The following is a 141058-nucleotide window of genomic DNA, read 5'->3' as shown; positions in this document are numbered from 1 at the left end:
CAGCCGCTAGTGGTCCGGAGTCCGGTTCTGGACGTCCTTAGGATGCTTTAGTACAGAAGGCAACCCCGCCCCGAGGGGAGGGCGGAGCCGCGTCAGCGCGGAGGTGGGGGGTGTGCTGCAAATGAACAACAGGAAGTGCCTTTGATAAAAGCCTGCACGTACACGCGCACACGCACCTGTCAACGTAAAGTGCTCTAGAAAGGCTGCAGATGGAAACTCATCAGCTGTTCCTGGAAGCGCGCGCGCCAGTTCTGCATCACCTGCAGCGGCACCCCCCGCCCCCATGGAAAACGGCTCTGGTTTCAGACCTGAAGCGTTCAAACGTCGGCCCAAACGAAGTGAAACAGGGAGAGTCTAGTAGGTTATGTTAAGAATAGTTGTCAATAAAGTTTTTCATGAAGAACAACAGTTTACTAGAAAAACTTCTCACCAACCCCCTCTGACCCATCGTCTGCCTTTTCCCCCCTCTGTGCATTCTGGGTAGTGTAGTCACAAACATTTTCTGACTGTTTTGCTAGATGGGTTCTGGGACACAGACGGAGGCGGTCCTATAGATGATGAGTCTGCAGACGGACAAGCGTCTGCGATGATGATGCAGTTCCAACGTTCATTCCTGGAGAGGAACCCTGCAGGCGGACGCTGGACCTCCCGGAGATGACCACGACTCTGGTCCAATAGCAGAGTTCAGACATTCAGAGTTTATGAACACATCCTTTTTTTTTTTATTTATTTATTTTTTTTTTTAACTTGTCCTGTCCAACAGCTAGGCAGACAGATGAGAGCTGAGGGCCTCTTGGGTTGGACATATTTTACTTTAACAAGAGGGGTTATTCATCTTCAGACAAACCAAAGGTATGTCTGAATAAACCCCTTTTGTAATTGAGGCCAAACTTTATTAATTTCAAACATGTTTGAAAATCTTTGGTGTTGGACCGGACGGAAAAGGAAAGAGGGGAAGAAGAGAGAGGGACGTTAGAGAGAGGGGGGGGAGGGGGTGATAATAGGAGGGGAAGGGGGGTAAGACCATGAAGCAGCATAGAGCAGACAGGTTTACTGGTTGTTAATCATTACGGTACGGTTCAAATGTAAAAAAAAAAACAAAAAAAAAAGGGCGGAGCCTGTCCACACACACACTCAAATGTTATAAACACACCTGTTAGTTGCAAAAATGTCCACCTGTCGACATGTACACAAAACAGATAGTGTTGACACGCATACTTATGCCTTAAAACCAACTAGTGTGAAATATTTCAGTCATTCAGTCTGTTGAGCTAACACCTGTGCTCAGGTGAGTGTTTATGTTCTTCTAAAATGGATGGTGGAACGTGAAAAGAAGGAGGGAGAGTGCCCAGCCATCCCCACCCCAAGACCCCCACCGCACCAGCAGCGGCAGCCGGAATCCCCCCAACGCCACACGGGAACCGGCAGGGAACAACCGCCGCCCGGGCGACCAAGCCCGCCACCCAGGCCAGGGCCAGCAGGGCCGCCGCAAGGCCCCCAGAGCCAGAGAGCAGGGAGGCACGGAGGGAAAGAGGGCGCCGCCCCAGCCCAACCAGGAGAGCAGCCCCCCCGCCGCGCCGGGAGAACCCAACGCAGGGCCCCACCGGAGAAGGACGCCCACAGCCCCAGACGAGCACCCCACCACCACCCAGGAGTTCCGGGCATCCCCCCGCCCCAACCCCAGGTACGAGCCAGGACCCCCCAAGGGAGACCCACTCCGCACTCCAGGCAGCCATCCGCCCGGCCCACGGTTGGTCCAGGGAGGAGCGAGGCAGGGGCCCGCCGCCCCCGCCCAGAAGGGGGGAACCCCGGGGAAAAAAGAGGGCCCACAAGGGGTGTTGTAAATATGGCCCGACCAGGCTCGGCCACAGTTGGAAATTTGGCGGGGCCCAGCGCTCAGGAGCAAGGACCAGAACCCACCCCCCAGGGACACGAACACCCCCGGCTCAGATGTAATGTGAACCCCCCCACCGCGCGGAGAGAGCACCGCCGGGCCCAGGAAGCCGGCACCCCGGGGACACAGCCGCCGTTGCAAAGGGGCCCGTACCCCCAACCAGGGAAGAGGCAGGGGACAGATGGTCCTAGGTCCCACCTTCCTTGCAAAATGTGTGTGTGTGTATGTGTGTTTGAAAGGGTGTGTGTGTGCATGTGTGTGTGTTTATGTTGGGATGTATATATTGAGGGGGGAGGGGTGTGTGTACTAAGGGGGGTGCGGTTAAAATTGGCGGGTAGGGCACTAAGGGGACGTCTCCTGATTACTCACAGTGACGTCCCCTCACCCTCCCCACCAAGGGGCCCTAAATGTCTAAGGTGCGGTTAAAATTGGCGGGTAGGGTGCTAGGAGGACATCCGCTGCTTGCTGGCAGTGATGTCCAAGCACCCCCCCTACCAAGGACCCTACATGTCTAAGGTGCAAATAAAACCGAAAGAGGGGGGGCCCACTCCATACGGCAACCACAGGAGGGGGGTCACTGCCTAGTAAACCCCCCCCCCCAAGGCTCATCGCAGGCTAAGCCCCCCACCCCCTCACCCTATTATGAGGTTATATGAGGAAGGGGGTAAGTTGGGGACAGATGATAGACTGTCCCCCGGTGGTCAAACAGCCGTCCCCCGCCCCCCCCCCAGCAAGGGGGCCAGGCCCACCCAGCCCCGGGGCCCCACCCCCGGAGGCGCAGACACCCCAGGCCAAGCACCACCACCCCCACACAGAGAGAGGGGAGCCAGAAAGCGCCGGCCCCCCCCGGAGCAAGCCCAGGCCCCCACCCCCAAACGCCGGCCCTAGAAGAGCTCTGGTCAGGCCTCGACGGGACCGAGGCAGCCAACCGGCCGGGGAAACCGCCGATGGCCTCAGCGGAGACCCCGACCCGTCAACCCCCCCTGCCCCATACCAATAGTGCCCCCCCCCCTCCCCCAGAATGCCCCCCCACAGGACAGGGCCGACAAGACCCCCACCCCACCCCACCCCCAGACCCCGCAGCCGAAGCGGATGACACCCAGAGCGACCGGGGGCCCCAAGAGGGTTGTCCCGTCCCGCCCCAGAGCCAGGGAAGGGCCGATCCCAGCCCCAGGTGTAGACGGGAAGCCCATCCAGCGCCGCTGGGCCCCCCCCCCGAGCCGCGCCCCCCGCCAACCCCCCCCAGCACAGGCAAAGGGACCACCCCCCCAAGCCAAGCCAGACCACCACCCCACCCCCCCACCACGCACCCCCACACCCAAGCCCAGAGGACCACGCAGCGCCCCAGGCCGCCCCACCCAGGCGCCGGACCCGACCCCCCGACCAACGGAGCCCCCACCACCCCCGGCCAGGCACCGGAGGCCCCGACCCCCACCCCCACCCCCTAAGTCACGGAGTTAGCTATGGGAGACCAGAGAGACCGAATTCTTTCAAAGTTACTTGAACTTTGGGCTGACATTTTTTCCAAGCTGATATGATCAAGCAGCAGATTTCTGTGTTGACTTATATTTATATTTTTTTTGCTTTTCCAATTTATTAAAATAGTTTTTTTAGCAATGCAAAGAGTTATGAAAATGATAGAGCCTAATCCTCCTTCTACATCGATGGCACTCATGTCACCAAGCACACAAAGTGACGGTGAAGCTGTGATTGAAACCTTAAGCCAGACTGATAGATCGGCACATACCTGCTGCCAGAGAGCCTGGACAGGCGTGCAGAACCATAGTGCATGCATGTAATTGTCGGGTAGATTACTGTCACAGTGCTGACAAATGTCTGAGTTACTGAGACACATCCTTAACCGCAAGGTTGGCGTGTTCAGACTGACAGTAGATGAATGAAGATGTGTACAGAGGAGGGTGGAGGTGCCACTTAGGCTAGTCTGTTTAGATTAGTTTAGGTTAGGTTATCCATCAGCTATGGAATTCTATGATTTCATGTTCTTATACAATCACCGGTATGAAGTCCATGGAGACGACTGTTGTCATTTTGGGCAATAGAAATAAAACAGATTTGTTTGCGGACATGAAGACCGAACCGGAGATTGAAAGAGATCAACAATCATCTGGTTATTTATGGACTTATTCAACCTGAGAACAGGTGGAGGATTCTGGGAGATACAATCATGTCATGTGATCTAGCATGAGGTGTGCTAAAGCAGTTAGCTCCAGGCGCCACAGCCAACAGAACAAAGTGGGCGTGGCTCTGTCTACAGTGAGGAAGACTGCAGCTTATGCTTCAGGTGAGGTCAGACATACCTGTTCAGCAGCTTTCAAAAATGTTTTTGATGTAAATATTGAATCTGAATCTAACTGTAACCCTTGTTCTATCCTAGGCACTTTAACATTGGGAGTGGGTCATCTAGACCCACTAGACAGTGCTCTGAACCTTTTTTCTTCAAAGATTTGTGATCTTCACTGGTGTCCATGGATTACATGAAATCTTTCCACCTTTATCCACCTTTGTCATGGTAGGGAGAACATGTCAATGGAAGGGGGGGGGGTCATCTAAGATAGCACAAGGGTTAAATCCACATTTTTACAATCTGCTTTAACACATGTAAAGGTTTAACGCATGTATGCATCGCAGGACAGACAGGAACCTGAGGTCACCTGTGGGGAGTCGGACACAGATGCTTGCTACAGAAACTGATGACCTCATCATTAAGGGACACCTCAAAGTCCCAAAAGAAAGGCCCCCCCCGACTGTTACAAGCTGATGGCACAGAGAACCCGATTGATGACTCAGACAGCGATGGGTGTGAATACATTTATTGACTCGACAGTTGTTTAGGTGTTTGGTAAAAAACACAATAGCTTAGCGTGCAAGGAGGCGGAGCTTCAGGAGCACAGGAACTGTTCAGATCATGGAGAAGTTCAACCACTGCAGGAAGAGCAAACAGAGACGGAGAATCATCATCAACATCATCCTAATCTGTTTTTCTGCCTCCTGATGTGCAGAACTACAGTGTACAGACAGTGATCCGGGGAATTGCTGTTCCATTTTCTATTCTCATTATTCCTGAACATGCTTTGTCCGTTGTAGAGAGTCCTATGAAGAGTTTGAAACGGAATCAGCTGTAGATTAGGACCTTTGGTTAGTCTAAAAGTGTTTCCCTAACCAAAAAGAGTCGTCTGTAGTGATCCCCACGTCTGAATCCCACTTCTTTGTTTGCTATGTAACTTGGTTTCCAATGTTACGTATAAATCTATTTATTTTAGACAGATCTTTGTCTGACGTTAGATTCAGAAATGTATTCACTGTATCAGAGTCTCAAGTTTATCTAACTCGGAGAAAACTTTACACTTATTAAGGATTTCAGCTGCTGATTTTCTAAGTAGTTGATTTTGGGTAATGTTTTCATTTTAACTGAAGCTATTCTGCCTGTGAGTGATGTAGGTTAACCCATCGCCTTAGATTATCCTGAATATTGGTAAGCAATGGGACATAATTTAACTAAATCTGATAGACTGGAGGGGAAAGTGACACCTAAGTATTTTATCTTTCCTGATTTTAGAGGTATGTTTAAAGTTGGCTCTACATAACAATTAAGTGATAATAGCACTGATTTAGTCCAGCTAATGAAGTACTCAGAGATGAAAATGTGTCAATAACTGACACTATTCTGGAGTAATACATCATCTGCATACAGACTAATTTTATGATGGATGTGTTTTGTTTTAATTCCTTCTACGTCTTTATTTTGTCTTATAGCTGCCGCTAAAGGTTCAATGAATAAAGTAAAGAGAAAGGGGGACAATGGACACCCCTGTCTGGTGGAGGACAAACTTGTCACAGGTTTGTTCATTGGTTCTCACAGAGGCACTTGGATTGTGATACAGGATTTGAATCCAATTAATGAATGGTGGACCAAACCCATATTTTTCTATAGCAGCGAGCAGAAACCTCCAATTTACCCCATCAAATGCTTTTTCAGCATCTAATGAGATTATGGTTGCTTCCTGTTTTGTAATAGAGGTAAAGTCAATTAGATTCATAATAATTGAATCATATAATAATAATAACATCATCATCATGGTCCTCACCTGGAACAGGTCCAACTCGATGGACCCACTGCCCTTAGAGTCCAGTTTCTTAAAGACCCCTGAGGAGAAACACAGGCAGGTGACCCACAGGCTCACTTAGAGAACTTCTACAGAGAAGGCGGAGTCTGAACAAGAGAAGGCCAGGTCAGCTGGTTCAGGTCAACACATCAAACCATGACAGCTTGATGCAGAAAAAGTAGAGGTGGGAGGTGCACAGGTGTGCAGGTGAACAGATGTGCAGGTACCTCAAAGGGACTTTAAACTGAGGTTCTTCAGAGAAGATTTAAAAAAACAGAACATGGAGATAATGACCTGTTCCTCAATCGCTAACGTTCAAACTTCAGGGCTTCTTATAAACTGAGAAACTGAAAATTTCACAGAATTTTCAGAGAAAAGGATCCGGGTCGCACTGGTGTGAGCAGTGGACCCGTTTTCTCTTTTTGGTCCAAACCAGACTTTGGATGAGATTTCAGACCTGAGAACCAAAGAGGACCATCAGAGGAACCCAGCTCCAACTCGGACCAGAACCAAAGCTCTGTGTGTGTGAATAAAATACTTTTGTTCTGAAAATGAAAGAACTTTTCCTCATTTGATGTGAATTTGGAAAACTGATCAGAAGTAACTTTGATTTTGCAATAAAATACTTCTGCTTTACTTTTACGTCAGAGTAACTCGGTTACATTTTGGATCCAGACCAGTGTAACTAAGTACTGTTATAACCCTAGTTCTATCCTAGGCACTTTAACATTGGGAGGTGGGTCATCTAGACCCACTAGACAGTGGGGTCATCTAGACCCACTAGACAGTGCTCTGAACCTTTTTTCTTCAATGATTTGTGATCTTCACTGGTGTCCATGGATTACATGAAATCTTTCCACCTTTATCCACCTTTGTCCTGGTAGGGAGAACACGTCAGTGGAAGAGGGGGGGTCATCTAAGATAGCTAAAGGGTTAAAGTCTTCATGGTCTTCGTTGATCTCAACAGTCCAGGTCCAGGTCTGCATGTTTTTGCAGAAATAGTTGATGGACGGACTTTTGGACAGCGTCTCGACTCCGAGGCTTGAAGTTCCTGAACCGTCAAGCCGTCCTTCAGTCTCATGTTGCTGCATAAACCTTCTTTTCAAAGAGACTGGACTCAGTGGGAGCTCCCAGTTGGGGTGTCACTCTCCCTCCTGACCCCTGCCTCCACAACAACCGGGTGAAACAGGATTTTTCTCATTTCAAAGATGCACCATGACTTACTGAACATCATCTCCAGCTTCATCAGGCAGGCCACAAAGTTATCGAAGTCGATGGTCATGTCCGGGTCGGAGTATCGCGCCACCAGCAGCTGGTAGATGGTGTTGTTGAGGGTGAAGCCTGCAGGAAGACGGCAGCGGTTAGAGGTGGACCCTGAACATTGGAACCGCAGAAGGTTCAGTTGGACATTGTTAACATATATGTTGCCTCTTGGGGATGTCATCAGGAGACACGGCGTTGACTTTCACAGCTATGCTGATGACACACAGCTTTACGCCGCCGTGTCTCCTGATGACCTTGAACCTGTCAACACTCTTTTAAACTGCATTTTAGATATAAAGCTGTGGATGGCAGAACATTTCTTACAGCTCAACCAGGACAAAACTGAAGTTTTAATCATCGGTTCTGAAGACAAGAGAGAGATGATTTTACCACATCTTCATAATTTTAAACCTTCTCAATGTGTGAGAAACCTGGGCGTACTTTTTGACTCTGAGCTGAATTTTATCCCACACATTAAAAATGTCGTTAAGACAGGATTTTACCATCTCAAAAACATTGCCAGAGTCGCCCGTTCCTCTCTCTTGCCAGCACAGAAATGCTAATGCATGCTTTTATTTTCAGTCGTTTAGATTACTGTAATGCCCTGCTCTCTGGTTTACCCAAAAAGTCTATTTCAAACTTACAACTTCTACAGAACTCAGCGGCACGAGTTCTGACGAGGACCAGAGGGCGGGAACATATTACACCGGTTTTATAATCGCTGCATTGGCTCCCTGTGCGTTTCAGGATTGATTTTAAGATTCTTTTAATGGTTTATAAATGTTTTTATGGTCTTGGGCCTTCTTATTTAAATGATATTCTTTTAAAATATGAGCCCTCGCGGACCTTGAGGTCCTCCGGTGCTGGCCTCTTAGTTGTTCCCAAGGTGAGGACCAAAACTTATGGTGAGGCTTCGTTCTGCCATTATGGTCCTCGCCTGTGGAACAGACTGCCGGAGAGCCTCAGGGCCGCAGAGACAGTAGAGGTTTTTAAGAAGAGGCTCAAGACCCACCTTTTTAATTTAGCTTTTAGTTGATTTTAACTGCTAATTTATTCTATTAGTTTTAGTATAGGCTATTTTATGTATTTATTTTAATTTTACGCATCTTATTCTCAATTTTATGTTTTTTTCTTTTTCTTTCTTTTTTATGTTTTTAATTTTAGCATCTTATGATTTTAGCCCCAGTGTTTCTTGAGGGGATCTTTTCCTCCAGGGCTTGCCGGCTTGGTCAGCGGTTGTTGCTGCAGTTGTTGCCCTTGCTGGGGCGGCTGGGGTCTAATTTTACAGCTTTTGGCTGTGAGGGGGACCCCAGTGTTGTCCCGGTCTGGGTGGGCGCTGTGGCGATGTTCCGGTGGCCGGGCTGGCTCCTGGTATGAAAGGATTCCCAGATACTGTTTCCTCGCAGCAGAGCCAAGCCATGTTTGTTTGTTTGTTTATTTTTTACAGTTACATAGTCATATTTCATTGTACGTGGGAGCCATGGGTCATGTGCTTTATTGGAGGGGAGTGGGAAGGGTGAAGGGTGGGTTGGGGTTTTTATTGTAATGTTGTGTGTTTACTGTTTTTAGTGTTAAAGCGCTTCGAGCTGCACAAAGTGCAGCTCGAAGCGCTATTTTATAAATAAAGTTGTATTTGATTTGATTTGATTTGAACACAAAGAAGATTTTCTGACTGAATTCAACTGTTTTCCTTTCAAAGAAAAAAAAAACATAAAAGAAACGTGACATGAAATCAGAAGTACAGAGCAGTCACAGCTAACAGTCCTTACTGATGACAGAAGAGCTAAAGCAGGACCTACCGCTTCATTAGTCATCTGAAGGCAGAAGAAGAGAAACCGTGGAGATTAGAGGGGAAGACAGAGAGGATGAAGGTTAGGAAACAAAGATGAAGATCAGAAATGTTCTAGCTTTCAGTCCTCAGTAACTCTGGAGTGAAGACGGTTCTCTGGGAAGCTCCTACAGAAACGTTGAGAACAATAATCAGCCGGTTCCACGCTTCTCTCAGAACCAGATAAATTCCCTCACTGATCCTCATTTCCACGGGAAATAAGGAAAGCATTCCCCACCTAAAGCTCTGCGGATGTAGTTCCCTCCACCCTCCTCCTTCCTGACCAGTCGGACACACCTGCGCAGGTGTGCCTGGCTGAGCAGAAACACACCTGTGCAGGGTTTCAGCCCCTCAACCTGCCATCAGTGAGTTTACGATTCTGTTCTCCAGAAGGTGGAGGTTACTGATGACCTGATGGATGTGAGCACCACCCGTCAGTCTGCCAATGTACGCCAGCCCAGCTGTGACTCCTCCATGAGTCAGCAGATAAAAACGAACCACAGACTCCGCCCACAACGAAATGAATTGACTAGCGCAAAAAATATTCAAGAAGCAGCCTCTGTTCTTACCTCAGCTCTGGTTCCTGTAAATGAATGGCTTTCTAAATCTTGCTTACTGTTAAATACAACTAAAACTGTTTGTATGATGTTCACTAAGCAACCAGTGGACATCAAGCATTCAGGTATATTTTTGGAAGGACGGGAACTAGAAATTGTATCTAAATTTAAGTATCTTGGTGTGACACTTGATTCAACTCTGAGCTTCAAGAGCCATATAAAAAAATATCGAATACAGTAAAATTCAATTTGAATAACTTTAAACAAATACGACCATTCATAACACTTGGAGCTGCTAGAATGTTTCTGCATTCAATGATTCTATCACATATTGAATACTGTATTACATGTTGGTCCTTGGCGGGTGTAAATGCGAGCAAAACCACAGAATCACTTTATAAAAAATCCCTTAAGGTCTTGGATAGAAAACCAATGTCATTCCATGTCTGTAATATCTTGAAAAAGTATAAGTTGTTAAGCTTTGAGAATTTAAACATTTTTAAATTCGCTTGTTTGATGTACAAGGTGTTACATGGACTTGCTCCGCCTCCCCTGTCTGACTTTAAAAAAAAAAAAGGGCTCACAGCGCTCTCAGGACTAGGGCCTCGTCTCGGGGGGACTGTGAGGTTCCATACAGAAAAACAGCCTTTGGACAAAACGCTCTTTCTGTAAAGGCCAGTAAACTCTGGAACAGTCTTCCACTGTACATCAGGGAGTGTCAAACATTACAGACCTTCAAAACACAGCTCAAGCAGTGGCTGAAAGCAAACCAGTCCTGTAGCCACTGACTTTTAACTTTCATAATGTACCACTTTCTTGTGTTCTTATTGTATCTGTGACTCTGTCTTTTGTTTTGTCCTGTTTTATGTTTCCTGCCTAGGGACTATGGATGCAAATTAGCATCATTGCTATAATCCAGCATGTTTACAGCTATCATTGTTCGATAGATGTTCATTAATGTGCACTGTCCCTATTAAATAAAGCTTAAATAAATAAATAAATAACATCGTTTGCAGACGTTGCGCTGCAGGGCCAGATGGAACAACAAACTGCAGGCGTGAGCGTGTAACTCGAGGAGGCGGAGCCTACTTCTGCCTTAAGAGCCTGTCTTGATCAGCAGGAATACAGCAGCTGGCTGTTCAGTGTGGGCGGAGCCACAGGAGTGAGGGGTCACAGAGACAGCCCTGATGCCGCTGCAGCACAGCACACACACGCTGGTCACATGACCAGACAGGTGTCACATGACTGTGTTCTCCTCCTAGTTATCTAACCTGTAGAGGAGGTTCTCACCTGCATCTTTGAAGGCCAGCCTCATCTCAGGAGTGCTCATGGTCCCGGTGTTGTCCAGGTCACTCTTCTTGTAGATGTTCTGTTGGCACAGAACCCAGGAACCACATTGAGCTCTGAACCAGGACCACCGCCACCTTCAAACCGCGTTCCACCTACCAGGTAGTTCTGGACTTTCTTCCACAAAGTGGCGAACTCTCCGAGACCCAGCTTTCCGTTCCCGCTGTCCTGCTGCAGGTTAAGAACACTTTCACGCCGCCAGAGGGGAGGCACTGCTATGGAGCTCCGACGCCAACACGTGAGCACCAACGCTAACACGTGCGCACCAACGCTAACAGGTGAGCACTAACACGTGAGCACCAACGCTAACACATGAGAACCAACGCTAACACGTGAGCACCAACGCTAACAGGTGAGCACCAACGCTAACAGGTGAACACTAACACGTGAGCACCAACGCTAACACGTGCGCACCAACGCTAACGGGTGAGCACTAACACGTGAGCACCAACGCTAACACATGAGAACCAACGCTAACACGTGAGCACCAACGCTAACAGGTGAACACTAACACGTGAGCACCAACGCTAACACGTGAGCACCAACGCTAACACGTGAGCAACAGCGCTAACACATGAGCAACAGCGCTAACACGTGAGCAACAACTCTAACACATGAGAACCAACGCTAACACGTGAGCAACAACGCTAACACTTGAGCAACAACACTAACACGTGAGCAACAAGGCTTATACGTGTTAGCGTATAAGCGTATACCTGTTGCGTATACCTGTTGCTCACGTGTTAGCGCTGTTGCTCACGTGTTAGCAACAACGCTAACATGTGAGCAACAGCGCTAACACGTGAGCAACAGCGCTAACACATGAGCAACAGCGCTAACACGTGAGCAACAGCGCTAACACATGAGCAACAGCGCTAACACGTGAGCAACAACTCTAACACATGAGAACCAACGCTAACACGTGAGCAACAACGCTAACACTTGAGCAACAACACTAACACGTGAGCAACAAGGCTTATACGTGAGCAACAACGCTAACACGTGAGCAACAACGCTAACACTTGAGCAACAACACTAACACGTGAGCAACAAGGCTTATACGTGAGCAACAACGCTAACACGTGAGCAACAACTCTAACACATGAGAACCAACGCTAACACGTGAGCAACAACGCTAACACTTGAGCAACAACACTAACACGTGAGCAACAAGGCTTATACGTGAGCAACAACGCTAACACGTGAGCACCAACGCTAACACGTGAGCAACAGCGCTAACACATGAGCAACAGCGCTAACACGTGAGCAACAACTCTAACACATGAGAACCAACGCTAACACGTGAGCAACAACGCTAACACTTGAGCAACAACACTAACACGTGAGCAACAAGGCTTATACGTGTTAGCGTATAAGCGTATACCTGTTGCGTATACCTGTTGCTCACGTGTTAGCAACAACGCTAACATGTGAGCAACAGCGCTAACACGTGAGCAACAGCGCTAACACATGAGCAACAGCGCTAACACGTGAGCAACAGCGCTAACACATGAGCAACAGCGCTAACACGTGAGCAACAACTCTAACACATGAGAACCAACGCTAACACGTGAGCAACAACGCTAACACTTGAGCAACAACACTAACACGTGAGCAACAAGGCTTATACGTGAGCAACAACGCTAACACGTGAGCAACAACTCTAACACATGAGAACCAACGCTAACACGTGAGCAACAACGCTAACACTTGAGCAACAACACTAACACGTGAGCAACAAGGCTTATACGTGAGCAACAACGCTAACACGTGAGCAACAACTCTAACACATGAGAACCAACGCTAACACGTGAGCAACAACGCTAACACTTGAGCAACAACACTAACACGTGAGCAACAAGGCTTATACGTGAGCAACAACGCTAACACGTGAGCACCAACGCTAACACGTGAGCACCAACGCTAACACGTGAGCAACAACTCTAACACATGAGAACCAACGCTAACACGTGAGCAACAACGCTAACACTTGAGCAACAACACTAACACGTGAGCAACACGGCTTATACTTGAGCAACAACGCTAACACGTGAGCACCAACGCTAACACGTGAGCACCAACGCTAACACGTGAGCACCAACGCTAACACGTGAGCAACAACGCTAACACGTGAGCAATAACGCTAACACTTGAGCAACAACACTAACACGTGAGCAACAAGGCTTATACGTGAGCACCAACGCCAACACGTGAGTGACAACGCTAACATGTGAGCACTGCTTTTAAATCAATGGTCTTCATGCTGACGGAGCAAAACGACGATCTTGATAACAACGATTTTTTTAAGAAAAGACAAAGATTAACGGGGAGGAGCTTAAGGCTCTCATTCATGACCCAACGTTCCTACCTAACACGTGGATGGAGGTTTGTAAGCCATGACGGAAGGATACGTCCATGAGGTTGACCATGATCCTGCAGGTCTCCATGCTAAACCCGTCTGTCTTAATGTCAGTTCCTGTAAAAACCCAAAACAAGAAGTCAGATTTGACGCCATCGTCCTTCTGTCACCTGCTAAGGCTGCAGCTCACGTTTGGAGACAATCTTGTTCATGATGGTTTTCAGTTCCACCGCAGAGATCTCCATGTCCTGAGAAAGACAGCAGCCAATCAGAACTCTGAAAAGTCTGGTTGGTCCAGGCGCCAAAACAAAGACTTACATTTCCAGCAAGTTTCATGAACAGGTTCCTGAATCCAGAGTCCACCTCTGCGTCGGACACCGCGTCCTGGATGTAGGACGGCCAAAAAGAACATGGACTTTTGATCAAACAACCCATGAAAACTGATAAAACACATGACCGGCGTGTTAGCTTTTAAACACAACACGCAGAAACATGAAGGACAAGAATCAATAGTAGATGGAAGAACAAACAGAGGTGAGAGCTCCATCAGGAACCCTTGAAAGGAGCTACAGCAGGGGTGGGCAATTCCAGGCCTCGAGGGCCGGTGTGTCTGCATGATTTCCAGATACTCTTGCCCTACTCATGGCTGATTACCTGGTTCAGGTGTGTCCAGCCAATAATCTTGCCCTACTCATGGCTGATTACCTGGTTCAGGTGTGTCCAGCCAATCAGAACATGCCAGAGCAGGGTATGCTGGAAAACATGCAGGACTACGGCCCTCAGTGCCCACCTCTGAGCTACAGCAAACCCAGCAGCCGCCTGCCAACATGCTGGTCACATGCTAATGCACTGATCACATGCTAATGCGCTGGTAACATGTTAACGCGCTGGACACATGCTAACACGCTGGTCACATGCTAACACGCTGGACACATGCTAACACGCTGGACACATGCTAACACGCTGGTCACATGCTAACATGCTGGTCACATGCTAACATGCTGATCACATGCTAATGCACTGGTCACATGCTAACACGCTGGACACATGCTAACACGCTGGTCACATGCTAACACGCTGATCACATGCTAATGCACTGGTCACATGGTAACATGCTGGTCACATGCTAACACGCTGGACACATGCTAACACGCTGGACACATGCTAACACGCTGGACACATGCTAACACGCTGGACACATGCTAACATGCTGGTTACATGCTAACATGCTGGTCACATGCTAACACGCTGGTCACATGGTAACATGCTGGTCACATGGTAACCTGCTGGTCACATGCTAACACGCTGGTCACATGGTAACACGCTGGTCACATGCTAACACGCTGGACACATGCTAACACGCCGGACACATGCTAACACGCCGGACACATGCTAACACGCTGGTCACATGCTAACACGCTGGTCACATGCTAACACGATGGTCACATGGTAACCTGCTGGTCACGTGCTAACACGCTGGTCACATGCTAACACGCTGGTAACATGCTAACACGTTGGTAACATGCTAACACGCTGGACACATGCTAACACGCTGGTGATATTCTAACATGCTGGTCACATGGTAACATGCTGGTCACGTGCTAACACACTGGACACATGCTAACATGCTGGTCACATGCTAACACGCTGGTAACATGCTAACACGCTGGTCACATGCTAACACGCTGGTCACATGGTAACATGCTGGTCACATGGTAACCTGCTGGTCACATGCTAACACGCTGGACACATGCTAACACGCTGGACACATGCTAACACGCAGGTCACATGCTAACATGCTGGTCACATGCTAACACGCTGGTCACATGGTAACCTGCTGGTCACATGCTAACACGCTGGTCACATGGTAACATGCTGGTCACATGCTAACACGCTGGACACATGCTAACACGCTGGACACATGCTAACACGCTGTTCACATGCTAACAAGCTGGTCACATGCTAACACGCTGGTCACATGGTAACCTGCTGGTCATGTGCTAACACGCTGGTCACATGCTAACACGCTGGTAACATGCTAACATGCTGGTAACATGCTAACACGCTGGTGAAATTCTAACATGCTGGTCACGTGCTAACACGCTGGACACATGCTAACACGCTGGACACATGCTAACACGCTGGTCACATCCTAACCTGCTGGTCACATTCTAACACGCTGGTCACATGCTAACACGCTGGTCACATGCTAACACGCTGGTCACATGCTAACACGCTGGTAACATGCTCACACGCTGGTGACATTCTAACATGCTGGTCACATGGTAACATGCTGGTCACGTGTTAACACGCTGGACACGTGCTAACACGCTGGTCACATCCTAACCTGCTGGTCACATTCTAACCTGCTGGTCACATGCTAACACGCTGGTCACATGCTAACACGCTGGTCACATGCTAACACGCTGGTCACATGCTAACACGCTGGCCACATGCTAAGACACCTACTAGCACGAACACGCTTGTCATATCTGACTTCTTGGTTCTTTTGTTTTCAAACACAGGGCATGTTTTAAAATATTTGACATGTTTTGACGGACGCGTTGCGTCTTTGTCAGAGTTGTCATCGGGTGGTTGTGTACATAAAAACGGTTGATTGTCACTGAGGCGGAGTTTTTGTTTAGACTTTGACAGGCGACTCCGCCTTATGCTGCCCGTTCGCTGCTGGAGGATGTTGCTCCAGGTGTGAGACAGCAGGGAGGCCCCTCATCCCGGTTCATGAAATCAGCAATAACAGACCACTGCAAGCGGGAAAACCATATCATGGACAGGGAAAACAGACACCGCAGATCTGAAAGCGAGCCCACGCAGCCATGAACCGGGATGAAGGGCCTTCCTGCTCTTCCAGCAGCCAAAGTCTGACCGGTGACTCCACCTCAGTGACAATCAACTGTTTTTATGTACATCAAGCACAGCCACCAGATGACGACTCCGACGAAGAGGAACGTGTCCGTCGAAACAAGTTAAGTATGTTTAAACAGAACTTGTGTCTGAAAACAAAAGAACCAGGAAGTCAGTTAGTAACTACAGATACTTTGAATCTTTTTTGCATTGATATGCTGGTCACATGCTAACACACAATCTTCAGTGGTCCTTACGTTACTGAGCTCAGCGCTGACGGGATCATCACAGGGCCTACCGGAAAAGAAAACCGCACAAATGTTACCCTTTTAGCTGCTAACATTGTGTGTTTCAGACACGCACGCACACACACACACACACTCTCAGCTCTTACAGGGTTTCGGCCTGCTTCTCGGAGAAGACGCGGATGCAGAAGTCTGCATTCAGGTGTGGGTCGAAGGTGGACGGTACGATGAGGTATTCTCCAGGTGGGAGCTTGAAGCGGGTGCTCACCTCTCGCAGGTTGATGAACGTTTCTGACCTGGCTTTCTGAGCATGGGTCAGGAAAAAGTTCTTGTCCAAGTGGACTTCTCTCTGGCCGTGGTACTGCAGGGAAACAGTCAGAACCTCAGTGATTTCATACAGAGAACCTGCCATAAAGGAAGTTCTTCAGTGACTGCGCTGCTTCAAACGCATTCAGCTGCTGCCCCGTCAAGTCCAGATCTTTAGCAGCAGTTTCTAAATGTCAGAGGGGGGCAGTCCTGGTTATGGGCACATAGATGTACGGCTCATGTTGCCCTAAACATCAATTCTCCTACATTTTTGGATTTGCTCTGTAGAAGGTTTGCTGTTTGACCGTGTCACCAAACCAGAGTCCCCAGTTGGAACCAGATTCAGTCAGTTTGGACCCTGACAGATCCTGCTGGTCACCTGCCCATCTGCTGTGTTTATAGGTAAGATAGTCTTTGTGGGTGTGTCCTGAGATGGAAAAGCCTTCGGCGCTGCTTTTGGACTCACCTGCTCTGGAAGCTGAAAGCAAACAGACGAAGAGGAGTTCAGTTCTGCGTCTGGTCCAACCGATCTCAAACAGAATCCTCCTCACCTCATAGATGGCAAAGCCAATAGTGTGCATGTCCTCGCCCTGTTTCCTCAGATTCCTGCGGTTCTTCTGGATCAGACCGACCACAAAGCTGCAGCCCACCTCACCGTCATCGGGGTCATCATCCTCCTCATCCAGCTTGATGACAAACTGCGGGTTGGTCCAGAACGTGTCTGCGAGGCATAAGGAACGTCAGCGGAACCTCCTCAACGCGGTAGTGGCATTACTGCAGAGGGTACACACAGGGGTGGTTCCGACAGCCCCCGGCCGTGGAGCCCCGCCTCCAGGTGCCGTCAAACTTGCTGACGCTCCAATGTTTAATGGACTCGTCGTCAATTGTGTCGGGCGTGAGCGTGCACACCTCCACGCGGGAATAGTTGCGCAGAAATTCGTTGAAGGACATCCTGCAGAGAACAGAAAGGGGGCGCTCTCGTTTGGACGACTTCGCTTGAGGACCAGAATCTGCTGCAGCTACTCCTACCAAAACTCGCCATCCTCAGCGTTGGCGTGTGGACAGTCTCCCTGCACGTCGTTCCACTCTGACGACCTTCAAAATGAGAACAGATGAGGAACCTTAGAACTAAACTCTGGAGCAGACCTCCTGATCCTGTCAGACATGCTTCTAGTCTGGAATTATAGATCCAGGAGGACAGTTCTTCGTGTTTCAGAGCAAACCTCCACCTCTCTGGATCTGCTTCCACCTGCTTCCTGCTCTCACTACAGATCACAGTGTCATCTGCAAACATCATGATCCACAGTGGTTCCTGTCTGAGCCTGTCATACTCATCCGTCCTTCGCTTGACCTTTTTCAGCTCCGTCCTAAACTCCTGAACTTCTTCATTCCAGATGAAACACCAAGTTCCTTCCTCTCAGTCTCTCTGTCCAATCATCTGGAAGAACCTCCTGATCTCTGCATTTTCCACTTTTCAGTCTCTGATCTCCTTCAGATGACAGCGCCTGAACCTCCTGATCTCCTCCCTCCACTCCTGTCTCCCTTTGCTCCTCTATTTTTTATGGAACAAACATCATGAAGTTCTTTCAGAAAGTCCTCCACCCCCGTTCTTCCTCGTTCCTGTCGGAGCACAAAACGTCTTCATCACTTGCTCTCCAATCATCACTCCCTCCTCTACATATCCTGGATCTCCTCATCCAGCTCCCTCCAGGGTTTCTCCTTCTCCTCTTCATCACCCTTTCTTCACCTCCAGAACCTTCTTATCAAACTCCTCCTCTGTTTTTTCCATCCACTATGATCTACAAGCTGCTTCTATCAGTCTTCTCCTCTGTCCATCTGAACTCACAGGAGCTCCTTCATCTCTCTACTTCTCTAGCCTTCCTCCTCTTCCTCCACCAACAGTAGTTTAGTAAAAGGATGATAAATATCAGCAGCTCATAGAACGCCACCCCCCTTCCCGTTAGAAAAAATCTTTCATAAGAAGATTTTCTGTGTTATATTGGGGCATGGCTGCATGCACAGCCACGTGCACAGCCACGTGCACGGCCGTCCGCTGGCTGCAGCAGTGAACACGTTTTACCTAAACAAACATTGCAGTTGGGTTCCAAAGACATCCAGGTTCTGGACTGAATGTCGCCGTAAACCAGCAGCCTGTGAGCAGGGGGGGCGGAGGTCCACTTCAGTCCAGCATCCCGCCTCAGAGCCCCTCCCCAGAACAAACCCACAGATGCTCACGGTTCCTCCAGCAGGGGAAGCATCACCATGGTAACAACCTCAGGGTTTGGTTTTTTCAGATCTGGTTTTTGGGGTTCAGTGTGTCATGCTGGGTTACCCGTCGCTCCAGGCTCCGGTCCACTCCACCTGACCCCAGGGGTTCCTCATCCTCACCAGCTTCTCCTGACGGCCGCGATAGGTCACCTGTAGGCGGAGCATAGAGTGAGCTTCAAACGCCGGCGCTTCAGCTCCTCACACCCGCAGGAGGCTGGGTCACCTCAGTCGCACCGGTCAACGAGTAGGCGTGGCCTTTCACCAGCTTCTGACGAGTCACCGCCTCAGAGTCGGCGGCGCTGGTGATCTGCAGAAACCCGCACACAAGATTTAAGTCCAGAGCTCCACAAGAGTTCTGAGGGAAGTCCAGAGCGGCCCGGAGGCAGAACTCACATCGATGGAGCAGCCCAGCAGAGCTCCGGCCTCCAGCGCTTTCTTGAGGATCTGGAACAGGTTGGACGGCGGTTCCCTCAGGTCAAAGTTCTCAGCGATGCCGCCGGTGAAATCCTCGAAGCCTTCAGTGGTGGAACCACCGGACAGCGCCTCATAGCAGCCGTTCACTCTGCACACAGGACAGTTCAGGCCCGTTTGAGAGCTTCACCAGCTGTTCTGGACCACGATTAGGAACCGGACCGACTGGTTCCTTCAGTTTCTTTACATCCAATTTGAAAACAACAAGAAGCTTTAGAACGCCCAGGATCCACAGGAACAATTAGAGTTCACGCCCACGCTGGTTGCTGCCCCGCCCCCCGCGTCATCCTGCCCCGCCCCCCGCGTCATCCTGCCCCGCCCCCGCTCTTACTTGGCATAGGCCTTCTCCAGCAGGGCGCTCCAGAACTCCCTCCCCTCTGCAGAGTGCACAAACATCAGCTTGCCCTCTCGGACCGGCAGACGGTCGTCGATGACCACGTCCACCCACTCCCCAAACTGCCAGAACTGCAACGACATGGACAAGGGATGCAGCGGTGATGTCATCACACCTGAGAAGCAAACGCAGGCTCCGCCCCCAACCTGGACCGGCCCCCTCCTCACACAGATCAGCCCCTACCTGGAAGTGGAAGATGCCGGCGTAGTCTTTTCCAAAGCCCTGGTCCATAGGAACCACGCGTGCCATCACGAACTCGTTCAGCGTCAGCGAGGCGATGGCGGCCAGCAGCCAGCAGTCACCTGAGCAGGTAAGAGTCGTCAGAAACCCCGCCCACATGGCAGCACCAGGGGAGGAACAGGTGAGCTTGGGGGTCTTCCAGGAAGCAGGTTCTGCTAGCTCCCATGGTAATTTTGAGGCTAAGGAAGTTGATAACCTCAGCTTTAGGTTCCAGAAATGGAGGTATGTTTCAGGGTATGTCAAGTTGCCATAGCAACTCATGCTCTGAACATAACCTGGTCTGGAGCAGGTTTAGTTGAAGGTTAGTTTGTTTTCAGAGAGGTGAAGCAGCATGGCGTGTCCATTTGAAGATGATTTAGTGGATGAAGAAGCTCAGATAATACTTTTTCCACCATGAGAGGATGATAAGACCACATATGGATGTTGGAAAGATAAACTTTATACTTTGATCTAACTTCATTATTTGATTCAGTTAAGATAAAACATTTTTTAGGTCACCTTAAAAATAAAATGTAGTTATCAGACAGTTATTTTCCTTTCATTCAAATTAATTCAATTAAGTAGGTGTAACTTTGGTGCTGCTAGGAATTGTGGGATACCATTCCCTTTGCCTGTCTGGACGGATTTGGGTTTAAGTGTGGCTTTTTGACCAAATGTGTTTAGTTGTTTCACTGTTTTAGCTGTTTTACTGTGTTTTGCCGAGTTATTTTGTGCTACCATGCTTACGTCTCTGCACCATGAGTGAGAGTGAAGGAGAAGATGATGAGTTTATGTGGAACCCCTGCAACTGTGTGTTGTAATGACAATGTTGGGATGTTTTTTAATGAATTTTTGCACTCCGTTCATTTTCCCCCCGTCCTTTTTATCGTTATAAAAATGAGTATATCTGCCGGCTCAAACTTAGACATATGAGAGTTCAAGAAATATAAGTAATTAAGATGGAAAAAAGATTAATACAGTAATGTGACATTTAGTTAGATAAATACGTAAAAATGAGTTGTATAAACAATTATTGAGTTTTATAGACGTAAGAAATTAGGTTGAATAAATTTAACTAAAATTTAAAAACTAAATTTGTTACTAATAGAAGAGATTTATTTAAGTTTATATATATATATATATATATATATATATATATGCGCCACAAGGAAAATGGATCAAGATCAGAAACTTTGTCCGTTTTTTTTCTCCAAGCAGAAACTCTTTTTGCTGATGATGCAGCCGTGTTACTTTTTTGATGGACGTATAATCTTCATACACCGTCATTAAAATCTCAGACTCCGTCTCAAGTGTCCCGCTTTCTTTTTTTTTCTCCACGCGTTTCCATGGTGACTCCAGAAATCTGCGATCCATTGAGAATGTCTGTATGTACCTGCTGTGCACGTGCATTAACCCAGGGTTACCAAGTCGAGCGTAATTACGCCAACTCATATCCGGTCTTTAGGAACCGACATACCCAGAGTAAACAAGTTCAGGCGGATTTCAGCCAGAGTTCAGGGTTAAAGTCAGGGGAGTTTAAACGGGCCTTCTGGAATACCCCCCCTGATGAAGCCCATGGAGCACACAACACAACACAGGAAAACACAACACACAACACACACACACATGCAAATGCACACAAATCACAAAGACAGTAACATTCTAACACACACACATCCATACAATCACAAGTACACAAATGCACACACCCATGCAGTCACTAGCACACACATATAACACACACAGACAGGAACAAAAACACACACATACAAACTCACACACAACAGTTACACACTCATATAGTCACACACAGACACAAACCAGGAAGTAGCGAGTGCAGTTCCTCAAACCCCCCCGGATTCAGAGTCAGGATTTCCCATCAGCCCCCATGTTTAGGAGTCAGATAGAACCACGTTTATTGTTGTCTTTTGGTTTGATTGGAGCTCAAATAATGCAATTTCAGACGCATGTTTTTGATTGACACGGCTAGACCCGTGGGTAAAACTGTCACGTTAGTTTGCCCCGCCCAGGGGCAAGTGTGGAAACAAATCTCCTCTTTGAGTTTTTTTTTCTCTTTTCAGTTACACAAGGAGCGATCCTGCAGGCTGAGTCATCACCACAACACACACGCATGACCAAGTCTGTGTGTGTGTCTGAGTGTGCGGGTGGGTGGGTGTGTCCTGAATGGCATGCTTTTCTCTCTCCCATGTTTAACTCAATGCGTCTCGCCCTTAAACAAATGCTACAGATGTCTTCCTGTCTCACTCCCTTCTGTCAGCCAATCAGAGCTCAGCATGGCGGCGCCCACTAACTCATCTGATCCACATTCATCTGCTTCTCGTTAGGTCTTCAACAGGAAGAAGGGTGTTCAGACAAACAACCGTGACTCACAGCTCCGGCTTCTGCTGCCCCGCCCTCCAACCACAGAAACACACACGTCCGCCTTAATTAAGGTGGCACGCTCCTATCTTTGCCCCATTTCCATGCTGAGTTTAAGTCAAATTCCATTCAAACGTTCTAACCGACATGAGCCCACAGCTAACACCTGAGTTTGGCTAACAGCTGGGAGGAAGAGCAAAGACAAACTTACCCAGAGCTCCCTGGCAGATATCCGTTCTGGTGGCTCCGCCCAAGATGAACTCTGGGTTTGAGACCAGCTCCTGATCAACGACAATGAGTCACATCAATCAATCAGTTTCATTTGTCCAACACTCTACACCAATCACCAATCACACCACACAGATGAATGTCAAAGCCCAACAAAAACACCAAAAGAAAACACGAGTGAAACCTTTGAGTTTTGGATTTCAGACAGAAAGATCTGTGATGAAGTCAGCAAACTCAAAATCGTTGTCTGGCCCCCGATTTCTCCCCCAGGGAAGGTCTGCATTCCTGCTCGTTTTCCAATATAACCAGATCTGGCACCTTCTGATTGGCTGGACACACCTGATCCAGGTAAACAGGTGTGAGTAGATGACTTTGGAGATTTTTCTGAACAGCTTCAGCCGGATCTGAAACCATCTATTTTCAAAACATGAACCCACAGAGAGGCCAGACAGAACTTCCTTGTCTGACCTTTCTAAATGACAACGCTTACCCAGAATGCACTGCTCTATAATGTTTTATTCTCTGGTAGCAAATGCAGGTGTAAACAAAGTCATCATAGGTGCCTTCAGCGCTGTGCAGCAATCATCTGTGCTGGAGGTTATGAATCTTTACATTCTAACGTCTGCATGTGTTCGAGCTAAACGTAGCCGTCATTCCTGAAATCCACGTTAGCATGAATGACGGCGCAGAAAACACAAATCCACCCCCCAGTAAAGACGGCAGCAGCCCCTATGTGGTTAGGGTTGTTGTAAGTTGTGTGACTGCTGTAAGGTGTCGTGTGTTGTGTATTCTTTGATTGTTGAAACGACCCAATCATGAATGTGATAAAGTTGATGCGGCTGGGTAGCTCGGTTGGTAAGGTGAAGGGCTGCCACGCAGGAATCCAGGGTTTGATTCCAACAATCAAACAATGGTACTGGGGGCAATTACCATATCAATGGCGAGCAATTAACATCACCCAGTGAGGGCCGTTAGCCAAGACCCTTAACGCTACCGCCTCCCAGCATGACTGATGCCGGTGACGGTCAGAGGGACCGTAGGCATGAACTGGCAGCCACGCCTACGGTCCCTTGGTGATGGTCCCTCTGACCGTCACCAAGTCTGAATGAGTAATGGACACAATGAAGGCGCTTTGAGCGTCTGGAAAAGCTCAGATAAATTCAATCCATCATTATTATTAATCAGAACTGCATTCCAGCTTTTTCTGGACGGTTGGTGAACAGAAGAGGTTCTAGGAGCTCCGGTTGACCAGAACCGGCAGAAGGAACCACACACGTTCTTCTGCAGGCAGGTTCGTCCGGTTCTGCATCGCCTGCGGCGGGTTCACATTTAGCGATGACCCGTTTCCATTGATGACCCAGGAACCAGACCAGAGATCAGCTACGTTTGACCGGGTTTGGACCGAAGGACTTCCAGCAGCTGATCAGAACCACAGTCTGAGAACAAAGGGAATACCATCTGTGTGGCAGGGTGGGGGAGTGTCTGACACCACGCTCCCCCCAGACCTGACTCAGCATCCAGGGGAATTGAACCATCAATTGCTTGGGGGGGGGGGGGGGGGGGGTACGGTCCACTCAGGTCGTCTTTGGATCAGGGTCCGGTCCAGACAGCCGGATCTGCTCAGAGTGAACCCTCTGTCAGACAAAGCTTGTTGAGACAACAGAGCTCCACTCTGCTGGAAAAAACAGACCCTCCTTTGGATCTTCAGACAGCAGAACTCTATGACGGAACCGACAGGTCCACCGACCTCGGACCTTAATGAGGTCCCGGTAAAGAAGAAGAACCTCCAGAAAAAGTTTGGAAACGATCCTCTGAAAACCGGAAACTTCTTTCTGGACTCTGGAGGAAGATTTCAGAACCGAATCTAGGCCGAACCTGCAGAGCTGCATTGCAAGCTTCGCGGTTCTGGAGAGTTCCGAACCGACAGAGTTCCGAAAGCCGCTGAAGCGGACGCAGGGAGGGGTTGCGACCACGCCCCTTCCACGTCAAAAACTTGGCTGAGCTCGGTTCGGTTCTTACCTTGGGCCGCTTCCAGGTGACTCCGCGGGTCTTGGCGGAGCTGCGGCCCAACTCGTTGAAGCCCAGAGATTCGGGCGCGGCGGGAAAGGCCGGGTCGCAGAACAGCTGGCCGGAGGACAGGCTCTGCGCGCGCAGCGCCTCGAAGTTCTGGTTCAGATACGGAACCGCGTTGGCGTTGGTTCCGAAGCCGGCGGCCAGGGCCCGCTTCTTGGCCAGGGTGGAGGCGACGCCGGACATGGTTCTGCTGCTGGAGGTCTGGTGCTGTCAGGAAGCTGCTGCGCTCTGAACCCGGACCTCCGCCCACAACTCGGAGGGAGGAGCGACTCCGCCCTCCGGCAGCCTCCGCCGATCCCGAACCGGCACAACGGAACTGCATTCATGTCGAGTTTCCGAACTTTTACAGACTACGTATTAAACCGGAAGTGTTTGGACCTCCTTGCTCCTTCTGGAGCTCCTCGGTTCTTCTCCTTGACACCAGTCTGGTTCTGTTCTGCCCCGTTTGAGGTCCACATGTTCCACTGATGGACTCATGGAGAGAACAAACCCACATCATCGTACCACCACCGCCATGCTTTCTACCAGTGATGAGCCGGTCCATGTTCTGGTTCTGTGCAGACTAACAGGAGACCAAGCAGGACCCGTCAGTCAGGTTCCATCAGATCCAAAACATCAGTTCCAAGGGTTCTGATCCGGATCATGAACCGAGCTTCCTGCTGGACTCAGTTCTCAGTCGCTTCATGAAGAAAGTTCTTCATCAGAGATGAAGGTCAGACATGACTCAGGATTCAAGATCCACTTTATTAATCCTGTGGGACGGGTGGGTTTACACCTGGACCCGTCTGAACCTGTCCTCTGTGAGCAGAACCATTTCCTGGTGGATCTCCAAATGTCTGCATGCAAACGGCTCAGGAAACGACACGCGTGAGTTCATGGCAGGAGATCCAAAGATTCTGGATTATTCAGAAAATGATCAACATCCCATAATAATCATCATCCAATAATGATCAACATCCCATAATAATCATCATCCAATAATAATCATCATCCAATAATAATCAACATCCCATAATAATAATCACCCAATAATGATCATCATCCAATAATAATCAACATCCCATAATAATAATCACCCAATAATGATCATCATCCCATAATAATCATCATCAATTCCCAGAATAACATATTCTGTTCTCTAACAGTAAATTCTCCACAGAAACAACAACTTTAGTGAAAATCTTCCTGATTTTAGGAAAATATCATTTTCCTCCAAAAATGGAGCAAAGATGGTCTGAATGTTGTGTTTCTAAAATGAAGTCAGATTCTATTGATCCTCATGAACTCAAATCTTTCTTGATGACATCGATCTGCTCCAGAATAGTTCCTGATCCAGATGACCTGGAAATGGAACTTATGCTGAGAGATTTCTCTGTTTTACAGATTTTAATGAATAAAATATACATATTTTCTGAGTTTTTATTTTATGTCGTTTTTATTTTCTATTTAGTTTTTGGTGGAGAGCTGTGCCTCACATTATTATGTGGTTTATGTCTGCAAGAGTTTGTAATAATTTTATTTCTATTTTAAAAAAAAGCAGCACGGGGCCTCTGTGGGCGGTGCTCCCAGAAGCCACGCCTCCTCTCCCGGTGGTAAGGTCGTTGATGGAGCTGCAGGGCCCCATGGACCCGGTTTCAACAGAAAAGGTGTCTCTGCATCATGGAGATCATGAGGTCCACCGTCTGCCAGGGTTCCTGGTTCTGGTCTTCAGCTCCAGCTTTAGGTTTTCGGCTGCCTGATGGTGGCCGGCGTGTTCTGGGTTGATGTCACCCTAACCTCAAACCTTTCGGTGGCGTGTTTGTGGTCTTCGCCTTCAGGCTTCAGGAGCTGGAGATGATTCCTCCATCGTCAGAGCTGCTTCAGACTCGTGGCAGAAGAACAACCTCTGTATCCATGGCAACGCTGAGTGTGTTGCTTCGGTTGGACACATATCCAGGACCATGACTTACTGCTTCTGCTGCGGTGCAAAGACCCTTCAGAGGGACCTCCTAAAGAACACCACAGCGGTTCTGAACCGTTCTCAGCTGCCTTCAGACCTGCTGTTTGCAGCACCAACAGGTATGGAGAACCTTCCATTGTGGGTCCAAGTCCGGTTCTGCAGACCCACAATGGAGAATGACAGCAGACGTTGGGTAGAGTCCAGCTTTAGTGCCTCTCCAACCTTCAGACAGAAGCCACCAGAGGAGCCAAAGAAGAACCCGTCCGTCTGAAGCCCATTCTGTTTTCTCAGGGGGGGGGGTTCTTCCTGGGGTCCAGATTTAAAAACCATCATAAATTATACAAAGAAGTCCATGGAAACGGTGCCGAACTGAAACAGAATCAAACAGTTCCTCGCCTGTCAGGGGTCTCCAAAGAGGAGCAACCCCTCCACCCCCCGCATGTCCCCCCCTACATCCATGGACCTCCTCCAGACCGCTTTCCTGGTAGCTCTTCAGGATCAAGAATAAAAATATACATTTCATAATTTTTCAATTGTGTCCAAGTAAAGAAGCTTGTTGGGTTAACCGAGGATTGGAGGCGTTTCCTGTGGTTCTGATCCCAAACATCCGCTAAACGAAGCTTTTTCATCCCGAGCCACACTTCGCTTTGACCTGAGAGAGAATGGACCAATCACAGCGCAGAGCTGCTGCAGTCAGCCAGTCAGAGCGCACCTTCAAAGCGTGGAGCGTCCAGGTCTCGTTCCCACAGAAACAAAAACCGTTTTTCATTCCAGAGTTTGTTGTAAAAGACGAAGAAGTCGTTTACAGAAAAACCTCAAGTCCAATCTGAGTGACGACAAAAAACTGAATTATAATAAAATCCCTTTAATTTGTCACAGAGACTGAAAACAAAAGACATTTATCCTGAACTTCACCGTGGAGGAAGATTTAAAACCTGTCCTTTAGGGTGGGGGCCACACTTTCCCATCCATGAAGGTTCTGAAGGACACAGCTTCAAACTGCTCCTTCAGAACCTTCAGACACCAAACCGCCAGAAATGGACCCGTCTGACAAAGACCAGGTCCAAGCTCCCAGGGTTCTGATCGACTGCACCACCGGGTTCTGCTTCAGGTCCAGTGTGGTCCTCGGTTCTTTTACTCCTTTAAGGGACCCCCGGGGAAAATGGGGTTCAACGAACTCTGAGCTAAGAATAAGGAAAACAACCCAGAACCAGATATAAAGGTTAGGACCCAGACCCGGATCTAAAGGTTGGGACCCAGACCCAGATATAAAGGTTAAGACCCAGACCCGGATCTAAAGGTTAGGACCCAGACCCGGATCTAAAGGTTAGTACCCAGACCCGGATCTTAAGGTTAAGACCCAGACCCGGATCTAAAGGTTAGGACCCAGACCCGGATCTTAAGGTTAAGACCCAGACCCGGATCTAAAGGTTTTGGATCCAGACCCGGATCTAAAGGTTAGGACCCAGACCCGGATCTAAAGGTTAGGACCCAGACCCGGATCTAAAGGTTAGGACCCAGACCCGGATCTAAAGGTTAGGACCCAGACCCGGATCTAAAGGTTAGGACCCAGACCCAGATATAAAGGTTAAGACCCAGACCCGGATCTAAAGGTTAGGACCCAGACCCGGATCTAAAGGTTAGTACCCAGACCCGGATCTTAAGGTTAAGACCCAGACCCGGATCTAAAGGTTAGGACCCAGACCCGGATCTTAAGGTTAAGACCCAGACCCGGATCTAAAGGTCAGGACCCAGACCCGGATCTTAAGGTTAAGACCCAGACCCGGATCTAAAGGTTAGGACCCAGACCCGGATCTAAAGGTTAGGACCCAGACCCGGATCTAAAGGTTAAGACCCAGACCCGGATCTAAAGGTTAGGACCCAGACCCGGATCTAAAGGTTTTGGATCCAGACCCGGATCTAAAGGTTAGGACCCAGACCCGGATCTAAAGGTTAGGACCCAGACCCGGATCTAAAGGTTAGGACCCAGACCCGGATCTAAAGGTTAGGACCCAGACCCAGATATAAAGGTTAAGACCCAGACCCGGATCTAAAGGTTAGGACCCAGACCCGGATCTAAAGGTTAGGACCCAGACCCGGATCTAAAGGTTTTGGATCCAGACCCGGATCTAAAGGTTAGGACCCAGACCCGGATCTAAAGGTTAGGACCCAGACCCGGATCTAAAGGTTAGGACCCAGACCCGGATCTAAAGGTTAGGACCCAGACCCGGATCTAAAGGTTAGGACCCAGACCCGGATCTAAAGGTTAGGACCCAGACCCGGATCTAAAGGTTAGGACCCAGACCCGGATCTAAAGGTTATGACTCAGACCCGGATCTAAATGTTAGGACCCAGACCCGGATCTAAAGTTTTTGGATCCAGACCCGGATCTAAAGGTTATGACCCAGACCCGGATCTAAAGGTTAGGACCCAGACCCGGATCTAAAGGTTAGGACCCAGACCCGGATCTAAAGGTTAGGACCCAGACCCGGATCTAAAGGTTTTGGATCCAGACCCGGATCTAAAGGTTATGACCCAGACCCGGATCTAAAGGTTAGGACCCAGACCCGGATCTAAAGGTTAGGACCCAGACCCGGATCTAAAGGTTAGGACCCAGACCCGGATCTAAAGGTTTTGGATCCAGACCCGGGTTCTGGCTCGTTTTCTTCCGTGTTTCTGCTGCAGAGCATCAATGTTTCCATGTTCTGTGGAAGTCGGACCAGACCAGTCTGTGTTCTGGTCCGGGTCCTGAAGAAACCCAGTTATTCTGAGGTCAAGACCAAAACGCTTCGGTTTTTATGTATGTTAGATCAAAGGAGCGTCTGTGGGCGGAGCCTTGTTTCGGACATCAACGCCGTCTTTTCTGGGCCACAAAGTCTTCCGCCCATCTCAGGGCTTCTGTGATGTCATCACTGGTCCCTGTTCCCTTGGCAACCAGGGTGGAGCCCCCAGCGCTCCCCCCGAGATAACCACACACAGCCACCGCCCAATCAGAAGCCGCCAAGGTCGGCGAGTCCTGCAAAGAAGGGAGTTGTCAGCAGTTGTCCAATCAGCAGCAGCCATACCCTGTGAGATCGAGGAAGGGGGCGGGACTACCTTGGGAACCTGACACGCACACAGGACCTTCCCTGAATGGGCATGGCGAGTGAGTAGCATCACATGACTAAACGGAGCGGCTGAGCTCAGCTGGTTTACCGTCTTCACCAGAACCTGAAAGATGAACCAAAACCGGATCAGCTGCTGGACCACATCCCCCCTAATGTAGATCAGCTGGATCAGAACCCGGTTCTGACAAACAGATCCAGCTGCTGAATGAGGATAAAGGTTGGAACTGGTTTAGATAAAAGAACCCGGTTCCTTCAGACGGTCAATTGGACTCTGAATCAAAAACAGAACTCGGTCCAGTGTTGGATGATCCCGTCGTGAGGCGGCGGTGGAGCCGCTTTGGCTTTAAAGCAGAGAACTGGACGGGAACGGGAACACATGACTTCAGGAGGGCAGCTGATGGTCATCCCAACCCAAAGTGTCTGGTGGGGGCGGAGTCTCCCTACTACAGTAGAATAAAAATAATAATAAAAAATTTCCACCTCACCCACCGATAATGACTCTGCCTCCACGAAGTCCACCAGCAGCGTCTTCCTGCCATTCTTCTCCAGAATGGCCTGAGCCTTCTGCGCCGCCTGAGCAGGGCATGATGGGAGAAGGTGTGGATTCACAGGTGCTTCAGCTTCACCTCAGGTGTCTCGCCGCGACGCTCACCTCTCTGAGCTCCATTTTCCTGATGGCGGAGTTGCTGGTCCTCAGCAGCGTCTTCAGGCGATCCTGCAGTTCCCGCCGCTGCCACTGGGGGATGGGAGTGTTGTCTACAGCCTGTCAGACACAGCTGAGGGTTAAACCACACCCAACATGCTTCTCACACGTGCTGCAGTGCATCATCACCTACATCAGAAAGGATGCTGGCCTCTTTGGAGAGTCGCTGGGCGGAGTCAATGCTGGATGGGGAGGAGCCTGACAATCGTGCTGACAAGGAGTCAACTTCCTGGGACAAAGCCTGACCCGCCTCCCGAGCCTGTAAAGCTGCTTTCTTTAGACCACCCACTCTAGAGAAGGTCTGGTCATGTGACCCCACAGACTCACCTGTGCTGCATCGCGTCCCGTCACGGCCACCACCCGGCTGATTCCCTTCACCATCTGCTTTTCTGAGACAATCACCAGGTCCTCAATGGCACCGGTCCGCAGGAGGTGGCTGAAGGAAGAGGCAACACACCTGAGAAAGCCACTTTACCCAGAACACACCTGTGTCTCACCTGATAAACTCACTTTACCCAGAACACACCTGTGTCAGACCTGAGAAACAAACTTACTGGCTTTAACCGTCTGCAGTCTGCGGACAGACGCTGCCGTCAGTCTGCAGACGGTCTCCATTTGATCAGCTGTTGTCGCTGAAATACGTCATCTTTCTAACTGGCACACCGCAGAGCAGGTATCTAGGAATACGAGTGGATTTCCAGGGATCAGCCGATGTGCGTTTAGATCCCGCCCACTTTCACTGATTGACAGACCAGCTCATTCTGCTGAAAAGGTTCATCATGAAATAAATAAGTCCTTTTTTTTTTAACTTGTCCTGTCCAACAGCTGGGCAGACAGATGAGAGCTGAGGGCCTCTTGTGTTGGACATATTTTACTTTAACAAGAGGGGTTATTAATCTACAGACAAACCAAAGGTATGTCTGAATAAACCCCTTTTGGAAGTGAGGCCAAACTTTATTAATTTCAATCATGTTTGTAAATCTTTGGTGTTGGACCGGACGGAAAATGAAAGAAGGGAAGAAGAGAGAGGGATGTTAGAGGGGGGGGGGGGGGGGGGGGGGGGGGGGGTAAGACCATGAAGCAGCATAAAGCAACAAGTTTACTGGTTGTTTATCATTACGGTAAGGTTCAGATGTAGTACATAAAGGGCGGGGCCTGTCCACACACACTCAAATGTTATCAACACACCTGCTGGCTGAAAAAAATGTCCACATGTCAACATGCACACAAAACAGATAGTGTTCACAAACGCATACTTATGCCTTAAAACCAACTAGTGTGTAATATTTCATTCATTCTATCACGCAAACTGTTAGTGCAAAGGTGAGCTAACACCTGTGCTCAAGTGAGTGTTTATGTTCTTCTAAAATGGATGGTGGAATGTGAAAAGAAGGAGGGAGAGTGCTCAGCCATCCCCACACCAAGACCCCAGCCGCAGCAGCAGCGGCAGCCGGAACCCCCCAACGCCACATGGCAGCAGGCAGGGAACAACTGCCCCCCGGGCGACCCAGTCCGCCACCCAGGCCCGGGCCAGCAGGACCACCGTGAGGCCCCAGGGAGCCAGAGAGCAGGGAAGCACGGAGGGAAAGGGAGCGCCGCCCCAGCCCAACCAGGAGAGCAGCCCCCCCGCCGCGCCGGGAGAGCCCAACCCAGGGCCCCACCCGAGTAGGGCGCCCACAGCCCCAGATGAGCAGCCCATCCCCCCGCCCCAACCCCAGGTACGAGCCAGGACTCCCCCAAGGGAGACCCGCTCCGCAATCCAGGCAGCCACCCACCCGGCCCACGGTTGGTCCAGGGAGGAGCAAGGCAGGGGCTAGCTCCTTTTCAGCGTTAATCTTGTCAATAGTCTTGGGTTGAAATCTTGGGTTGTTTCCATTCTCTGATATTAAGGTTGAATAGTACTGGCTTCTAGCTCTACGCAGAGCTTTTTTATAATTTAATAGGCTATGTTTCCAGATATCCAGAGACTGCTCTGAACCGGAGCGGCGCCATTCTCTTTCCAACTTACGGGTTTCTTGTTTAAGAGAACGAGTTTCAGCGTTAAACCACGGTGCTACTCGGTTTTGTCTAACGAACTTAGGTTTCAGGGGGGCAACAACATCGAGTGTACTCCTGAGGGCTTGTAAGGCATCATTAACAAAATGGTCATTTATACTAGGACTGATACTATGGGAGCTGGACTCAGAGTATTTTCTCAGAATATCACTAAGTACTGGCTGAACTGTGTGTTTAAACTCAGACACAGAACGGTCAGTTAAGGTTCTTCTAAGCTGTTTCTTATTCACTGGGGCAGAAGGATGTTCCAGTGTAAACTGGAAGGTAATCATAAAGTGATCAGAAATGATGGGGTTAAGAGGAAGGACACTCAGCTGGCTGATCTCTATACCATGGGTTAGAACAAGGTCCAGGGTGTGCTTATGACAGTGAGTGGGTTCATTCACACTTTGGGTGAAACCAACATCATCTAATAAAGCTGCAAAAGCCTTTCCTAGACAGTCACTGGGGTCATCAACATGAATATTAAAATCCCCTAATATTATAATTTGATCAGAATCTAAGACAATAGTCGATAGGAAGTCGGAAAACTCAGTTAAACAAGGGCCCTAAATGTCTATGGTGCAAATAAAACCGAAAGAGGGGGGGCCCACTCCATACAGCAACCATGGGACGGGGGGACCACTGCCAAGTAGCCCCCCCCCCCAAGCGCATCGCAGGCCAAGCCCCCCACCCCCTCACCCTAATATGAGGTTATATGAGAAAAGGAGTAAGTTGGGGACAGCTGGTAGACTGTCCCCCGGTGGTCAAACAGCCGTCCCCCAGCCCCCCCCCCCCCCCCCCCCAGCCCCCAGCATAGGGGCCCGGCCCCCCCAGACCAGGGACCCCAGACCAGGGGCCCCATCCCCGGAGGCGCCGATACCCCCGGCCCAGCACCACCCACCCCACACAGAGAGAGAGGAGCCAGAAAGCGCCGGCCCCCCGGAGCAAGCCCAGGCCCCCACCCCCAAGCGCCGGCCCTAGAAGAGCTCCGGTCAGGCCTCGACGGGACCGAGGCAGCCAATCGGCCGGGGCAACCGCCGATTGCCTCAGCGGAGACCCCGACCCGTCAACCCCCCAAGGTCCCGTACCAATAGTGGGGTCCCCTTCCCCCCCAGAACGCCCCCCCCACAGGACAGGGCCGACAAGCCCCCCATCCCACCCCACCCCAGCCGAAGCGGATGACCCCCCGGAGCGACTGGGGGTCCCAAGAGGGTTGTCCTGTCCCGTCCCATCCCAGAGCCAGGGAAGGGCTGATCCCAGCCCCAGGTGTAAACGGGCAGCCCATCCAGCCCCGCTGCCCCCCCCCCCAAGCAGGGCCCCCGCCAACCCCCCCCAGCACAGGCAAAGGGACCAATAAATAAGTCCTTTTAACAGCAATGGAAAATAAAAACAAAGTACTTTGTAAAATATTGATTTTGAAATCGGAGTTTCTGAAAAAAATCCATAGAATTATAATAATATTCATTCATTTTCTATTCCGCTTTTCCCTTACGGGGTAACGGGGCTGCTGGAGCCTATCCCGGCCACTTGTGGGCGAAGGCAGGGGACGCCCTGGACAGTTCGCCAGTCTGTTGCAGGGTAGAATGTCCCCAATCACACACCCATTCACACTGACACTCACACCTAGGGACAATTTAGATTAACCAATTAACCTGGGAAGCATGTTTGCAGCATGCACGGGGAGAACATGCTAACTCCACACAGAAAGGTCCCCCATTGATGTTCTGCTTAATGTCCCCCAGCCGGGACTTGAACCGGGGACCTTCTTGCTGTGAGGCAAGAGTGCTAACCACTGCACCACCGTGCATTATAATAAAATATTAATAATGATATTCAACATGATTAAAAATGAATATTTTAAACTACTGTTTTAAAATAAGGAACAGGTTTAAGGAACATTTAAACGGGTTGAAGAGGCTGAGCATCACCTGGGAGTGGGCGGGTCTTTTTGGTCCTGATTAGTACAGTTAAATCGACACGTTTCTTTACTATAACACGCCTGTGACACACCTGTTCAGGTATGTGGTTGATGACTCTGACATGATCAAACCTGAGCACCAGCAGGACAGGTAAGTCAATAAATCCAGTCTCACGTTCCACAGCAGAGCTCCACAGACGTGTCTTTGTCAGGCGGCGAGTCCAGCAGCTCAGAGACCGGAACGTGCAGAGAGACCACCCGGACCGGGTCTGGATACACCTGCAGAGGCGCGAAGCAGGGAATGGTCCGGTCAGCGTGTCCTCCGAGACAGGTGAGTCACTGCGGCGGGGTCCACTCGCCTCGTCCACGGTCCTCAGTCCTCTGATGCTCTTGGCTCTCTGCATAGGAAGCTCCATGGTGTGGACCATCTGATTGGCTGTCACAATGTCATGAACACACCTTTCCACCTGTTGCAGCTGCGGGATGCTGAGAGAACCCTACCAAAGAGCAACAGGTGTAAGAACGTGCACCTCTGTGGTACCGGCAGGTTCTTCTACTACCATGTCCTCACCTTGACACTGAAATCAAAGCGCAGCCGATCAGCTGACACGTGAGAGCCTCGCTGGTGGACCGACGGACCCAGAACCTTCCTTAGAGCAAAGTTCAGGATGTGGGTTGCTGTGTGCTTGACCATGCAGGACAGTCGGTGGGCCTGGGGGGAGGGGAGAAGGCGGTGAGGTTCTTTTCCAATGTCTTCACTGGGAACTTTGGTCCTGATCAAAACTTTCTTACTTGGTCAAGGTGCAGCTGAACTTGGTCTCCTGTCTTTAGGCGGTCAGTCGCTGTGACCTGGTGAACCACGTACCCCCCAACCTGAAGCAACCCGTCCACGGGAAACACCACATCCTGGAAGACACACACCATGGAGGAATACACACCTGAGGCGTTACCTCCATGCTCTTCCTGGGTGAGCAGCTCAGCAAACCTGCAGCCGACTGCAGGTCAGGTACCCCCGGTCATGTGACTGCCCCCCCTGCTCAGAGTAGAAGCAGGTTCGATCTAGGATGACTGCACAGCGTTGACCCTCAGAGACTTCCTGCACCAGAGTCTGACCATTGCACAGGGCCAAGACGGTCGCACTGCATGCTGGGAAAACTGGGGGAGAGTTTTTTAAGGTTTTAAACCAGCAGAGGAGAGTCAGGTGAGATACTTGTGAAAGTCAAAGTGTACCGTAACGGTCTTTCTCTAACCCATACTGGTATTTGAGGCTGTCGTCGGTGTGAGGAACCTTAAGGCGCTGCAGTTCCGCCAGGATGTGGAGGTCCAACATCACATGGGACCAAAGACCCGCCCGTTTCTCAGATGCCACCTGAGACAGGTATGGGACATCATCAATGACATCTTAAAACTGCACGCCTTCTTCAGGCCAAAAACAGACATGTCCGTCACAGGGTCCAATGGCTGGTCTCTGGTTCTTCAGAAGCCTCTGTCTGCCACACTCCTCATTACTTGGATCAGGTGAGTTTGCCAATAGTGAGCGCCGACGGCTAGGTTAGTTGGAAAACAAGCAGGATAACGGCCACAGAACCGGCAGTGGTGCTGAGGTAGAGCGGCCAACTTTTGATCAGAAGGTTGCAGGTTCCATTCCTGCCTTGGACCCCATATTAAAGTTAAAGTCCCACTATCTGTCACACACCTATGTGTGCGAGATTTGTTGTCCACATTTGACCCATCCCCTGGGGGAGCAGTGAGCTGCAGACACAGCCACGCTATGGACCCATTTAGTGGCTTAACCCCCCAATCCAACCCCTATACAAGTGTCCTCGGGGAAGACACTGAACCCCACATGGTTCCTGGTGGTTAAAGTTGGCGCCATCAGTGTGAATGGGACTGTGACGCGCTTTGGGCCTTGATGAAGGTAGAAAAGTGTTTACAGGTGAAGACTATTGACATTTAGTGCTCAAAAGGTCTCGTTCTCCAGGTTCTGACTGCAGGGAAAAGTCAAGGACACAGACTTTTGTCCCAGAGTCCGGATTTCCCATTAAGAACCGTCATTCCAACAGCCCATTACTAGCCTGATGGCGGTGGAGAGCGAACTTCACCCATGCAAACGCTGCAGCAAGAACATGAGGAACATGTTCCTCCAGGGGACAGGTGTAACATGGTATCAAGAGCACCAAGAGCAACCAGCGCCATGACCTAGTGGTAGAGTGTCAACCGCCAGGTTGTGGATTCAAATCCAAGGTCGCCACCCCCACATTCACTGCCCCTCCATAGGACGGTCAAATGCAGAGAATGTTCACACATCCAGGTGGGGAATCTGCAGGAAATGAGACGTCACCTTCTGGTTCTCTAAGAGAAGTCGGTCCAGATCCTGCCGGTTCACCTGGACACCCCTCTCCTCCAGCATCATGTCTACCAGGTCCAGAGGAAAACCCAGGTCCCGGTGCAAGGTCCACGCCAATGAAGCTAGAACAGAGCCCCCGCCCCAGAAAACATCAAAGATAATCAAACCACTAAAGACCAACCACAGCATCCAAATGCAACATCCAACGCCAACAGACAACCGCATCATCCAACCATGACAGTCAACCGCATCATCCAACCCTGACAGCTAACTACAGCATCCAACCATGACAGCTAACCACAGCATCCAACCATGACAGCTAACTACAGCATCCAACCATGACAGCTAACCACATCATCCAACCATGACAGCTAACCACATCATCCAACCATGACAGCTAACCACATCATCCAACCATGACAGCTAACCACAGCATCCAACCATGACAGCTAACTACAGCATCCAACCATGACAGCTAACCACAGCATCCAACCATGACAGCTAACTACAGCATCCAACCATGACAGCTAACTACAGCATCCAACCATGACAGCTAACCACATCATCCAACCATGACAGCTAACCACGTCATCCAACCATGACAGCTAACCACATCATCCAACCATGACAGCTAACCACATCATCCAACCATGACAGCTAACTACAGCATCCAACCATGACAGCTAACCACAGCATCCAACCATGACAGCTAACCACAGCATCCAACCATGACAGCTAACTACAGCATCCAACCATGACAGCTAACCACAGCATCCAACCATGACAGCTAACTACAGCATCCAACCATGACAGCTAACTACAGCATCCAACCATGACAGCTAACCACATCATCCAACCATGACAGCTAACTACAGCATCCAACCATGACAGCTAACTACAGCATCCAACCATGACAGCTAACCACATCATCCAACCATGACAGCTAACTACAGCATCCAACCATGACAGCTAACTACAGCATCCAACCATGACAGCTAACTACAGCATCCAACCATGACAGCTAACTACAGCATCCAACCATGACAGCTAACCACATCATCCAACCATGACAGCTAACTACAGCATCCAACCATGACAGCTAACTACAGCATCCAACCATGACAGCTAACTACAGCATCCAACCATGACAGCTAACCACATCATCCAACCATGACAGCTAACTACAGCATCCAACCATGACAGCTAACTACAGCATCCAACCATGACAGCTAACTACAGCATCCAACCATGACAGCTAACCACATCATCCAACCATGACAGCTAACTACAGCATCCAACCATGACAGCTAACTACAGCATCCAACCATGACAGCTAACTACAGCATCCAACCATGACAGCTAACTACAGCATCCAACCATGACAGCTAACTACAGCATCCAACCATGACAGCTAACTACAGCATCCAACCATGACAGCTAACTACAGCATCCAACCATGACAGCTAACTACAGCATCCAACCATGACAGCTAACCACATCATCCAACCATGACAGCTAACTACAGCATCCAACCATGACAGCTAACCACATCATCCAACCATGACAGCTAACTACAGCATCCAACCATGACAGCTAACTACAGCATCCAACCATGACAGCTAACCACATCATCCAACCATGACAGCTAACTACAGCATCCAACCATGACAGCTAACCACATCATCCAACCATGACAGCTAACTACAGCATCCAACCATGACAGCTAACCACATCATCCAACCATGACAGCTAACTACAGCATCCAACCATGACAGCTAACTACAGCATCCAACCATGACAGCTAACTACAGCATCCAACCATGACAGCTAACCACATCATCCAACCATGACAGCTAACTACAGCATCCAACCATGACAGCTAACTACAGCATCCAACCATGACAGCTAACTACAGCATCCAACCATGACAGCTAACTACAGCATCCAACCATGACAGCTAACTACAGCATCCAACCATGACAGCTAACCACATCATCCAACCATGACAGCTAACCACATCATCCAACCATGACAGCTAACTACAGCATCCAACCATGACAGCTAACTACAGCATCCAACCATGACAGCTAACTACAGCATCCAACCATGACAGCTAACCACAGCATCCAACCATGACAGCTAACCACATCATCCAACCATGACAGCTAACCACATCATCCAACCATGACAGCTAACTACAGCATCCAACCATGACAGCTAACCACAGCATCCAACCATGACAGCTAACCACATCATCCAACCATGACAGCTAACTACAGCATCCAACCATGACAGCTAACTACAGCATCCAACCATGACAGCTAACTACAGCATCCAACCATGACAGCTAACTACAGCATCCAACCATGACAGCTAACTACAGCATCCAACCATGACAGCTAACCACATCATCCAACCATGACAGCTAACTACAGCATCCAACCATGACAGCTAACTACAGCATCCAACCATGACAGCTAACTACAGCATCCAACCATGACAGCTAACCACAGCATCCAACCATGACAGCTAACTACAGCATCCAACCATGACAGCTAACCACATCATCCAACCACAGTCTGTGCTAAGCAGCTGTGCACTCACCAGGGAAGCCACTGTGTTTGCAGTCCTTCTTGCTGAGGGTTCTCTGGATGATCCGGCTGCCTTGCTGCAGGGACGCCAGGAACTGAGCCTCATTCTCGTTGATAATGTCCACAATCTGCACAACAAGCCCAGGATCAGGAACTTCCGGTAACACCACCGACACGTGCAACAGCTGCTCACCCGATCCTCCTCCTGTTTGAGCTCCGGATATGCATCCCCCTGTTTGCAGAGAGACAACGATCAGGCAGACAGTTTTGGTTGTGGTTGGTGTGTTTTGGCCCAGACACCCCTTCCTACAGTGGCAAACAAGAACCGTGGTATGATAGGAAACATTACCAGAAGTTGGGTAATGGTGGGGACCAAGCTAGCCAGGGCTCCCTGTGGAGCCTGCAGGACCTGAATGCAGAACCGAACGGCCCGACGAAGAATCCTCCTCAACACCAACCTTACAGTAAACATTTAAACAACCATCACAGTCGGGGAGGTACGGTTGGAAGTCACATGGCTCCAGGTTAAATGCAGACTCACTCTGCGCCAGACATTCCCGGATGGATGCCGTCAGCGATGCAAATGGATAGGGTCCGAATGTGGTCGGCCACGACTCTGTAGGCCAAGTCCACTTGGCTTCCCTCTTCAGTACCTGTCCTGCCAGTGTATGGCCCCACCCCGGACCTCTGAAGAGACCGCACAGTCTCAGCATGACGATACAGCCTTTGATGTGGAGGACTGAGCGATGGCGAGCACCTGATGGATGGCGTCCATCAGTGGTGTAAACAGGTCTGTGTCGTAGTTGGACCGTTTGCCCTGCAGGACGCTCACCAGTCTCTCCAGTCCCATCCCGGTATCCACGCTGAAGCGCGGCAACAACCGGAGACTGCGGTCCGGTTCCCTGAAACACAACCCAGTTCTGAGAACTAAAACAGTCCGACAGCCGGAGGTGGTTTAAACAGGTTGGATGGAAAAGGTTTTTAAGGGGTGAACATGTCAAATGTGATGTTTCCATAAATCAAGATCCAAAATGAACTTCAAATATTTAACGCTGACCTGTTGTACTGAATAAAGACCAGGTTCCAGATCTCCACCACATCTGGACTGCCTGCGTTAACAAGGAAAGCAGCATCACGGACCCCCATGTGGTCAAAGTGAATCTCTGTGCAGGGCCCACAAGGCCCAGAATCCCCCATCTCCCAGAAATTGTCCTCCAGGCCAAAGGGCAGAATGCGACCAGGAGAAACCCTGAAGAAGAACCGGTCAGTCAATCCAGAACGGGTCCAGCTTAACCACAGACAGAAAGACACCCACCCCAAGTCCAGCCAGATGTTTCGCGTCTCCTCATCCGGTGGTAACCCAGATGCAGCGTCTCCCCCGAAGTACGACACATATAGTCTGTCAGCAGGAATCCCATAGTGCTCAGTGAGAAGGCTCCACGCCATTTGACAAGCCTCCACCTGAATTCAAACAGACACAGGATGAACCCCCCCCCCATCCTACATGCAGGAAGTGACCTCAAATCTGACGTGGGACACCTTAAAGTAGTCTCCAAAGGACCAGTTCCCCAGCATCTCAAAGAAGGTGTGGTGGTAGATGTCTCTGCCCACGTCCTCCAGGTCATTGTGCTTGCCGCCAGCGCGGACGCACTTCTGGCTGTTTACCACTCTGCGGTACGACGCCATCTGGCTCCGGGGGTCGACGGTCCCCAGGAAGACTGGCTTGAACTGAAAACATGACAGGCGTCACTCTGGAGCCACAACTGGATCTAGCAACTTGTGACGAGGCGCATAGGAGGCAGCCAGACACCGAGGAAGTTCTAAAGAACTCTGACCCGGTTGGTCTGCAGTTTTTGAGACACTTGATTTCAGGGGTTATTGTCCAACACCTGTGATGAACACACCTGAGGTGAGTTCAGAGATGACCTGTCCAGACGCACGTGGCTTTGGCCTAACAACACAGTGTGGGTTCAGTCTGTCCATGCAGCCTGCAGTGACCCGTTAAGGCCAGCAGATGTCACCCTGACATGGTGTAAGTCACACAATGAGAAGTTTGTTTTTCTTCACTGTATTATTCAAAACAAATAAAACCAAAATGCATGACGAGAACAATAGTCATAACAATGAGAATGCCAGGTACATGTATTACAAAGAAATATTGCAGAAACAGATTACTATGCATTGAAAATGTTCAAAGACAGTTTTCATAAATACCGTTTTTGTTTAAGCCATTAGAAATAGTAGCAAATAAGATTCTAATTCTTTAATTATTACAGGGAAAATATTTGTGATGAAGAAAATGTTGATTTGTGAATATTAAACCTACTAAATATTATAATTAGATTATTGCCAATTATACGTTTGATCTTATTTTATTTTCATGTAGACCAAATATGATAAACTCAAACTTCATCCGACATTGTGAGTCATATTTATGATTTATAAAACGTGAACATTCTTTCCTAAATGTTTTAGTAATATTGCATTTCTGTTGTTTACAGAGAAGACAGTTGGGGTCAATAGTCTTCTTCTATCTGATCATGTATTGATTATGGGATGGATTCTATGTAGGAGTCTGTAGTAGACGTCTCTCATGATATTGATTCATCATTTCTGATGCAAGGTCCAAACAGTTTTCCAGAGCGAGTCAGGAAGACGTTTCCTCCAATAGAAGACAGCAGAGGAACAGAAATGACGTTTAGCTGAAACACGTATGATCTTGTTATTTAGTTGAAACAAGATTTTCCAAAAGTGGTGTCACTTAGAGACATGAAGGAAATATTTGCATCAAGTACAGTATTTTAAAGAGTTCACAGCATCAGAAACAATGGCGTATTCTTTAGGAGGAACAGCAGGTTATATTTAAGGTTAAATTCTTCATATCTGAGTCATTGACCTCTGTGGTTTTCACTGGAATTTTGATATTATAATAACAAAGTAGAAGAAAATGGAGAAAAGCTACTTTAGAAAAACATGTGACGAGGGAAAATATTCCAAATGGAGAGTGGATTTTTAAAATATCTTCTTTCTCCTTCGGCTTCTCCCATCAGGGGTCGCCACAGTGAAACAACCTCTCCTTCAGGATGAGTCGCATGGTTAACTTGGCAATGTTTTATGCCGGATGCCCTTCCTGACGCAACCCTCTCGATTTATCCGGGCTTGGGACCGGCACAGAAGCAGAGAAGGGAATAAGGAGCAGCCCGGATTTGAACCCTGGTTTCAGGGACGGAAGGCGCCGTAACCCAGCACGAGCTAAACCGGCTCCCTTGGATTTTTAAAATATGATCCAGTTTAGTAGTAAAGTCAAGAAAACTAGGCCTCCTTTTTCATAGGAGTTCATTAATACAGATTTTTTAAATAATGAATCCGGTTTTTCCAGATGAAGTTTAGCAGCATTTGGTCAATAGATTTCAGAGTCTGATTGTCCAGAATTAGTCAGTCTAGAAATCCTCTCTGCTGTGGAGAGTGAATCCTTCCTCAGACTCTGGTCTCTCTGAAGCCTTTGGTTCAAACGTTTCTTGGCTTCATCAATTAGGGGGAGGGAAATTTAATGAGCATCTTTCTAAACTACTTTTGGAAATAATAATGCCTAAATATGTTACAGTTTCTATTACCTGAGACATCAGAGAAAGACTGGATACGGTTCAGAGATCAGGAAACCTGACTGCTGTCTCTGAAGAAGAGAGTCGTGTCATCAGCAAACTGACTCATTAACATTTCTTTATTAAGAACTGAGACGCCTTTTAATTTATTTAATTTATGAATATTGATATAATCAGCAAGAGTTTGAGTAACTAGAAGAAAAAGATACGGTGAAATAGGACCCCCCCCCCCCAGTCTGATTCCTCTATTAGGATTGAATTGGGGGGGGGGGGCATACAGAGTTTTAACTGCATTATAGAAGAAATTTATGAAGACAGCTGAAGATAAAATGATGGTTAACAGAGACAAACGCTTAGTAAAAGTCTAAAAAGAGAATCAACTGTCATCAGAGATCAGGTGTGAGGAATCTAGAATATCAAGAACTAGACCCATGTTATTGGAGAGTCTGTCTGCATGAATCCTGATTGTGTCTCTGCAATAACTGAGTTTAGAACAGATTTAAGTCTTGTTGTAAAGACAGATGCAGAAATCTTGTAGTCGTTATTTAACAGACAGTTGGGACGCCAGTTGTCAATGAGAAGTCCATCTTTTTTGGGTTTGGGTATCAGAGTAAGAACACCTTGATTTAACGTTGGAGGAAGGAAGCATTTCTCTATGCTGAGGTGTAGGCTAGAGCCGCCAGACAGCCTGTTGCTACGCAAACTTGGCCGCCATATTGGAAAGGTTAGAGACGCTGTTCACTGTTGTGCTACAATTACACAAACACAGCCGGAAAAACACATTTACAAAAATACATGAATGAGGATCAATAGAATCCGACTTCATTTTAGAAACACAACATTCAGACCATCTTTGCTCCATTTTTGGAGGAAAATGATATTTTCCTAAAATCAGGAAGATTTTCACTAAAGTTGTTGTTTCTGTAGAGAATTTACTGTTAGAGAACAGAATATGTTATTCTGGGAATTGATGATGATTATTATGGGATGTTGATTATTATTGGATGTTGTTCATTTTCTTACTGATCCAGAATCTTTGGATCTCTGACATGAAGAAACGTTTCTGGTTGTTTCTGTATGACAGAAATCACACGGATCAACCTCAAATCTTCTCCTCAGCGTCTCTGCTGATGGATAATCATTGTTTCTCATTCTGAACTGCATTTCTTTCATCTTGGGGACTACGGGTCATTTGATGAATGTCCATTCCGTGATCACATTTATTTGTACCTGAGTAGCGGTTAGTACTGGTCGTCAATATGCGCATGCGCTAAACCCTTTAGTGACAGTAAAACCGAACAAGCCCCGAACTGACCTGGTTCATACCGGCGTTAACGAACAGCAGGCTGGGGTCAGCTCTGGGCCGGACAGGACTGGACGGAACCAGCAGGTGTCCGTGTCTCCGCCGGAAGAAATCCAGAAATGAGCTGCGGACATGCGCGGCGGGAAAGCCGGGAGGAAAGCCGCTGAACCCGCGCCATGGAGCCGCCAACAGCAGGCACGACGACCTGCGAACGGGCCGGAGCCACCACTGGACCAGCCGGAACATCCGAATCTCACCCTGATGACCCTGGACCAGACCTGGACCTCTACGAAGCCCGGGAGCCTGCGCTGACGCTGCGCATGCGTATTGTAAGCCCTTCTTTTTCTACGTAACAATGTAAACAGTCACAGCGGTGTCGACCCCTACTGGTCACAGCGCGCAACCGCAGCTTTTTTTTTTTTTTTTTTTTTAAACTTGTCCTGTCTAACAGCTAGGCAAACAGATGAGAGCTGAGGGCCTCTTGTGTTGGACATATTTTACTTTAACAAGAGGGGTTATTTACGGTGGCCCAGAAGGGTCACAACACAACACATTAACTTTACACACAACACATTAACTTTACACACAACACATTAACTTTACACACAACACATTAACTTTACACACAACACATTAACTTTACACACAACACATTAACTTTACACACAACACAATAACTCACAACACAACACATTAACTCACAACACAACACATTAACTCACAACACAACACAATAACTCACAACACAACACATTAACTCACAACACAACACATTAACTCACAACACAACACAATAACTCACAACACAACACATTAACTCACAACACAACACATTAACTCACAACACAACACAATAACTCACAACACAACACATAACTCACAACACAACACATTAACTCACAACACAACACAATAACTCACAACACAACACAATAACTCACAACACAACACAATAACTCACAACACAACACAATAACTCACAACACAACACAATAACTCACAACACATTAACTCACAACGGAAGTAAAGCTGCAATAGAAGTGCTTTTATTCTGAAATTTCCACTGGGCTGAGCGGCTAACTGCCTAACAGAAAGTAATGTCACAGTGAGCTGTGGAGGGAGCATGATTTTCTACAAGAGAAGCTACACAATGTTAACGCACACTCCTCCGTGCTGCACTCACACCCCTCTCTGTCGCTGCACGTGCTCCGCTCCTCTCCGTTCTTCAGCCCCCTCCTCTCACACTCACTCGGTCCCCAACACCCCCCACCCCCCCACACACCCTCCCAGTCCCTGCATGCGCTCCTCTCCTTTCCTCTCCTTTCCTTCCCCTCCCTCTTCCTCTTCCTGTCACACACGCACGCGGTCCCCAACACTTGACACGACAAATGTGGAGAGATTGCACTGTCAGGCTTTAATGAACACAATTTCTAAGACGCGGGGCGTTGCACTCCCCCAACAACAGGTTAGATGACAGAGCCCGGTCCATCTGCCGTTCACGGAGCTTCAGTAGAACTCCAAAAGCCACACGGCCTAACGTAGGCCGCTATTATATATTCAAGAGTGGGAAAAAACCCGCTGAACCGACCTTAAAACCGCCCAAATTATGCATTTTTGACCGCAAATTTACACCCAAAACCGCCCAATCTGGCAACGCTGCTGCTAGCTTCTCTTGTAGAAGAAACATGCTCCCTCCACAGCTCACTGTGACATTACTTTCTGTTAGGCAGTTAGCCGCTCAGCCCAGTGGAAATTTCAGAATAAAAGCACTTCTATTGCAGCTTTACTTCCGTTGTGAGTTGATGTGTTGTGAGTTAATGTGTTGTGAGTTATTGTGTTGTGTTGTGAGTTATTGTGTTGTGAGTTAATGTGTTGTGTTGTGAGTTAATGTGTTGTGTTGTGAGTTATTGTGTTGTGTTGTGAGTTATTGTGTTGTGTTGTGAGTTAATGTGTTGTGTTGTGAGTTAATGTGTTGTGTTGTGAGTTATTGTGTTGTGTTGTGACCCTTCTGGGCCACCGTAGTTATTAATCTTCAGACAAACCAAAGGTATGTCTGAATAAACCCCTTTTGTAATTGAGGCCAAACTTTATTAGTTTCAATCATGTTTGAAGATCTTTGGTGTTGGACCGGACGGAAAAGGAAAGAGGGGAAGAAGAGAGAGGGACGTTAGAGAGAGGGGGGGGTAGGAGGGTGATAATAGGAGGGGAAGGGGGGTAAGACCATGAAGCAGCATAGAGCAGACAGGTTTACTGGTTGTTTATCATTACGGTACGGTTCAAATGTAGTACAAAAAGGGCGGGGCCTGTTCACACACACTCAAATATTATCAACACACCTGCTAGCTGCAAAAATGTTCACATGTCAACATGCACACAAAACAGATAGTGTTCACGAACGCATACCTATGCCTTTAAACCAACTAGTGTGAAATCTTTCATTCATTCAATCATGCAAACTATTAGTGCAAAGGTGAGCTAACACCTGTGCTCAGGTGAGTGTTTATGTTCTTCTAAAATGGATGGTGGAATGTGAAAAGAAGGAGGAGGAGCGCCCAGCCAGGAAAGCAGCCCCCCGCCGCGACGGAAGAGCCCAACGCAGGGCCCCACCGGAGAGGGACGCCCACAGCCCCAGACGAGCACCCCACCACCACCCAGGAGTTCCGGGCATCCCCCCGCCCCGACCCCAGGTACGAGCCAGGACCCCCCAAGGGAGACCCGCTCCGCACCCCAGGCAGCCACCCACCCGGCCCACGGTTGGTCCAGGTAGGAGCAAGGCAGGGGCCCGCCGCCCCCGCCCAGGAGGGGGGAACCCCGGGGAAAAAAGGGTGGCCCACAAGGGGTGTTATAAATATGGCCCGACCAGGCTCGGCCAACCGCAACCGCAGCTTAACGCAGTCCATCAGAACCATCAGGATCTGGGGCCTCATTTATAAACATTGCGTACGCACAAAAGAAGGCGTACGCCACTCTCTACGCAATAGTTGAGATTTATAAAAAGCAAACTTGACGGGAAAATGTGCGGTCCTTCAAGCTCTGACCCAGGCGTACGCACAAAAACGGGTGAAATGAGAAACGGTGACACCGTCGGCAGATGGAAGAAAAACGTGAAAGTGAAATGACAATCCTGCCTCTCAGAAATAACATGAAGACTTCACAAAGCAAGTCTTACAATTAACAGCTACACCAACACCCGTTTGATCGATCAGCAGTGAGACAAATAAAAAAATCAAACGAAAATTACAACAGAAATTCAAATGAACACTTATTTGCAGAAAGAAAAGTGAAATATGTTCTGCAATATTGGCATGTTGTGCAATTCATCCTCATAAATAATATAGTTAACAGAACGAAATAATGTACAAAACAGATATTCTCGTCAATGTGTCCGTCTGGCGGAGCAGATATAGGTGCAATCAGACAGACAGACAGACGGACGTATTAATTGTCCACTGGGGAAAGTTGTTTTCATAAAACATTTCTTCATAAGCTACAGAATTATGGTATTCATGCATATGCCTTTAGTTTGTTTTATTTTTGATAAAACAATGTATGGCGTATGTCTCAACCATTCAGAAAGCAACAAGAAATTACATTTGCGCTGAACAATTTCCCATTTCCACGTGGATTATTACCGACATCTGTAGCTTGTCAGATGTAATTAAATGGAGGGAAATAAAATGCCCCATCACAATGCGGAATGACGCACAATGGCTGATCTTGCGCTCTTAGAAGATGTGGCAAATGGAAGAATTCGGAGTGAACGCATCTTTAGACAACAAGAAGACTTGCTGGCAAACGAGGACGAGTGGCTTATGAGCCGGTTCCCACTTCCTCCAGCCGTCCTGTTGGAGCTTTTGGGGGGGTGTCACCCGGTGCATCTGGCGCGTCGGTGTTCCCCTCCGCCTCAGTCACCACTCGTCTTAAAAGGGATTCCCCAACAATAGCCGCCAGTCTCTCATCAAGAGGGGTCAGCTCCGGTGTCCCCTTTCCCCCCCACCCGTGGCAGACACTGGCAATGCAGCGCTAGACGTTTTTTTGCCATGACTTTGATGTCCGACCATTTCTTTTTCATTTCGGCCACGGTCCGAGGTTGTGAGGCTGCAGCATTTACGGCGTCTGCCACCGTTTGCCGCTCACGTGGCTTTTTGGCATTAGTAATGCCCACACTGTGCCCTCCAAACAACATTATTCTCCTCTTTTCCACCTCGCAAACGATAACTTCTACTTCACATTGAGTGAAGTTACGTTTTTTTGATTTCCTCTCTGTGTTTGCCATGATTTCCCAATCAATGAATATTCATTTGTGGGCGTTTCACGGACTATTTATGGGCAACTATGGGCGTGTCATGAAGCCGCAAAAGCTGCGCTGCATTTAGAATTGGTTGTGATTTATTAAGGGAAAGATTCGTAGGATGTGCGTGCGCACGGTTTTATAAATCCGAATATTTCTGTGCGTACGCACGTCCTATGTTTCATCCGTACGCCACTTCTGACGCAAATCCTACGCAAAGTTTTAGAAATGAGGCCCCTGGACTCTAATGCTGCCCAAGAAGCTCCCAGATGTCATTAATGACTCATTATTGTTATTACACAACATTCACTTTAAAACAATAAGAAACCAAAGAGATAAGTTGTGGTGTCCCACAAGGATCAATTCTGGGCCCGCTGCTATTCAATATTTACATAAATGACATATTCAATGTTTCAAAGCTTATGAAACTGATAATATTTGCTGATGACACAAACATATTCTATTCTACAGACAATCATAGGGAACTTATCAAGGTGGTAAACACAGAGTTAAACAAAATAAAATTATGGATGGATTACAACAAATGATCTTTGAACCTAGATAAAACCAAAGGGATGTTTTTTGGTAACTACAACGCAAATAAAGAGCTCTCAATTGAAATAAATAATGTCTTAATCAAAAGTGTTACAGAAATCAAATTCTTAGGGGTTTTTATTGATGACAAACTAAGTTGGAAGCCACACATCAGACATACAAACTAAAGTCTCAAAAAGTATTTCAATCGTAAATAAATCTAAACAACAGATATTTATATTTATTGTACTGTTCTTTATTATTACCACATTTCACCTACTGTATAGAAATTTGGGGGAATAATCACAAGAGCTCACTACATCCTCTCTGTTTACTTCAAAAACCAGCCGTCAGAATTGTACATAAAGCCGGATATCTTGATCATACAAACAATCTATTTTATCAATCTAGACTTTGAAAACTGTTTGACCTTGTTGATTTTTACACTGCACAACTTTTATACAGAGCCAGTGGGAAATCGTTACCATTCAACATCCAGAAACAGTTGTTAGAAAATGAAGGAGGCTACAGACTGAGGGGATGTAGGAACTTCAAGATCAAACTGATCAGAACCACAAAGAAAAGTTTCTGTGTGTCGGTGTGGCACTAAACTCTGGAACGGTTTAAGAAATGAGCTCAAATATTCAAGAAAATGTAGAAAGAAGGGCTGCACGGTGGTGCAGTGGTTAGCGCTCTTGCCTCACAGCAAGAAGGCCCCCGGTTCAAGTCCCGGCTGGGGGACGTGAAAAACAGAACATCAAAGGGGGGCCTTTCTGTGTGGAGTTTGCATGTTCTCCCCGTGCATGCGTGGGTTTTCTCCGGGGTCTCCGGCTTCCTCCCACCATCCAAAAACATGCTTCATAGGTTGATTGGCAACTCTAAATTGACCCTAGGTGTGAGTGCAGAAGTGAATGGGTGTGTGAGTGAGGACATTCTACCCTGCAACAAACTGGCGACTTGTTCAGGGTGTCCCCCCTGCCTTCACCCACAAGTGGCCGGGATAGGCTCCGGCAGCCCCGTGACCCCGAAAGGGATAAAACGGTATAGAAAATGAATGAATGAATGTAGAAAGAAACTCTGATTTCAGGATATGAAGACAAGAGGATTTAAGGATCAACAGGTGATTGAATAATTCCAAATCAATCGATTGTGGTGAAATAATCAAAGCTCTTTTAATTACAACCACTGAGTGTTACATTGTAATGTGGAATAATGATTACTGAAATGTTTGAATTACAATCAATAAGTTATTAATTTTGTTTACTTGATCTGCAATGTGAAGCAATAATTACTAGTTTAATGTGATCATGTGTTCTAATGATAATCAATTATTATTACATATCGGTACCGTTACTGTTTACTGAAATCATGAATGAATGTTTTCTGAAGATCATCAATCATTTCTAGGCACTGGATTTAGTTACTTGAAGAGAATCTATTGGATCAGAACCGGATTTAAAACTCTGTAAAACTATCAAATGAATGGACTCAGTAGGGGGGGGGGGGGGGGGGGGTTATATAAGCTCGCTTCTTCCCGCTCCTTTTCAAGCAATAAATCAAACTCTACTTATACCTCAGTTAATGATCACTGTATTTAATTAAGCATATATGATTTAAGGGACATTTTTGTGTTGTTTTCTGTCTTTTGAATCTATGCATTTCATCATTTCTGTAATGAGTTTGATAAATATGTGTAAACTCTTTATTGCTTTGACTACAATGCTGGAAATAAATCAATAAACTGTCTGAACTGTAAAGCAGAATGACGTCTCTATCTCCGACGTTTCTGTCCTGATGTTTGCAGAAGACAGTTTCTTTCTACGGTAGTTTATGTGTTGAAGGAGAATCCCGACTCAACCTCAGGAGGAGAATTTGCTTTCCAGAAATGCCAAAGCGCTGGCAACACATGAGGAATAAAGGAAAAGACAAATACAATCCAATGAAACAACAAAGAATGTGAAATCTGCAGAATTATTGCCATCTCTCTGGTTTGCAGAGGACAAGGGGATGAATTCCAACCTACAGAGGTCTATTCATATCTGACATCATACAACGTTTACCCATTAATACAGTTTTGACAGTAACATTAATGATAATTGATAAACAAATTCAAACTGGGATGTCAGCTTTATTCCTCTGCAGTTCCCACCACTCTGCACATCTCCTTATTCTTAAAAAGGTTCACACTTCTGCTCCATTCCTCAGATCCTGATGAAGAAGCCCGTCAGAAACTCCAGTCATCTCTCCAGACACTTCCATACCTGCACAGGTGTTTCATAGGGCCTTTCCCCTCTTCATCCTCTACAGCAGTGTTTTCCAACCTTTTCTGAGTCAAGCCACACTTTATCCTTGACAATAATCCCGCGGCACACCGGCATCCAAAAGTTAAGAAAGCAGAAACTCTATAGTCTGTATTGATGGACAGTCCCTCCATGATCTCACAGGCATTTTTGTGATGATTGCAGCAGAAAAAGCTGGAAGTTGCAGCTGTTTTTCCTAAAAGATGGAATAAAAGTTAAGTTAGTTTTCAGTAATAATTTTTAACTAAATGATTTGACATTTTATCCTGGTAGTTGTTTTTCCCTCCAGTTTATTAACATGACATTTGATGTAACCTCACAAAAAAACGAATCTATTCTTTCTAAATAGTGATTTATTTTAAAATACATTTTTAGATGCTGGTGCAAAGGAAACTGTCATTTTTGAACAATACATTTTACACAAAAATACTAACATTATATTGATGTTTTCTATAGCTACATAAAAAGTGAAGATGGTGAAGTTTTATTAGTTTTTCTTTTGTCTTAATCAAAGATGAAAAAATGAAAAGTGTTTCAGTTAGAAAGATGACTTGGACCAAAACTCTGGGATGTTTGGCTGTTAAGAAACTCAAAGCAGAGCTGAAGCTACGGCTAAATCGCGGTACCGTCATTCTGATCAAAATGCCTTTAATGGAATCAAAAAACAGAAAGAAAAAAGCATTTTCTGATCTTTCATATTCCTAACTACTCAGTGTTTTGTCAGGCCTGTTTGGATGAACACAGAGCTGATAAATGTTTTTGGATCAGTCAATGCGTCATTTCTCACGGCACACCTGACCATCTCCCACATCGGTTAGGAACACTGGTCTGCGATGCTCCCCCCACTTCACCAATCTTTGTCACTTCCTGCTCCACAACAGTCACCTCTTCTGTTCTTTCTTCCCTCTCATTCCCTTTATTCATCAACTCTTCAAAGTATTCTCTCCATCTTTCCATTTCCTTTCTGCTGACACCTGTCAGTACGTCATCATCCCTGTCCTCATCTAGCCTGCTGCAGGTCCTTCCCATCTCTGTCTCTGCCTTGCTCATCTGTACAGGTCAGTCTCTCCCTCTTTACTGCTCAACCTAGTATACAAGTCACCATGAGCCCCTTGTTTGGCCTTTGACCCCTCTACTTTCACCTTACGCTGCATCTCCCTGCACTCCTGCACCTCCTCATTCCACCAAGTCTCCTTATCAACTTTCTTTCCTGATGACCCACCAGGTTCACTCGTACCGTCTCCCTGATCTCATCAGTCATCTGGGAGAACCTCCTGACCCCCAGAGTCTGTTTCAGCTGCTTCTCAAAGTCCTGCAACATTCCTCATTTTTCCGCTTCCACCAGTTTGTCCTTTTCTCTGCCTTTGCCCTTTCTATCTTCATCGTCTTCATCACCAGAGTCATCCTCTGCTCTGACTATCACCCCTGCAGTCTGTGATGTCCTTCAGATTTCAGCGTTTAGAAAGTGTGCTGCTGCTCTTACGGGTCATCCTGATCCCGCCTCTCCTCAAAGAACGTTTCCATCTTATTTGCTAAATCTGGCACAGATTTGAGTCGGATGAACCTCCTGACAGAACCGGGTTGGGCCTCTTGTGGTTCCGTTAGACTTCAGTATTTTAAACAAATGCAGCAAAGAGGGAGGCTGTGCTGTGGTGTAGTGGTTAGCATTCAGATTCTCTGTTCTCTGCGTGTGCGGACCTCCTCCCACAGTCCAAAGACTCGCTTCATAGGTCGATGTTGCTGAAGTGGGCGTGGTTGTCTCTGGGGCGGTCCCCGGCAGATCGTCCACGCTTCTTGAAGACCTCAGGGCTTTGCTGGGTTTCTGTCACACCAGGTGTCGCTGTCGGTCACGCCTAAGTGATTTGGATCTGAGGATCATTTATGGCGTTTGTTAAACAGACCGGCAGTAAAACTCCTGACTCCTGTGTGAGAACTCGTAGAAAAACACGTGAGCATTCGCTGAAGTCTAGTTTTACACCAGAAACCACTTCTGCTGGTGTCCATTTTCTCTAGAACCTCAAAGAACTTGAAAATCTCAGAAGTTTGTCTGACATTTTCAAGAAGATCCAGATTTTATCTGCATCTGCAACTGAAAATAGTGTTTATTCGGGAATCCGTGGGCCCCACAGAAGGGGTACTCCTGATCCGGTCCATGTGGGACCAACGCGTCAGAGATGGACTTTGGTGCTGGACCATGAAGAGACTCAAAGTAGATCTGCTGGAAAGCCCGGGTCACAGACAGCGGACAGGACCGGTGTGGTTCCAGTCAGAACTCCAGCAGCAGAACCTCTTCTGAGTCCAGAGATCAAGTCCTGCAGCCGTCTGACCCTCCAGATGAACACGTCTCTGAAGGTCTGAAGGTTCTGGAAATGTTAGAGAGAACCCTTAGGAGGGGCGGGGCCATCTGTCAGGTTTTTCTACAGTTTTTAAAGTCCCACTCCGAGGATCTGTTGATGTGCACACGTACGTGCACGTCACAGCAAAGCAAAAATCCAGCCGTGACGCCTAAAAGTCGCATCCCAATCACCCTCTGACCCGTTCCCAAAGCGTTCCCGGTGGTCTTTTAATGAGGATGATGCCGTTTTTAGCCAAAATCCCCTGTGGTTCTCTAAAGGCCCGTACACACTGGGACGAATATTCGCCAGGCGTTATTCGCCAGCGTTTTTCGCCATGTTTTTTGTGTTCACACCCAGGAGATTTTCGCTGACGATGAGCCGAGTGAACATGCAATTTCATTCCCTGACATTAGATGGTGCTTAATGTAAAACAGAAATACTCCTGTACACAAGGTGGCGCTGCGCAACTTTACGCTTCTTAAAGTCGCTTTTCACTCAGAAGAAGAGAGCAAGTATTCACACGCTTGTCAGAATCAAACAAAGAAAACATGAATATTTCAGGCACCAGTAGCTCCAACTGGTACTTGGTTCGGGGATATTTTAGAATGTCCGTCATTATTTCTCCGCGGCAGTGTAGACGCTACTTGGCGTCTATCTTCTTCGCTGGTATGTGTGCTCAGAAAGGCAGTTTTGTGTTTGAGCGCCCCCAAGTTGTGTTTTACTGTAACTTCAGAAGCTCCAGACAGGTGTGCAAAAGCGCCGTTCTCATTGGTCGAATAGATTTTGACACTTTGACGCGTGGCGTTTTTTCGCGTCGGTGTGCACACTCTCATTGGTGCCCTTTGTTTAGTCACGAAGCGTTAAACGTCGGCGAAAATCGCCGGCGAAATTCGTCCCGGTGTGAACGGGCCTTAAGACATAGTTTCTGCAGGAGTTCATCAGAAATTCACCTCTGAGTTGTGGGCGGGACTGTTGGCACGGAAGTAAGCCTCTGCTGATATCCCATCATCCATCTGTGTACACTCTCTCCCTCTAGCTTACTGCCCCCCCCCACACACACACACCTAACATTAGCAGTAATCAGCAGCAACAACAGATCCATCCATCCATCCATCCGGTTCTGATCCAGATTCCAGCTCAGACCAGGAAAACGATCATGGATCTATTTGTCTGAACCAGAAGGGGGCGGAGCCTGTGGCCCCGCCCAGCATATAGTCTGCATCACACTTTAGAAGCTCTTAAGCATTTTTTGTCTGATTCACAACTATTAGAATAAAAACTCTCAGAAAGGCGTCTTCAGCTGAACTGTCTTTCTCCATTTTCAAACGCGGACATGAACGCGCCTCTTTCCCTGTAAAACCGACATTTACGACCCCGGCGGGGTCCGCGAAGGCCTCCCGCCTCGCGCGCTCATTAAGCTCATTGGACTCACCTGGCGGCGTTGCGCCTCGAGCTCGGAGGGTGCAGCAGCAGCAGCAGGAGCGCGCGGCGGCATGCAGAAAGGCCTGAAGAGGTACTTCGTGAACATGGACGAGTACCTGTCCAGTCTGGGACTCTACCGGAAGATGGTGGCGCGAGACGCGTCCAGTTTGTTCCGGGCCGTGTCCGAGCAGGTGAGCCGGTGGGGGAGGAATATGAGGGTAAATGTGTCCCAAGAAGGATGCACCTGTAGATTTGATGTGAGAATTGTAACATAGAATGTGAGAACGTACACAGCAAAACTCTGCATCAGTGTGTAAAAATCTTCTGCTGTGAACTGACAAACTCCCATGAGTCCGCTCAGAGTTCCGACCTCCAATCTGGGATTCCAACTGCTCACGTGCTGCTGCGTGAGTCACACGTGCGCTACAACTGCGCTCTGATTTCTGACACATTCATGTTAGAAACCTGAGTCAAAACTGATCTGTGTCCGATAATGGAACTAGAGTAGGGGGGAGTCAACCAATCAGATTGCAGGACTCAGAGGACTTGGTAAAGTTACATCTGCTTCCATCACTCTTCTGAGAAACGTATGTCAATCCTTCTGCACGAACACAGAAAGTCTGTTCTTCCTGCATTTGAATGAGAAATGATCTTCATGCTGTGAATGCAGACATGCAGGGAGACGGCGCCACCGTCAGCAGGACAACCGGGTCATGAGTCAGAACCTTTGGTGACGATAGCATCACTGTCCTCACAGCTATTGAGCACCTTTATGAATCACATGCATTAACATTTGAAAAGATCAACTTTATTAATCCTCGTTATCAGCTGATCTGATCTGAGGTCATAGTCGGGCCTGCGCCACAGAGGGGGCGTGGCTCGAGGCTCACGTGAGCATCTGGTCGTCGGCGCTGAGCTCCCGTCCTCGGCCTGCGGGCATCACTATGTTAATGCGTGTGATTCATAATAAAGGTCTGTGAATGACGCAAACATCAGCGTACATAGATTGCATTTTGTTTTGAATATTTTTTAAGTTGCTTTAAACTTTAAAATGGAATGAATTTACTGATACTGACTCGTGAGCCATGCACGTACGTGCGCACATGCGTGTGCAGCTGTATTTCTCGCAGAACTACCATCAGAAGATCCGACTGGACTGTGCCAACTTCATGAGGGCCAACAGGAGCAGCTTTGAACCGGTGAGTCCGGCCGTTTGTCCCGCAGCACCGACACCTGCTGCATCAGGGAGGGGGCTGCAAGTCTGCAGGCCAGAACCAGCAGACTCGAGGACAGTTTCCTCCATCGGGCAATAAGGACCCTCCACTCCCTCCCTGCCCTCCCCCCACTGGCCCCTCCACTCCATCCTACAAGCTCACACTGAAAACTTTCACACCAGTTCAGAACATCATCATCACCAAAGACTGCCATCACTGACTCATCCACTTCCTGTCCTCAGCACTGACGCCACTTTAACCTGCCACTGCTCTTTAGCACTGTTTAGACCAGTGTTTTTCAACCTTTTCTGAGCCACGGCACACTTTAACCTTAAAAATAATCCCGCGGCACACCAGCATCCAAAAATTAAAAAAAAAGGAGAGACTCATAGTATGTATTGATCTACAGCCCCCCCACAGTCTCACATGCATTTTTGAGATAATTGTTGCAGAAAAAGCTGGAAACTGCAGCTGTTTTTTTCTAAAAGATTCAATAAAAGTTAAGTTAGAAGATTTAAAAATAGTTTGTGTGTTCGTTGGTTTCAAGACGTTTAACAACAGATCTCATTATGCACTGTCACTCTCACAACCCAATGCATCATGGGAGATGTAGTGCATAAAACGGCCGGCGGAGATCGCTTTTCGGAGCTTCCTTGTTTTGTTCACTTGTTCCACGGTCTGATACCGGATTCTGTGGAAAGCAACAGCGCAAAAGACGAGCTTTAGCTGCTATTTTTGTTAGAACTGAGCGACTTTACGAGCTAAATCGGGACAAGGAAGTGAAGACTTGAACCACTTCTGATTGGTCAGACTGATGACATGTGATTAAGCCCCTCAAGAATGATTGGTGGAGACAGTTAAAGCGACGGGACTTTTCCCAAACACAGCCGGAGCTGCAGCTGAATCGTGGTACGGTCATTCTCATCAAAATGTCTTTAATAAAATAAAATAAACGCAAAGAAAAAGTATTTTACGATCTTTTATATTCCCAACTCCTCAGTGTTTTATCAGGGCCTGTTTGGCTGAACAGAGAGCTGAAATCCTGGAGATGGGAAATGTTTTTAGATCAGTTATTGAGGGCAATTTTCCACGGCACACTTGACCATCTCTCACGGCACACTAGTGTGCCGCGGCACACTGGTTGAAAAACACTGGTTTAGACTACTGTTATTCCTCCTACTATTACTGTCTTATCTATTTTTTTAAGTCGTTTATTTATTATTTTATATGCTGCTTGCACCGTGGGGTGAGAGGAAAGCAATTTCATCTGTGCTGTATGTCTGATGGATGCAGCATATTTGACAATAAAGCTGAATTTAACATTCTCACCCCCCCTCCCCCGTCTGTGGCAGTTTGTTGAAGGCTCCTTTGAAAAGTACCTGGAGCGCCTAGAGGACCCAAAGGTGAGCTCCGCCCCCACCTGTTGGGCTGCTCGGGCCTCGTTCCTGCCGTCTCACATTCTGTGCATCTCTCTAGGAAACGGTGGGGCAGGTGGAGATCAAGGCCCTCTCCCACCTGTACAGGTAAGTCATAAAAATCTCAATGGCAGGACTGGCCAAGGTTGCCATGGTAACCCAACTGCTGCCAATCACCCAGGCGCTGTTTTGTAATCTACCGTTACCCCGGGAAACCGGCCACAATCATCTCAGAGGACAACTACATGGAAAAGGTGAGGAGGCACTCTGGTCACATGATGCCTCACACTGTGCTGTGATTGGCTGCTAACCCACTGTGTGGTCAGGTGATGCTGTGCTGCTCCATCAATGGTCACTACGACATAGTTTACCCGAGAAGTTACCCCGCCTCAGCTGCACTCTGCCAGTGTGAGTGTCCTCGTCATGCAGCGCTGCAGTGTGTGGAAACTCACCTGCTCAGGTGTGTGTGTGTGTGTGTGTGTGTGTGTGTGTGTGTAGCTCTGTTGTATGAGCTGCTGTACACGCAGGTGTTTGGCTTGGAAGAGGCGGAGCTTTTTCAGGCCATGGAGGCTTTCAAGGTAGGAAGTCGTCGCTATAGAAACAGCCCTTCTGTGTGCAGCGACGCCGACCCCAGCTATGACACACCTGATGACCGTGGACACAGGTACGTGCAGCAGCACACGCTTGTAGCTCCTCCCCCGCAGACTCTTCTTCAGCCTTTCTCTTGCAGGGAGGAGGCTGGCGGAGCAGGTGAGGAGAAGCCGTGCTCCGAGGAGGTGATGAAGGTAAAAACGGAGACGCGTGATGTAATAATTTACACAAGTGAACCAAATGAATCATTGCCCAGATTATTTGAATGTTTAAATACATTTGGATACCACGCAGGATAGAAGTTAAACATGGGGAAAACCCAAATACTGACTTTAAATTATGATCCACCAACCCACTACGTACCAAATTAAATCTCAAATGGAAAGGCATTGAATTACTTTAAGTCTCAGACTCTCCACTACAGGCGCTCATGGGAAACAAAGACACAGGGGAAAACTATGGATAGTGACACAACTGAAAATCTGGTCCCAAATAAAGGAGGAACACAGACTACACAATAACTTCAAAATTGTAAGATGATGCGCATACGACCATGATTTCAAGCCCAAGCAGTTAGACAATAGATGTCACCACTGGACAGTGCAAGGGTTAAACACATTACTCTTTACTCAACAAGGGAATAATGAAAGATTTCCAAACACTTAAGGATAATTATAACTTAGGGAAAAATGATTTTTACAGATATTTACAACTACATTAACAAAGAGGTCCTCCACACCATGGATACACAGGAACCAGTGCTTGGTGAAATATCAACAGCATGCAAAGGAAAATGTAAAAAAGGGTTTGATATCTAGACTTTACAAGGGATTTATGAGTAAAAAATGACCTCAACTCAATATATATAAAGTAAATGGGAGAAAGAAAGCAACACAACTACGACAGACGAAGAATGGAGAGATTGCTGTGTATCAGTGTGGAAATGTACAAATTCACAGCATGGAGAGAATTTAGATGGAAATGTTTGAAGTTTTTTATTACAACCAAACAAAAGAAACACGGCAATGGAGATAAAAACAAGTGCTGGAGGCAGAAGTAGAAACCAACCACAAGACACAACTCCCACCTACCAACGAAAATGTATTCAGAATATTAATAACTGCTGGTAAAAAAGCAGTGACTAGACACTGCCCCCCCCCCCCGTACCCTGCTTGGACAATTGGATAGACGTTGTAAATGAAATCTTTCAGATGGAAAGACTAACCTACTCACTTTGGATAGAGATGCCTACATTTTGGAAGATAAGGTCACAATGGCTGTTCTATGTTAATCATTTACTATTGGAGGTAATAAATATGTCTGGCTTATATTGATAACCAAGATGAAGGTTTTATTTTATTTTTTACTTCCCTCCCTCCCTAATAATGCATCCGCTGTTCCCTGTTTTGTGTCTTGTTAGATACTAAGTTCTGTTATTGAAAGAAAAGAAAAGAATAGTTGAGAATAGAGAAGTTATGGGTCCAAAACTGAATTTAAATGTACAGTTTTATAAATTTTTCAATACTCATAAATAAAATTTGGAGGAAAACAACAGACGCACCCACAGGCTGTGTGATGTCACATCCGCTGACTCTTCCTGTCGAAACGCAGCCTCCTGGAGAAGCCCCGCCCTCCTACAGACTCTCGCTGCCCTACAAAGTCATGAAGGCTCTCGATGGCGACGTCTACAGGAATCTGGAATTTGACGTGTGGCAGGACACCTGTAAAGGTTAGAACGGACCAGAACCTCAGTCATGTGACTGGACCACCTCCCAGCATGCACTGGGAGCTCACTGTAGTTTTCCGCTGTGATTGGTCACTTTTACCTTACATTGCATAAACCTGGTGTACCTCAAGCCAGATTGTATTTTCCAAGATTGATTCGTCTAACCCTACAGGCCGATTTGATTGACAGTTTGCCTAAGATCGATCTGATTAGTTAGATGTTATAGCGGACGCCACACGTCCAGAACAAAGTTCTGGTGGTTCTAGAAACAAACAGGGTTCCTGTTTGAGGTACACAGATGAACACAGCATGGATGTTCTGTTGGTTCCAGCTGCAGGTCTGTGTTAATCTGGAAACTGTCGACTCACAGAGATGCAGAAGACGGACTACATGGTGTTTGCCGGGAGGCAGTACTTCCTGGGAGACAAGTGTCAGGTGAGACCGCCTCACTTCCTGTCCTGGAGTCTGTAGACAGACTTCCTCCAGATTCCTCTTCCTCTTCAGGTGCGTTTGGAGCCAAAGGGGAAGTTCTACAACGCCTTTATCCAGGAGGTGGGAACGCACGCCGCGGCCGTCACGGTCTTCATCGAGGAGCTGGGAGAGAAGTAATATGCCGCCGCCCACTTGGACTGAACCAGAACCAGTTGGTCCAGCCTTTGACAAATGGATCTTTCATGCAGACACTTGGTTCCCCTGACTGATCTGAAACCAGTCAATCCAGTTCCTGCCTGGAATGTGGCTGCCCCCTCCAGGAAAGACCTTGGTAGGTCTGCTTCCTACTCAGTTTCAGACCCCCCACCACCACCTCCACCATAACCTGCCCCCGTTTGTGCTCCTCAGATCTAGACTCCCGTGGTCAACGCCACCACCGCCACCGCTACTTCAGAAAGTCCCGGGGAAACAACGTGGTGAAGGGGGCGGAGTTGTTCATGCCACCCCCCTCCTCTTATGGGGGCCCTGCTTCTTCTGTGTTGCCCCCCCGCTTTCAGCCTGTAGGGCAAGCACGCCCACCCCCACCACTGTCACCTGGAGCCTTGACCTACAACCCATATGCCCCCCAACATCATCCTGCCCCCACCGTCAGACCACCGAGATATGGATCTTCAAGGTGGGCCTGAAGCCCCCACTGTCACTTCTCCCCCCACATTGATGCAAACTGACGGTGTCTCTGTGTGACCTGGTTCCCGCCAGAAGCTCCTCTCGATTCCTGAACCGTCACCTGATGGGTCCACAGCTGACCTATTACCAAACGGGCCGGCGGTTCTACCACGACTACGAGAACTACCCCTTCAGGTCCAGGTGAGTGATATCAGCCAACACAGCCCCCGCCCGCCCGAGTGGCCGCCGCGGCCCCGCCATCAATTCCCCGCCGTCTGCTGGCTTCAGGACCACGGACAGCGGAGCCTCAGCTGATCCCAAACTCTGCTGATGGTTTTGAAAGTTGCTTTGAAATATTTAACTTTTCTGGGAAAGACCATCAGCAGGTTGTTGTTTTTTTCAGGGAGGGGCCATCAGTACAGCAGGGACCACTCCCCATTGTTAGATCACTTCTTGTATGGCTTAAACCCTGTTTCCTGTTTCCAGGCGCAGCCGGCGCCAGCTGGCGGCGGTTCTGAACAAGGATGGTCAATTTGGGTTTTCAGCAGAGGCGGTGGAGGAGCATGCGGACCTGGAAACGGCCATGGCGTACTACCAGCTGGACGACGCGGAGGCCGTCCTGCCCCCGCTGGCGGTGAGGAGCACAGTGGGGCTAGAGCCCAGAACTATTACGGGTTCCTTCTGCATGGATTCTGAGATGACGGTCCCCTCCCTCTCAGGGCGCCGCTGTGGTTCCTCCTTCCAGCATAGCCCCCCCCTCTGGTTCCTACAGACTTCAGAGGACGGCAGGGATCCCCCCACCTGCACCTGCACCAGGAAACACCCCCGTCTGCTCCTCGGAGGACGACCAGGAGGACACCAGCACAATGGAGGACCAGGGTGAGGGTTTGGGCATGAATGCCAGCGTCACGTGTGACGTCCGCTGTAGAGACGTGTAATGTCACGTGTGGCGTCCGCTGTAGTGACATGTAACGACCCGTGTGGCGTCCGCTGTAGAGACGTGTAACGACCCGTGTGGCGTCTGCTGTAGAGACATGTGACGACCCGTGTGGCGTCCGCTGTAGAGACATGTGACGACCCGTGTGGCGTCCGCTGTAATGACATGTAACGACCCGTGTGGCGTCGGCTGTAGAGACATGTGACGACCCGTGTGGCGTCGGCTGTAGAGACATGTGACGACCCGTGTGGCGTCCGCTGTAGAGACATGTGACGACCCGTGTGGCGTCCGCTGTAGAGACGTGTAACGACACGTGTGGCGTCCGCTGTAGAGACATGTAACGACCCGTGTGGCGTCGGCTGTAGAGACATGTGACGACCCGTGTGACGTCCGCTGTAGAGACATGTGACGACCCGTGTGGCGTCCGCTGTAGAGACATGTAATGTCACGTGTGGCGTCCGCTGTAGAGACATGTGACGACCCGTGTGGCGTCGGCTGTAGAGACATGTAATGTCACGTGTGGCGTCCGCTGTAGAGACATGTAACGACACGTGTGACGTCTGCTGTAGAGACATGTAACGACACGTGTGACGTCTGCTGTAGAGACATGTGACGACCCGTGTGGCGTCGGCTGTAGAGACATGTGACGACCCGTGTGGCGTCGGCTGTAGAGACATGTAATGTCACGTGTGGCGTCCGCTGTAGAGACATGTAACGACCCGTGTGGCGTCCGCTGTAGAGACATGTAATGTCACGTGTGGCGTCCGCTGTAGAGACATGTAATGTCACGTGTGGCGTCGGCTGTAGAGACGTGTAACGACCCGTGTGGCGTCGGCTGTAGAGACATGTGACGACCCGTGTGGCGTCCGCTGTAGAGACATGTGACGACCCGTGTGGCGTCCGCTGTAATGACATGTAACGACCCGTGTGGCGTCCGCTGTAATGACATGTAACGACCCGTGTGGCGTCCGCTGTAGAGACATGTGACGACCCGTGTGGCGTCCGCTGTAGAGACATGTGACGACCCGTGTGGCGTCCGCTGTAGAGACGTGTAACGACACGTGTGGCGTCCGCTGTAGTGACATGTGACGACCCGTGTGGCGTCGGCTGTAGAGACATGTGACGACCCGTGTGGCGTCCGCTGTAGAGACGTGTAACGACCCGTGTGGCGTCGGCTGTAGAGACATGTAACGACCCCTGTGGCGTCCGCTGTAGAGACATGTAATGTCACGTGTGGCGTCCGCTGTAGAGAATTGTAACGACACGTGTGACGTCTGCTGTAGAGACATGTAACGACACGTGTGACGTCTGCTGTAGAGACATGTAATGTCACATGTGGCGTCCGCTGTAGTGACATGTGACGACCCGTGTGGCGTCGGCTGTAGAGACATGTAACGACCCGTGTTGCGTCCGCTGTAGAGACATGTAATGTCACGTGTGGCGTCCGCTGTAGAGACATGTAACGACACGTGTGACGTCTGCTGTAGAGACATGTAACGACACGTGTGACGTCTGCTGTAGAGACATGTAACGTCACATGTGGCGTCCGCTGTAGTGACATGTGACGACCCGTGTGGCGTCGGCTGTAGAGACATGTGACGACCCGTGTGGCGTCGGCTGTAGAGACATGTGACGACCCGTGTGGTGTCGGCTGTAGAGACATGTAATGTCACGTGTGGCGTCCGCTGTAGAGACATGTAACGACCCGTGTGGCGTCCGCTGTAGAGACATGTAATGTCACGTGTGGCGTCTGCTGTAGAGACATGTAATGTCACGTGTGGCGTCGGCTGTAGAGACATGTAATGTCACGTGTGGCGTCCGCTGTAGAGACATGTAATGTCACGTGTGGCGTCCGCTGTAGAGACATGTAATGTCACGTGTGGCGTCCGCTGTAGTGACATGTGACGACCCGTGTGGCGTCGGCTGTAGAGACATGTGACGACCCGTGTGGCGTCGGCTGTAGAGACATGTGACGACCCGTGTGGTATCGGCTGTAGAGACATGTAATGTCACGTGTGGCGTCCGCTGTAGAGACATGTAACGATCCGTGTGGCGTCCGCTGTAGAGACGTGTAATGTCACGTGTGGCGTCCGCTGTAGAGACATGTAATGTCACGTGTGGCGTCCGCTGTAGTGACATGTAACGACCCGTGTAACGACCCGTGTGGCGTCTGCTGTAGAGACATGTGACGACCCGTGTGGCGTCGGCTGTAGAGACATGTGACGACCCGTGTGGTGTCGGCTGTAGAGACATGTAATGTCACGTGTGGCGTCCGCTGTAGAGACATGTGACGACCCGTGTGGCGTCCGCTGTAGAGACATGTGAGGACCCGTGTGGTGTCGGCTGTAGAGACATGTAATGTCACGTGTGGCGTCCGCTGTAGAGACATGTAACGACCCGTGTGGCGTCCGCTGTAGAGACATGTACTGTCACATGTGGCGTCCGCTGTAGAGACATGTAATGTCACATGTGGCGTCCGCTGTAGTGACATGTGACGACCCGTGTGGCGTCGGCTGTAGAGACATGTGACGACCCGTGTGGCGTCGGCTGTAGAGACATGTAATGTCACGTGTGGCGTCCGCTGTAGAGACATGTAACGACCCGTGTGGCGTCCGCTGTAGAGACATGTAATGTCACGTGTGGCGTCCGCTGTAGAGACATGTAACGACACGTGTGACGTCTGCTGTAGAGACATGTAATGTCACATGTGGCGTCCGCTGTAGTGACATGTGACGACCCGTGTGGCGTCGGCTGTAGAGACATGTGACGACCCGTGTGGCGTCGGCTGTAGAGACATGTGACGACCCGTGTGGTGTCGCCTGTAGAGACATGTAATGTCACGTGGAGCGTCCGCTGTAGAGACATGTGACGACCTGTGTGGCGTCGGCTGTAGAGACATGTGACGACCCGTGTGACGTCGGCTGTAGAGACATGTGACGACCCGTGTGGCGTGGGCTGTAGAGACATGTAATGTCACGTGTGGCGTCGGCTGTAGAGACATGTAATGTCACGTGTGGCGTCGGCTGTAGAGACATGTAATGTCACGTGTGGCGTCGGCTGTAGAGACATGTAATGTCACGTGTGGCGTCGGCTGTAGAGACGTGACGACCCTTGTGGCATCGGCTGTAAAGACATGTGACGACCCGTGTGGCGTGGGCTGTAGAGACATGTAATGTCACGTGTGGCGTCGGCTGTAGAGACATGTAATGTCACGTGTGGCGTCGGCTGTAGAGACATGTAATGTCACATGTGGCGTCCGCTGTAGTGACATGTGACGACCCGTGTGGCGTCGGCTGTAGAGACATGTGACGACACGTGTGGCGTCCGCTGTAGAGACATGTAATGTCACGTGTGGCGTCCGCTGTAGAGACATGTAACGACCCGTGTGGCGTCGGCTGTAGAGACATGTGACGACCCGTGTGGTGTCGCCTGTAGAGACATGTAATGTCACGTGGAGCGTCCGCTGTAGAGACATGTGACGACCTGTGTGGCGTCGGCTGTAGAGACATGTGACGACCCGTGTGACGTCGGCTGTAGAGACATGTGACGACCCGTGTGGCGTGGGCTGTAGAGACATGTAATGTCACGTGTGGCGTCCGCTGTAGTGACATGTGACGACCCGTGTGGCGTCGGCTGTAGAGACATGTGACGACCCGTGTGGTGTCGCCTGTAGAGACATGTAATGTCACGTGGAGCGTCCGCTGTAGAGACATGTGACGACCTGTGTGGCGTCGGCTGTAGAGACATGTGACGACCCGTGTGACGTCGGCTGTAGAGACATGTGACGACCCGTGTGGCGTGGGCTGTAGAGACATGTAATGTCACGTGTGGCGTCGGCTGTAGAGACATGTAATGTCACGTGTGGCGTCGGCTGTAGAGACATGTAATGTCACGTGTGGCGTCGGCTGTAGAGACATGTAATGTCACGTGTGGCGTCGGCTGTAGAGACGTGACGACCCGTGTGGCATCGGCTGTAGAGACATGTGACGACCCGTGTGGCGTGGGCTGTAGAGACATGTAATGTCACGTGTGGCGTCGGCTGTAGAGACATGTAATGTCACGTGTGGCGTCGGCTGTAGAGACATGTAATGTCACGTGTGGCGTCGGCTGTAGAGACGTGTAATGTCACGTGTGGCGTCGTCTGTAGAGACGTGTAACGACACGTGTGGCGTCCGCTGTAGTGACATGTGACGACCTGTGTGGTGTCGCCTGTAGAGACATGTAGTGTCACGTGTGGCGTCGGCTGTAGAGACCTGTAATGTCACGTGTGGCGTCGGCTGTAGAGACGTGTACTGTCACGTGTGGCGTCGGCTGTAGAGACGTGTAATGTCACGTGTGGCGTCGGCTGTAGAGACATGTGACGACCCGTGTGGTGTCGCCTGTAGAGACATGTAATGTCACGTGTGGCGTCCGCTGTAGAGACATGTGACGACCCGTGTGGCGTCGGCTGTAGAGACGTGACGACCCGTGTGGTGTCGTCTGTAGAGACATGTGACGACCCGTGTGGCGTCGGCTGTAGAGACATGTGACGACCCGTGTGGTGTCGCCTGTAGAGACATGTAATGTCACGTGTGGCGTCCGCTGTAGAGACATGTGACGACCCGTGTGGCATCGGCTGTAGAGACATGTGACGACCCGTGTGGCGTCGGCTGTAGAGACATGTGACGACCCGTGTGGCGTCGGCTGTAGAGACATGTAATGTCATGTGTGGCGTCCGCTGTAGAGACACGTGACGACCCGTGTGGCGTCGGCTGTAGAGACGTGACGACCCGTGTGGCGTCGGCTGTAGAGACATGTAATGTCATGTGTGGCGTCCGCTGTAGAGACATGTGACGACCTGTGTGGTGTCGCCTGTAGAGACATGTAGTGTCACGTGTGGCGTCGGCTGTAGAGACGTGTAATGTCACGTGTGGCGTCGGCTGTAGAGACGTGTACTGTCACGTGTGGCGTCGGCTGTAGAGACATGTAATGTCACGTGTGGCGTCGGCTGTAGAGACATGTGACGACCCGTGTGGTGTCGCCTGTAGAGACATGTAATGTCACGTGTGGCGTCCGCTGTAGAGACATGTGACGAATCTGTGTGGCGTCGGCTGTAGAGACGTGACGACCCGTGTGGTGTCGCCTGTAGAGACATGTGACGACCCGTGTGGCGTCGGCTGTAGAGACATGTGACGACCCGTGTGGTGTCGCCTGTAGAGACATGTAATGTCACGTGTGGCGTCCGCTGTAGAGACATGTGACGACCCGTGTGGCATCGGCTGTAGAGACATGTGACGACCCGTGTGGCGTCGGCTGTAGAGACATGTGACGACCCGTGTGGCGTCGGCTGTAGAGACATGTAATGTCATGTGTGGTGTCCGCTGTAGAGACATGTGACGACCCGTGTGGCGTCGGCTGTAGAGACGTGACGACCCGTGTGGCGTCGGCTGTAGAGACATGTAATGTCATGTGTGGCGTCCGCTGTAGAGACATGTGACGACCCGTGTGGCGTCGGCTGTAGAGACGTGACGACCCGTGTGGCGTCCGCTGTAGAGACATGTAACGACCCGTGTGGCGTCCGCTGTCGAGACATGTGACGACCCGTGTGGCGTCGGCTGTAGAGACGTGACGACCCGTGTGGCGTCGGCTGTAGAGACATGTAATGTCATGTGTGGCGTCCGCTGTAGAGACATGTGACGACCCGTGTGGCGTCCGCTGTAGAGACATGTAACGACCCGTGTGGCGTCCGCTGTAGAGACATGTAATGTCACGTGTGGCGTCCGCTGTAGAGACATGTAACGACACGTGTGACGTCTGCTGTAGAGACATGTAATGTCACATGTGGCGTCCGCTGTAGTGACATGTGACGACCCGTGTGGCGTCGGCTGTAGAGACATGTGACGACCCGTGTGGCGTCGGCTGTAGAGACATGTGACGACCCGTGTGGCGTCGGCTGTAGAGACATGTGACGACCCGTGTGGCGTCGGCTGTAGAGACATGTACTGTCACGTGTGGCGTCGGCTGTAGAGACATGTAATGTCATGTGTGGCGTCGGCTGTAGATACGTGTAACGACACGTGTGGCGTCCGCTGTAGAGACATGTGACGACCCGTGTGGCGTCGGCTGTAGAGACGTGACGACCCGTGTGGCATCGGCTGTAGAGACATGTGACGACCCGTGTGGTGTCGCGTGTAGAGACATGTAATGTCACGTGTGGCGTCCGCTGTAGATACATGTGACGACCCGTGTGGCGTCGGCTGTAGAGACATGTGACGACCCGTGTGGCGTCGGCTGTAGAGACATGTGACGACCCGTGTGGCGTCGGCTGTAGAGACATGTGACGACCCGTGTGGCGTCGGCTGTAGAGACATGTACTGTCACGTGTGGCGTCGGCTGTAGAGACATGTAACGACACGTGTGGCGTCCGCTGTAGAGACATGTAACGACACGTGTGGCGTCCGCTGTAGAGACATGTGACGACCCGTGTGGCGTCGGCTGTAGAGACATGTGACGACCCGTGTGGCGTCCGCTGTAGAGACATGTGACGACCCGTGTGGCGTCGGCTGTAGAGACATGTGACGACCCGTGTGGCGTCGGCTGTAGAGACATGTGACGACCCGTGTGGCGTCGGCTGTAGAGACATGTGACGACCCATGTGGCGTCGGCTGTAGAGACATGTGACGACACGTGTGGCGTCCGCTGTAGAGACATGTGACGACCCGTGTGGCTTCGGCTGTAGAGACATGTGACGACCCGTGTGGCGTCGGCTGTAGAGACATGTGACGACCCGTGTGGCGTCGGCTGTAGAGACATGTGACGACCCGTGTGGCGTCGGCTGTAGAGACATGTGACGACCCGTGTGGCGTCGGCTGTAGAGACATGTACTGTCACGTGTGGCGTCGGCTGTAGAGACATGTAATGTCATGTGTGGCGTCGGCTGTAGAGACGTGTAACGACACGTGTGGCGTCCGCTGTAGAGACATGTGACGACCCGTGTGGCGTCGGCTGTAGAGACGTGACGACCCGTGTGGCGTCGGCTGTAGAGACATGTGACGACCCGTGTGGCGTCGGCTGTAGAGACATGTGACGACCCGTGTGGCGTCGGTTGTAGAGACATGTGACGACCCGTGTGGCGTCGGCTGTAGAGACATGTGACGACCCGTGTGGCGTCGGCTGTAGAGACATGTACTGTCACGTGTGGCGTCGGCTGTAGAGACATGTAACGACCCGTGTGGCGTCCGCTGTAGAGACATGTAACGACACGTGTGGCGTCCGCTGTAGAGACATGTGACGACCCGTGTGGCGTCCGCTGTAGAGACATGTGACGACCCGTGTGGCGTCGGCTGTAGAGACATGTAATGTCACGTGTGGCGTCCGCTGTAGAGACATGTGACGACCCGTGTGGCGTCGGCTGTAGAGACATGTGACGACCCGTGTGGCGTCGGCTGTAGAGACATGTGACGACCCGTGTGGCGTCGGCTGTAGAGACATGTGACGACCCGTGTGGCGTCGGCTGTAGAGACATGTACTGTCACGTGTGGCGTCGGCTGTAGAGACATGTAACGACACGTGTGGCGTCCGCTGTAGAGACATGTAACGACACGTGTGGCGTGTTTCAGCTGATTACACAGAGGAGTTCCTGTACCCGTCTGAGGGTGAGTATGGCGCCTCGCAGCAGCCGTGGTTAACGGAAACATGAGGTCACTGACGTCCGTCTGTTCCAGACCAGAGCTATCAGACATCAGGTGTTTACAGCACTGGAGACCCCGCCCCCACACAGGTAACGTTTGTACCTCTTCCCTCGTTTCCCTGTTTCCTCCCTCTGTCCGTGTTTCCTCTTCCTGTTTTCCTCTGAATCCAGAATTGTTTCCAAATGTCTTCCCTAACTCCTCTATAACGCAAAAGTCTCTGCAAAATCTCACGAGCATCGATGCGCTCTAGATCAGTGAATATAGACCACAATGCATTGCGTCGGAAGAATTTTTGACAAAAAAAGTCAAATTTTCTTAAACGTCAATGTTTTATCTTCAGAAGACAGCGGACTCAGAAATGATCGCCACTTAAAGTTCATTTTAATCCGATGATGCCATATCCGCCGTTTCAAATAAAGTATTGATCATTGTGACTGAACTGCTTTAAAATCCAGAGCACTACATGTTGCTGCAATATCTATTTTTTTTTAGGGGTTAGGGTGGGAATTCAGACACAACCCAGCTGTTTCTCTGTTTCTCTGAAACTAAACGTCAGACGACTTTAAAAATAGATTTCAAGGTTTTGTTCTTTCAGTGTCAAACACAAACGTGTAAAAGCTTGAAGTTTCTGAACGCTTCGACTGCCGGAGCCGTGGGACAACGGACGCGTGTGAACACGCCATCAATCTGAGTTCTTCATGTCCGCTAAATCAGGGGTCGGGAACCTTTTTGGCCGAGAGAGCCATAAATGCCACATATTTTGAAATGTAATTTCCAAAGAGCCATACAATAATGTAGCGTCCCTTCCCCACACTGAGGCACGGAGACTTAACCTCTTTTAAAGTTCTTTATTCCGATTACTGCAGACCGCAACAAACGCCGTACAATTAATTCAGCAACTCCTGAATCTCTCCCGCCGAGAAGAGAGCGAGCGCTTCTCCCAACTTTATTTTCCCCCCTCCCGCTCCAGCCCTCCCATTTCCCTTATTCGGCCCATAGCTGAACCCCATTGGTCCAAACTACCTGACAACAGGCTGAGCGACAGAACTGAGAGCCAATCAGATCTCTGCTAGATGCGATTAATGAACTCCAGAACTTTTAAGGCGACCCAAACAGCCACCCAGTCCAAGTCAGTAAGCAACGATATGTTTAAAACTAAATATACAAATGAATGTGTGCATTTGATGTAATTTCAACATTTTTAAAGTACAATAAGTCTGTGGATTCTTTTCAATAACATTGTTATGCTGTTGCTAATAAATGATGAGTATTTCTCGTGGTAGTTTTGCTGATGGTCTAGTCTGGTTGATACGTGGTGAGTTTCTGCTTCATGCAGGCGTTGAGACTTTAAACGTGATCGTAGTCTGAATGTTCTGTAGATGTGAGACAGACATGGAGCCAAACACACACTCACACACTGCAGTGAGTGACGGGCAGCGGGTTTTACATTTTTATCCCTGCGCGGTTCACCTGCTGCTGGACCCCTCACCCCCCCACCCTCTGGTTTCTTCCTCACACATCCCGTCCCCGCAACTGCGCACTCTTCCTCAGAGACGGGAGCGCAGTTTTGGGCACAGCAATTCACAGGTTTCCGGCTGCTACAAACTCTGTGAAATAATAGATAATAGTAAAGTGACCTCTGGCATCGCATCGCGCCCCAGAAGGACTGGTCTAATGAAAAAAAAGTATAATTAAAGATTTGTCTGCGAGCCACATGTGACCATCAAAAGAGCCATATATGGCCCGCGAGCCATAGGTTCCCGACCCCTGGTCTAAAGGAAAAGGTTGGATTTTCTTCACGGAGCTCCTGTTGGAAGCTGCTGATTGGCTGAAGGATGACAGAAGGCGGTTCAGGTTTTTATTTCTATAAATCTTTCGGTAGATTTATTTGTATGGAACAAGGAACAGGTTTAAATCCCAGGATTGAAGGCGACCGCAGGAACTCCGACTGCGTCTGTGCATTGAAACTGGAAGCCCCGCCCCCCCCGCCATGTGAATCTGATTTGATGTGAACTCAATTCAAACGCTGCAATCTGAGGTCGACCAGAACAAATTCAGAATAAACGAGGAAAAATCAAGTTTAAGATTTTCAACACCAAGTCTGACTCTTGGAAGGAGGGCGTCTGCGGGGCGCGGCACATGACGATGGGCAGGAGAGGGGCGTGGTCTATCCCAGGTGTCAGATGTTAATCTGTGACGTCTTGTTCATGACAGGACGAGCAGGAAAGGGGCGGAGCCGACTCTCCAACCAGACTGGACCTGAACTTCAGCTACAATCCGCAGGTTCAATTCTGACTCGACCGTTTGGCTCGGCTGTTTGAACGCCGTCCACTGATGGCGTGTTGCTGTGTGTGTGTGTGTGTTTGTGTGTGTACGCGTGTGCATTTGTGTGTTTCAGGCGATGAAGCCGTTGGCCATTTGCTCCTCCCCCTCATCTTCTTCTTCTCCCCCCTCCTCCCCCTCCTCACGGGTGCCTGCAACCGGTCACTTCCCCCCCACCTCACATGTGCAGACGCGCTCAGGTAACCGTGCACGGTCCCATGCGCACGTGGGTGTGGATGAGGTGAAGAGTGTGAAGGAGCGATGGTAACTGGGGGGTCTGTAGAGCAGGATGGCAATGCCCCCACACACACACACACACACACACACACACACACGCACGCACGCACGCGCACACACACACACACACACACCGCACAGACTGTTGTTGAGACTTTTTCATTCCTCTCATCCTGCCCTGTAGTTGCCATGGCGATGCCCACGTCTCCCTGGTTGGTCAATGACTTGGGGGAGCCCGTGTGTGCTGTGGTAGCTCCGCCCCCATACTCTTACGACCCTAGCGGCAGCGATCTACCCCGAGGTCAGAGTTCACACGGTGGTCAGCAATTCTTGGTGGTGGGGGTTCTAACGCCGTCTTTGTTCCGCAGACTGCAGGGTTCTCCAGTACTACTTCAACCTGGGCGTCCAGGTAGGGCTCCTAGCCCCTCCCACATACAGGTGTAACCACGCCCCCTAACTCCTGTCCTGTCTGCAGTGGTATCATCAGAGCTGCTGGCAGCAGCAGCTGTACCCCCCCACGGTGCCAGACAGCCCCTACATCTACCAGCATTGTGGCTCCTACTTGAGTCAGGAGCCCCCCTTGCACGGTAAGGCTACCAGGGGGGCAATTGTCTGTTTTTGACAAAGTGTCCCTCTGACACCCCCCACCTTTCTCGTCTTGTAGCATCTCCCGTATCATTCGCTGAGAGCAGCCGCGGCCCCCAACACCCCCACCCCTACAGCGAGCCCCCAAGGTTGGCGGACGGACAGCTGGACGGACATGGCAGTGGTCAGTAAAGTGCCCCCCCCCCCCGAAAGCTGCTGCCTCTGTGGGACTAGTTTGGGGGGTGAATGACTGAACCTTTAAGCTAACTTTTCTAAGCTAGCCTTGTTGTAGCTGGAGCTACAGCAGCCGCTGACAGGTGTGTGTGTATGGGGGGGGGGTTGATGCTGCAGCTGGTTAGTGGGTTCATCAGGTGACTGATACGGCGGGCGTGTTTGTGCTCATGGGGCGGGACGGCGTCAGCCGCCACAGGTTGAGGAAACTTTTGCTGCTGGAGGTCTAACCTGTTTGTCCCCTCCCCCTTTCTAGGGCCCGCCCCCTCCATGGAAGTCCCCGCCTCCTCCGTCAGCCCCACACCTCCAGGCTCCGGGGCGTCTTCTGCTCTCCTCTATCCAGATTCAATGCCCCCCCCTTCCACCTCCCTGTTGCACCTGTCCTATGAGCCCCCCCCTCCAGCAGCCTACCTTACAGCTGCCCCCCATCTACCCCATGCTGCACATTCCCACCCCCCACACCTGACCAATCACTCTTCCTACCACCCCTGCCTGCCCCCCTCTAGCCACTGGGGTGCCTTTCCCCCCACAAACCACGCCCCACGGGTGTACTGTTCTGTCTCTAACCCCGCCCACATGGTTGGTTACATTACTGCCCCCCCCTCTCACTACATGCCCGCCTCCATGTGAGCCCGTGTGACTGAGCCTAACTGGGGGGGGGGGCTGGGTTTACCTGCTGGGGGGTGTTAGTATTTGAAGAATGTTTGAGTTTGTTCTTACAGAGTTCTGCCCCCCCCTCCATTTTTGTTGGATCAGCTGTTTGATGTTTGGCCTGTGTGGTGGTGTGGGGGGGGGGGGGGGGGTCCACGGGTGTTTTTCCTTGTTTGGGTGAATAAAGTTGGTCTCACCAGCAGACGGCGCCGTTTCCAGACCTTTCTGTTCTCAATAGCCTAGCTGCAAAGACTCATGGGAAATGTTTAACCCATCTGAGGACACGTCTCTGTGCTGCAGGGGTGGAGTGGTCAACCTCTGGTTGGAAGGTTGGAGGTATGATTCCCGCCCCGGCTTTCTCCATGTGGAGGGGCTGTTGGGACACCCTTCTGACCCGTCTGATAATGTTCCTTTGTTGTCATGGTAACAGGTGGGCGGGGACTTCCACAGTCCACAGGTGGCGCTGTCCCCGGCAGCTCATTGGCTCCTGCAGCCATCGAGGGTTCGACAGGCGAGTCAGGTGTTTCCCCTGTAGACCAACCAAGATGGCCGCTCGCTGCAGATCCTGAAGCTCCTCCTCCTCCAGGGAGGCGGGGCAGAGCCAAGTCACTCCCACATCCACTAACCCTGGAAACGAAAAGCACAGGTGAGGCTTCCAGGTCCAAGGCTAGAAGAACGCTCATGCCGGCGTTTCCCACCTGCCACCACGCCGCGGCCCATCCTCTCCCCAGAGTCCAGCAGAGCGCCGATCTGGACGGCGTTCATCCCCAGCTCGCCGCTCAGGACCGCCCTCCACTCCTCCCCCTGCCAGTCACGATGAGCAATGTGGACCGCCACGGTCTGGTTCTGCAGGGGGGCCAGAAGGGGCTGCCAGCGGCTCTCCACCGTCTTCACGCCGTCCAGGACCAGACCGCCGTACGGCTGCCTGAACGACAGGCACCACAGCTGCACCGCCATGTCTGCAGAGGAAACCACGTCACGTGACCAGGAGCCCGGAACCGGACCTCCAGACCATCTGTCTGCCGGGACCTTCAGGTTCTGCTCCCATACTACCCCAGTAGTCCTATGGATGGGTGGGGTCAGAGGTCAGGGGGCCGTTGGATTGTCGGGTCTCAATAAAGATGACTGTGCGGGTGATTAAATCCGTTTCAGGTAAATTTCCCATGATTCTCTTCTGTTTATCTCACCTGAAAAACATCTGGAACCTTCAGCTGAGTTTTCTACAGTTTTCTGTTGAGTTTTTTTTTTTTTTTTTATTGAAATGATTTTAAAAGCTCTCGTCATAGTTTAGAAAATATATAAAAAAAACAATTAGAACTAAAGTCTAAAGTTCCACACTATGGAGAAGTTAGCCTTAGGTTGGATATTTGACATTCAGTGGATCTCCAGTGAGGTCTCTTAGGGACCGTCAACAAATTACCAAGGGCATGAGATGGAGAAGATTTTAGATCAAACCCAGGACTAAATGCTTTGGAAAATAAAATACTATAAACATTTCATGTTGTCTAAATAGTATTTATTTTGCAATCGGATGCTTAATATTTTATAAGAAAAAAAGTTTGAAGTAAAGATTGTTTTTTCTTTTTTAAATAACTTCCAAACCATGTGACCTTATGATTACAAATATACGCCCCCCCCCCCCCCCCCCCCAGGGGACGGGTCAAAGTGCAGAGAAGAATTTCCCCATTGTGGGATAAAGTATCAATCATGGCTCCAACATACACCACACACACACATTTTATATGAATTTTTATATAACGATTACAGCAATTCACAAATGAATTCTGGACAGTTTTTTCAATAGCTCCCAAACTACGTGACCCAAAAACATGAAACCTTTGCCAGATTGTGGCACTGACATCCCAACACCAGACACAACACTTTGTTTAGCAATTCTAGATGATACAAAATTACAAAGATTGATGTTCATAAGGTCTGTCTGTGAAGCTGGGGGCGGGGCTGGCAGAGCAGACTCTTCATGATGGGGCGGTTCCTCACTTTGTGTGCATCAAACATGGTTGGTTGTTTTTGTGAGGAATAAACGTTATAAAACACGTTTAAAAACAAGTCGATTTTGGCTGATATTGAACCTTTAAATGCAGCGTTTGATGTAACGATGTGACTAAATGCTCAGAAATGCAGTTTTACTCTTCAGTCCATCAGAGAAGAAAGGATGTTAGAAACTCTAAAACATCCTTTTCATCGGTCTGGGGCTCTGATCGACTCTCTCCTGTTTGTGGGTTCCTGGTTCAAATCTGGCAACCCGGAATCTGCTCAAGTTTCTTTAAATGCTGTTCCGCCTAAAACATCAGAACCTCTAAAATTCTGCTGGAACATTTGGTTCTGATAAGTCAAATTGGACAGAATCTTGACGCCTCATCGGAAAGGGACCGGAACCGGAAATCCAAACCTTAGTCTCCTCGGTTTCCGCAGCTCCTTTCGGACAGCAGCCGAACCGGTACCGGATCCCCGGATCCGTTTCCCTCCTGAACACCCGAGGATCGTTTGTGACCCGCAGAAAGCCCGGAGCGGGTCGGTGGTGCAGTTTGCTCCACAACAAGGTGAGGCTTTTTTTTTAAAAAAAAAAAACTTTATTTAAAAGGAAAAACACAAAAAAAGGTCAGAGAAAAGCAGACAGTGGCTCCCAATGAGTTATATCACTAGAGGAGACATCACGTGATTCCTCATGGGAGGAGAGCACCGCCATCTTGGTGAGGTCGAGTCACTGCTGCAGTGAATGCATTTGAACACATTTTTAGCATAATACCAGTTCATTGTGCGGGTTTCAACTGCCAAAATCAGATAAATGAGTCCATGAAGGAGGAAGGTGTATCATTTCACAGGTAAGTATTTTAATTTTTTTTATTTTAAGGTTGAAGGGGCTTCATTAATAGAACACATGTTGACATGCATGATGCTGCAGGGCTGTTATCAACATGCTGTAATAGTAATACAGATTTATACATTTCTGACTCAGTGACTGAACTTTTCTTGCAGGTTTCCAATGGATTCAGACTTAGGGAAAAAGTGGGCCTTAGCTATCAAAAGAGTTAACCCAGATGGATCACTGAGGTACCAACTAGCAACACAGTCTGGCTGTTCAAAACATTTGTGGAAACAGATTTAGATAAGAGGCCAGACTGTTTTTTTTAGGGTAAATCTGTTGTTCACTTTTGGGCTTCTTTTGATTATTATTATTATTATTATTAATAATAATAATAATAATAATAATAATAATAATAACAATAGAAATAATATCACGATTTTTATTATTATGTTTTGTTTTATTATTTATTTATTGTTATTTATTGTTTGTATTGACTTACTATTGATTTATTATTATTATTATTATTATAATTATTATTATTATTATTATTGACTTATTGTTGGGTTTTTCTAAATAATTTAAATTACATGTCAAAGATGTTTAAAACTTTTAAATGTTTAGAAATTAATTTTAAAAATTCTTTCTACTATTTTTTTTATTTGTAAGAAGTCCTGCAACAATGCATTTTCATTCAAGTTTGAGCTTTTAAGGCTGACGTTTTGTCTTCTTTAACAACAAAAAATGATGTATATATATATATATTATATACATAAAATATAATATATTTATATATATGTATAAATATATTTAAATCTAAAAATATATAGAGTTTATAAAAGCTACTTAGACACCACTAAAATCAATAGAAATCATTGTCATGTGGGCGTCGTTGACCTCACCAAGATGGCGTCGCGCTCCGCCACCGTCGGCCAGGCTTCTAAAGCGGGCGTGTCTCCTCTAGTGATATAACTCATTGGTGGCTCCGCTGTGGGTACCGGATGTTCTCGGGTTGCCGGATGTTCTCGGGGTCCTTCAGGGTCCTTCCAATAAGTTATGTCACTAGAGGAGACATCACGTGGTTCCTCATGGGAGGAGAGCACCGCCATCTTGGTGAGGTCAAGTTTTGAAGACCAAACCACTTTTTATAACATTTAACAGAAATACAAACTTCACGAGTACCCCTAACTTAACTAGTATTAGACTATTTAGATTTGTTCTATGTTCCTTTATTTTATTTTACTTATGTTTTTATTTATTTGTGTGTTATGTTCATTGTTTCTTTTTTCCCCTCTATTCTTTATTTTCTATGTTAATATGTTATGTTTGGAAATGGTGACTGATCTTCGAAGCAATATTCATTACATTGTTATTGTTCGTTGTTAACGTTAATGCCATTGTTAATGTATGATACCGCAAGTGTCAATAAAGTTTTAAAAAAACCTTAGCGTTAACTCACGTTAACTCATTGGTCGTGGCAACTTACAGCCAATCAAATAGTGTGACGTCATCATTGGTCGAAGGACCCCGAAGGACCCCGAGAACATCCGGCGACCCGAGAACATCCGATACCCACACCGCCCCCTGGCGTTCCCAACGTAAAGTACCCGCTAAATCCCACAGAAAGACATAAAAAAACTTTATTTTTATTTCCTCAGTAACAAAAAGTAGAAGTTCTTTTCTTGAAGAGACTCATTCGGGTGAAGATAATTAAGTGTCTTGGAGAGACTTTAGTTTAGTCCGGGCTCTAACAGGCCTGGAATCGGGTTCAACACGTCCCGGGTCAGGTCATTAGATTTTAGGGACACTGGATTTCAGTTCTCTTGAATATAGAGGGATTTTGCTAATGAATATAATATAGATACAGAGGACATTTATTTATTGTTGGTAGAAGTTACAAAAGTTGTTAAAGTGATTAAAATACAATTTCCAACTGATAATATTGTTGTCAGGGGAGATTTGTGCCACTGATGGATGGATTCCCCGCCGGGTTTACATCCCACAACCGAATTTGGAATAGCTTTTGTTAAAATCACTCTTTGTGATGCTTGGAGACAAAAACACTTCCCATGGATTCAAATGACAAGTTGAGAATAGATTTTTGATTAGTAACTCCAAATGTATTTACGCTATTTATGATATTCACGTGTTTATTTTATGTTATTTACGTTATTGACATATTTACGTTATTTACAAATGTACATTCTTTACGTTTTTTGTGTATTTACGTTCTTTACATTATTTAGTATTTACGTTATTTACGTATTTCTGTTATTTACATTATTTATGTATTTGCGATATACGTTAATTACATATTAATGTTATTTACAAATGTACATTCTTTACGTTCTTTGCGTATTTACGTTCTTTACGTGGTAATGGTAAAAAATTTTACGTATTTAATTTCTTTAAATTATGCACATATTTTTGTTAATTGCGTTATTTATGTATTTATGTTATTTACGTATTAACGTTATTTACACAGTTATGTCCTTTACATTCTTTGCGTATTTACATTATGTATTTATATTATTTACAAATTTACATTCTGTACATAATTAGGTATTGTTTACAAATTTACATATTCATGGTCTTTACATTATTTTTGTATTTATGTTATTTACGTTATAACGTTACGCTAATTCAGACAATTTTTGAAAGTCACTCCCAATTTTTCTTTAATGAGTTTAATCTTTTTTTGTAAATCTATTAAAAAAATAAAAAAATAGAAAATGTATAAATTGTCAGTTTACCTGGACTGATATATTTTTTCCTTACCCTCACGTTTATGGATACATTTATGGTCTTTATTTAGTTTTGGGTATTTTCCAATTTATTTTATATATTTTTTTCTTTATTGTTAATATTCTCTTGTTTTAATGATGTTTGCTTAGTGTTATATTTGTTTTTCTTTTGCTAATCCTTAGACTTGTATTCATTTCTTCTTCATATGTGTACATAGAGAAAATGTTGATAAAATGAAATGTTTTGTCTAAGTTGTCAAAATAAAATCAAATAGAGAAAGAAACAGTTGTTCTTCCATCATTCTACTGGCTTAAAATCTTTGAATCAATTAGCAACCAGACGGGAACCTTTACATCCGTGTTCTAGAACGTTCTTCCAGCTGTTGTTCTGGACCTGAGAACATCCTGATCGATGCAGAGAAATGAAGTAATACTTTTGTCCAATGACTAAACGATCTTTTCTCTTCACTGTTTGCATCTTTTTATTCACCTTGAACCAACGATTGTCAAACAAAAGGTGAGTCATATCATCCCTTTCAAAGGTAATTCCATTAACCAGCAGTAGAAGTGGAAGACGTTTGGGTCCGCTGAAGCTCCCAGAACATTTACAACATTTCTGAATGATCACATTACAATTTACTGCAATGACACACTATAAAAACCACAGTTCATGATCCAACTCATGACAGCAAACGTTGATCTAGAACAGGGGTCGGGAACCTATGGCTCGCGGGCCATATATGGCTCTTTTGATGGTCACATGTGGCTCGCAGACAAATCTTTACTTATACTTTTTTTTTCATTAGACCAGTCCTTCTCGGGCGCGATGCGATGCCAGAGGCGCGCAGTAGTAGCAGTGCTTAGAGAGAGAAATCTGCGCCAGCGCTATCAGTTACTATTATCTATTATTTGACAGAGTTTGTACCAGCTGGAAACCTGTGAATTGACGTGCCTAAAACTGCGCTCCCGTCTCTGAGAAAGAGCGCGCAGATGCGGGGACGGGATGTATGAGGGAGAAAGCAGAGGGTGGGGGGGGTGAGGGGACAGGCAGCAGGTGAACCGCGCAGGGATAAAAACGTAAAACCCGCTTCCTGTCACTCACTGCAGCGTGTGAGTGTGTGTTTGGCTCCATGTCTGCATGTGATCAGTCTGTCTCACATCTACAGAACATTCAGACTACGATCACGTTTAAAGTCTCAACGCCTGCATGAAGCAGAAACTCACCACGTATCAACCAGACTAGACCATCAGCAAAACTACCACGAGAAATACTCATCATTTATTAGCAACAGCATAACAATGTTATTAAAAAGAATCCACAGACTTATTGTACTTTAAAAATGTTGAAATTAAATCAAATGCACACATTCACTTGTATATTTAGTTTTAAACAAATTGTCGCGGACTGAGTTGGATGGCTGTTGGGTCGCGTTAAAAGTTCTGGAGTTCATTGAACGCGTCAAGCAGAGATCTGATTGGCTCTCAGTTCTGTCGCTCAGCCTGTTGTTAGTTTGGACCAATGGGGTTCAGCTGTGGGCCGAATAAGGGAAATGGGAGGGCTGGAGCGGTAGGAGCGAATATAAAGTTGGGAGACGCGCTCTCGTCTCGGCGGGAGAGATTCAGGAGTTGCTGAATTAATTGAACGGCGTTTGTTGCGGTCTGCAGTAATCGGAATAAAGAACTTTATAAGAGGTTAAGTCTCCGTGCCTCAGTGTGGGGAAGGGACACTACATTATTGTGGCTCTTTCGAAATTACAATTCAAAATATGTGGCGTTTATGGCTCTCTTGGCCAAAAAGGTTCCCGACCCCTGATCTAGAAGGTGGTGACCTGCAAGACTTATTTGATCATTATTTGTTCTTTGCAGGTTTGTGTGTAAATGCAGATGTGTGTCTGTGGGACATTTATGAGTTTGTTTCTGGTCAAAACAGACAAACAAGAGGTCAAACCATCACTCCCATCAGTGAATTTGTCTGTTGGTTCTTGAACTTTAGCTTTCGTCCGTGGGATTTGGACCACCCATCTTCACATTGTGTTTTCTTTGCGTTTCTGGGACTTGGACCCTCTGAAGGTCTTTGGTTTATCTGAGGAGATGAAAGACTCCATGAAATTGCAATAGTTTTGCTAGATGGCTCACAGCAGCTCGGAACCGCTCTGGTCAGCTCAGGTCAGTCACTGGGTGTGAATCTCAGTAACTTGATTTGAAACCGTCCCTTTGGGTTTTCAGAGTCGTCTTGGTCGCCTTCAGTTTGGTCGTGGCGGTCAGCCTCCCTGTCGCAGACTCGAAGGTGTGACACTGTTCTTCCTCCTTCAAGCCTCTCAGAGTCTCACACACTCAAACTCAGAGCTGGCCTCTGAGGGGCGGGGCATGTTGATGTAAGACACATCCTTGTTGCCAGGTGGAGATGGACCAAAGGGGAAGCCGCCAGACTCTGGGGTTGTGGCCTCCATAGGCGAGTATTTCTTGTCCGGTTGGTTGAGAGAAACTTTGAGTTTGACTCCACCCCCTGAAGCGAGGCGTCCATGGGCATCAGCCTTTGGCGTGAAATGCTTGAGTCTGACCGTGTCTTTGGTGTTATGTGTGCATGGTAGCAGGATGACGACGTCTTTACGGAACTTGGAGCTGAGGCCAAAATATATCAGAGGGTTGTAGAAGCTGGCAGACTTGGCAAATAGGCGTGTAAAGATGCTGGTCAGGTTGGGTACGTGGAAGCCCAAGGCGGACCACATGGACACTACAGCATACGGGGACCAGGCAAGAATGAAGGCTGTGCAGATGACTATGGAGACCTGAAGAAGAATTGGAAGACAAAGACCAGATCAAAGCTGGTAGTGTCCGGACAGACAGCAGAGGTGGGCAGAACCAAAGGTGTTAGTGTTGAGCCGGTATTTAGTAGAAATTAGTTCTCTATTCTGATAATAATGTTCTGCCTCATGGAACTTCTGTAGCAGCACCAGCAGGTCCACTTGGTTCAGGAACCCCTGTGGCAAGAACACGCCCCCAACCAGTCTATGTTTTTTTAGGATTTGTTACAAACTGTAATGCAGTTTCTCCTCTGGCTGCTGGTTTGCTGTCTTCCCTGAATAGATATGGTACATATATATACCATATCTGCGGCCGTGGTGCAGCGGTAGGGCGGTCGACCCATGATCGTAAGATTGCAGGTTCGATTCCCGCCTTGCACGCCCATGTGTCGAAGTGTCCTTGGGCAAGACACTGAACCCCACCTTGCCTCTGGTGGGAGGTTGGCGCCAGTGTTTGGCAGCGGAGCCGCCGCCAGAGTGTGAATGTGTGTGTGCATGGGTGAATGGGTCTGTGACTGTAAAGCGCTTTGGGCCTTCATAAGAAGGTAGAAAGCGCTATATAAGTATACGCCATTTGCCATATCTATTATAGTATATATATATACCATCTATTGTGGTACATATGTACCATAATAGATGTGATATATATATTTTTATGTACCACAATAGATGGTATATATGTACCATCTATTGTGGTACATATATACCATCTACAATGGTACATACTATTATATATGGCACATATGTACCATCTAAATTGGTAGCGGATTCTCAAGTCCCATCTATTAAACCAGAGACGTATACATGTCAGTATAATGTGTAGGAGAAGCAGGAGCCGCCTCGCTGCTGCAGAAGTAAACTGGTGCTGTGTTGTTGTCATTTAATGCCCGACATGTCCCAGAAGATTCCTAAAGCACTTTGTGATTCTATATCTTGAAAGGTGCTATACAAATAAAGCTTATTATTATTATTATTATTAAAAACTCTCTATGACCCAAACTCTTCAACCGTTTAAATAATCAACGTGAATCTGTGGTTCCAACCCAGGGAAAAGTGTCTTTTCGTCTGTTTTTACACCAATATGCAGCTCATTACTGACAGCACGTCCTGCATTTCAGCACAAAGCTGCTGTTCTGTGCTCCAGGGGAACCCAGAACCAGCAAACGGGACCAGTGGATGAACACTCACGATGGTAACGTCTCTCTCAATCTTCCGCTGCCGGTCTGTCAGGTCTCCCTCGGCTGAGAGGGCGTTTCCTCTCTTCACCGTGTTGATGATGGACACGTAGCAGAAGAGCATGAGGAGGACCGGGATGAAGAAGCAGAAGATGAAGATGAAGACAATGTAAGACTTGTAGATCCTGGAATAGTTAGCTTTGGCCCAGTCAATCTCACAGGTGCCGTATCCTCGATCTGCATTGACAGAACCAACCATATAAGAGAGGGGCGGGACCAGCCGTGCATATGCGTTTGTGGGGGGTTGTATGTGTTTGTCACCTGTGTAACTCCCCCATCCAAGCAGCGGAGCTCCGGACCAGAACCCAGCGGTGACCCAGATGAACAGCAGACAAACAAACACACTGCTCCTGGTAATATGGTGAGCTGAAACACAGATGGGACAAACGCTCAAGCATCAGGTCTGGGGAATCGTGGTGAGCGAGAGGCGGGGCTTCAGGAGATACCTCTACCGGGCTGGCAGCCTTTGACGTAGCGGGTGATGCTGATGACCGTCAGCGTATAGATGCTGCTCAGCCCAAACAGCAGGGTGAGGAAGCCGTCCACCTGCAGCACAGACATCAGGTCACAAATGGCCCCACCCCTCCACCAAAACATTACCTGCACCGATACAGCATTCTGCCCCCCCTGATGAAGCATCTTTTCTGGGCCTGATTTCTAAAACTGAATGGATGACGTCTTTGGTCCAGCGGTCTGGATGGTATGACTCATGTGGAACCGGTTCCCTGTGCTTTTACTGCAGACACACATCACAGGAAGTTGACCGCCTTCAACTGCTTAGCTCAGAATCCATCAGTGACTTTGGCCTAGTAACCATGACAACATGAGCGTCTACAGAATCTGGAAGCTGGTCAGACCTGGCGAATCCACCAGCGCGCAGGAGAACGAGCGATGCTGCACATTTACCCACACGTTCTGCATTTGTAACGATAGATAGAGCGGCCGAGCTCTGATCGGAAATCACAGGTTCGGTTCCCAGCCTGCCTGACCCAGTGTCAAAGGGTGCTTGGGTTAGACACTTACCTGGCTTCTGGGTCGGCGCCGGTGATCATCAGTGTGTGTATTTGACTGAACAAAAGTCCATGCCATTCACCATTTCTGCTTAAATATTTAACATTGGTTAAGCCCCACCCCCCACCCCTTTAACAATTTAAGTCCAGAAAAACATGAATTCTTTTGTCTCGTTTGCTGTCTCAAACTGAAGACACACAATTAAAACTTCCTTCCACTCCTACAAGTTTATAACTTTGAGCCTGACAGTAACGCCTTAGAGTGACACAAACATTTGCCCTCCATCCTATTATTTAATAACTTGCCAAGTGTTGATAAAAAACCAGCCGGAGCACAAAGATGTCAAACCTGTCTGTGGTGTTTTTCACGTGGGTCACATCAACACAGAAATGCACTGAACTCATCGTTTCTACAGATTTTTTTCCTTGAATCCTGTTTGTGTGAAGTTTTGCGTTTGCACGTTTCCACCTGTTTAACCTTTTACAGACTTTTTGCCCCAGGTGGGAACCTTTGATCTGCTGTTTATTGCCACGTTGGTGTTGTGTATTTGACTCTGCCTGTGGCTTTGTGAGTCACATGGTCTCGGTACCTGGCAGGTCCAAATGGAGGAGATGATGTAGCTGCTGTCCTGGAAGATGTTGAAGATCTCTATGATACCTCTGGAGTAGCCAAAGACGGAGATGCTGGCGTCAGAGACAGCCAGGTTAAAGGTCAGGTAGTCTGTGGGCTGCAGAGACGCCCTCTGTCTGTACAGAACAAAGAGCACGATGCTGTTTCCAAACCACGACATCCAGCCTGAAGAGGACAAGCAGAAAACCCTCAGTCCCCAAACCAGAAGACTGGAACCATCAAGTGTTTGGACCACGGAGAACCCTGTACTCTGTGGATCATAGTGTGAAGTTTTCCTCATATTATTAATAATTCAATTATTATTTTCTCTGGATTTTACTATTTTAACACACATTCAGTATCCTGGGTTGTTTTGAGTGGTAGTCCATGCAGTGGCTGTGCAGCAGTGGTTGGCACTCTTGCCTCACAGCAAAATGCTTCATAGGTTAATTGGTCACTGAATTGTTGCTGTGCGATTGAACCGGCAACTTGTCCAGGACGTCCCCTGCCTTCGCCCCCATGAAGCCGGGTTCGGCTGTTTTTAGGTTAGGAGTGTTGGAAGCACTTTTAATCTCTTTGTACCTGTGACAATGACAAACCAGCTCAGTGCCATTGTGGTAGAGCGCCTGCCCTGAGACTGGAAGGTCGTGAGTTCAAATCCAGGCCAAGTCATGGCAAAGACTTTAAAGATGGGACCCCCATTGATGTTTAAGAACCACAGATGAGTGAACAAAGATCCTCTGTCATGACAGACATCTCACTGAAAACAGATCCACAACTGAGCAGGTCCAACCCAGGCTACCCCGGCCAAGCGGTAAAGAGGATGCATGTGTGAACGTGGACACTCACCCAGCAGCAGCAGGTACACTCCGATGATGGTCTCACCTTGGTCAGACAGAGGGGGGTCTCTACCTCCCTCCAAACTGAAAGTGTGGTTCTTCCAAGGGGGGGACAGAGAAGAACCTCTGAGCGACATGTCGGTTCCTGCTCCGGTCTGAGGCATTCTGAGGCTCCAGAATCAAAGAGCAGCCGTCAGTAATCCCAGGTAAATTTAGAAGCTGATCCTGGATCAGCCGTGGGACGACGGCCCCCAGTCAGAACGCAGCAGGTTGCCGTGGAAACACTTGAGATTTGCTGATGATGAGCAGGTTTCAGCACACCTGTGAACATGTGACACCAGGGTGGGTCGGACTTTGATGTTGATGAAACACATGAACCCCTCCATGAAGAAACAGCTCAGATATGTCACCCCCCCCCCCCCCGCCCACACACACACACCTAATCCCCCCCACCCCCCAGTCGGCTGACAATGTTCAATTAAAGACTTAAGGAGCTTGGATCCCTGATCATGTCAGAGGTCAGTAGACACCTGATCCTGGAGCAGACCCATAATCCTTCACTGTCTGACCACGCTATGACTGAGATAACTGAGGGGAGGGTCATGTGAGAGGTCAACAAAGCAATAGAGACTCTGTTTGTTGATTTCAGGGGTCAGAAACATTAAGATCAAGACAAAAGTCCCGTAAAGTTGGATTAATATGATGGGTATTGAACTTTGAGGGTCCTCTATCCAGTCATTCATCTAGAACCATGTTATAATCACCACCAATTACTACAGTATTTGTACAGTACTTATGATTGAGACGTTTGATATGTTTTGTGATTTTTGTTCATAATCATTTGTTTTGACTAGGAATATTATAACCATAGACATTGCATAGGATCAGAAAACCATCATCAGTTTTAAGAACACAGATGAGCCAGTGGCCGTCATCATCAGAGATACGGGGAACCACTTTGATGGACAGTTTTAAAGAGCAAAGCAACAGAAGATTTGTTTGTACCGTGACAGAACAGGATTCTATTTAGACCGGAACTGTTGGTCTGCTTTAACAGAATGAGTTTCCTGCAGTAGAATGCAGCTGGCTTTACATTTTTACAGAATAGGAACATAGATTTTCTTTTGACATCGTCTCGTAAACATTTAAGGAAACAAAGTTAAAATTAGACATGAAACACAAAAAAAACCAATAACACAAAAATGAACAAAAAGTTACTTACTTAGCTAGTTACTGAAGGTGAAAGTGAGCGGTTGGAATTCAGATCCCAAACAACATTGTAATGCAAAACTAGACCTCAAACTTTTAGAAAAAAATACTTTAAAACTTATAACTTTCAAGTTAACAACAACAGAGTTTCACTTTCCTCTGTGAACTTAAGGTGTGGAAAAAACGGAGCAAATGAAGTTTATGCTTTAAATAACAAAGCATGTATGATAATTAACTCCAAACGTATAAAGAAGAATAAATAAAACACAGCTAGTCTGGAGACAAACGGACTCCATTAGCGTTCCCGATGTGGCCCCGATAGCAGACGTTCTGTCCCGCAGCTCTCCTTTCTCCATTTTGGGCCAGACAGCAGCTCTTGATTCTCGGTCGGATTTGCAGAAATCCTGCTTGAAGAAGATTCCCATCTCTTGACAAACCTTTGCATCCTTAGAAACCGTCCAGAAGATGTGGCGGTAGTGCCTCATGGAGAACTGGATGAGGTTTTGCCGGTGCCTCCCGGTTTCTCTCCTCCAGCCGATGTTCTGTGTCCACAACCATTTCCAACAGCGAGCTGTGCTGTGGCGCCATCTTTGACCGGATCTCCAGGACTTCTTTGAGGATGTTTTCCTCGCTTTTTTCTTTCAAACCTTGTAGTTTCAGGTTCCAGCGCCGTTAATATCGCTCCATCTCCACCACCCTCTCTTTAAGTCATCATTTTCTTTTTTCAGCACAGAAACTTCTTTTTCCAGATTTTCCACTTTGGATTTCAGTCCTTTATATCAGCAGCGTTTACCTCAGTGATCTTCGTCAGATTAGCCAGAATCACAGAGTTTTCCTGAAGTCTGCCGTCAAAGTCGTCAAATCTCGCCGTCAGTTTTTCGATGGCGGCAGTTAGAGCTGACAACTCGAGATCACTTTTGTTAGAGACGACCACCTTGTTAGGTGGAATGGAGGGTTTGGTGGGTGTAACCGGGGTTTTCCTTTTAGCAGACAGCGAGGATACTTCCATGGCGTATTCGTGGTCATGTGTCGTCATCTCTGCCTTTTTGGATGTGGCAGTTGGCTTCTCCGATGCAGGCTTTTCCCGTGCCATTCTTATTTTCCAGGAGCTATTAATATTGTTGTTCGGCGTGCACATGCGATCCCGCACGCACACGCCGACATACTGCAATCACCTCACACAGGCTCTCATAGGACGCACGCGACACGCAGCTCACATAGCCAGAAAACGTTCACGCGCACAGCGCTTCTCAATGCGGGCACGCGCACATGGACTGGTACACAAGCACTACTTAGCTTTACACCTTTTCAGTCAGAGCAGTTATGAACAGTCTTAACATCGTTAGCTGGAATGTGCGTGGACTTGGCTCTGAGCCAAAGAGACTGAAAGTGTTAAATCACCTGGATGGTCTAAAAGCAGATATAGCTCTACTGCAGGAGACCCATTTATCAAATTCTTTGAATCACCTTATGTGCTGCTTACAATTTCCAGTTATATACTCTGCCAGTTACAACTCCAAACAACGAGGAGTTGCTGTTTTAATTAATAAAAATCTTAATTTTACTCATAAGGATACAGTTACTGACCCAGAAGGCAGATTTGTAATCATTAATATATCCATTCAGAATAAGGACTTTTGTATAGCGAGTGTTTACGGCCCTAATGTTGACGACTCTTCCTTCTTTCACAGATTCTTCACCTCACTCTCAGTCCACTCTGACTCCACAATCATTATAGGAGGAGACATCAACCTTGTTTTGGACCCTGAACTTGACAGACTCAGCACAGCAGCAAATCAGCGTACATGGCGATCTGCAAGTATTCTAAAGCAGTACATGAATGATCTGGGTCTCTGCGACGCGTGGCGCTCATGTCACCCAAACACTAAAGGGTTCACCTTTTTTTCTCCAGTTCACCATTCACACTCCCGTTTAGACTATTTATTAATCAGTAACTCTCTTTTAAAAAATATTCAAAGCTCCAATATCCATCCAATTATTATCAGTGATCATGCACCAGTCTCTGTAAACATTTCTAGGGAAAAATCCACACCCTCTGGTACAACCTGGAGGTTTAATACGTCTCTGTTAAAGGACCAGGAATTTCTTGAATTCTTTAAAAAAGAGTGGGCAACCTTCTTAGACTTCAACAATACTCCAGACATCCCACCGTGCGTTCTTTGGGAAACAGCAAAGGCAGTCATGAGAGGGAAAATCATTTCTTATTCAACGCACAAAAAACGCAAAGAGAAAGCAGATTTATTAGAATTAGAAAATAAAATCAAAACCCTGGAGACTGCTTATGCTGCTTCTGCACAGGAACGCATTCTGGGAGATCTGAAAAATTTAAAGCTGCAGTTAAATGACATCATTAATAAACGAACACAATTTCAAATACAAAGGCTACGAATTGAAAGATTTGAAAACTCTAATAAATCTGGCAAATTTCTGGCTAATCAGCTTAAAATTAATAGAGAAAAATCATCAATCACCTCTATTATGGACCAAACAGGAAATGTCACCCATGACCCGGTCAAAATTAATAACGCATTTGAAAACTTTTATAAAAACCTGTACACACCGCAGATCAATCCGTCAGAGCAAAGTATTGACTCATTTCTTAATAATGTAAACCTACCCAGGCTAAATGAGGATCAAATCACAAACTTAGATTCTCCGCTCTCGCTGTCTGAACTTCATGAAGCTGTTACTTATGCCCAATGGTAAAGCACCAGGGCCTGACGGCTTTCCTGCAGAGTTTTATAAAGAATTCTGGGAACAACTGGCACCAACATTTTATAAAACTGTCACATCTATTAATGAGAGCCAATCAATGCCACCTAACATGAACTCAGCCAACATAATTCTTCTTCTAAAACCAGACAAAGATCCCACTAGTCCTTCAAGCTATCGCCCTATTTCTCTAATCAATGCAGATGTAAAAATTATCTGAAAAGCACTAGCACAGAGAATAGAAATAATCACTCCTCACATAATTCACTTCGACCAGACTGGATTCATCAAAGGCAGACACTCGGATGATGATGTCCGTAGACTAGTTAATATAATAGACTTTGCCACCATTAAAAACCAGGAAATGACCATACTATCACTGGATGCTGAAAAAGCCTTTGATAGAGTAAATTGGAAGTTCCTCATTGCCTACCTCCATAAGTTTGGGTTTGGAGAATCATTCATCAATTGGATCAAAATATTATATCACAACCCCAATGCATCAGTTAGAACTAATAAACAGACTTCAAACAGGTTTTTTCTTGGAAGAGGAACCAGACAGGGCTGCCCACTCTCTCCTTCTCTTTTTGCTATATTCATTGAGCCTTTAGCTGCAGCAATAAGACAGAATGAGAGCATTATAGGAATAAAAACCAAACACAGCCATCATAAAATTAGTCTTTATGCGGATGACATATTACTGTTTTTAAGGAATTTACATTCTGTAAATGAAACAGCAATGATCATAAATGAATTCTCCTCCATATCAGACTATTCCATTAACTGGAATAAGTCTGTTTTATTACCACTCAACAGGAATATGGAACAAAGACTCACAATTCCAGTTAAAACAGGAAATATCAAATATCTGGCTATCTACGTTTCCCCCAAACTATCAGAACTGGTGCAGCTAAACTACACCCCATTACTGAAAAACATACAGGACGATCTAACACGCTGGACCAACCTGCCTCTGTCCCTTATGGGCAAGGTAGCCACGGTTAAAATGAAAATCTTACCTAAGGTTAATTATCTCTTCTCAATGATTCCCACACAACCGCCATTAAAATGGTTCAAAACATTAGACTCATCCATATCAAGCTTTCTATGGAACAATAAACCTGCAAGAATTAGTCTAAAAACTTTAAAATCTGCAAAAAGCTGTGGAGGATTAGAATTACCTAACTTCCACAAATACTTTCTTGCAAATAGATTACAATATATCTTAAAATGGTTAAAAAATAATCCAGAAACCAACTCATGGTTAGACTTGGAACAGGCGTTATGTGGAAAGATCAACCTGTCAGATCTTCCATTTATTAGCCAAACAGTTAAAAAACAGGATTGTTTCAAAAGCATTAATATAAATGCCACTTTAACAGCCTGGTGGGAATTTCTCAAAATATCAAAATCATCAATTCAACCGTGCAAAATGACACCCATCTTATCGTTGTTGAGAGAGTTCTATTCATTGAAAAATTAATCAGAGTGGTAACTACATCTGGTAGCTTTAAATCGTCGTCTTTAAATTTATACTTTTTAGTAATACTTGATTTAAGTTGCTGATATTCCAAGAAGTTATTTATTCCATGTTTGTCTTGAAGTTCCTGGGGAGTTATGAATCTTCTATCAATAATTACGTGCTCTAGTTGTTTTATGCCCCCTGCTTGCCAAGCTGGGAAGTGAATCATTTTTTTGTTTATTAGGATGTCTGGGTTGTTCCAGATGGGTGTCATTTTGCACGGTAGAATTGATGATTTTGATATTTTGAGAAATTCCCACCAGGCTGTTAAAGTGGCATTTATATTAATACTTTGAAAACAATCCTGTTTTTTAACTGTTTGGCTAATAAATGGAAGATCTGACAGGTTAATCTTTCCACATAACGCCTGTTCCAAGTCTAACCATGAGTTGGTTTCTGGATTATTTTTTAACCATTTTAAGATGTATTGCAATCTATTTGCAAGAAAGTATTTGTGGAAGTTAGGTAATTCTAATCCTCCACAGCTTTTTGCAGATTTTAAAGTTTTTAGACTAATTCTTGCAGGTTTATTGTTCCATAGAAAGCTTGATATGGATGAGTCTAATGTTTTGAACCATTTTAATGGCGGTTGTGTGGGAATCATTGAGAAGAGATAATTAACTTTGGGTAAGATTTTCATTTTAACCGTGGCTACCTTGCCCATAAGGGACAGAGGCAGGTTGGTCCAGCGTGTTAGATCGTCCTGTATGTTTTTCAGTAATGGGGTGTAGTTTAGCTGCACCACTTCTGATAGTTTTGGGGAAAAATTGATACCTAAATATTTGATATTTTTACTGATTTGACTGGTATTGTGAGTCTTTGTTCCGCATTCCTGTTGAGTGGTAATAAAACAGACTTATTCCAATTAATGGAATAGTCTGATATGGAGGAGAATTCATTAATGATTGTTGCTGTTTCATTTACAGAATGTAAATTACTTAAAAACAGTAATATGTCATCCGCATAGAGACTAATTTTATGATGGCTGTGTTTGGTTTTAATTCCTTTCACCGAAGCTACGTTTAACTTAACCACCTCTGATTGTCTCCGTCGGGCATCATTTTAGAGAAAGTACTGAGATACATTTCAATTTGTTTGATTAACACGGGTAAAAAAATAGAAGCTGAAGAAAATGTGCATTTATGAATATGAAATTTGCCAAATATAATAATAAGATTAATTATGAGTTTTTTACTTGAGTCTAAGTTTTTATTATGAAAGCCAGAAATGATATGTTCAAATATCAGAGTGAAGTTGGGGTGGATATATTTTTTTAATGTTCATTTCAGTACAGCTCCAAAAAAGAGGGTTAATTGTTTCTGGATGTTCTTTGCAAAAAGTACAGTTAGGATCAGTTGTTTAAATGTATCTTAGCATGAATTGATAGGTGGGGTATATTCTGTGAATTATTTTAAAAGAAACTTTTTTCCTTTTTTTAGTATTTATCATAAATTTTTGGGTCACACTCCAGTCTTTCCTCCAAATACTGTTGGGAACAAAACGTAGTTTTTGGTATAGAAATGACATCCCTTTGAAACAACACACATACTTTTTTGTTGTTGTTCTTGTGGGTCGGAGTAAAGCAGATTCCTCCTGTGGGGGTGTCAGTCGTATCCATAGAGGGCATTTCTTCATTCCTAACAGTTGTTTTAAACATTTGACATATTTCTTTGGAAACAGCATCAAACACGATGGTTTGGATGGAGGGGGGGGCACTGTGAGGGTCACATTCTTTGATTTCTCCAGTGCGTTCAACACCATCCAGCCCTGGTTACTGAAGCTGCAGCAGATGGGTGTGGACGGCGCCTTGGTCTCCTGGATCATTGATTACTTGTCAGACAGGCCGCAGTTTGTCCGGTTGGGCGGTGTCCTGTCTGACGTGGTGACAAGCAGTGTGGGGGCCCCACAGGGAACTGTGCTCTCTCCCTTCCTGTTCACTTTGTACACCAGTGACTTCCAGTACAACTCAGAGTCTTGCCATCTTCAGAAGTTCTCTGATGACTCTGCTGTTGTTGGCTGCATTAATGGTGGGCGGGAGGAGGAGTACAGGGAACTTATGGATAAATTCATGAGGTGGTCTGGAGCAAACCACCTGCTGCTGAATGTGGAAAAGACCAGAGAGATGGTGATGGACTTCAGGAAGAAACCACCAGCTTCCCAGCCTCTCAGCATCTTGGGCAGAGATGTGGCAGAGGTAGAGGAGTACATGTACTTGGAAGTAACCATCGACAACAGACTGAGCTGGAAGAGCAACAGCACCGCTGTGTATAAGAAGGCCAGCAGCAGAAGGCTAAGGTCCTTCAACGTCTGCAGCAAGATGCTTGAAATTTTTTACCAGTCTGTTGTGGCCAGCACTCTGTTCTTCTCGGTGGTCTGCTGGGGGGGGGCAGCATATCTGCTAAGGACAGTAATAGACTGAACAAACTGATCCGAAGAGCTGGCTCCATAATCGGTTGTAAAATGAACACATTTGAATCTGTGATGGAGAGGAGGACTTTAAATAAGCTCATGTCCATCATGGATAATCCGGAGTCTCCATTCTGTTCTTGACGATCAGCGGAGCTCCTTCTCCAACAGGCTAAGGCAGCTTCGCTGTCACACAAACCGCTACAAGAGATCTTTCATACCTCACTCCATTGGACTCTAGAACTTGTCATCCATGTGCAATACATAAAGTCATTTATGGTCTGTCTGTTTTTCTCTCCTGATGTGGCACGCAATACAACTGTTCTAATTCACTGATGTTTCTTTCCGACTGATTGTGTTGGTTCTCTGTTGTCGTCTATTGTGTGTATGTTTGTATCTTGAGCCTAACGCCGACGCTGCAACAACTCAATTTCCCAAGCTGGGATCAATAAAGTATCTTTATCTTATCTTATATTCTTTAGGAGTCACAACCAGATTGTATTTAGAGTTGAATTCAGTAAAACTTAATAAATGCCCGTTCGTGTCAAAAGTTGACCCACCAGTAGAATTTTTTTCTCAAACCAATGTGGAAAAAACAAAGATTTGTTCTTGCAAAATATAAATTTGTTGTTTCAAATAAATAAGTTATGGGCAGAGAAATTGTGTTTGTATAGAAATACCCATGAAGAAGAGCTTGTTTGTGGAATGCTGATGGTTAAGCTGATATTTTAGCAACATTTTAATGACAAAGGAGAAGAAAGTTAGGGTTGCCTAAATTTGAAAATATTCATCATCTTCGACCGCTTTATCCCTTTCAAGGTCACGGGGCTGCTGGAGCCTATCCCGGCAAAGGCAGGGGACACCCTGGACAGGTCGCCAGTCTGTCACAGGGCAGCAATCACACACCCATGCACACTCACACCTAGGGACAATTTAGAGGTGCCAATTGTCCTCTGAAGCATGTTTTTGGATGGTGGGAGGACGCCGGAGACCCCAGAGAGAACCCACGCATGCACAGGGAGAACATGCTAACTCCACAGAGAAAGGGACTTGAACCGGGGGCCTTCTTGATTGTGAGGCAAGAGCGCTAACCACTGCACCACCGTGCAGCCAATTTGAAAATATTAAATGTGGAAGTATATTCCCAATCGATATCGTTTTTCTTAGGTAAGATTTGATCCAGTTTATTTTAAATGTGTTATTTAGTGTTTTAAATCCAGAAAGTTTAGTCCTCCATTCTCGTAAGAGTTCATTACCACAGATTTTTTTAAATAATGTATACGGTTTTTCCAGATAAAGTTAAATAAAATCTGGTCAACAGATTTTAATGATTGTCTACGTACAGAGATAAAGCAGAGTCGGTGAGTGGAGGGATTCCCTCTGCCTTTCAGCCTCAGGTCTCTTTGAAGCCATAAGTTAAAATGTTTTCTGGTTTTCTCTGTAACGGGACTGACATTGAAAGAACTTCTCGTTTTTGGTGACGGTAATCCTGAGGTATGTTGAGAAACAAACGAACTACGCGCCACGGCGGAAGAGTCCTGACGTCACCCTCCCGTCACTTCCTACAGTGCAGCGGAGTGATCTCAATTTTAGAACGAAGGCCGCGCGCCAAACTTCACGCGACATGCAGCTGCCTCGGTGCCTGCTTCCCGGTGGACCCGAGGATCTACTTGCTGCTGGAGTCGGTTCCGTCAGCGGTTAACCCCTCGAAGGCTTCGCCTCCCGAAGGTCTGGAGGCCCGGGCAGCGATGGGCACCAGAACCGGAGCACAGCGACCTGGCAGCGGGCTCGGGGCTCGGGCAGCCGTGGTTGGACCGGAGGCGGCGGGTGCCGAGGCGCTGGTGAGCGGCTCCGAGCAGGACTCCGACTCCGGAGACGACGAAGACGCGGTGGAGTCCGGCGAGGACGGGAGGTCCGTGAAGCGGGAGCGGCTGGACAAGGCGGCCCTGCATCAGGGGCCCCGCAGCGGAATCCCGAGCGGGGCTTCGGGGGGGTCGGGCTCCGGACTGGTGGGCGTCAAACCCGGGAAGAAGACCAGAGGGAGGGTCAAGATCAAGATGGAGTTCATCGACAACAAGCTGAGGCGCTACACCACGTTCAGCAAGAGGAAGACCGGCATCATGAAGAAGGTGGGTCTGGGGGGACCGGGGGGGTCTGGGAGGGTCCACAGTCTGGGACTAAAGCAGGGACTACGGCTACTTGTTTTAGTCAAACTTCAACACAAGCGAACCTGAATCTTCTCTAAAATGACATTTACATTCATATTTGTCAAAACAACTTTATTATTGGCCAAGAGGCAAAACAAAGACTCTCATTGGTCGGAAGATAATTAAACGGTAAACATAGAGATCAACTTCAAAGTGGAAGTGCTTGGTGGGGGGAGCAGTGGCGGATTTAGCAATTGGGGGGCCCACGATAACATGGGGTAGTATTAGTATTATTTATTATTTTTAAATTCCTTCCTTGATTGAATCCAAATGTTGTGATAAGACTTCAAAAACGGAAATCATATTGAAGCGTTATGGATGTTTATTAAATGCAATAATTTGTTAATCCCTCACTTGCTAGAAAGAACAAATGAAGATTTTCTGTCTTTTCTTTCTGTTGTCAGCTTTTTCTGGCGTGTTTTTTTTTTTATTCTGTTCTTGTTTTCTCTTCGTCTTTTCCTCTTTTCTCAGCCCCTCGGATCTGGGATTTATCAGAATCTGTGAACATAAAGTCAACATTAAGAAATGACATTTCAATCCGTGGTTTGCTCTGACTTCATTTTAGAGTAACTTAATGACGCTGTAAGATGCTGTTTTTGGGTTAGAATTCAAAGGAAATTGTAAAACGGCGCCCCCTGGTGTCTGCATTTTCATTTGTGTCAAAATTCCACAAACTGTCAGTTCCTCATCAGGGCGGGGCCCCCCACCATCCGAATAACCGCCCTAACCCCTATATAGTGCACTATATAGTGCGGCCGCCATTTTGTAGGGGTGTCCGAATCTACAGTTCAAAAATCGAGTGCACTCGAAATTTCCCAGAAGTCTCTACAAAAAACTAGTGTGGATCGATGCTCACTCGATTAGTGAAGATTGACCAGAATGCATTGCATTTGAATTATTCAAAAATGGTGGACGGTTGCGCAAGGAAGACGACTTAAAATGTAAGTATATTAAGAAGTATCACGTATTTGTTGCCAAATATATTTGTAAATATGTAATGGGACATGTGTGATAGGTTATATTCCTCAATCGACAACCTCCATTGTTTTGAAGATCACACTTGATCATATTTGTCTTCATTGATCTTTAAACTGTTAATCGGTGTCATATTGGGGTAAAGGTTTTTGTAGAAGGAGCCAGAATGGAGGAAGAGAAACACGAGTCTGATAAGCTATATGAGCTAATAAAACATTGTTCAAAAAATGAAGCGTCATCGTTGTTTTTGCCATTTGTTTGATAAATGCATGAACAAAAATGAGTTATTTACATGTATTCTTTAAATCTGAGCCATTTTTAAAAATCTCAAAAGGATTTTCATACACTGACCAAAAAGATAAACACAACACTTTTGTTATTGCTCCCATTTTTTATGGTATGAACTCAAAGATGTGAAACATTTTCCACATACACAAAATAACCAGTTCTCTGAAATATTGTTCACAAATCTGTCTAAATCTGTGATGGTTAGCACTTCTCCTTTGACGAGACAATCTATCCCACCTCACAGGTGTGCCATATCAAGATGCTGATTAGACAGCATGATTATTGCACAGGTGTGCCTTAGACTGGCCACAAGAAAAGGCCACTCTGAAATCTTCAGTTGTATCACACAGCACAATGCCAGAGATGTCACAAGTTTTGAGGGAGCGTGTTGTTGGCATGCTGATAGCAGGAATGTCCACCAGAGCTGTTGCTAGGGAATTGAATGTCCATTTCTCCACCATAAACCGTCTCCAAAGGCGTTTACCAGAATTTGCCAGCACATCCAACCGGCCTCACAACCGCAGACCACGTGTAACCACACCAGCCCAAGACCTCCACATCCAGCAGGTCCACCTCCAAGATGGTCTGAGACCAGCCACTCGGACAGCTGCTGAAACAATCGGTTTGCATAACCACAGAATGTCTGCACAAACTGTCAGAACCGTCTCAGGGAAGCTCATCTGCATGCTCGTCGTCCTCATCGAGGTCTCCACCTCACTCCAGTTCGTCGTCGTAACCGACTTGAGTGGGCAAATGCTCACATGCGATGGCGTCTGGCACGTTGGAGAGGTGTTCTCTTCACGGATGAATCCCGGTTTACACTGTTCAGGGCCGATGGCAGACAGCGTGTGTGGCGTCGTGTGGGTGAGCGGTTTCCTGATGTCAATGTTGTGGATCGAGTAGCCCATGGTGGTGGTGGGGTAATGGTATGGGCAGGCATATGTTATGGGCGAAGAACACAGGTGCATTTCATTGATGGCCTTTTGAATGCACAGAGATACCGTGACGAGATCCTGGGGCCCATTGTTGTGCCGTACATCCAACAACATCACCTCATGTTGCAGCATGATAATGCACGGCCCTATGTTGCAAGGATCTGTACACAATTCTTGGAAGCTGAAAACATCCCAGTTCTTGCACGGCCAGCATCCTCACCGGACATGTCACCCATTGAGCATGTTTGGGATGCTCTGGACCGGCATATATGACTGCATTTTCTTTTAGGGCCTTTATTCTTATGTGGCAGCCATCGATGATCCCCACGACCTTTTGGAAGCCGGATGACCCAGCAAACTGCTCAAAACCAGAGTCGACTTATGGTAGTTCATTCCCCACTGGGAAGCCGGATGACCCTACTCATCAGCTGGAGGATGCGGTCTGCCATGTTGTGGACAATGTCCTTCACAGTGGACCGTGGCGTGTCAAAGGCTCTGGCTACCACACTGTAAGATGTGCCACACGGCAGCAAAAAAGGAACACCAGGACCTCAGTCTCCTGTGCCCCCCCCCAGAGTGTGAGGAACCCGAAGCTGCTCCACCAGAGGCGCGATGGTCCTGCTGGTCAACAGAATATCTAGTCTTCCGGCGGACTGACCGTCAGCGTAGAGGGCCAGGACAGAAACCTTTATGCAAAGCAGTAGAGACGTGGAAGACCCTATATAATAGAACATGAATTAACGTTGGGGAAAGTAAATCTCATTTTTGGAATGTTTCTATTTATTTTGATGTCTTACATTTTACTTTATGAAGTATTTAGGAATGCTGCAAAATCTCATGTTTTTTTGGCTGGGTTTTGGATTTTTATATTAATTTTTGAAAAAATGAAATTAATTTTGTTGAAAACGCGTTTTCTGTAAATCTTTTTTCTAAATAAACTGATCTAGAATACTGTGTGTTGGAGGTCGATGTGGTTTGACTGAAGAAGAAATGAAAAAACTTTCTCTGAACTCACAAGTCCTTCATGTCTTTAGACTATGACGAATAATGTTGTGAAGCTGTCGGGGGGGGTGGTCGTGACGTACCTGTGGATCTGTCGGGGGGGGGGGCGTTACGTACCTGTGGATCTGGCGCTGGGGGGTCATGACGTACCTGTGGATCTGGCGGGGGGGTCGTGACGTACCTGTCTGGGAGTCTGTATTGTATTCTAGAGCTCGGCTGCTCGTTTTTGTTCTCTTAACGCATTTAGTTTTTTTTTGTCACTATTCTCCATTTTTAATATTTTGTTTCTAAACAAAAATGTCAATCAAATGACCTGCTGTGGCCCCGCCCCCTCCTCACTTGCAGGCCTACGAGCTGTCCACCCTGACCGGCACACAGGTGCTGCTGCTGGTTGCCAGTGAGACGGGTCACGTGTACACGTTTGCCACCAGGAAGCTGCAGCCCATGATCACGTCTGAGACCGGCAAAGCTCTGATCCAGACCTGCCTCAACTCCCCAGACTCCCCCCCCCGCTGTGACCCCTCCTCAGACCAGAGGATGAGTGCCACGGGCTTTGAGGAGACGGACCTCACCTACCAGGTGACGGAGGCAGACAGCTGTCCAGAGGCGGCAAAGGTAGGTTTAGTCCACTGACACAAGTCACCAGCATCCTGTCCCAGAACCGGAATACTGGTATTGGGCCTGGTATGGGACCTGGTCCTGGTCTTGGTTGTGTTCCTAGTCCTTTCTAATCCTGGTACTGGTCCTTTCCGGTCCTGGTCTTTGTCTTGGTCTTGGTCCTGGTTTTGTTCCTGGTCCTTCCTGGTCCTGATCCTGGTCTTGGGACAGGTTTATCTCCTCTGCCTTCGTGTGCTCACCTTAGTGTTGTTTAAAAATTTGGCCATTGTGGGCGGAGCTTTAATCTCGCTCATTCATTGGTGGAGGCTGTCTGTTCTGGTCTCCGAGTGCAGATGAGAACTACTGGACTGTGGTGGAGCTAGAGCCGTGACGGTGTGGGATTTTTGATCACCCCGGGGATGTACCAGCAGGGGGCGCTGTGTCGTGGTTAACCGCCCAAGCCAAACACAAAATCCCCCGGCAGCCGCGTTGCAAATAAATGACCGTGTGTGTAGGAGGAAGGAGCACACACACGTGTGTTGGGGGTGTGTGTTGATTCTTCTGCTCTCTAGCTGCATGCGAGGTTTCACCTGTGCTCTCTGGTACTGACACCTTCTCAGAATATTCTATATTGCCCAGTAATAAACAGACTGCAGACACTTTGTCACCTTTCCGGTAGCCATGAAGAACGCGGGGCAGGAGGCTCCGCCTTTGTTTATACAGACACGTAACTTTACGCTGCACAAAATAGTTCCCAAACAAAACATGTAGTGATATTCATGGAAATCTAACAGTTCATGTTTGGTTTTACAGAGTGAAGGAGAACAGTAATAAGATAGATAGATAGAGTACTTTATTAATCCCGAGGGAACTTGCATAACCATCCGATGCTGCTCAAATACACAAACGTTCAATAGAAATTTAAAGTAGTTGAGTAATAAATAGTCATAAATTCATAAAATAGTCACACCCACTAAAAACAGAATAAAAGGAATATAAATATAAGAGCAGTTAAAAACAAAATAGAAGTAAAAGCAAAACCATAAAAGTGGTAAAAAGTAGATGCCCGTTTAGTGACTCCTCCTCATGCCCCCCCTCCCCTCCCAGCAGCATTGAACAGTCTAATTGCACTCGGTGCAAAGGACTTCCTGAGTCTTTCTGTGGAGCATGGCAGAGAGGGAAGGCGGTCGCTGAATGTGCTCCTCTGGTCACTAAAGAGTCCATGCAGGAGGTGACCAGTGTTCTTCATGATGCTGTCTAGTTTGGACAGCATCCTCCGCTCTGCCACCACCTCCACTGTCTCCAGGCTCCGCCCCACCACACAGCCTGCCCTCCTGACCAGACGATTCAGTTTTTTTATGTCCTTTTTGTTCGCGCAACCCCCCCAACACACCACCGCATAGGACAGGGCACTTAAAACAATAGATTGATAAAACATCAAAAGGAGATCTGAGCAGACATTAAAAGATGCGAGTCTTTTTACAAAGTACAACCTGCTCTGCCCCTTCCTATAAATGGAGTCCATGTTTACCGACCAGTTCAGCTTTTGTCCAGGAGGACTCCAAGATATTTGTAGTTATCCACTACCTCCACCTCTGCTCCACCAATGAGGATGGGCCGAACCTCAGCAGGTGTTCGTCAGAAGTCCAGCACCATCTCCTTTGTCTTGGATGTGTTCAGGTGGAGGCAGTTTAGTTGGCTCCAGTGCACAAAGTCCTCCACCAGCTGTCTGTACTCCCCCTCCTCACCCTCTTTGATAGATGCCACAATTGCTGCGTCATCCGAGAACTTCTGAAGGTGGCATGCATCAGAGTTGTAGTGGAAGTCGGTGGTGTAGAGGGTAAAGAGGAGAGGTGATAGGACTGTGCCCTGTGGAGCCCCCGTGCTGCCAGTCAGCATGGAGGAACTGCAACTCCCCATTTTGACAAATTGTGGCCTGTTGGTCAGATAGTTCGTTATCCATGACACCAGGTGGAAGTTCACACCAAGGGAGAGGAGCTTCTGCTGGAGAAGGAGGGGCTGGATTGTATTAAAAGCGCTGGAGAAGTCAAAAAAGAGCTTTCTCACAGCACAGCCACCTGTGTCCAGGTAGGAGAGGGCCCGATGTAGAAGATACAGGACGGCGTCCTCAACTCCTACTTTAGGTTGATAGGCGAACTGGAGAGGGTCCTCATCCCCCCGCACCTGGGGTCTCAGGAGCTGCAAGACCAGCCGCTCCAGCGTCTTCATGACATGAGATGTAAGGGCGACCGGCCTGTAGTCATTCAGCTCACTGGGGCGACTCTTCTTGGGCACAGGAACGATGCATGATGTTTTCCACAGTGATGGGACCCTCCCCAGCAGCAGGCTCAGATTATAGACCTGCTGTAGGGGTTCTCCCAGTTCTGCAGCACAGGCCTTAAGGAGCCGTGGACTCACACGGTCTGGGCCAGCTGCCTTCCTGGGGTGGAGTCGTCTCAGTTCCCTGCTCACTTGATCCGCAGTGATGGAAAAGGGGTGATCATCGGGAGCTGGTGACTGAGATGGGGGCAAGGGGAGGGCAGCAGGAGGAGGAGCAGAAGCAAGATGGTTGGGGAGGACGGTGGGGCACTGCAGAACCGGGGAGCAGGCAACATGTGGAGTAGCCTGGGGGGAGCTGAACCGGTTGAAGAAAATATTGAATTCATCTGCCCTCTCCTGACTCCCACTTGTCGCACCGCCCTCTTTTTTGCTGCATCCAGTCATGGTCTTCATGGTGTTCCAGACCTCACGCAGGTTGTTGTCCTTCAACTTCTGCTCTAGCTTCCTCCCGTGTGCCTCCTTGGCCTCCTTCATGCAGACTTTTAGTTCCTGTTGGACCCTTCTCATCTCCTCCCGATCTTTGCTCCTGAAAGCCCTCTTCTTCCTGTTCAGAACTGCCTTAACTTCCCTGGTAACCCAGGGTTTGTTATTTGAAAAACTCCTGACAGTTCTGACAGGCACCACCAAGTCCACACAGAAGTTCATATAGTCCGTCATGCAGCCCACAGCTCCTTCAATGTCATCTCCATGAGACCCAATCAGTTCACTCCAGTCCGTGCACTCAAAGCAGTCTCTGAGGGCCTCCTCAGCTCCAGCAGACCATCTCCTGACCTGTCTGGTGGTGGCCGCCTGCCTCTTCACAAGAGGGGTGTAGCTAGGCTGCAGGTGTATGAGGTTGTGGTCCGATTTTCCAAGGGGGGGGAGAGGGGCAGCTGAGTATGCGTCCAGAGTGTTTGCATACAGAAGGTCAACACCCCCCCCCCCCCCCCAACACAAAATCCTCCGGTGAGCGGCCGTGTCGCGCACTCAAGACTCAAGACGGAAACTTCTGTTGTAGAATGAGGATGTGTGTGTGCTGCTGAAACCGCGCACGTGTGTGTGTAAGAAGAGTGAGCGTGTGCAGCGTAGAGGGAGGGGAACAGTAATAAAAGGTTTTCCCCCAGAAACGCTTGAAGTCTGAACACAGGACTAGAAAAAGTAAATTATCAGCTAAGGTGAATGTGTTTAATGTGTTTATTATAGTTCCAAACCTTCAAAAAAAAAAAAAGGGCTGTGATGAGGTCATCACCGCGCCACACCCCTAGGTGGAACCATTAGGTGGGAACCAGAAAGAACCTCCACCCAACAATGCTGCTGACATTCATGTGCAGCTGGATCACATGACTGACAGTAGGAGCCACTGACATCACTTCCTGTCTCCTTGTTCCCACAGGACCCCACCAAGCCAGCCTTCAGCTTGACGGCCTCCCCCCCAGTGTCCCTGCAGGGGCAGACCAGCCCCCCTCCCTCTACTAACGGCTCACTGATGAAAAACCCGGCCAGCGTTCTGCTTTCTGGAGGCATCACTTTGATGTCAGGTACATGGGTGGGGCTTAGAGGCTTCACCTCAATGTCACCTGTGAAGAGGGTTAGGGAGCCTCAGGCAGCCATGGGGTGGGCGGGGTTTCTGTCTTTAATGTTTGCTGTTCCTCCCACCCCGAACCACAGGTGCCTCGCTGCCCCCAGGTACACATACCATTCCCCTGAGCCAGGTGCAGGGCCAAGCCATGACGATCCAGGGCCCCTCAGCCCCCACCGCTACGCTCCACGCTCCACCTGTGCAGCAGGCCACTCTGCTCCGCCTCCCTACTTCTATGTCACTGTCAGGTCAGCACAACTTCTCCCACATGAGACGATCTGAAGGCCCGTACACACTGGGACGAATATTCGCCAGGCGTTATTCGCCAGCGTTTTTCGCCATGTTTTTTGTGTTCACACCCAGGCGATTTTCGCTGACGATGAGCCGAGCGAACATGCAATTTCATTCCCTGACATTAGATGGCGCTTAATGTAAACAGAAATACTCCTGTACACAAGGTGGCGCTGCGCAACTTTATGCTTCTTAAAGTCGCTTTTCACTCAGAAGAAGAGAGCAAGTATTTACGCGCTTGTCAGAATCAAACAAAGAAAACATGAATATTTCAAGCACCACTAGCTCCAACTGGTACTTTTCGTTCGGGGATATTTTAGAATGTCCGTCATTATTTCTTCGCGGCAGTGTAGACGCTACTCGGCGTTTATCTTCTTCGCTGGTATGTGTGCTCAGCAAGGCAGTTTTGTGTTTGAGCGCCCCCAAGTTGTGTTTTACTGTAACTTCAGAAGCTCCAGACACGTGTGCAAAAACGGCGTTCTCATTGGTCGAATAGATTTCGACGCGACGCGTCGGGAAAAAAAAACGAACCCGAGGCGTTTTTTTTTTTTTTTTTGACGCTTTGACGCGTGGCGTTTTTTCGCGTCGGTGTGCACACTCTCATTGGTGCCCTTTGTTTAGTCACGAGGCGTTAAACGTCGGCGAAAATCGCCGGCGAAATTCGTCCCGGTGTGAACGGGCCTTCATGCTACAAGTCAGCAGTAACTGTTCTTCCAGTCAGGAATATGGCCCTAACTCGATACATCCATCACCTCCACCCCTCTGACCACACCGTCAGCTCCACCCCTCTGACCACACCATCAGCTCCACCCCTCTGACCACACCGTCAGCTCCACCCCTCTGACCACACCATCAGCTCCACCCCTCTGACCACACCATCAGCTCCACCCCTCTGACCACACCTTCCACGATCATGGTGGTCCTTCCTGCAGACACATGACCGCGTGTAAAGAAGAATTATTCTTGCCCTTTAGGTTCTGGAGTTCCTCAGCAGCTGCAAACAATCCAGGTGCAGCCCAGCAGTCAGCAGGTCTCCACCAATCAGAACAGCTCTGACGTCCATAGCCCCGCCTCCTCCAAAGGTAAGTGTCCACCTCCACCTCCCTCTTGGCAGGTCAACTTTTAATGAGAAGAAATAAACCAGGTCTCCCCCCTCCCCCCAGGACAGGGTCTTCCCATCTCCGTAGTGTCTTCTTCCTCCTCTTCCTCAGTGGCTGGTCACATGATGTACCCCGGCAGTCACACAGTTATGTACACCACGCCCACCTCGTCTCTGGGGGAAGGCAGCAGCCTCGCCGTCCTGAACCCTTTTCCTGCAGCCAGCCACAACCAGTCACAAGACCCGGGTACCAGGATGAACCGTCTGGGTTCCCGGTCCGACTGGGTCCCTCGGCTCATCTCTTGTTTTGTTTTACAGCTGTGGTGCAGCAGGTCTTCCTCACGTCTCTTCCTTCAGTCGCTGCTCAGATCCCCGTTTCTGCAGTCCAACTACACCCGGTACGCCATCTCCACCTGATCTCCACCTATTGTCTACCTGATCTCTACCTGGTCTCCACCTGTTCTCTACCTGATCTCCGCCTATTGTCTACCTGATCTCCACCTGTTCTCCACCTATTGTCTACCTGATCTACACCTGTTCTCCACCTGATCTCCACCATTTCCCCCAACTGATCTCCACCTGATCGCCACCTGGTCTCCACCTATTGTCTACCTGTTCTCTACATGTTCTCCACCTGATCTCCACCTGTTCTCCACCTATTGTCTACCTGATCTCCACCTGATCTCCACCTTTTCTCTACCTGATCTCCCCTTGTTCTCCACCTGATCGCCCCTTGTTCTCCACCTGATCGCCACCTGGTCTCCACCTGATCTCCACCTATTGTCTACCTGTTCTCTACATGTTCTCCACCTGATCTCCACCTGTTCTCCACCTATTGTCTACCTGATCTCCACCTGATCTCCACCTATTCTCTACCTGATCTCCCCTTGTTCTCCACCTGATCGCCACCTGTTCTCCACCTGGTCTCTACCTGATCTCCACCCATTATCTACTTGTTCTCTACATGTTCTCCAACTGTTCTCCACCTTATCTTCACCTGATCTCCACCTATTTTCTACCTGATCTCTACCTGATTTCCACCTGTTCTTCACCTTTTGTCTACCTGTTCTCTACATGTTCTCCACCTGATCGCCACCTGGTCTCCACCTGTTCTCTACCTGATCTCCACCTGTTCTCTAACTGATCTCCACTTATTGTCTACCTGTTCTCTACATGTTCTCCACCTGATCTCCACCTGTTCTCCACCTATTTTGTACCTGATCTCCACCTGTTCTCCACCTGATCTCCACCAATTCTCTACCTGATCTCTACCTGATCTCCCCTTGTTCTCCACCTGATCGCCACCTGGTCTCCACCTGTTCTCCACCTGGTCTCTACCTGATCTCCACCTAATGTCTACTTGTTCTCTACATGGTCTCCTACTGTTCTCCACCTGATCGCCACCTGGTCTCTACCTGTTCTCCACCTGATCTCCACCTGTTCTCTCCTTGTTCTCTACCTGATCTCTACCTGATCTCTCCTTGTTCTCCACCTGTTCTCCACCTGATCTCCACCTATTGTCTACCTGATCTCCACCTTTTCTCCACCTTTTGTCTACCTGATCTCCACCTTTTCTCCACCTTTTGTCTACCTGATCTCCACCTGTCCTCTGCCTGATCTCTACCTGATCTCCACCTATTGTCTACCTGATCTCCACCTGTTCTATACCTGTTCTCTACCTGATCTCCACCTATTGTCTACCTGATATCCACCTGATCTCCACCTGTTCTCCACCTGTTGTCTACCTGATCTCCACCTATTGTCTACCTGTTCTTTACATGTTCTCCACCTGATCTCCACCTATTGTCTACCTGATCTCCACCTATTGTCTACCCGATATCTACCTTGTTCTCCACCTGATCTCCACCTGATCTCCACCTGGTCTCCCCCTTTTCTCTAGCTGATCTCCACCTATTGTTTACCTGTTCTCGACATGTTCTCCACCTGATCTCCACCTATTGTCTACCTGATCTCCACCTGATCTCTACCTGTTCTCTACCTGATATCCACCTATTGTCTACCTGATTTCCACCTGTTCTCCACCTGATCTCCGCCTTTTCTCTACCTGATGTCCACCTATTGTCTACCTGTTCTCCACCTGATCTCTACCTGTTTTCTAACTGATCTCCACCTATTGTCTACTTGTTCTCTACATGTTCTCCACCTATTGTCTACCTGATCTCTACCTGATCTTCCATTGTTCTCCACCTGATCGCCACCTGGTCTCCACCTGTTCTCCACCTGATCTCTACCTGTTCTATACCTGATCTCCACCTATTGTCTACCTGTGCTCTACATGTTCTCCACCTGATCTCCACCTGTTCTATACCTGATCTCTACCTATCGTCTACCTGATTTCCATCTGATCTCCACCTGTCCTCTACCTGTTGTCTACCTGATCTCACCTTGATCTCCACCTGTTCTCCACCTGATCGCCACCTGATCTCCAACTGATCTCTACCTGTTCTCTACCTGATTTCCACCTATTGTCTACCTGATCTCTACCTGAACTCCACCTGTTTTCCACCTATTGTCTACCTGATCTCTACCTGATCTCCCATTGTTCTCAACCTGATCTCTACCTGTTCTCCACCTGATCTCCACCTGTTCTCCACCTGTTCTCCACCTATTGTCTACCTGATCTTCCCTTGTTCTCCACCTGATCGCCACCTGGTCTCCACCTGTTCCCTACCTGATCTCCACCTATTGTCTACCTGTTCTCTACATGTTCTCCACCTGATCTCCACCTGTCCTCTACCTGATCTCCACCTATCGTCTACCTGATTTCTATCTGATCTCCACCTGTCCTCTACCTGATCTCTACCTGATGGCTCCTTGTTCTCCACCTGATCTACACCTGTTCTCCACCTGATCGCCACCTGGTGTCCACCTGATCTCCACCTGATCTCCACCTGATCTCCACCTGTTCTCTACCTGATCTCTACCTGATCTCCACCTGATCTCTACCTGATCTAACCTTGTTCTCCACCTGATCTCCACCTGGTCTCCACCTGATCTCCACCTATTGTCTACCTGTTCTCTACATGTTCTCCACCTGATCTCCTCCTGATCTCCACCTGGTCTCTAGCTGATCTCCACCTATTGTCTACCTGTTCTCTACATGTTCTCCACCTGATCTCCACCTGTTCTCTACCTGTTCTCTACCTCAACTCCACCTATTGTCTACCTGATCTCCACCTGATCTCTACCTCTTTTCTAACTGATCTCCACCTATTGTCTACTTGATCTTCACCTGTTCTATACCTGTTCCCTACCTGATCTCCACCTATTGTCTACCTGATATCCACCGGTTCTCCACCTGATCTCCACCTGTTCTCTACCTGATCTCCACCTATTGTCTACCTGTCTCTACATGTTCTCCACCTGATCTCCTCCTGATCTCCACCTGGTCTCTAGCTGATCTCCACCTATTGTCTACCTGTTCTCTACATGTTCTCCACCTGATCTCCACCTGTTCTCTACCTGTTCTCTACCTCAACTCCACCTATTGTCTACCTGATCTCCACCTGTTCTCTACCTGTTCTCTACCTGATCTCCACCTATTGTCTACCTGATCTCCACCTGTTCTCCACCTGATCTTCACCTTTTCTCTACCTGATGTCCACCTATTGTCTACCTGTTCTCCACCTGTTCTCTACCTCTTTTCTAACTGATCTCCACCTATTGTCTACCTGATCTCTACCTGTTCTCCACCTGATCTCCACGTATTGTCTACCTGATCTCTCCTAGTTCTCCACCTGTTCTCCATCTATTGTCTACCTGATCTCTACCTGATCTTCCATTGTTCTCCACCTGATCGCCACCTGGTTTCCACCTGTTCTTCACCTGATCTCTACCTGTTCTATACCTGATCTCCACCTATTGTCTACCTGTTTTCTACATGTTCTCCACCTGATTTCCACCTGTTTTCACCTGTTCTCTACCTGATCTCCACCTTATGTCTTCCTGATCTCTACCTGATCTCCCTTTGTTCTCCACCTGATCGCCACCTGGTCTCCACCTGTTCCCCACCTGATCCTCACCTGTTCTCCACCTGATCTCCACCTGTGTTATACCTGATCTCTACCTATCGTCTACCTGATTTCCATCTGATCTCCACCTGTCCTCTACCTGATCTCTACCTGATCTCACCTTGTTCTCCACCTGATCTCCACCTGTTCTCCACCTGTTCTCTACCTGATCTCCACCTATTGTCTACCTGATCTCTACCTGAACTCCACCTGTTCTCCACCTATTGTCTACCTGATCTCTACCTGATCTTCCCTTGTTCTCCACCTGATCTCCCCTTGTTCTCCACCTGATCTCTACCTGTTCTCCACCTGATCTCCACCTGTTCTCCACCTATTGTCTACCTGATCTTCCCTTGTTCTCCACCTGATCGCCACCTGGTCTCCACCTGTTCTCTACCTGATCTCCACCTATTGTCTACCTGTTCTCTACATGTTCTCCACCTGATCTCCACCTGTTCTCTACCTGATCTCCACCTATCGTCTACCTGATTTCTATCTGATCTCCACCTGTCCTCTACCTGTTCTCTACCTGATCTCCACCTGATCTCTACCTGATCTCACCTTTTTCTCCACCTGATCTCCACCTGGTCTCCACCTTTTCTGTAGCTGATCTCCACCTATTGTCTACCTGTTCTCTACATGTTCTCCATCTGATCTCCACCTATTGTCTACCTGATATCCACCGGTTCTCCACCTGATCTCTAACTGTTCTCTTCCTGATCTCCACCTGTTCTCCACCTGATCTCCACCTATTGTCTACCTGTTCTCCACCTGATCTCCACCTGTTCTCTTCCTGTTCTCTACCTGATCTCCACCTATTGTCTTCCTGATCTCTACCTGATCTCCACCTATTGTCTTCCTGATCTCTACCTGATCTTCCCTTGTTTTCCATCTGATCGCCACCTGGTCTCCACCTGGTCTCCACCTGATCTCTACCTGTTCTCTTTCTGATCTCCAACTATTGTCTACCTGTTCTCTACATGTTCTCCACCTGATCTCCACTTATTCTCTACTTGATCTCCACCTATCGTCTACCTGATTTCTATCTGATCTCCACCTGTCCTCTACCTGATCTCACCTTTTCCTCCACCTGGTCTCCACCTGATCTCCACCTTATCTCCACCTGTTCTCTACCCTTTCTCTACCTGACCAATGTTAACTCGATGGAACAGACGCCACCTGCGGCACGATTTGAGCAAGGGTGTGAACTGGTACCCATCTGGACCAAATGGCCCTACAGACCCGTCAAGGCTACTGTTGGGTGAAGGCGGGCACACCTGGACAGTCTGTCACAGGGCGGATGGAGTCATCACTATGGCGGCTCCCGGGCGGCCAGACAGAGACCCGGGGAGCCCGTCTGCTCGGACCTCCAGAACTTTGTGATATTTGTCTTATTTCATGGAGGCAATCATAAAGTCCCCAGATTTTACTCTCACCCTCTCTGGCTACTGCAGCAAAACCTTCAACTCGGTCAGACAGAGACGTTCATTCAAACCCGCCGTCTTTGCCACAGATTTAAAAGGCCTTTAAAGAAAGTATGAAGGAGGAGGGAAAAACAAAATCTGAGATTTTATTGTTTGGCCATATTGCCCAGTTCTCATTGGAGCTTACATCGTGAATAGACAGGTTGCTCATTGGCACTAGGGCATTGGAAAGCAGTTCATCTCCAGGACAAACCTTTGCACTCCACTGAGATACCATGTTCTGGCCGTTCTGCACACGTTCCTCACATGAAGGACAGTCACATCTTCTGTTTCCTCAGATGGTCATCAGCCAGCAGAGCAGCAGCCTGACGGAGCTGCAGGTCGTCAGCCTGGATGCTCACCAGCCAAGGGACGACTGAAGGTCACGTGTTCTGGACCATCATGGAAACACAGCAGAAGTCTTCAGTGTGTGATAGACGAGAGGTCACACGTTCTGTAGATGTCACCTACCCGCTCTGCTGCAGAGGATGATGGAGCTCCATGAGGCCCACGGGACTGGGTCTGCATTCTGTGCTGGACCTGCACAGCTTCTTCTGGTTCTTTCGGACCCTGGTCTTGTTTACAAACGGTCCTCCGGTGCGTTCGGGGGCCGGGTTAGCTGTAATCTGATCAGAGCTCCCTTGACTGCTGTGCCCAGCAGGACATTTGAGAGTTCATCAAGCTGGGATTGGCCTTCATCCTGCTGTGGTGATGAAGAGTTTTGGTTTGAATCAAATAAAGCGGGTCTGGTTTCTGTGAGGCTGCTTGGTTCTAGAAGTTCTGCTGGGTTCAGACCTTCAGCCAGGAGCTCAGTAGGTTTCCTTCCTTTGCTGCTGTGGGTCTGGAACCTCCTTCCGTCAGGTTCTTGATTCTGGTGATCATGTCTTAGAACCAAAGGGAAGAAAGAAGTGACGGTGGGTTCTGGGGTCCCAGTCTGGTTCCTGACCCAGACACGGTGTCTGTTTTAAGGAACCAGACGGGGCTTCGCTAAGCCTCAGTTGGCAAAGATGTTCAGCTGTTTCTCTAGAAGACATTTGAAGTGAAGCTGACGTCTCCGTCAGGGAGGTTGACTCCATGAAGCCTGACTTACTGGACTAATGAGGCCCTCTGGACAGACGAGTTCTCTGATGGTCCAAATCCAGACGTGGTCAACGAGGACGAAGGTTGGGACCGTGACCTACAGGTGACCGTGACATCACATCCTGGAAGCATTTACCTGAGAAGGCCTTTAAAGCCTTTCCAGTTGTCTTTAGAAGTCCTCCACCATCAGAAGAGTGCTAGAAGATGTTGAAACCACCAGAAACCCCATTTTTCTTGGACTGGGTCTGTAAACGCGTTTCTTTCCCTCTAGAGGAGCTACTAGTACTCTAAAGGTTCCTGCTATGTGTGGCGACAGAACAGAAGCTCTTACAATATGATGCAGACAGGATGCCGTTACGAGGCACATGATTTGATTGGCAGATGATGGGCGGGTCTTTGGTGTTTGTAAAACGTTCTAGAGACGGCTGTGGAGATTCATGCAGGATGGTTCCACAGCACAATCGCGTCTAAAGGCCCGTACACACCGGGACGAATATTCGTCAGGCGTTATTCGCCAGCGTTTTTCGCCACGTTTTTTGTGTTCACACCCAGGAGATTTTTGCTGACGATGAGCCGGGCGAACATGCAATTTCATTCCCTGACATTAGATGGCGCTTAATGTAAACAGAAATACTCCTGTACACAAGGTGGCGCTGCGCAACTTTATGCTTCTTAAAGTCGCTTTTCACTCAGAAGAAGAGAGCAAGTATTTACACGCTTGTCAGAATCATACAAAGAAAACATGAATATTTCAAGCACCAGTAGCTCCAACTGTCGGTGTGCACACTCACATTGGTGCCCTTTGTTTAGTCACGAGGCGTTAAACGTCGGCGAATATCGCACACGAAATTCGTCCCGGTGTGAACGGGCCTTAAAACGTTCATCCTGGTTCTTTAGGTTGAAGATGAGGTTTTTTTCTAGAGCTTCTTGGATTAACATGAAGATCCAGGATGAACGTTCAAACCTCCGGTCAGCCGCTGCTGCACAGATCCCTCCGTCTACAGATGTGAAAAGACACGGTGGAAGACCAATGACTGTGGCTGATTGGAGGGGCGGGGCTACGGCACCCTTACAGTGCTGGAGGCAGTCATGTTGGGGGGGGGCATAAGAGTGCCTTTTGTTCACACTTTGGGATGAAAACGGAGTCAAACATCCCTCCAGGGGGGGTAATGGTGGAGCTTCTGAACGAGGGAACTTTACATCCTGATACCAGCAGTAGCTCCGGAGAGACACTGGACCACAGCTAGGGGTCAGAGTCCCAAAATGACCCCACTGTTTTAATGACGGGGGCATACCATGGCAAGATTGAGGGGTGGGAATCCATTCATTTTCTTCTTCACACTCTTTTTTTGGGCTCTTAGTTTTGTTATTTCTGTTTTATGTTAGAAATCAACTAAAATGGCGTAAACCTCTGTAGCGCTTCTCTACCTTCTTAGAAGGCCCACAGCGCTCTACAGTCCCATTCACACACTGATGCCGAACACCGGCGCCAACCTCTAACCGCCAGGAGCAATGTGGGCGTCAGCGTCTTGCCCAAGGGCCCTTCGACACATGGGAACAAACAGACACTGAACCCCACTTGCTCCTGGTCCTCCATCAGTGTGTGAATGTAAAGCACTGTAGGCCTTAAGGTAGGAAAGTACTAGCTGAGTACATTTAGCAGTTATTAGCTCCAGTGAGAAGGCACCAGCAGTAAATCTAACCTTAAAGTCATCTCTAACGTCTGAAGTTTAGAAAATGACTTTTCCCATCTTCCCCACTGCATTTTTCTAAACATTTGTCTTTTCTTAGGGTTTCTTTGCAGAATTTCTGTTTAGCCCCCAACTTTCCCTTACTGCCCCCCAAATGTGTGTCCTTATTTCTGCATGGCTGACTTTTTGGACTGCTGCTAAACAGGAAGTGATGAAGACGAGGTGTTCCTCTTCTGAAGATAAGTGTCTACATGACTTTGTAATAAAACGCTTCAACATCCTAAAGGCCTTTTTTGTTTTGTTTTTTGTTGACTCTTTACAATTTCACTTCCAAATTCAAGAATATTTTCATGACATGACCTTTCCCTGCATCTCAAATACAAACTTTATAACCCAATATTTTAATTATTTAGGAAAGAAACAAAAACAAACTAAATATTTACAACTTCCCATTCCTCCTAAAGCCAAGGAAGTCCACTTTAAACCAATTCCAAGGAATTACTAAGAAAACGGTTTGGAATTCCTGAAAACTGTTCTTTTTGTTATGAAGATATTGAAACAACTGAGAATCTTTTCTTTGAATGTTTTTACTCTCATGGCTTTTGGGACAATATACATTATTGGCTCTTCCCTAAAATTACATGTTTAGCAGACTTTTCTATTAAGGATATCATTTTGGGGTTTATTTAAAAAACCAATCATTTTAAATGTTGTAATTATTTTGGGTAGATTCTATACACAAATATCGATTCCTTAACATCAATCCATACTTTTTTACATTTCATGAAGAACTCTGATCTTTTTCTTCTGTAAACATCATCATGGAAAATAAACTTGCTATGGAACTCCTAAGTATCATGATTTCATAATTTACAGCTTTTTGATAATCCCTAAATTCATGATCATTGCAATGCCCGTGGATATCCCCTTTATTTTATTTTAATCCGTCTTATTTAAGTTTGTATTTTATTTCTTTATTGTTTTTTGTATTTGTTTTTACTTAACTTTATTAACGTTGTTAACTTTTTTCTATATCTGTGTAACCGAGCGATGGGGGAGGTTCAATAATCATTCACTCTGTGGTCATAAACGACACGGGACAACAGGTCCGCCATTTAGTGGATCCGCTCACCAATTCTTTATTCTTCTTCTTCTACTCTCCCAAATTTAACTTGCCACGCCCCCTGGTCTCTAGGGTAACCCGGGAGGGACACACCTCTCCCAAAATAAAAGATCCAGGAAGTTGGTTACATACGTCCACCCTTTCAAAAGAAATGTCCTCATTTCTACAATTTCTACAGGAAATGCAACAGGCCGGGGAGTGCAAAAAAATAAATAAAATAAATGAATTAAGAAATAAACATTCGAGACCCAATATGGCGTCAACAAAAGTCAACCAAACAGGAACAACATGAGTTTACAGAACCCACCGGCAAATTTCCCACCACAGGAGGGAGAGGAAAAAAAAAAATCTGAATAATAATACAACATTGCCTGCCAACCAACAGCATATTATTCAACAGAATCTTTCAAGGAAGGAAAACACAACAACATATGACAGTCTCCTCACAACACCAACAAAAATTTCACTGTGACATAACTCTGTATTGTTACATCCTAATAAAGTCCTGATAACGTGTTGGAGCACGCACCATTCTGCCACTGCGGGAGTGTGCAGGGGCTGTCCCAAACGCGTCCCTCTGACCCTGTTGGGGTGGATCACCATTATCTGGGGGGTCCAATGAAGTACCCGCCGAAGGAGAGGATGATGGCGGGGTGGACATACTGTCGTTTGGGGAACCAGCAGGCAGGGGAAGAGTGTAACGTTTTAACCTGTCATGATGAACAACCTGGGCCCGCTCAGACATATCCAGGGGGTTGACAATGCGATATGTCAAAGCGGCCTCTGCACCTGAAGCCAGAACCCGATCCACACGATAGGGACCTTTCCAGTGCGGTGCTAGTTTTGTGCGGCCCTCTGTTGGGTTATTAAGCCAGACCAGAGCACCCTCTGTAAAGCCCTTGTGGTGAGAGTTCTCATCATGGTACAGTTTCTGTTTCTCCTGCGCCTCTGCTGCATTAACCCTCGCTGCACTGAAAGCAATCTCCAGCCGCTCCACAAGAGACGACGCGTATAAAGGCAGCGTGGCTGCACTGCCAATGCCACCAACCCCACTAGGAATGAGAACCTCTGCCGGGGTCCGGGCTTCGCGCCCGTGCATAAGATAAAAGGGAGTAAACCGTGTGCTGGTGTGCTTGGAGATGTTGTAAGCAAAAGCAACAGATTTCAAATGGTCATCCCATTCCCCCCCCATGGGACAACAACATCTTGGCCAGCTGGTCAATTAGGGTAACCCGGGAGGGACACACCTCTCCCAAAATAAAAGATCCAGGAAGTTGGTTACATCTGTTTTAATTGTGGTTTGACACTTTATACAGCTGCCACAATATTGTAAACCTCAAATGTTTTTTCCAAACGAAAAACAATTGCTCTTCCGCCTGATAAACCTGGTCGCCTGCTGATGACGTAAGCAGAGCGACACGTGGAGCGCTGTTAGTAGCTAGCAAAGCGGTTACCCCCCTTTTGCGGAGACTACCGATTCGTTTTGAAGACAGACACGACCGTCATGGCCGCTGCTGGGACACCGGGCAGGAGAAGACTCCTGAAGGAGGAGGACATGACCAAGGTGGAGTTTGAAACCAGTGAAGAGGTGGATGTCACCCCTACCTTCGACACCATGGGGCTCCGTGAGGACCTGCTCCGGGGAATCTACGCCTACGGTAGGCCGGTGGATTCGAGAGGCCTCCGCCTCCAGATGCTAAGCCTAAATCCGCTGTGTGGTTCAGTTCACCTTAAAAAAGGAATGAAAACGTAGTTGGTATCAGACTACATCCCGTAATAACTTACATTAAAGCGGGTAGATTGGTGTGACCTGATCATTTTGTCGTTGGCGGGAAGAAAAACTTCATCTTTTTAGCCTTCATGCTAGCATGCTAAGGCCGCGTGCGGCCGCGCTGACATGAAATTAGTTTAAATTCGTGTTGATTATTTACTAAACGAAAACCAGATACTAAAATTTGCGGGTTTCGTTCAGTAATGCCTGGACACGATCTTTGTTGGTATTGTTGCTCGTAACAGTCATGATCCAGGAGTTAGACGGTTCCCATCCTATATGGCTTCGTATATGTAGCGAATATTTTACTAATTTCCCCCAGAACTATTAATAAATATATGTCAACACTTCTGTCTTAATGTGTATTTTAATTTTGTTTCTGTTCATGTGTTCTGTCTTCTCCAGACGGCAGAACATTTTATGAACATATTATCTGGACCCAAAAGGACGGGAGAAATCCCAATAGACAGAATCGATCAGATTTGTATCTACAGTAATATTGAAGTGTTGCACTGATAAAGATGAATTCTCTACATTTTCCTGGACTATTGTGCTTGAGAGGATCCTTCTTTACCCCTAAAACCCAGTTTCTCCATAGAAATCCTTTCTGTGGGACTAAAACTTTTCTTTCTGGTCAGCATCACCAGAACTTCCCACTTTGGTCCCCCTCAGTTTGAGCAGCATGGGAACTTCTCAGATGAGGTTTCTCTATGTGGAAATGAAGATGGACAGCACCTGACCAGGTTCTGGTTCTGTTACAGGTTTCGAGAAGCCTTCAGCCATTCAGCAGAGAGCCATCAAGCAGATCATCAAAGGCAGAGATGTCATCGCTCAGTAAGTCTGGGCTGGAAAACATGCAGGTGCTCTGGTCCTCCATGCTGTAACGTGTGATCTGTGCTGCATTCAGGTCCCAGTCTGGAACAGGAAAGACGGCCACTTTCTGTATTTCCGTCCTGCAGTGTCTGGACATCCAGGTGAGTTCTTGCTGTTCTTGTGTCCCGTGACAGACGGGCCAGAACCCGTTTGCAGCTCGGTGGTGATGCTGTTCCTTCTGCAGGTCAGGGAGACCCAGGCTCTAATTCTTGCTCCAACCAGAGAGCTGGCCGGACAGATTCAGAAGGTAGCCCCGCCTCCACCGCCATGTTCAGCCAAAGGCTTGTAAGGTAGAGGCGGCGGTGCCAGTCACGGTGTCCTGTGTGCAGGTGCTGCTGGCTCTGGGAGACTACATGAACGTTCAGTGTCACGCCTGCATCGGAGGAACCAACGTGGGCGAGGACATTCGCAAGCTGGACTACGGCCAGCACGTGGTAGCTGGCACCCCTGGACGGGTTTTTGGTGGGTTCAATGGGTTTTATGGCAAAAGTGGCACAAACGGGAATGCTGACGGCGTCTCTTTACAGACATGATTCGGCGCCGCAGTCTCAGGACCAGAGCTATCAAGATGCTGGTGTTGGATGAAGCTGATGAGATGCTGAACAAAGGTGAGGTCCTCTGCTGTTCAGCGTCTTCTGTACCTGCAAAGCAGCTCTGTCTGAGCTGAAAGCTCACCTGCTGGTCATCAGAATAACTCTGGCACCTTTGGTTACGTCTGAAATGTGTTGAAGGAGCAGGAAGGGTTGGTCCTTCCAGGTTGGAACCACCTGTTCCAGACACACTTGAAGGTCACCTTTCCTTTCAGTGGTCGTGTTTTCGGCTTAATGTGTCAGATTTGAAAAGTCCATTTGACGCCATCGGGCCGCGATGTCACCACTTCCTGTTTAGGACGTTTAAAGCAACACTTCAGTGAATTTTAACGGTGACATGGAGATGTTCTAAGTGAAGGTTAGGAAGAACCTTCAGCAGAATCTTCAGCAGAACCGCTAGCAGGGTCAGAACTTTAAATTCATGTCTGTAGTGTTGCTAGTGTCACTGCAGAGAATGGTTTCAGATTTCTGCTTTAACATTCCAGATTCGTGGGGGAGCAGAGCTTTTGGGGGGTGGGGGTGGTGGTCTCTGTAGCGCATGGGGAGGTCTTCATCTCACCACCACACATCTTTGCTTGGCTGTTGGTGTTTTTGCTCTTCGTCGCCATCAGATCTTTTTCATTCTAGAATCCTGGACGGATTTTTCTACGAAGGCTTGAACTTTAAGAGAAAAGTCTGGAAATGTTGACAGCTAGCTTGTGGATTTCACCTGTGGCCGGTTATTTTAGAAGGCAACTCCCGCGATGGGAATGCTGTAGTTGAGTTCCGGCGTGACTGCACTTCCTGAATGACCCTGGTCAGTCAAAGCCGCCGTCATGGCTGAAGTTCTGGCAGACCGTCCTAAACTACGAGCTCTCTGAGAGGTTTGGGGCCGGCCTCAGAGACGGAGATGCTTCTGGGTCTCAGGGACCAAAAATCAGGAGCAGCCTTTCTCCGGTTTGGAGCACCTGACATCTCTGAGACTTCATTTTCAGTCTCTGACAGCAGAAACAAACCAATGTGTTTTTTCCTTCTGCTTCCTTGTTTCCATCATTTCTGCTTCTTCCTGGTCTAATCTTCAATAATAGGCTCATGATTGGACAGAGTTTGGTTATTGGTCACCTAAATCACTTCCTGTTTGTGGCGTAAGGACACGATGGCGTCAGTCATGTGACCATCTGGGTAGTCACAGCCGCTGCTTTGTCTTTGGCAGGATTTAAGGAGCAGATCTATGATGTGTACCGCTACCTGCCTCCAGCCACGCAAGTGGTCCTGATCAGCGCCACGCTGCCACACGAGATCCTGGAGATGACCAACAAGTTCATGACCGACCCCATCCGCATTCTGGTCAAACGGTGAGTCCGCCGATGAGCTCTGAAGCGGTGGGCTTCCAGCAGCAGTGAGTGACCGGCATTTGTCTCTGCCTCAGTGATGAGCTGACCTTGGAGGGCATCAAGCAGTTCTTTGTAGCCGTGGAGAGGGAGGAGTGGAAGTTCGACACTCTGTGTGACCTGTACGACACTCTGACCATCACACAGGCGGTCATCTTCTGCAACACCAAGAGAAAGGTTGGTGCACACACATCGGCTTTACACTGAAACCCGAGTCCAGGAAAGACCAGCAGAGGTCAACATCCAAGCGTCTGGGCGAGCGTTTGTCTCATGAAGCAAATGTCCATAAAGGGGACCGGGCTCAGGGTTTGGTTATCGTCCACATGAGCTCAGTCCCTGTAAATGTCCTCCAGTCGTTCTGAACAGAGTCTTGTCTTTATGTTGGAAAAACAAACACAATGATCAGGGTTTGTAAACTACCAGACTTCCATCGGTGAGTGAAAACACTGGTCCTGCGGAAGCAGCAATGCTTTGTGGGTAACGGATTCAAGCGCGTTGTTGCAGGTGGACTGGCTGACAGAGAAGATGAGAGAGGCCAACTTCACGGTGTCGTCGATGCACGGAGACATGCCGCAGAAGGAACGAGAGTCCATCATGAAGGAGTTCCGATCTGGAGCCAGGTAAGTCCAGAAGGGGGCTCAAGCTACCCCCACCCTCCCCAAGTTACTAACCCCCACCCTAAACTAGAACTAGAATAATAAACAGTCTTTGGGGTTCTTCAAGTTGATCAGTGAATGCCTGGTTAAAACCATCGCACTAGTACCCGCCCACTGAAACCGCTTTCTGTCCGTGTTTTAGTCGCGTCCTGATCTCCACCGATGTCTGGGCTCGAGGTTTGGACGTCCCACAGGTGTCGCTGATCATCAACTACGACCTGCCCAACAACAGAGAGCTCTACATCCACAGGTACACACGCCACACCTGGGACAGGGTTCCCATTCTACACCAGGGATCCAAACAGTTTTGTATGTTTGTTGAATCGTCCTCCAGGATTGGTCGCTCTGGCCGGTATGGCAGAAAAGGTGTGGCCATCAACTTTGTGAAGAACGATGACATCAGGATCCTGCGAGACATCGAGCAGTACTACTCCACCCAGATTGACGAGATGCCCATGAACGGTAAGTCTTTTGTTTCCCATGATACACTGCACTCAGACTGACTCCGCCCTTCAAGAGTTTAGGGGCGGGGTTTTTCTATCTTGGTTGACCTTCAGACTGTAAAGCTCACCGTTTAAATTTCGGTTGTTCCGTTTCTCCACCGGTGTCTGTGGTGTAAAATCGTCTCCAGACGGTTATCGTGAATTCTTGGGGGGTCGTAGTTCGTTGTACTCTGGTCTCCTTCACCGGGGGAGGAAAATTCCTGCCAACTGCTTTCATCTGTTGAAGTCACGTGATTGATTTACGATTTGTTCTTGTCTCTGCAGTGGCTGATTTGATCTGATGGATGACTCGGTGGCCCCACCCCTTTTCTCCATTTTTACCTTTTTCTGTAGCTACCAGTAACCTTACCTGTGCGGTGACAGTTTTGTAAATAAAGTTGTTTTGGTTAAACATTTCTCATGTCGATGATGCCTCATTTTCATTGTTTTGGGGTAATTAATCGACAGATGCACAGATTTTTATTTATTCTATTTTTATTTCTACATTTTTTGCACAAATGGGTAAAAACAGAATCCCTGGATTTATTAAAAAAAAAAAAAAAACGGTTAAACTGGGTCAGACGACACAGACGAGTTCAAACTAAAAAGAATCCATTGTCAGGGCAACCAGCTGGGGGGGGGGGGGGGGGTGTTACAGACAAGATGGCGCCCCCAACATTAGCCGCGTTTACATGACCAAAAGTAATCAGAACGCCTGATCGGAAAGAAAATGCGTCATGTAAACGCGCCGTTCGGAATACTCTGCCCCGATCAGACTCATTCGGATCAGAATTTCTTTCCGATCGAGATAGGTGGGTTATACCGATCGTTTATCCGATCGTGGAGCATGTGAACGGTCATTCCGATCGTGTGTCACTGCTGCTCTGGGTTACGTCACGCATAGATGGTGTTTGGCTCTGCGGACGCCCTGTGAAAAGCGCCGCTCCGCTCTCGCCCCGCTGGCTCTCCCCTCTCTTTTCCTCTTTTCCCTCCCTCTCGCTTCGTGCCCCCCGACGCTCACTCGGTCCACTGGCACCCGAGTGAAAAGAGCAGCTGGATTAATAATTTTGTGTCGGGGGGGGGGGGGGGGGGGGGGGGGTGCTTACGTGTGCGTTTTGTTGTTTTGTTATGTGTGGGAGAATCCAGACTGCGAGCCGTCCCGCTGCTCTGGGTTAGCGGCTGCAGGACTCAGGAGGAACCGTGTTCGAACAGAGCTCGGGCCGCTAGCCCACAGAGTGGCTTTGGGGCGGTCTGTGTGAACTTTCAGAGCAGAAATAAATGTCGCTCAGTCCTTAGAAAGCTGCAGATTGCTGCGTTTCTCGCACGGTCCTGGATTTTGTGTCCATCAATCAGGCTAATGATGTTAGCCCGTGTTAGTCTGTCCTAAGCTTTCGTCCATCTTAATTTTTCCACAAAAAAGCACTGACCACACAGATTAAATATAACGATGAGCGAACAGGCAATTCATAATATTCATAACATTAAAAAAAGCTCGTTTGGAAGATCGTCTCGTATGTTACCGAGCTGCTGCATAAATGTCTGGGGCAGCGGTTTGTTTACAACGGGACCTATTTCCGCATACGGATGAGGACGGGATGTGACCCTCTGGATCTGGCTAATGTCTGGGCGCCATCTTGTCCTGCGGTCCGGTTCTCTTGGCCCAACGTGGCTGAAGCGTGAAGGAATCATCAGTGCGGAGGTAAGACCATAAGCTGGAAAAATCAGGACCAAACTGAGCATGTGCAGAGATGAGAGGCGGGACCAAAGTAGGACTACCTTCTGCCACAATGTACTTAGTCACATCCTGCATAGTACTAGTACTACAGTAAGAGGAAGTGATGTCAGATGTGACTTCCTGGATTCTGAGCTAGAGGAGCAGAACCCGCTTACTAGGAGTGTTCAATGAGGACATGGCGATTCCAGCAGCAGTGGGAGGGGCCTACAGGTGTCTTCGAATGAACCAGATCTCATTGCGACGCCGAGGCACTCCAGGGTTTTCGTAAACGGCGACCATGTAGTGGTCCCGGTGGAACTGGTCATCAAGACTCAGGTTCTCCCACAGGAGGCGGATCTGACGGCCCACCGTCACTTCTGTAGTCGTCCCAAGGAATTGTCTGTTGGCCAATCAGAGAGCAGGGTAGGGTTTGAGTTCCAAACATCGTACAAATCAGGAAGACAGACATGTGCTCTGACCCACACAGCTGAAGGACAGAAGACGTCGGTCTCTGAACGTCACTGGACGACGGAGCTGCAGATCAGCAGGAACTTAGCAAAGATGTCCGTCCCCTCATAGAGTCTGAGACCAGAACGTCTTTCAGCTTTCAGCTGTGCCTGAAGGACAAAGCGTCCCAAACAGACCACCAGGCAGCCGTTTCCCCCACAGTTTGCCTACACAAGGGTCTTTGTGGGGGAAATGGTTGCTGGTTCCATTCTGAGTGATAGTTTTCAGAGACGCTCCTTCAGCGTGTGGATGTCTTCCTGTTTTCAGTTCTGTTGCAGACACGTCTCACCTGGCAATCACCCGGATATGCCCCCTGTGGACGATGGCGATGTCGGGGTCAGAGGCCTGGGGGGGGCTGCTCTGCAGGCTGCTGGGCAGGAACATGGCTGTCTCCACCTCTTTGTGGAAGCTGCTTCCATCCTCCAGCATGCGGATGGCGTTGACCACGGGCACCGTCATGCCGAGGTACTGGCCTGAGAAACAGCAACGCCGTCAGGGAACCCTTAGGGTGGAGGGGGGGGCCTCACACTGCCCCACCCAACAATTTCAGCTACACCCTCAAATACTCATATTCATCATCATGTCTGGGGTCAGGAGGTGCTCATGACTCCTGGGGGGGACTCTTGGGTATGTGGGAGCGGATCTCAGGCACGGCGGGGGGCGTCATCAGGCCTGGGTCACGCTCTCCCTGCTCTTTGGTGCTACGGTTGTGGTTCCTCTGACTATGGTCTGGGGGGGGTGTCAGGGGGTGATGGAGCGTCCCCCCTGTTTAGTTTTACCTCCAGATTCCATGACAGGTGTGTCAGGCCCCGCCCCTTTGACCAACGTCAACACCTGACAGTAGTGATGATAAACCTCCAGCTCTCTCATGTTTGGACAGGACAAAAAAAAGCAGGTGAAGCAGTGACACTGCGCAGTGGGCGGAGCCTCACCTGCAGAATTCTCCTTACAGATGAAGCGCATCAGTTTCATGAAGCCCATGGAGATGCTCTGTTCGTACAGATCCTCTTTCCGAGTCACGCAGGCCCAGAACCCGGCTGGGTAGACCCGCTCCTCAAACTGTACCTCTCCCATCTGGACCCAGAGAAGAACACATGGGACACAGGGATGTCTGCATGAAAGCAGGCTGCGCAGACAGGGATGTCTGCATGACAGCAGGCGGCGCAGACAGACATTTCTGTATGAAAGCAGGCGGCGCAGACAGGGATGTCTGCATGAGAGCAGGCGGCGCAGACAGACATTTCTGTATGAAAGCAGGCGGCGCAGACAGGGATGTCTGCATGAGAGCAGGCGGCGCAGACAGGGATGTCTGCACAAAAGCAGGCTGCGCAGACAGGGATGTCTGCATGAGAGCAGGCGGCGCAGACAGATATTTCTGTATGAAAGCAGGCGGCGCAGACAGGGATGTCTGCATGAGAGCAGGTGGCGCAGACAGACATTTCTGTATGAAAGCAGGCGGCGCAGACAGGGATGTCTGCATGAGAGCAGGCGGCGCAGACAGGGATGTCTGCATGAGAGCAGGCGGCGCAGACAGACATTTCTGTATGAAAGCAGGTGGCGCGGACAGGGATGTCTGCATGAGAGCAGGCGGCGCAGACAGACATTTCTGTATGAAAGCAGGCGGCGCCGACAGGGATGTCTGCATGAGAGCAGGCGGCGCAGACAGACATTTCTGTATGAAAGCAGGCGGCGCCGACAGGGATGTCTGCATGAGAGCAGGCGGCGCAGACAGACATTTCTGTATGAAAGCAGGCGGCGCAGACAGGGATGTCTGCATTAGAGCAGGCGGCGCAGACAGGGATGTCTGCATGAAAGCATGTGGCGCAGACAGGGATGTCTGCATGAAAGCAGGCGGCGCAGACAGGCATGTCTGCATGAAAGCAGGCGGCGCAGACAGGCATGTCTGCATAAAAGCATGCGGAGCAGACAGGCATGTCTGCATAAAAGCATGCGGAGCAGACAGGGATGTCTGCATAAAAGCATGCGGAGCAGACAGGCATGTCTGCGTAAAAGCATGCGGAGCAGACAGGGATGTCTGCATAAAAGCATGCGGAGCAGACAGGCATGTCTGCATAAAAGCATGCGGAGCAGACAGGCATGTCTGCATAAAAGCATGCGGAGCAGACAGGGATGTCTCCATAAAAGCATGCGGAGCAGACAGGCATGTCTGCATAAAAGCATGCGGAGCAGACAGGCATGTCTGCATAAAGGCATGCAGCACAGACAGGGATGTCTGCATGAAAGCAGGCGGCGCAGACAGGGATGTCTGCATGAAAGCATGCGGCGCAGACAGGCATGTCTGCATAAAAGCATGCGGAGCAGACAGGCATGTCTGCATAAAAGCATGCGGAGCAGACAGGGATGTCTGCATAAAAGCATGTGGAGCAGACAGGGATATCTGCATGAAAGCATGTGGAGCAGACAGGCATGTCTGCATAAAAGCATGCGGAGCAGACAGGGATGTCTGCATAAAAGCATGTGGAGCAGACAGGGATATCTGCATGAAAGCATGTGGAGCAGACAGGGATATCTGCATGAAAGCATGCGGCGCAGACAGGGATATATGCATGAAAGCATGTGGAGCAGACAGGCATGTCTGCATAAAGGCATGCGGAGCAGACAGGCATGTCTGCATAAAGGCATGCAGAGCAGACAGGGATGTCTGCATGAAAGCATGTGGAGCAGACAGGCTTGTCTGCATAAAAGCATGCGGAGCAGACAGGGATGTCTGCATAAAGGCATGCGGAGCAGACAGGGATGTCTGCATGAAAGCATGTGGAGCAGACAAGCATGTCTGCATGAAAGCATGTGGCGCAGACAGGGATATCTGCATAAAAGCATGTGGCGCAGACAGGGATGTCTGCATGAAAGCATGTGGAGCAGACAGGCATGTCTGCATAAAAGCATGCGGAGCAGACAGGGATGTCTGCATAAAGGCATGCGGAGCAGACAGGGATGTCTGCATGAAAGCCTGTGGCGCAGACAGGGATATCTGCATAAAAGCATGTGGCGCAGACAGGGATGTCTGCATGAAAGCATGTGGAGCAGACAGGCATGTCTGCATAAAAGCATGCGGAGAAGACAGGGATGTCTGCATAAAGGCATGCGGAGCAGACAGGGATGTCTGCATGAAAGCATGTGGAGCAGACAAGCATGTCTGCATAAAAGCATGCGGAGCAGACAGGGATATCTGCATAAAAGCATGCGGAGCATATTTTGGGAATCCTAAAATCGTTTCTGCAGAAATCTCCACGAGTCATAAATGAGGTGTTTGGTCCTGGCCCGACCTTCTCACGCCTGGAGATGACATCATAGGAGAGCTCCTCCCTCTGCTGATTGTTCCTGGTCATTTCCTGGATAGGTCCACTCATCTCTGCAGACAGGAACATGATGATGTAACCAAGGTAACCAGACACAGGAGCACCAGAACCTGAAACTTGCTTCCACTGCTCTGCATTACCTGCATAAGCCCCACCCCTGACACCTGAAGGAACCACTGTGTCACACCCCCTCCCACCCACCGCCTCACCTGGTGGAACAGCCACGTGGTGAGTGCTGGCGACAGCCCGCCACTGTGCGAGCAATCGTTCACTGTCCTCCTCATCCATTGGTTCTGGATGGTTTGTGATGTCATCATTCAGCTCCTCTTCGTCTAATGCCTCAAGGTCTTCCAGTGAGATCAAAGCCATGGCTGCAGGTGATGTCACAGCAAAGGAGTACCTACGTACCTGCAAAGAAGGAAAGGTGAACACTCAGCAGACGGCTCACTTCCTGTTTCATCTCACCTGGAAAGACTGTAAATGGTAAATGGCGTATATGGCTTATTTAGCGCTTCCTACCCTCTTTCGAAGGCCCAAAACGCTTTACAGTCACAGTCCCATTCACCCATCATGCACACACACAGTCACACACACATTCACACACTGATGGCGGCTCCGCTGCCGAACACTGGCGCCAACCTCCCACCAGATTCAAGGTGGGGTTCAGCTTCTTGCCCAAGGACACTTCGACACATGGGCGTGCAAGGTGGGAATCGAACCTGCAATCTTACCGATTGGTCAACCGCCCTACCGCTGCACCACGGCGGCCCGCACTGTTAGTTAAATAAATGTGATGTTTGTGTATGGGCTGATGACGTCACCGCGTGGGGGCGTGGCTTTTATGATGAAATCGTTGGATCTATTTTCCTGACAAACATCCCAAAAGGCTAAAGACGGTTTATTGCAGATTAAAGTTTAAAACTCAACAGACTACCGGAAGAAGTTCTGTAGACACCACTCTGTCAAAGTAAAAGTCTACCAGAGCACTAGAAATTTAGCGCCGGTTTCGGGCTTTTATTTTTAAAAACCGCGGAGGGGTTTTATTCTGGAAACATGAGAGTTTTATGGGTCATTTTAATCTTCCTTTCTGTTCGTCCATCAACCGGAACTGCGTCGGTGCTTCGGTTCGGATCGGTTACAAAGTCTGTTGGTTCTTCTGGACCGAACTGGGTCTCCAGCGCTCAGTTTCTACCGACCGACCCGTGAGTTGCTGCCGGAACTGCGCGGGTTCGCTCCAAAGTCCGTCCGGAGCAGAACCGTGTGGGTTCTGCTATCTTCGCTCAGATAAAACGGGTCCGGACCGGACCGTGAGAACGTCCGGTTCGGCTAGAGGCAGCGTTCCTACCTGGTTCTGGTTCTGGTCCGGGTCGCAGATGCAGACGCAATAATAATCGCTCTGCCTCTTCTCTGCTTCCGGTATGTGGTACGTTGTCTGTTTTTCAAAATAAAAGAACGATGGAAACAGAATCATGACCCGGTCCAGTTAGCGGGCTGAGAGGAACCGCTGCCACTGAACGCCCGTATCCTGTCATAAACCGGGCCTGGAATAAGAAAATGATCTAAAAGAAGGTCGATTGTGGACATAATCCGTTCTTTCTTTCATCCAGTTGTTCAAAAATGTGTTTATCTAAGAAGTTCCGTCCATTTCTCTGTAATGTTGGTGATGACGTCATCATTGCTCTCTCAGAAGTTAATATTTTCTTTATGAACCAGAGCTGCAGGAATTCTGTACGAAAATAGCCTCTCCAATTCTTGTAGGCTGCAGGTCAGATGGTATTTATCTATAAAAGAAGAAAAGTCAATAAATTACCTTCACTGTCTGTTCAATCTTAAAGTTCCTGTCAAACTAATCCTGTTTGAATATAATTAATCTGTTCTCAGCTTCTATCATGTTGATCCATGAGGTCAAATTATGACTGAATATCATTTTCCAACACTGAAGAATTTGTCTGTGAAAGTTGGACGAAATGATTGGAATCACATTTCAGAAGGACGTCTGTTCCGCCTAAATGTTGAACGATGATCTTAGAATATGAAACCATTTGGAGTTATTATCAACCAAAGAGCTTTTATACAATTTAAGCAGTGATGCCACCTTTGTCATCACTTTTGACCAGTTGGGAACGTTTGATTTAACGTGTTTTGTTTTTCCAAATGAACTGAAAAATAATAGAGTTAACTTTCTTAATGACTGGAGGGGAAATGTATAAAGAATAACATGGATAAATCATCTTAGAGACGTCTTCTGCTTGGTTAACAGATTTCTCCCTAAAATAGTTCAATCTCTTGTCAACCAGCGACTTCAACTTTTCTTCATGTCAAGTTACCAGTTTCAATGTTGACATCTTCCCTCCTTATTGTGATTTTAGACAATTATACACCCAGATATTTCACTTCATCAGCAACCCTAATGTCTTCAATAGTTTGCTGCTGACACGAGTGAACGGGGAGAATTTCACATTTTGAAATATTTCGTTTTAATCCTGATGCTTTGGAAAATAACTGAATCCTGCTTAGAACTTTAACAACCTCTGCATCGTTTTTTAGAAGTAAAGCAGTATCGTCTGCAAACAGACTCATTTTGTGTTGCTTTTCAAAAACATAAATACCTTGAATATCACGACTATGTTTAATGAGAATGGTTAATAACTGAGTAGCTAATATAAACAGTTTGGGGGAGACGGGGCAACCGTGTCAGATACCTCTTTTAATTACAAAACGGGCAGTAATTCCTGGATTTAAGGAAACTGAACTATCAATATCATTACAGAAGATTTTGATAATATTACAAAATTTATCACCAAATCCTAAAAATTTCAGGGTTTAAATTAAATAGAAAGGCTCCAATGTGTCAAATGCTTTATAAAAATCAAGAAATAATATCAAACTATCGAGTCAACACAAAAATTCCTTCTTGTTTGTATTCATCAACTTCCAGAGCAAAAATAATTTTCCCATGGGATTAATAATAAGTCTCCAGCTTGTTCAGAACGCAGCAGCTAGATCAGGGGTCGGGAACCTTTTTGGCCGAGAGAGCCATAAATGCCACATATTTTTAATTGTAATTTCCAAAGAGCCATACAATAATGTGGTGTCCCTTCCCCACACTGAGGCACGGAGACTTAACCTCTTTTAAGGTTCTTTATTCTGGTTACTGTAGACCACAACAAACGCCGTAAAATTAATTCAGCAACTCCTGAATCTCTCCCGCCGAGAAGAGAGAGAGCGCTTCTCCCAACTTTATTTTCCCCCCTCCCGCTCCAGCCCTCCCATTTCCCTTATTCGGCCCATGGCTGAACCCCATTGGTCCAAACTACCTAACAACAGCCTGAGCGACAGAACTGAGAGCCAATCAGATCTCTGCTTGACGCGTTCAATGAACTCCAGAACTTTTAACGCGGCCCAACAGCCACCCAGTCCAAGTCAGTCCGCGACAATATGTTAAAAACTAAATATACAAATGAATGTGTGCATTTTATTTAATTTCAACATTTTTAAAGTACAATAAGTCTGTGGATTCTTTTTAATAACATTGTTATGCTGTTGCTAATAAATGATGAGTATTTCTCGTGGTAGTTTTGCTGATGGTCTAGTCTGGTTGATACGTGGTGAGTTTCTGCTTCATGCAGGCGTTGAGACTTTAAACGTGATCGTAGTCTGAATGTTCTGTAGATGTGAGACAGACTGATCACATGCAGACGGGGAGCCAAACACACACTCTCACACGCTGCAGTGAGTGACGGGCAGCGGGTTTTACGTTTTTATCCCTGCGCGATTCACCTGCTGCCTGTCCCCACAACCCCTCACCCCCCCCACCCTCTGCTTTCTCCCTCACACATCCCCGCTACTGCGCGCTCTTTCTCAGAGACGGGAGGGCGCAGTTTTGGGCACGTCAATTCACAGGTTTCCAGCTGGTACAAACTCTGTGAAATAATAGATAATAGTAACTGATAGCGCTGGCGCAGATTTCTCTCTCTAAGCACCACTACTACTGCGCGCCTCTGGCATTGCATCGCGCCCGAGAAGGACTGGTCTAATGAAAAAAAAAGTATAAGTAAAGATTTGTCTGCGAGCCACATGTGACCATCAAAAGAGCCATATATGGCTCGCGAGCCATAGGTTCCCGACCCCTGAGCTAGATTGTTAGCAGGAACTAGCAGAAGAGATCACATCACTCCTGTGTTGGTTTCACTTCACTGGATCCCAGTTGATTCTAGAATCCAGTTCAAGATCCTCCTGTTAACCTATAAGGCCTTACATGGAATGGCCCCGTCCTATATTAAGGACCTCATAGTCCCTTACCATCCAATCAGAACACTTCACTCACTAAATGCAGGACTGCTTGTGGTTCCTAGAATTAGTAAAAGTACGGTTGGAGGTAGAGCGTTTAGCCACCAAGCCCCTGTCTTATGGAATAAACTCCCAGCTCATGGAAGAGAGGCCGACTCAGTTTCTACATTCAAAGTTAGACTGAAAACATTCCTCTTTGGACAGGATTATTGTCAGACTAGTTAGTATTTAGAGATTATTTAACTTAATGTTAATTTGTTTAAATTAAACTTAATAATAACTATTTCTTTTAAAAGGCTGCTAGAAGTTGAAGCTGGGGTAACTATGGTGCTCTGGGGTTCTGTCCTCTTTCCTTTTTTTTACTTCTACCCTTCCTCTCCTCTATTCTTGATCATTATTCATCATTTAGTTCTCCATGCCTCTGTTTGGTGCAGTGATTCATGGACTGTCCCTCTTTCCTTCTTTCGAGTTCTTCCAGACTCCAGTTGTTTCATCCGTGCTCCAGTTCCTGACCGAGTACCTCGTCTCTGCTCCTGCTCCTACACCTGGCTGTGGTTCCTGTCTCCGGCTCGACTCGCGCCTTTGACTGTCCCCCCAACCACGGCTGGATGAAGCTCGTCTGCTGGACTTTAAATGTGTAGTTGTAGATTTAGATAAGATAATTCTTCTCTTTGAGTTCTGGTAAATCGCCTGTCCGTCCTGGGGGAGGATCCCTCCTTCATGTGGACACCCCTGAGGTTTCTTCGTTTTTTCCGGAATCCTTTTTTTAGGAGTTTTTCCTCACAGAGAAGGGGGGTCTAAGGGCAGGGATGCCAGTATAGCTTAGTCAGTTTGTTAGTTCATTTTAGTATTTTTCTATTGAACTCTTTGTATTCGTGATCCTTTTGAGTTCATGTTTAAGTTTTTCAATTACCAATACGAAGCCCATCGAGACGACTGTTGTTGTGATTTTTGGCTATACATATAGGGGCGTCCGTGGTGCAGCGGTAGAGCGGTCGACCCATGATCGTAAGATTGCAGGTTTGATTCCCGCCTTGCACGCCCATGAGTCGAAGTGTCCTTGGGCAAGACACTGAACCCCACCTTGCCTCTGGTGGGAGGTTGGCGCCAGTGTTTGGCAGCGGAGCCGCCGCCAGAGTGTGAATGTGTGTGTGCATGGGTGAATGGGTCTGTGACTGTAAAGCGCTTTGGGCCTTCATAAGAAGGTAGAAAGCGCTATATAAGTATACGCCATTTACCATTTACCAAATAAAATTGAACTGAATAAAGTCGATCTAATCTAATCTAAACAGGACTACGGTGGCCCTTAAGTGCAAATCATTTAACAAATCCCTCGATACAAAAACAATTTGAAGATCACAACAACACACTGAGGTGTTCCCCCTACCATGACAAAGGTGGATAAAGGTGGAAAGATTTCATGTAATCCATGGACACCAGTGAAGATCACAAATCATTGAAGAAAAAAGGTTCAGAGCTCTGTCTAGTGGGTCTAGATGACCCAACTCCCAATGTTAAAGTGCCTAGGATAGAACAAGGGTTACAAAGTTTTTGTGATGCGATTTGCACTTCACGGCTACCGTACACACACACAGATACACAAACACACACATACACAAGCACAGATACACAGACACACAGACAAACACACATACACAAATACACAGACACACACACACAAAGCAACAACACACAAACACGCGTCCTGCATTATGCATCAGCTGCTGAGTGTCACAGTCGATGAAAGTCTGCAGACCTCAGCTGCTCTGAAGCTGCAGTGTTACGCAACACTGACCCGCAGCGCCGCTCCGCTTCACACAGAACCGCCTGCAGGACCTCTGGCTCTGAGGCGGGCTCTCTCCAACCACAGCGGACCTGACAGAACCTTTTTGGACCAGCTGAAAGAATCTTTTCTCCTTGAAAGTGGCACATGTGTGGTCTTCCCAAACCATCAGTGTGTTTGTGGGTCTGGACCCTCAGTCCTGGTCCACGTTGTGGGTCTGTCTGGGACTCTTCACATCCAGTCTTTTTGTTGGTTGTTTCTCTGGTTGGATGCAAACCTTCTGCTGGATCCAGACCATAAGAGGGCTCCCAGCCTGGTAACTACGGACACCAACAGATCCTCGATCAGAACCTGTGATGCTGAACGCGGATTCCCCCTAGAGGGTTGGAGCCCCGCCTTCCCCGGGGGGTCTGCCACAGGCCTGGACGCTCCGGTCTGAGCCATCATGGTTCTGCAATGAGGGAGCGACCAACTCTAAGCTGAAAGATGATGGCAGAGTGCGGTCGTCATGGTAGCGTGAGCAGCTTCAGGTGGACGTCGAAGACGCTGATAATCAAAAAGCTGCCCGAACAAGCAACACAGTTAGAGCAGGCCCCACCCACATACAGAAGCCACGCCCCCAAAACAGACTACACTTCCTCACAGAACAAAATCTGTTTTCCTTTCTGTTTGTTTTCCAAAAGAAGTCATCAAACGTGTTTTTGTGTTTTGTTTGCAGAAGTCGCAACACCACCTGATTACCTAACCGCTACACACTCACACACACCATAACACACATTCAGTAAACACACACGCACTCACACACACTAAAACACACTCATACACTGACACTAACACACACACTCGCAAACACACACACACACTGACACACCCAAACACACTAAAACACACACGTACACACACACACACACTCACCCCCACACACGCACTCACACACACTCACACACACTTACACAGCCCCCCTGCGGTCTTGAACGCCTCAGACTCCGCCTCCTGATGCCCTTGATGTCCCTGAAGGCAGCAGCGTTTCTGCTGATCCAGCTGCGATCCTCCGACCATCAAACGCCGCGGAGCCTCATTAAATCCTGCAGCTGATCAGAATACCAAGACAGTTTATGTAACGCCTCATTAGCATGAGCCGCCTGCTCATCAACGTCTGCTGACAGACACTGACCTGCCCTTCATCGACATCATCATCATCATCACAAACCAGGTTTGCAGACCATGAACAGCGACGCCCCTCTAAACCTGCTTCTGCTCACGTCTTCTTGACAGTTTTTTACTTTAATGACTGATTCTGAATTATTTTCTGTCCGTCCCCCTTGACCCCCCCTCTCCTGCACAAACCCAGTCTAAATGATGAAGTAAATGACATGTTTCAGCTTTATTGTGTGATCATGCTATGATGCCTGAGTTTAGGTATAAAAGTTTTTCTTGAATGCAGACGTTTCCAGGATCGTCTCTTTAAAACATGACCTCCTATCAGGAAATAATTGGACTTCACCAGGAAGGAGGCGAAGCCTCCTGCAGCAAACAGAAACCGGACTTTCCTCCACAAACATTCTCTTTAATCAATGAACAAACCTTTCATGCAGTCAGCCTTAAACCGAATAAAAACATCTCATTAAGCCTCCGTGCGTCCTGGTAACATGTTGGGAAGGACGTCTGAGGAACGTGGAGAAAGATTTGTTTTGGTACCGGAACATTTGCATCCATGACCTCAGTTGGGCTCTGGGCCGATTTAACACATTTATACGTCCAGCCAATTCACGTTACTAATATTCTACAAACAAGGTTAAAAAATTGGATTAAAGAGGCATGTTACGGCTGTGGCCGTATTTGGTTTTGGTTTGTTCTGTTTGTTCTGTGTTTTGTGTATTATTTCTTTATCAGAGCGGGACTTCTGTGTTTTGTGGATCTTTGTTTGTATGTCTGATTATTTGCAGGTGTGGTGCATGAAGGTGTGGCCTCAATTTGGACAAGCTGGTGGAGGCAGCTTTAAAAGCACCATTTGGACATCCAGTCGGTGAGAAGGGTGCCTTGCAGCAAAAGCCTCCACTGCAGCTTGGCCCTCTTCTCCATTTTGTTTATGTCTTCTCCACTTTTTTTAGTTTGTGTTGCTCTTTGTAGTTTGTAGTTTTGTCTGTGCCCACTCGGTTTAGTCCTTTGGTTTATGATTTTGTTTAAGTGAAGCTGTAGGGGTGAACCGCCATTTTGTTTAGTACATGTTTTCTCCTGGTTTTGTTAGGTTAGGGAGGTTAGCGTTCTGTCTTTGATTTCCCTTTTCTTTCTTTGCAGGTAAGATTACATGTTGCAGTTAGTTGGGGTTTTGTTTGTTGTTTTGGCCTTGGTTCACCCTGAAGCCTTTTAGTTTCACTTTTAGTTATTGTTGGATTGTTTGTTTATTTGTAAATAAATTTGTCATATTTTTATGGAGACATTCGTTTTGGTGTGTGTTAATTTAACTTTGGTAGCCAAACCTTTACTTTTTTATGTTATGCCCCCCCTAGCACCCCTAGATACACAAGGGGGCGTAACAAGGCACATTTAAAATCTAGCAGCATTTAAAACTGTGATGCTCCTGGATAAAAACAGTTTTTTTGTTGATTTGTCCTTTATTTGAGTCCTCTGTACCTTCTGCCTATAGGCAGCAGTGTAAACAGAGAACGTCCGGAGTTGCATGAATCCGGTCAAATGTTTTTGGCTTCTCATTACATCCATCATGATTTAAGAGTATATTGTTGGCCATCGCAGATAAATAAACCAAAATACTAACTTTTTTTTTTTAAATCTGTCAGCTAATCATCATTCTCGCTGTGAACTATGTCACTTGATTGACATGCAGAACAGCCAATCAAACATTTTGGTAGATGATGAACTTCCAGCATGAGTCTACGCTGGCATTACTGTTGCCGCAACTCGCTTTCTCTTTTCAAACTAATTCTGCTACAACAGATTTTGGACTGTGAAAACTCAGACTACTTTTGATTGTGTTGCTGGACCTGCAAGCCTCATGAGAACGGACACTGTGAACGCCCCTCTCACCCTCCGCGGGTGGTTTCTCCTCCAAGCTGGGGTCCTCTACCAGAGGCCTGGGAGCTTGAGGGTCCTGCAGTATCTTAGCTGTTCCTGTTCTTTTCTTTTCTGGACTGAGAGGTCTGAGGTCTTTCCAGGTATCTGTTGTAGCCCCTCCTCCAGCTTGGGGGTTACTGCCCCCAGTGCTCCAATTACCACAGGCACCACTGTCACCTTCACTTTCCAGGCTTTCTCCAGTTCTTCTCTGAGTCCCTGGTATTTCTCCAGTTTCTCATGTTCCTTCTTCCTGATGTTCCCATCGCTTGGCACTGCCACATCCACCACAACGGCTTTCCTCTGTTCTTTATCCACCACTACAATGTCTGGTTGGTTCTCCATCACCATCCTGTCAGTCTGGATCTGGATCAGGATCTTTGCCCTCTCATTCTCTACCACCTTCGGAGGTGTTTCCCATTTTGACCTTGGGGTTTCCAGTCCATATTCTGCACACATGTTCCTGTATATTATTCCAGCCACTTGATTGTGGTGCTCCATGTATGCTTTCCCTGCCAGCATCTTACACCCTGCAGTTATGTGCTGGATTGTTTCAGGGGCCTCTTTGAACAGCCTACACCTTGGGTCTTGTCTGGTGTGGTAGATCTACACCTCGGGTCTTGTCTGGTGTGGTGGATCTACTACGTGGGTCTTGTCCAGTGTGGTAGATCTACACCTTGGGTTTTGTCTGGTGTGGTAGATCTGAGCCTCTATGGCTCTGGTGCTCAGGGCTTGTTCCTGAGCTGCCAGGATGAGCGCTTCAGTGCTGTCCTGTAGGCCAGCCCTTTCTAGCCATTGGTAGGACTTCTTGATATCAGCCACTTCAGTTATGGTCCGGTGGTACAACCCATGCAGGGGTTTGTCCTCCCATGAGGATCTGTCCTCCAGCACGGTCTTATTCTTTCCATTGAGTTGGATTCTCAGGACTTGCCTTACTCGTTGGAGGTATTTAGCTGTTGGAGCTTTCCTTGTTGCCTGCTCCAGGTTGCCATTTGCCTGTGGAATTCCAAGGTAAAATGGTAAATGGCGTATACTTATATAGCGCCTTTCTTCCTACAAGGACAAAGCGCTTTACAGTCACAGACCCATTCACCCAGTCACACACACAGTCACACACACATTCACACACTGGTGGCGGCTCCGCTGCCAAACACAGGCGCCTGCCTACCACCAGAGGCAAGGTGGGGTTCAGTGTCTTGCCCAAGGACACTTCGGCTCATGGGCGTGCAAGGCGGGAATCGAACCTGCAATATTACGATCATGGGTCGACCGCCCTACCGCTGCACCACGGCCGCCGGAATTCCAAGGTCCTTGTAACTGTCCTCAATGTCTGCTATTGTTCCTTCTGGGAGTGAGACCCCTCCTGTGTGGACTACCTTGCCTCTCTTTGTCACCATCCGGCTGCATTTCTGGAGCCCGAATGACATCCCAGTGTCAGTACTGTAGATCCTGGTGGTGTGGATCAGGGAGTCAATGTCACGCTCGCTCTTAGCATATAGCTTGATGTCATCCATGTAGAGGAGGTGACTGATGTTGGCCCCATTTCTGAGTCGGTCTCCATAGCCAGTCTTGATTATTTGTCTGAGGGGGTTCAGACCTATGCAGAACAGCAGTGGGGACAGAGCATCACCTTGGTATATCCCACATTTGATGGACACTTGTGCAAGTGGCTTCCCATAGGCTTCAAGGGTGGTTTTCAGAATCAGAAATCAGAAAGCCTTTATTGTCATTGTAACACAAGAAACTTGTGACAACGAAATTTCTGGTGCTCTCCAGCTGCTTAAACAATAAAATAGATAATCTTCTAAAGAACAATAAAATTGAGTTTAACTGAAAATATACATATGTACAAAGCTACATAACTATTCTAAATTGCATTATATTGCACTGGGAATTGTTAATATTGCACATAGGCTTCAGATATTGCACGAGTTACAGTTTTTGTGGGATTCACATTTATTAAGGAGGTTGACTGCTCTGGGAAAAAAACTGTTCTTTAGTCTATTTGTGCGAGCCTTGTGGGATCTGTACCGTCGGCCTGACGGTAGCAGTTGGAACAGGTGGTGGTTTGGATGGTGGGAGTCCTTGATGATTTGCCTGGTTCTGCTCGTGTAGCGAGAGCTAGCAATGTCCTCTAGGCTGGGCAGGGGGGAGCCGGTGATTTTCTGGGCCGTGTTGATCACCCTCTGCAGCGCCTTCCTGTCTGCGGCCGAGCATCCTGCATACCAGGCTGTGATGCAGTACGTGAGGATGCTCTCGATGGTGGCTCTGTAGAAGGTCACTGGCAGCTTCTTGTCCAGGTTGTTCCTCCTGAGTATTCTCAGAAAGTGGAGACGCTGCTGGGCCTTCCCTACTGCCGCAGTGGTGTTTGCAGTCCAGGAGAGGTCCTCTGTGATCAGCACACCTAAGTAGCGGATGGAGTGAACCCTGTCCACGCTGACCCCATTTATATAAAGTGGGGGCGGGTCCATTTTCCCCTTTCTGAAGTCCAGGATTATTTCTTTCGTTTTGGTGGTGTTCAGGTGGAGGTTGTTTCCTGAACACCACTTTTCCAGTCTGCTGACTTCATCCCTGTAGAGAGTCTCATCTTCCCCTGAGATGAGCCCGACCACAGCGGTGTCATCAGCAAACTTGATGATGGTGTTGCAGGGGTGGGTTGGCGTGCAGTCCGATGTGTAGAGCGTGAAGAGGAGAGGGCTCAGTACACATCCTTGTGGTGATCCTGTGCTGATGGTGATGGTGGATGAAAGGTGGGGTCCAAGTTTAACAGATTGTGGTCGTTCTGACCACAATCTGTTAAACTTTCCACAGCTTCATCGAGTTTCTTATGAAGGCTCTTAGAGTCCTGTTGACGTTGTACAGCTCCAAGCATTCAGTGAACCATGTGTGTGGCATTGAGTCATAGGCCTTCTTGTAATCAATCCAGGCTGTGCACAGGTTGGTGTGTCGTCTTGCAGTCTTGAGCGACTGTTCTATCAACCAGGAGTTGGTGTTTGGCTCCTCTGGAGTCTCTATCAATGCCCTTCTGTGTGTTGCTCATGTATTGATCCATGTGCCTATTTATCTTGGTTGCAATGATGCCTGACATGAGCTTCCATGTTGTGGACAGACAGGTTATTGGCCGGTAGTTGGATGGGATTGCACCCTTTGAGGGATCCTTTTGGATCAGGATCGTTCGCCCTTCCGTTAGCTATTCGGGGTGAGTTCCATCTCTTAGCAGCTGGTTCATTTGTGCTGCCAGGCGCTCGTGGAGTGCGGTGAGTTTCTTTAGCCAGTAGGCATGTATCATGTCAGGGCCCGGTGCTGTCCAGTTCTTCATACCTGAGACTCTTTCTTGGATGTCTGCTACTGTGATGGTTACTGGATTCTGTTCAGGGAGGTTGCTATGTTCTTTTCTCAGAGAGACCAGCCACTGGGCATTGCTGTTATGTGCCATCTCTTTCTCCCACATACTTTTCCAGTATTGTTCAGTTTCTAGCCTTGGTGGGTCTGCTTGGCTGTTTTGACCCTCCACTGAGCGTACACTTTCGCAGGCTAAATTACAAACAGCCTGTTTATATATGTTTCTCTTGTTCTATCAAACTTCATTAGGATAACTAGGGTTAGAGGTTGGAGGAAGTGAACTTATAAATCCTACCCATGTTGTGTTTTAATTCACTTTATTTGTCTTAACATATTTACCATAATCTGGTTCTTAGCTTCTATTTATTTATCTATACATTACCAGTCAATATAATTAATCAAATTAACAAGTTTTTAAAAGATTAAATAACCAAGATGAAGTGATTATTGGTTATAGAAGACAATACCATATTCCACGAATCATTATATCCCATGTCAAGTATCAAAACGGAGTGCTGGTTGGTTATCAGAAGAAATAAGTACATTTTTCCAGAATTAACTTTTTTGTCAAAAACAGTAACCTTATCACAGTTAAAGCAAGTCACAGATGTGGTTCTGATGTCAAATGGAAGGTCCATATTTTATGATCCATGGTGGCTCCAAAGTTGGTGTTACTTCTACTGTAAACTGACAGCCTTCCTTCTAGATTAACAGGTTTTGAAGTTGTCTGTGCTGTAAGACATGCAGTCCATGTTGATCAGGGTCCTTGTGCTTCTGAAAGCTGATATCAGAGTGGCTGAATAAATTAAAGTCAAGTTGTTCACAGTTCAGAACTCTCCAATCCTGGTGACAGTTGATTTATGCCTTTAGGATTTTCTTTTACATCTCTCAAACTTCTTTATGAGTCGATATTTTTTGCTCAGAGTTCTGTGACCACGAACTTTCCAAAGACTTCCGTGTTGCTCACCACCATAAGCATGGCCAGCTCTGGTGATCCGTTTGTTGAATATTTTACAGATTCTTATCCGAGTGTTTTGAATTTTCTTCTGCTTCTTCAAAAGTCTGGCTCTTTTGGAAATGTCCAGGTTCCTTTTGGTCAGACGGTCTTTCATGTAGACGTCAGCCCATTCGAGTTCTTTACTTGCTCTGACAAACCCATGTGATGTTTCCTCGTAACCCTTGTTCTATCCTAGGCACTTTAACATTGGGAGGTGGGTCATCTAGACCCACTAGACAGTGCTCTGAACCTTTGTTCTTCAATGATTTGTGATCTTCACTGGTGTCCATGGATTACATGAAATCTTTCCACCTTTATCCACCTTTGTCATGGTAGGGGGAACACCTCAGTGTGTTGTTGTGATCTTCAAATTGTTTTTGTATCGAGGGATTTGTTAAATGATTTGCACTTAAGGGCCACCGTAGTCCTGTTTAGATTAGATTAGATCGACTTTATTCAGTTCAATTTTATTTGGTAAATGGTAAATGGCGTATACTTATATAGCGCTTTCTACCTTCTTAACACAACTTCTTTTTGAACTGCTTTTCGTCCGTCTCGTCTTCTACAGCTTGCGAACGTGTCGGTCTGTGAAGGGGGGGTAGTCAATGTAAACAAAAACAACTGATGTCTCCATGAAGGCGGACCAGTAAGTTGGTGATGTTACACATAATCGGTCTGTGCACGGCTCTGTGTTCTGATTGGACCTTTCATTATCAACAGTTGCTCTGATTGGATGCCATTTTCACTGAATTTTTGTCTCTGTTTTTGTTTGTTAACAAAAAAATCAACACATTTTCTTGAATAAAGAGTTTTCATGAAATGATCATTTATTTGCATCAGGGATTCAAATGTTGAAACTGTGACTTTTGTCAGCTGAATGAACGTTTCCATCATGATCTTCCATCTGTTGCCTTTTGCTCACCCCACAGCCTTTCACGTCATTATGTAGTGATGCTGGTTTAATCATAATGAAGCTCAGCGTGATCTTTTTGTTTTTTTTGTCTTTAAGAAAACCTCAGTTATGAAGTAAAACTTAAAAAAAAATCAGAATGACAGTGAAACCCCCACTGCCAGCTTTTCTTTTCTCCACATCAACATCTTAGACGATCAGTAGAAACTCAGACAGGAACGTCTTCACATCAGAATATTTCCCCAGGTCAACAAACTGCCTCATTCCACCGCTGATTGTGTGGATAAAGTAGATTTGATGGTGTGGGTCAGTGAACGTCCTGAAGGTCATGGCGGCTCACATGCATGCGACTTCCTCTTATGGATAACGGCTGGGCTGAGAGACTCTGGTATGGGGGGTGGGGGCGGGGCGTTTTGTTACAGGAAGCAGCAGAGCGCAGCAAGGACGCTGCTGAATTATTGATCAGGCTAATGGACAAGTTTTCCCTCTCTTCTGCATCACATTGAAATGCAGTCACCTGAGATTTCCCATGAGCCCTCAGGTCACCAAGGAAACACTACAAGGCCCTTTCTGATGTGCAGATAAAGAATGACCACGTCAGCTGAGAGGAAGAGATGAAGGTCACCTCATCACCCCAGGCTCCAGACACGTGTGCACACAGGAGCTGCTTTTTTGAAGGTGTGAGATGTTTGTTCTGATGAGAAGAGCAAACATCGTAGCTGCTCACAAAGCATGTTCTCGTGTGTGGGAACATAAATAGCTCTGGGGAACAGCAGGGTTCTTCTCAGTTCTGTTTTGGAACCGTCTCGCATCAACGTCACCTGAAGGTCCAGCGGCTGAACGT

The 141058-nt window shown here is 47.8% G+C and overlaps 9 protein-coding genes and 1 long non-coding RNA gene across 18 annotated transcripts in view; 3 read left to right on the top strand and 7 right to left on the bottom strand.

The window, feature by feature from the left end:
• Positions 1-274, bottom strand: part of LOC111947154 (calpain-1 catalytic subunit-like) — a gene marked incomplete in the record, with an annotated part of 17900 nt that extends 17626 nt beyond the window's left edge. The window contains 1 exon segment of the mRNA XM_023953543.1: positions 1-274. This exon segment is cut by the window's left edge and continues 34 nt beyond it.
• Positions 275-4709: 4435 nt separating this feature from the next.
• On the bottom strand, positions 4710-25085 carry LOC101162579 (calpain-2 catalytic subunit-like). The gene is made up of 21 exons (XM_023953540.1): positions 24764-25085; positions 22728-22797; positions 20102-20220; positions 19856-19989; positions 19447-19615; positions 19277-19360; positions 19118-19203; positions 17815-17880; positions 17577-17737; positions 17337-17506; positions 17252-17263; positions 16629-16840; positions 16492-16528; positions 13691-13756; positions 13563-13620; positions 13425-13489; positions 11113-11181; positions 10957-11035; positions 7243-7359; positions 6001-6059; positions 4710-4837 (listed from the first exon to the last, which is right to left on the bottom strand). Exons 1-21 carry the CDS (start codon positions 24998-25000, stop codon positions 4814-4816), a joined length of 2094 nt encoding a protein of 697 aa, XP_023809308.1. The 5' UTR covers positions 25001-25085; the 3' UTR covers positions 4710-4813.
• Positions 25086-27605: 2520 nt separating this feature from the next.
• aars2 (alanyl-tRNA synthetase 2, mitochondrial) lies at positions 27606-44714 on the bottom strand. 5 transcript variants are annotated; one of them, XM_023953522.1, is made up of 23 exons: positions 44377-44439; positions 41364-41481; positions 40999-41187; positions 40775-40920; positions 40517-40708; positions 40217-40361; positions 40001-40146; positions 39809-39917; positions 39653-39691; positions 39473-39587; positions 36863-36990; positions 35752-35890; positions 35507-35676; positions 35314-35427; positions 35093-35233; positions 34881-35018; positions 34697-34800; positions 30894-31002; positions 30700-30825; positions 30516-30626; positions 30353-30436; positions 29853-29966; positions 27606-29772 (listed from the first exon to the last, which is right to left on the bottom strand). In XM_023953522.1, the coding sequence occupies exons 3-23, from the start codon at positions 41143-41145 to the stop codon at positions 29605-29607; spliced, it is 2685 nt and encodes an 894-aa protein (XP_023809290.1). In that variant the 5' UTR covers positions 41146-41187; positions 41364-41481; positions 44377-44439; the 3' UTR covers positions 27606-29604. The 5 variants fall into 5 exon arrangements, 4 of the variants coding, with proteins under 4 accessions (XP_023809290.1, XP_023809289.1, XP_023809293.1 ...); XM_023953521.1 differs by lacking the exon at positions 41364-41481 and having other exon boundaries at positions 44377-44708; XM_023953525.1 differs by lacking the exons at positions 41364-41481; positions 44377-44439 and having other exon boundaries at positions 40001-40216; positions 40292-40361; positions 40999-41184.
• An 8472-nt stretch (positions 44715-53186) lies between these two features.
• LOC110014631 lies at positions 53187-55370 on the bottom strand. The gene is made up of 2 exons (XR_002289617.1): positions 55258-55370; positions 53187-53852 (listed from the first exon to the last, which is right to left on the bottom strand). It is a non-coding gene; the product is annotated as an uncharacterized LOC110014631 (long non-coding RNA).
• LOC101163552 (putative bifunctional UDP-N-acetylglucosamine transferase and deubiquitinase ALG13) lies at positions 55185-73951 on the top strand. 2 transcript variants are annotated; one of them, XM_023953507.1, is made up of 25 exons: positions 55270-55438; positions 56363-56446; positions 57814-57864; positions 57938-57984; positions 58058-58130; positions 58203-58284; positions 58375-58540; positions 58607-58661; positions 60079-60196; positions 60564-60628; positions 60698-60798; positions 60874-60956; positions 61034-61301; positions 61385-61492; positions 61778-61925; positions 62011-62170; positions 69827-69862; positions 69932-69987; positions 72113-72181; positions 72297-72420; positions 72642-72758; positions 72826-72866; positions 72933-73044; positions 73122-73226; positions 73530-73951. In XM_023953507.1, exons 1-25 carry the CDS (start codon positions 55319-55321, stop codon positions 73901-73903), a joined length of 2763 nt encoding a protein of 920 aa, XP_023809275.1. In that variant the 5' UTR covers positions 55270-55318; the 3' UTR covers positions 73904-73951. The 2 variants fall into 2 exon arrangements, with proteins under 2 accessions (XP_023809277.1, XP_023809275.1); XM_023953509.1 differs by lacking the exon at positions 69827-69862 and having other exon boundaries at positions 55185-55438.
• Positions 73949-76655, bottom strand: LOC101160041 (uncharacterized protein CXorf40 homolog). The gene is made up of 3 exons (XM_023953511.1): positions 76335-76655; positions 74623-74883; positions 73949-74551 (listed from the first exon to the last, which is right to left on the bottom strand). The coding sequence occupies exons 2-3, from the start codon at positions 74879-74881 to the stop codon at positions 74343-74345; spliced, it is 468 nt and encodes a 155-aa protein (XP_023809279.1). The 5' UTR covers positions 74882-74883; positions 76335-76655; the 3' UTR covers positions 73949-74342.
• Positions 76656-81541: 4886 nt separating this feature from the next.
• Positions 81542-95448, bottom strand: LOC101163304 (opsin-5). Of its 2 annotated transcripts, none has more exons than XM_023953505.1 (6): positions 95204-95448; positions 85132-85337; positions 83978-84077; positions 83793-83897; positions 83485-83708; positions 81542-82281 (listed from the first exon to the last, which is right to left on the bottom strand). In XM_023953505.1, exons 1-6 carry the CDS (start codon positions 95271-95273, stop codon positions 81811-81813), a joined length of 1176 nt encoding a protein of 391 aa, XP_023809273.1. In that variant the 5' UTR covers positions 95274-95448; the 3' UTR covers positions 81542-81810. The 2 variants fall into 2 exon arrangements, with proteins under 2 accessions (XP_023809273.1, XP_004086040.2); XM_004085992.4 differs by lacking the exon at positions 95204-95448 and adding an exon at positions 86001-86392.
• Positions 95424-111405, top strand: LOC105358811 (serum response factor-like). 2 transcript variants are annotated; one of them, XM_023953498.1, is made up of 8 exons: positions 95424-95989; positions 99613-99882; positions 103577-103721; positions 103852-104010; positions 105028-105135; positions 105222-105399; positions 105471-105550; positions 110946-111405. In XM_023953498.1, exons 1-8 carry the CDS (start codon positions 95609-95611, stop codon positions 111104-111106), a joined length of 1482 nt encoding a protein of 493 aa, XP_023809266.1. In that variant the 5' UTR covers positions 95424-95608; the 3' UTR covers positions 111107-111405. The 2 variants fall into 2 exon arrangements, with proteins under 2 accessions (XP_023809266.1, XP_023809270.1); XM_023953502.1 differs by having other exon boundaries at positions 105217-105399.
• A 4536-nt stretch (positions 111406-115941) lies between these two features.
• eif4a3 (eukaryotic translation initiation factor 4A3) lies at positions 115942-120698 on the top strand. 2 transcript variants are annotated; one of them, XM_004084717.4, is made up of 12 exons: positions 115943-116198; positions 117073-117145; positions 117219-117285; positions 117369-117431; positions 117514-117646; positions 117712-117792; positions 118967-119108; positions 119183-119321; positions 119649-119764; positions 119943-120050; positions 120135-120262; positions 120568-120698. In XM_004084717.4, the coding sequence occupies exons 1-12, from the start codon at positions 116045-116047 to the stop codon at positions 120582-120584; spliced, it is 1221 nt and encodes a 406-aa protein (XP_004084765.1). In that variant the 5' UTR covers positions 115943-116044; the 3' UTR covers positions 120585-120698. The 2 variants fall into 2 exon arrangements, with proteins under 2 accessions (XP_011491344.1, XP_004084765.1); XM_011493042.3 differs by having other exon boundaries at positions 115942-116198; positions 120135-120698.
• A 1227-nt stretch (positions 120699-121925) lies between these two features.
• On the bottom strand, positions 121926-127711 carry LOC101160286 (heme-binding protein 1). Its single transcript, XM_004084719.4, has 6 exons — positions 127169-127711; positions 126033-126231; positions 125791-125876; positions 123436-123577; positions 122793-122976; positions 121926-122396 (listed from the first exon to the last, which is right to left on the bottom strand). The coding sequence occupies exons 1-6, from the start codon at positions 127292-127294 to the stop codon at positions 122222-122224; spliced, it is 912 nt and encodes a 303-aa protein (XP_004084767.2). The 5' UTR covers positions 127295-127711; the 3' UTR covers positions 121926-122221.
• Between the last annotated feature and the right edge of the window lie 13347 nt (positions 127712-141058).

The sequence above is a fragment of the Oryzias latipes genome, chromosome 1 (assembly GCF_002234675.1).
Source record: "Oryzias latipes chromosome 1, ASM223467v1".
Taxonomy (NCBI): Eukaryota; Metazoa; Chordata; class Actinopteri; order Beloniformes; family Adrianichthyidae; genus Oryzias; species Oryzias latipes.
Note: the sequence above shows the minus strand (reverse complement) of the source record. Positions and strands in the feature narration are given on the sequence as shown.

What these genes read in the sequence shown, in the direction of transcription:
- LOC101163552 (XM_023953507.1), top strand. Translation starts at nt 55,319, where the DNA reads ATGCAGAAAGGCCTGAAGAGGTACTTCGTGAACATGGACGAGTACCTG. An exon ending in AGCGCCTAGAGGACCCAAAG is followed by an intron (nt 57,865 to 57,937) that starts GTGAGCTCCGCC and finishes GCATCTCTCTAG; the next exon opens with GAAACGGTGGGGCAGGTGGA. An exon ending in TCCTGGGAGACAAGTGTCAG is followed by an intron (nt 60,629 to 60,697) that starts GTGAGACCGCCT and finishes CTTCCTCTTCAG; the next exon opens with GTGCGTTTGGAGCCAAAGGG.
- LOC101160286 (XM_004084719.4), bottom strand. Translation starts at nt 127,294, where the DNA reads ATGATTCTGTTTCCATCGTTCTTTTATTTTGAAAAACAGACAACGTAC. An exon ending in TCATCTCCAGGCGTGAGAAG is followed by an intron (nt 123,578 to 125,790) that starts GTCGGGCCAGGA and finishes CTCTGGGTCCAG; the next exon opens with ATGGGAGAGGTACAGTTTGA. An exon ending in CATATCCGGGTGATTGCCAG is followed by an intron (nt 122,397 to 122,792) that starts GTGAGACGTGTC and finishes ATTGGCCAACAG; the next exon opens with ACAATTCCTTGGGACGACTA.
- LOC105358811 (XM_023953498.1), top strand. Translation starts at nt 95,609, where the DNA reads ATGGGCACCAGAACCGGAGCACAGCGACCTGGCAGCGGGCTCGGGGCT. An exon ending in AGACCGGCATCATGAAGAAG is followed by an intron (nt 95,990 to 99,612) that starts GTGGGTCTGGGG and finishes CCTCACTTGCAG; the next exon opens with GCCTACGAGCTGTCCACCCT. An exon ending in GCTGTCCAGAGGCGGCAAAG is followed by an intron (nt 99,883 to 103,576) that starts GTAGGTTTAGTC and finishes TTGTTCCCACAG; the next exon opens with GACCCCACCAAGCCAGCCTT.
- LOC101163304 (XM_004085992.4), bottom strand. Translation starts at nt 86,154, where the DNA reads ATGCCTCAGACCGGAGCAGGAACCGACATGTCGCTCAGAGGTTCTTCT. An exon ending in AGTGTACCTGCTGCTGCTGG is followed by an intron (nt 85,338 to 86,000) that starts GTGAGTGTCCAC and finishes TGTCCTCTTCAG; the next exon opens with GCTGGATGTCGTGGTTTGGA. An exon ending in CCTCCATTTGGACCTGCCAG is followed by an intron (nt 84,078 to 85,131) that starts GTACCGAGACCA and finishes TCTGTGCTGCAG; the next exon opens with GTGGACGGCTTCCTCACCCT.
- LOC101162579 (XM_023953540.1), bottom strand. Translation starts at nt 25,000, where the DNA reads ATGTCCGGCGTCGCCTCCACCCTGGCCAAGAAGCGGGCCCTGGCCGCC. An exon ending in AGAAAGTCCAGAACTACCTG is followed by an intron (nt 11,036 to 11,112) that starts GTAGGTGGAACG and finishes CTGTGCCAACAG; the next exon opens with AACATCTACAAGAAGAGTGA. An exon ending in TCGAGTTGGACCTGTTCCAG is followed by an intron (nt 4,838 to 6,000) that starts GTGAGGACCATG and finishes CTCTTCCTGCAG; the next exon opens with TGGTTGAACTTCTCCATGAT.
- aars2 (XM_023953521.1), bottom strand. Translation starts at nt 44,610, where the DNA reads ATGTTCCGGCTGGTCCAGTGGTGGCTCCGGCCCGTTCGCAGGTCGTCG. An exon ending in AACATCTGGCTGGACTTGGG is followed by an intron (nt 40,709 to 40,774) that starts GTGGGTGTCTTT and finishes GTTCTTCTTCAG; the next exon opens with GGTTTCTCCTGGTCGCATTC. An exon ending in CGGGACGCGATGCAGCACAG is followed by an intron (nt 30,826 to 30,893) that starts GTGAGTCTGTGG and finishes GCAGCTTTACAG; the next exon opens with GCTCGGGAGGCGGGTCAGGC.
- eif4a3 (XM_011493042.3), top strand. Translation starts at nt 116,045, where the DNA reads ATGGCCGCTGCTGGGACACCGGGCAGGAGAAGACTCCTGAAGGAGGAG. An exon ending in GGCAGAGATGTCATCGCTCA is followed by an intron (nt 117,146 to 117,218) that starts GTAAGTCTGGGC and finishes TGCTGCATTCAG; the next exon opens with GTCCCAGTCTGGAACAGGAA. An exon ending in ATCCGCATTCTGGTCAAACG is followed by an intron (nt 119,109 to 119,182) that starts GTGAGTCCGCCG and finishes TCTCTGCCTCAG; the next exon opens with TGATGAGCTGACCTTGGAGG.
- LOC101160041 (XM_023953511.1), bottom strand. Translation starts at nt 74,881, where the DNA reads ATGGCGGTGCAGCTGTGGTGCCTGTCGTTCAGGCAGCCGTACGGCGGT. An exon ending in GGGCCGCGGCGTGGTGGCAG is followed by an intron (nt 74,552 to 74,622) that starts GTGGGAAACGCC and finishes TTTCGTTTCCAG; the next exon opens with GGTTAGTGGATGTGGGAGTG.